A 125,881-nucleotide genomic window follows, 5' to 3' on the forward strand; every position below is an offset into this window, starting at 1 on the left:
CAGAATTAATGGGGTTGTTTCTACATGCCCACCCTATCTGCCAGTGTAAATCCTTCCAGTGAAAAAAAGGAAAGCTACATATAGGTGGGGAGAATTGTTGGCGAAATTATTTGTGATATTTTTTGCTAATAATATGCCCAAAATCCTGGAGCAAGACTTCAAGTTAAGCAACTCAATCTGTGTACGTAGACTTACAGAAGGAAACCATAAAGCTTATGGAAGGGAACTGTCAAGCTAATCCACAGCTAAAACAGAGTAGAGACGAATTGCAGGAGCTTGTTTACTTTGCACAAGTGTGAGCTTTAACCACTGCTGAGCTCCTAGTACAAAAGTCTGAACCAACAAATTTCACCACCCTGTGAGATGATGGACAAGAAGAAACCACTTAGGAGCACATAAAAGATGTGTCCCTAAGTGTATGAGCTCCTTTATGTATGAGCACCTTCAAAGAGCCAACAGAGTCAATGATTTTATTGGAAGCATCAGATTTTATGACTCGCAGTAAGTGATCACCATAACTCACACTCACATCTCCTGCCTGTAGAGGAGATCCTCCTTGCATCTACAAAGAAGCAAGAAGAAAAGAGACAAAGAAGGAATAAAAAAACTCCCATCTCACATTTGGGATGCTTAATTCCAGACTTGAAGGCTGATTTGCCCACTTAACTGCTGTGCTCTTCAGAAGCAGCTGTTCAACAGTTATTTAGAGAGAAAGACAAGTTTTGTACTTGGTTGTTAACACAGAGAACAGCATAAACACACAAATAAACTCAGCTTTGCAGTGTTGTAATGGCTGATGAGGGAAGCCAAGGATCCTTCCACACTGTCAGCCTTCATTTCCAGAGACATACCTTTGGGGGTGATGGTAATGCTGCTCTTGTCATCTCTGGACTCACAGAAGTACTCTCCCTCATCCTCAGTCCAGATCCCTCTTATTGCCAGAGTTCTTCTGACCCCTTCCTCGTCAATCTGGAAACGTTTGCTGGGTTTGATCTCAACTGCATTCCTGCACCACACCACCTTCCCTTCGGCATGGCTCACTTCCTCTTTCTCTAAGCCACATAAACAGCTGCTTAGTGCTCCCAAAGCGAATGCTCACCAGTTGTTTCCAACTTGAAGGTCATCTTCTGGCCAGCAGCCTCGCAGATGTATTCTCCAGCATCTTTCTTCTCCAGCTGCTCCACAACCAGACGCCATGTTTTGCCCACAGATTCCATTCTGAACGTTCTGGAGGAGGCAAGAAGTCTTCCATCCTTGTACCATTTTACTTCGCTTGGATCCAGTGCTACTTCACAGCTGAGGGAGGCACTTGCTGCCAGGGCAGCACTCACCTCTTTCTGCACCTGCTCCTGGTTTATAAACACAGGTTTTGGCTCTGAGGGAAGAAAAGAAAAAGTATTGACTGAGGGACTGAAATGAGACCATCTTACAGGTCTGTATGTACAGCTTGGAACTGCTTTGGGTTACCACTTGTGCCCAAACTAATAGCCTTCACTAGAGAATATCAGCTCTTCTGTTGAAACACAGTGTCAAATCTAGGCAAGAAAGAAACTAGGAACCAAGAAGGAACCAAGAGGGTCCTTGAACACCAGTCCCATGGTTGCAAGTCACTATGCAAACATATTGAACCCAAAAGAACATCTGTCCTGCAGGCAGCCAAAACCTGAGTTCCTTTAACTTAAGACCCACTGTGAAACATCAAAACATATAAACATGTGATAGTCAAACCACTGGCTGCCTTTTCATGACCCAGAACAGTACTCCTGGCTTCCTGAACAGACTCCTCATGGCCTCTACCATTGCCACAACTGTGACTGTCAAAGGCACAAAGGAAATATGCTCACCAACGCAGTCCTTAGTTCTTTGTGTGTGATTTGCAGATATCTATTTTACTTTGAGCTCTGGGAATAGTCAGCTCTACCAGGTCTCTTACTGGGAGTAGCAGACTCACCTATCCAGATGCAGCCTCCAACATAAAGGCATAGGAAAAAGGCAGTGTACTACTAGGAGAAGTTCCTGCTTCTCCTACCATGAAAGCCTGCACGTACAACATGCACTCCAGCCTCACTGCACATACTTATCTCAGTCAAATGTTTCGGTGAACAGGAATTACAGTTTGGGATCTCAGGCACAGGAGAGATTTGAATAATACCTTGAATATTGCTTCCATTGTACATATATCAGTAATTATTATTCTACAGACAGACTGAAACAGGTCTTTGTGCCATACTAAAACCAAATACTTTCTACAAAGCCAGCCAATCAAGTCTAGAGAAAAAACCTCAGCACAGACTACTGCAACTGGATCACTGTATAATAGAAACTAGATTTTACTTTACTGTTCTCTGCTGTATTTCAGATAACACCTGTCTCACCTGTGACATGAATCTTGAAGGTGAGTTTCTGGCCAGCAGCCTCGCAGCTGTACTCCCCTGCATCTTTCTTCTCCACCTGGCTCACCACCAGCCGACGCTGTTTGCCCTCTGACTCAGCCTTGAACTTCTTGCTCCAGGTGATCAGTTTCCCCTCCTTGTACCACTTCACCTCCATCTTCTCCTGGGCCACCTCGCAGCTCAGCGTGGCATTTTCTGTTGGTGCAGCCTTCACCTCCTCCTGCACCTTCTCCTTGTTTGTAAATACCACTTCTGGCTCTTAGAAGGGAAAATAATTCATGTCCAAGATAGGAATGTGCCCACTGCCCTTCCACCTTACAGGAACAATGGAAAACCATCTCTTTGACCTGGCAGAACACACCTAAATCTGCTGGGATAACATGCAAACTGTGCCATGGAGGGTGATTTTCATTTGCTTGTCTGTTTGATGAAGCTTTGTTTCCTAAAGAAGCTTTTAGTAATCTCTTTGTGACAAAGCAACTATCTCTGTGCAGCAAGGTAGGAGATCACCTGAGGGGTTCTTAAAGTCACTTCGCTGCAAAGGAGGAAATATTTTGGTTGAAGCTGAGTGCAAACTGACAAATTTTAGCGTCAGGAAATGTACCGTGCTGCATCAGAGACACATAGCATTCATTTCTTTCGATCCCAGTAGCTGCCTCTGTTGTCAGCACTGGATCATTCTGTTCACTGCAAAGAGTGACGGACCAGGACTCCATGTTCAGGACTTTGTCACTATTTCCCATCCCATCCTGAGAAGAGCTAAGCTTATCTCACATTATTAGAATCATAGAATTACCCAGGTTGGAAAAGACCTTGAAGATCATCAAGTCCAACCGCAGCCTAACCATAGTACCCTAACTCTAAAAACCCTCTACTGCATCCAAATGGTGGAATATCCTCATCGTCCTGGAGGCACATTAGTCAGGTCACTTGGGAGGCAGAGTAGGTCAGAAAACAAAAGTGTTTTTCCTACTCTGGAGCCACAACATGGCAATGAATCTTGGATGACTCGCCACACCACTTTCTTCCCCTTGCTGCCAACTACTTGATGCCCCAGAAACATTAATCTACAGAAAACCTTTCAGTTATATCTTCCCCATAGCATGAGACAAGACCTTCCAAGATGAATAAAAAGTGATCAGACATTGGGCTGACACCCAAATGCTCACCACGATGCCCCTCTTCTAAATCATTCCTAGAATCAGCTGCACTTCACAGTTCTCCAGTTGTACCAGTGTGTGGGGATAGACAGGCACAAGTACAACCTTCCTGTGTATGGATCTGCTCCCACAGCAATGGGAAACTCTGCCAGTTTTTAAAGGATGGAGCTGCCTGTCCTAAGGACTTTCTAAAGCTTTATGGAGGAGATACAAAGTGAAATATATTCAGAACTATTTTCTCCATTTTCCCAGCAGACCTGAACAATACCAGTCATGGTTTACAAAAATATGACACCCAATAGGAAATATTCTTATAAAAGAATAATCATTTTTATAAATATTCGAGAAATTATTCTAGAAATAGAAAGGTCAAAAAGTACCCTTTCTCACCTGTTACATCGACTTTGAAGGTGAGTTTCTGGCCAGCAGCCTCGCAGCTGTACTCCCCTGCATCTTTCTTCTCCACCTGGCTCACCACCAGCCGACGCTGTTTGCCCTCTGACTCAGCCTTGAACTTCTTGCTCCAGGTGATCAGTTTCCCCTCCTTGTCCCACTTCACCTCCATCTTCTCCTGGGCCACCTCGCAGCTCCGCGTGGCATTTTCTGTTGGTGCACCCTTCACCTCCTTCTGCACCTTCTGCTTGTTGATGAAAGCATCTTCTGCTTCTGCAGATTGGGAGAGCATTTAGGATGCACAGCTACATTCACGCTGTCCAATGTGTTCAAAACCAAACACAAAATGCTGCTTGTGACAACTTCATGTATGTTTGTAATTTTGGAATGGTCTCATTCATACTAAACATGATCCAGATTAAATACGTTCTCTCTGTTAATTACCAGTGACCCAACACTTCATCGTCCATTACTATGCTAAATATATTCTTCATATCTTTAAATATCCTTCACATTCATATCATTAAATATTCTTCTTACATTCAATAGTTTGAAAAAATTAAGGTTTGTGAGTAAATATTTTCCTTATTTAAACCTTATTTAAATCCTTGCAATCTCCCCCCATAAGCAGATGGGAATCTACTAATGCAGCAGAGAAGGATGCATTATATGCACCACTTGAGATCAGTTTTAACATAATTTCTCTGTGGTTCTTGGAGCTTTGCTTAAATTGTTCCTAAAAAAACTATTTTTAGAGGGGGTCAATATGATTACATTCATCAAAATTTGGAAGCCAAAGCAAACACCAAATATAAGCATGTTGTGCTCAGTGACATACAGGTGTTACGAATTACACTCTAGAAAAGCAGTGCTGATTTACATATTTCTTATTCAAAACTGAAATGTCATTTACACAGAACAATGTACTCATGCAATATTGATATGACTCCTGATAAGGTGTTCATTTCTGTCCCTGTCAACAGGAGTACTTCTTTCACTGAATACCTACAAACCAATCTCACTTCTTTACCAAATCCTCAATATTGTAAATAAGGTTTAGATACTGAAACTCAGAGGCCACAGCTAATTCTCAGTAGTAAACAATACGACATCATGAAACAAGTTAACTGCACTTAACTTCAGCCACCTGAGAGTTAGGGTTGATCTTGGTTCCCATAGGAAAACATTCAAGCTTCAGTTTCCCAATGAGACTGAGGGATTTGAAGCTGTGCTGTGCTGAGTGGTGACCTTCAATGGAAGGCAGTGGGTGACTCACCTCACCCTACAGCAGATGGTGGCAGCTCACTCCTCAGACTATACTGACTACAACTGACCATAATCCAGTTCCCCACATTCAGGCATCTTGGGCAATTCGACATGCTCTGTGCATCCAAGATGTCTTCATGAGGCTGGGAAATCTACACGGCACTCTTAGGAGAGCCTTCCCTTTCTAACACAGCAGCTGGACGCCAGCAGGGATCTTTAGAGAACTTCAGGTATAACTGGAAACCAAGTGGGACTCATGGGCCATTCTGTGATGAGAAACATCTCTCTCACCTGTTACATGAATCTTGAAGGTGAGTTTCTGGCCAGCAGCCTCGCAGCTGTACTCCCCTGCATCTTTCTTCTACACCTGGCTCACCACCAGCCGACGCTGTTTGCCCTCTGACTCAGCGTTGAACTTCTTGCTCCAGGTGATCAGTTTCCCCTCCTTGTACCACTTCACCTCCACCTTCTCCTGGGCTTCCTCGCAGCTCAGCGTCAGTACAGCCTTCACCTCCTTGTCTACCTTGTCCTTGTTTGTAGACTCACCTTGGGAAATGATAGGCATATCATATCATATCATATCATATCATATCATATCATATCATATCATATCATATCATATCATACCATATCATATCATACCATATCGTATCATACCATATCATATCATAAAACTAAACATTTTGCAGTCTAATAGCAGATTTGGACATGAGATTTAAAACACCTGCATGCACTGCTGAACCTCCTCCCTTCTCTTTTTTTCTGCTCATGTCTCTCTACATTTCCAGTAAATCAGAAGGGAACGGCCCTCTAGAAAAGGCTGCCCAAGGAGACTGTGGATGCTCCATCCCTGCAGGCATTCAAGGCCAGGCTGGATGTGGTTCTGGGCAGCCTGGGCTGCTGCTTGGCAACTCTGCACATAGGAGGGGGCTGGAACTGGATGAGCACTGTGGGCCTTTGCAACCCAGGTCATTTATGAGTCTGATTATTGGCATTCTCCACCTCATTGTGTCATTCAAATTTTGTAACCAGATCTCTTCAAACACCTCCCCTTTTCTCACTCCTTGAATGCCTGGTGTGCTCTTGCACTGTAACCCTGCAGACACCAGCTGACTACAAGAGCTGCACAAGTTACCCTCCTTGCCTATGGTTTGTTGCAGGAATTCATTCCTGGATGGAAAAGCACATGTAGAAAAATGTTGATATGACACTAGTTGACCAAAATGTTTTGCACCAGAGGGGCGGCAAGTTGATCCTACAAATGCAAGACACACAAAATGAAGCGTTCCTTTATCTCTGGGATTCCAAGCATTTTCTCACCTCTGACTTTCACTTGGAATGTTGCTTTGTCATCTTTTGTTTCACAGCTGTAGCTCCCTCGGTCTTTCAGGGTCACATTTTTGACCATGAGCTTGCGGTGTATCCCCTGGGAGATGATGCTTGTCCTCTGGTCCTGCTTCACCTCTGTTTGATCTTTCTTCCATACGACAGCTCCGCTTGCAGCTGACACCTCACACACCAGCTCCAGGTCTTCAGAAGGACTGACTGATATTTCTGGAGTCGTTTTGGGCTTGTTGACAAAATCAATGGCTTCATCTGAAGAAAAAAAGAGAAAGTGGTTTACATCCTGACTCAGGCTTCTTCAGTACAGCATTAAGATACAGTTAGAACTGATTGTAATGTCTCTGCTCATTACATTTGGGTGATTGAGTTTCACCTCTGGAGGTACTCACATACAAACGTCTGCTTGATTCTCCTGTGTAAGGAAAGAGTAAGTTCTATGCAGACAGTTCTTATTTCTTTTAATCAATTCTGTATTCTGCACATGTTCTTCTGAAGCTAAAATGAAGGCAGCTAAGTAACGTGTTTGCAATGCATGAACAAACCTATTCAACACCTTGTCTCTAAGCTAACAAGCAGCGTTTGATGAGCACATCAGTATTTCATGCCCTTCATTCCATCCAGACACAACCTGCCTGAGGAGCAAGCTGATGGCTGTCAGCTACAGGCAGACCTAGCTTAGTATTGCATTTCTTAGAGCAACAACTGTTGCTTTCAGTCACTGAATATACCAAGGCCAATTGCTATGCCAGGCACATTTATGGCATCAGTGAACAAATAATGAGTTAAAAATTGTAATAGACAGGAGCCATCTATTCTTTTAAAACTAGGTGACCAAAGAAGAACGGTCCCTCTAGAGTCAAGCTGTTTAGAACTAATAGCATCAATCAGTATCACATAGATAGATTACTTCCCTGCCCTAAGACCAACTTGTGAGCATTTGGTGCTCCTAATTAAGCCCTCTTGATGGCTTTTTTGTCTGAGCCATGTGACATTTTGTGATAGGAGTTACTGCTAGTGTTCCCTTCACCCTACACCAAAGTAGGAGGTATCCATTCTCAGGGAATCATGCAGGCTTCCTCTGGATTTGATGCTCAGAGACAGCCCCAGAACTTTTTAAATCTTAGCTTAGCTCTCATCCAATAATGTTCATCAAACAGTGCAACTTGTCCTTTGGGGATGCCTTTGTTCTGCATCAACCAGTTCCAACGGAGTCTTCTCGGCTTGTTTTAGATCAGTTTTTCAACAGATAAAGCCAGGGTCTTTGAATTACAAAGTGAAATTGCAGAATGCATGATTCTCAACCAAACAGAATGGGAGGTGGGATGCAGGGTGAATACCTGAGCCAACACCACCTGCAAGCAATCCTTCAATATCTTAGGAATCTCTAGCCATCCCAAATCCAGTATTGTGCTTGATCTATCATCTCTGCTGAGTTTTTAGCCAGCTGATGGTGAGCATCATGGTGGAGATGGGTGAGCAGTTGGACTAGAGGGTCTCAATCAACCTTAAGGATCCTGTGATTAGAGGAACATGAATGTGCTGTTAAAGGTCACAAGCGCTGCACTGCAGCATGAACATACACAGTGAAAGGTTTCAGTAGAGCTTCAGTTCATAAATGAGGACTGGGTTATGGATAACAGGATCAAGAAATAAACCAGAAAACAGATCTTAACGCCAGGTTCTGTGAATGCAGCCAGCTGAATTTCACAGATATTGAATTTCAATGACAATTTCTTGTGTTATTTTACCCTCCAGCTCCACCCTGAAGTGGAACAGGTCAGTGACAAGCATTACTCCTCCAGGCTTGACCGGACAGTGCTTTACTTGCACTATGAGCTAATGGCTGTGCTTACAGCACCTCAGGGAGACACCTCGGAGATCACAACATCGTTCGGGTACAGCAGGAAACACTCAACACTCCAAATGTGGAGTTTAATTTGTCAAAAGAGGAGACAGGATTCCCATGCTAAGAACTTAGGACCATTTCAGTCATAGGTTTAAAGATGATGTAAGTGCTGAGGCAATTCATGAACTAGAAGAATGAAGCCCAGATGTCAGGGCTCAAGTCATGACTCCAGCCCCAGCTGGAGATAAGGCTGTCTTGAATTCATCACAACACAGTTACATTATTTGCTCATACTGTGGATTTGCACAGGGACAACAGTAAGGTCAGAATTGCTTCAATAGAGCTATGCAATCTTTGTCCTAAATACTGGAAACCCACAGGGTTGGACATATAAAATGAATTAAGTCTGAAGTGCTTTGCATGGATTGCGATCCCATGTTTGCCTCACAAACTTACCTGAGACTTTCCAATCAAAAATCAGAGTGTCATCTCCAATTTTGCAGAAGCATGTTCCCTTGTCTTCTTTCGTTACAGCTGAAGCCACAAGCTTACGCACTTTCCCTTTATCTTCCATTTTGAATTTCTTACTGGTCGTGATTTCTTTGCCATTTTTGTACCGCTTCACCATGACATTGCAAACAAATCAAGCCTAATAGATGGAGTCAATTAGGACTGAAAAGAAAAACACAATTCCTTTATGGAAATTAATTGGAGCTCAAAAGTTAGATGAGGAAACTGGCCCCTATTAACACACAGTGGAATAATTGACTTCAAAGATTCAAAATCTCACCACTTTCTTAGCCAAAAGTTTAAGCCTAAGGCCACAGTCCTATTTTACTCTGGGTAATGGAGTTTGCTTTCCAGCTTCTTGTTAACATATCATTTCAAAACAGCGCACACAACTGAGTTGGGTCTGTTGAGACAGCGCAGTCAGAGCTGCTAAAATCAAAGTCTGGATTATGCATGCATTTGTTCTGCAGTTCCAAGAACACGCATGGATAATACAAATTCAACAACATTCTACAGCACGCCTGTCTTTTAGGAGCTCGAGAGCCAGCTGATGGACACTGGGATGCCTGAGATCCTGTCAATAGATTTAACTCCATACTATCATACAGTCAAATTTCATTCATTTTTTCAGCAACTGTCTCTTATCATTGTAGTCCCCTCACCACTGCTGGATGTGAGCCCAGCCACACAAACGCAGCTGCTGGTTTTCACTGCAGATACTGCAGGAAGGAGGAACAGCCTCCGGACTGGACCAGCTGAGCGTGGCCCTACCAGGATTTGCTCCAAAGGTCTTATTACCAGTAGTGCTTCCTGCTGAAATACATGGGGGTCCTCCTTTGATTCCAACCCCAACCCACCCCACCATGCCCCCTGATAACATCCACCAGGGCCACATCTCCACAGTTCCTCAACACCTCCAGGGATCCCACCACCTCCCTGGGCAGCCTGTGCCAGTTAATTCTGTGGGCAGACCTGCCAGTATGAAATATTATGCTATCGTGACAAAGAGAGAGAAGAAAAGCAAAATTAAGACTAGCTGACAAGTCTTGGCAGGAAGTTCTGCTCTCCATCAATTTAGTCCCGTTATTCAATTCTGTTTGGAGCTGTCTCCATGCCTCTCTGGAGTTTGTTCATTGAGAAGAAGCAATTAAGTAAGCTCTCCAATGCCAAAGTGCATACACTACTCTAGGGCTTTGTTTTTTCTCCATGGATCAACAAGGGTGACAAGCCAGAAGAATATGATGAAGAGCCTCATGCATACTCAGTGTAAAAAAGAACAAGGCAATTGTTGCTGGGAAGAAGGTGCATTTGCATTTGTGTCATCTGCAGAGGGTACTGCAGAAATGGAATGTCTTCCACTGGAGCAAACAAAGGGCTCTCGTTTATTGCAATCAAGGCCCAGCGTGTGGATCTCAGAGATCAGACCTAAACCCTGCAGCAAAACAGAGACCTGCGTGGGAAAGTTCAGTTTCTCCCTACATCTGTGTAAGAAAAAGCCCACCATGGAATGACAGCTAAGTAAACATCCCTGTGACTCGTCACAGGTCTCTTCTACATGTCAGTGCTGAGCAATTCAAGATATTTAATTTGGTCTTCTTGCCAGATTTACTAAGTGAAAATCAACCAAACATCTCCTTCTACTGATTAAGAATGCTCTAAACATTTTTCTGCAGAGGTTTCCACCCAGTGACAAACAGCTCCTCCCATCACGAATGTTTATTTGTTATATTTGGTCATGCAACGCTGATTGATATTATTGGAATGATTGCTTCCCTACTTCTAAACTATTCCAGTGCAATCAGAAAGGCTGTCTGAACCTGGAGCTGAAAGTACTGCTCTATGGTGATGCAGTGGTAAACCTGGTGACTGAATGCACTGGCCGATAGCTGTGAACTGCAGACATTCATCAGCTGGCATGAAGCAATCTGGTTCAGATACCAAGCAGCTGGGTAGATTGGCTTACCCTACACTCAGTGCTATCATGTTTAGGTCATTACCAGGACTCACGTCAGTCCATGGGATGCAATTTCAGGTATTTGGTACAGGCAGTGAATGCCTGCAGCCCCAGTTCTAATCATCAGATCACAGCAACTATGCCTTGAATGGAAGAGGAAAGGAGAAGGATCAAAGCAACACCTCTCACTCTCATCTTGGTGCTGACATCAACATTTTTGGCAACAAATTTCACTTCTGCTCCATCATCGTTCTTGGTGACGTTCTTTATCATTAGGCTGTGAGTAGTTTGGGTTCTCTTGATGATACAGGTCTCGCTTTCCTGTAAGACTTTACCATTGATGTACCAACTGCCGCAACACGTTGTTGTAAGGTCAATAGTAAACATGGCATTCCTTCCAGGTACAGCTTCACCAGTTGTTAGTGGGGATTTCACAGCCAGGACTGGTTCTGAGGAAGAACAACATGGATGTCTTCATGCTCTTTAGATGCAAGTCTGGTATCTCATTTAGAGATGGAAGATTTAATCATAGGCACATTTCTACTTCTCCCTTTGCATGAGTGCTGGAATAAGCACTTCTATGCTTCAAATCTGTTACAGAAAGTTCTGCCTCTTGCACATGTGAGATATCAAAAGATAATAATATTCATGTCTCTGTCACAGAAACATAACTTGTATCACTTTAGTGGTAGCTGGAGGTTGATAGGAGATAGGAGAACTAGGAATAAGGGAAAGTCTTTGGTGTGTTAATGCACTACTATCCTTCAAGTCAAAGAAAACAACTTTAGGGAACCAACACAGCTGCTCAGCACACACTGACCCATTTCCATTGGGGCTTTTGTGCTTACCAAGGTGCACGCTCCCTGGGAATTCCAGAGACGGGCTCTGTCCATGCGCATTGACTGCAGACACTCGGAACTGATCATCAGCCTCTTCAGACAGATTGCTCACCGTGAACTCTGGGACGGGGACATGAGACTTGTGGCACTCACCCAGGTGAAGCCAGTTAGTTTATTGCCTTCCACAATGTAGCCATCGATTGGAATGGGGAGGTGCATCTTCGGAGGGGACCATGCCAGCGTCACTGAGGTTTCTGTTTTATTTTTCACCACGGGGTCAGCTGGGGGCTGGGTGGGAGGTTTTCTGGCAGCTGAACAGAAATAAATACAGAAATATTAGCATAAGGTCATGTAGGCTGGAAAAGACCTTCAAGATCAGCAGACTCAACTTTCAGCATGACCTACTGAGTCCCACCATTAACTACTGTGGTACCTGAGGACATACATGACAAGCTTATTCCTGCAGGTATTTGCATAGGGAATATATTCACCCTCTGGTTGCTTCTGAACATTTTAGAGGTTAAATTCCCATCAGACTTTTTCACTGTATGCAGCCACTGATACAGGCAGGAGGCTGGGAATTACCTGATGGGCTCTAGTTACAGACTACTGACACAGTAAAGGATTGATTTCATTTCATTTTGGCCATCAGAAGGTATGGTGTCTGCTTTATGTCACCCAATTATAATTTAAGACTCCAATTATAATCATATGGAGAACAGCGCATTTAGGAGAACTCATCTCATCTCAATAAACCTGAATGAAATCACAGAATCATAGGATCACGGGAGGGCTTGGGTTGGAAGAAACCTTCAAGATCATCCAGTTCTAAACACCCTGCCATGGGCTGGCTGCCCACTAACCAGCTCAGGCTGCCCATCACCCATCCAACCTCGCCTTCAACACCAAGGACAGGCATCCACAGCTTCTCTGGGCAGCCTGAAATGGAAGCAATGAGCCACACGTTGAAGACACTGAAATATTCATTACTGTAGAGAGAGCCAAATACTCCATACATATTGCCTGCCTGGTCAATTGCATTAAAATGCCAACAACAGACTCATCCAGCTCATTGAAAATGGTGTGAACATGGCGTACAGGATTCTTCCAGCAGCTAGTTAGATCTGCAGAGAGCAAAGACAGGAAATCTCAATGCCATACAATTTTCCTGACCCATCCTGACACATAACTGCTTTGATGTGCACTGTTACCAGCCTGTCAGTTGCTGTTAGTCAGTGCTGGATGCCAAAGGTCCCACTAACACAGCATGAAGCCAAAAGCTAGACGCTGGAATCAGATCTCCTGACCTTACCATCAGAAATTGAGATGTCATATTTTGCTCAGAGGTGCCTGCTTGTAGGAGGGACAGCTTCCGAGCTTTTTCTGCTCCAGGAACCAGCTTGAGCTCCAGAATTTAAACAGCAGTCAGAAATTAAACTGAGCTTTGTCACCTCCATCAAACAGAAGGAGTGGTTGGGTGGTACAGCTTTCCAAATAACTTAGAAACTGGCACAACAATCAGATGCCTACCTTTTCTTTTTGAACTTGTTAATACATAGAGCTTAATAGCATCAGAATGCCCCAAGCACTTCAGATAACATGACAGCTATAAACCCTTCTTTAAGGATTCCTTAGAGTAACTGTAATTCAGTGGTGCTGGTGGGAGAAGGGAAGTCGTGATCTTCCCAGATGGTGAATAGAGTTGATGTTCACATGCAGACTGGTGCTGCAGCACAGCCAGAAACCACTCATTAGGGAAACACAGCACCAAGAAAATAACAGGAATAGCTTCATAAAATCAGGCAGCTTCACCCAAATTTCTGTCTGATCATCACAGTGGCCCTCCTTTGGACCCACCCCAACAGCTCCACATCCTTCCCAGGCCTGGACACAGTGCTGCAAATATGGCCTCACAAGAGCTGAGCAGGAGGGGACAATCACCTCCCTCTCCTGCTGGCCACCCCTTTTTCAGTGCAGCCCAGAACACGCATGGATCTATCTTTTTCATATGTATATTCCCATAGATGTACATATATATACCACACCTACACCCCCACAATCTGCTACAACTTCATATTCCTCCCCACAGTCCCCGACAGCCCCCAGTAGCCCCATATCACCCTAAGGCCCCCACAACCCTCTATCTCTCCATACACCACCCCTTCAAGCCCCATACCTGCCCATATCCTCACACAGCTCAGCTGCCTTCACCTGTGCTCCTGACGCTGACACATTGCAGCCCCACATCCTCCTCTGCCCCCCCCACAACGGCCACTCCCACGCACTGCGGCTCAGCCAATCGGAGCCGGCGGAGCTGCCGCTGCCCAATGGGAGGCCGGGGGAGGCCGGCGCTGGGACGGGGAGAGGAGAGAAGAGACAGAGGCAGCACTGAGGTGGGATGGGCTGATGGGGAGTGCGGGGAGGACAGGGGGGTGTGGGGCTGTGGGGGGGCAGAGGGGGATGTGGGGCTGCAATGTGTCAGCGTCAGGAGCACAGGTGAAGGCAGCTGAGCTGTGTGAGCAGTTGTGTTTGAGTCTGGCTGCAGCTCTCTTAGACCCCACTGAAGGGCTGAGTGCCACTGGGAAAGGATCTCTGTGTGGAGATTGCTTCTACTAGAGGTAGTTCTATCAGACTGTTCTATAGAGCTGTGCAGGGGCTGTAAAGGGAGTTGAGGGGGAATCTAGGGGGGATATGGGGCTGTGGTGGGCCATAGGAGGACTAGGAGCTCTAGGGGGCTTTGAGGGATTTAGGGGTTGTGGGGAGAAGTAGAAATGTACCTATGATTTAATCAGAGACATGAATATCCTTATCTTTTGATATCTCACATGGGCAAGAGGCAGAACTTTCTGTAACAGATTTGAAGCATAGAAGTGCTTCTTCCAGCACTCATGCAAAGGGAGAAGTAGAAATGTCCCTATGATTTAATCTTCCATCTCTAAATGAGATCCCAGACTTGCATCTAAAGAGCATTAAGACATCCATGTTGTTCTTCCTCAGAACCAGTCCTGGCTGTGAAATCCCCACTAACAACTGGTGAAGCTGTACCTGGAAGGAATGCCATGTTTACTATTGACCTTACAACAACGTGTTGCGGCAGTTGGTACATCAATGGTAAAGTCTTACAGGAAAGCGAGACCTGCATCATCAAGAGAACCCAAACTACTCACAGCCTAATGATAAAGAACGTCACCAAGAACGATGATGGAGCAGAAGTGAAATTTGTTGCCAAAAATGTTGATGTCAGCACCAAGATGAAAGTGAGAGGTATTTGCTTTGATCCTTCTCCTTTCCTCTTACAGTCAAGGCATAGTTGCTGTGATCTGATGATTAGAACTGGGGCTGCAGGCATTCACTGACTGTACCAAATACCTGAAATTGCATCCCATGGACTGACATGAGTCCTGGTAATGACCTAAACATGATAGCACTGAGTGTAGGGTAAGCCAGTCTACCCAGCTGCTTGGTATCTGAACCAGATTGCTTCATGCCAGCTGATGAATGTCTGCAGTTCACAGCTACTGGCCAGTGCATTCAGTCAGCAGGTTTACCACTGCATCACCATAGAGCAGTACTTTCAGCTCCAGGTTCAGACAGCCTTTCTGATTGCACTGGAATAGTTTAGAAGTAGGGGAGAAATCATGCCAATAATATCTCTATCAATCAGCTTTGCATGACCAAGTAGAACAAATAAACATTCATTATGGGAGGAGCTGTTTGTCATTGGGTGGAAACCTCTGCAGAAGCATGTTTAGAGCATTATTGATCAGTAGAAGGAGATGTTTGGTTGATTTTTACTTAGTAAATCCGGCAAGAAGAGCAAATGAAATATCTTGAATTGCTCAGCAGTGACACAATGATGAGTGTAGGAACAGAAGGTGATACTTTTTCAGAGATGTTGCAGCAAACATTGACCACGTTAGCCTGATATAAATTGAAATAACGAGGCCTTTGCTCCTGACAGGTGCTGCAGTGAGATTTAGCAATAAGAGCAAAGATCTAGAAAAGATCTCCGCTCGGCTGCGTGAGGAAGCCAAATTGCAGGCTGAGCTTTCAGACACAGGCGCTACTGTGGAGTGGATGAAGGATGGGAAGGAGCTCAAGGCCAGTGAAAAATATGAACTGCACATTGTGGGGAAGAAGCACACCCTGAAAATTCACAGCGTCTCAATGGATGATGCTGGAAGTTGTCAGTGCATCTGTGAGGGGGATAAAATGCTCTATCAGCTTTCAGTGAAAGGTATGTGACAGTCTGGGCTGTCCTCTTCCTGCCCAGGGCCAGCAGACTGCATTCACCTGACTCCCGGACAGTCCAGCTGTTGTCAGACAGCATCTGGGGTGTTTTCAGTGGCTGTTTTGACTTGAACTGGCCAATCTGCTTTGTAGAGCCATTTGATTTCTGTGTTCTGTCCTGTGATTCGTCCCTAAGATATAGAGGAAATGAAGGGAAAGATAGGAAAAAGAGCATCCCAGCCTTCCTGCTCTTCTCTCTGGGTGGCCACGAGAGATGATGTCAACAGCTCTTTTGTAGCAGTGATCCCAAATGTAGAAGAGACCTGTGAAGAGTCACAGGGATGTTTCCTTAGCTGTCATTCCATGGTGGGCTTTTTCTGACACAGATGTAGAGAGAAACTGAACTTTCCCACGCAGGTCTCTGTTTTGCTGCAGGGTGTAGGTCTGATCTCTGAGATCCACACGCTGGGCCTTGATTGCAATAAATGAGAGCCCTTTGTTTGCTCCAGTGGAAGACTTTCCATTTCTGCAGTACCCTCTGCAGATGACACAAATGCAAATGCACCTTCTTCCCAGCAACAATTGCCTTTTTTTTTTTTTTTTTTACACTGAATATGAATGAGGCTCTTCATCATATTCTGCTGGCTTGTCACCCTTGTTGATCCATGGAGAAACAACAAAGCCCTAGAGTAGTGTATGCACTTTGGCATTGGAGAGCTTACTTAATTGCTTCTTCTCAATGAACAAACTCCAGAGAGGCATGGAGACAGCTCCAAACAGAATTGAATAACAGGACTAAATTGATGGAGAGCAGAACTTCCTGCCAAGGCTTGTCAGCTAGTCTTAATTTTGCTTTTCTTCTCCCTCTTTGTCACGTTAGCATAATATTTCATACTGGCAGGTCTGCCCTCAGAATTAACTGGCACAGGCTACCCAGGGAGGTGGTGGGATCCCTGGAGGTGTTCAGGAACTGTGGAGATGTGGCCCTGATGGATGTTATCAGGGGGCATGGTGAGGTGGGTTGGGGTTGGAATCAAAGGAGGACCCCCATGTATTTCAGCAGGAAGCACTACTGGTAATAAGACCTTTGGAGCAAATCCTGATAGGGCCACGCTCAGCTGGTCCAGTCCGGAGGCTGTTCCTCCTTCCTGCAGTATCTGCAATGAAAACCAGCAGCTGCTTTTGTGTGGCTGGGCTCACATCCAGCAGTGGTGAGGGAACTACAATGATAAGAGACAGTTGCTGAAAAAATGAATGAAATTTGACTGTATGATAGGATGGAGTTAAATGTATTGACAGGATCTCAGGCATCCCAGTGTCCATCAGCTGGCTCTCGAGCTCCTAAAAGACAGGCGTGCTGTAGAATGTTGTTGAATTTGTATTATACATGCGTGTTCTTGGAACTGCAGAACAAATGCATGCATAATCCAGACTTTGATTTTAGCAGCTCTGACTGCGCTGTCTCAACAGACCCAACTCAGTTGTGTGCGCTGTTTTGAAATGATATGTTAACAAGAAGTTGGAAAACAAACTCCATTGCCCAGAGTAAAATAGGACCGTGCCCATAGGCTTAAACTTTTGGCTAAGAAAGTGGTGAGATTTTGAATCTTTGAAGTCAATTATTCCACTGTGTGTTAATAGGGGCCAGTTTCCTCATCTAACTTTTGCGCTCCAATTAATTTCCATAAAGGAATTGTGATTTTCTTTTCAGTCCTAAGTGATATCTCCATCTTTTAGGCTCATTTTGTTTGCCAGGGGGTTACAATGCAGTAATAGATACCCCCTCCATTGATTTCCTTCTAGTTTGCTTGTTCCAATTCTTTCCTCAGTTTTCCTATTTTAAACATTTTCTTGAAGCCTTCGGCTTCTTCTTTTGCCTCCGTCCCCTGTACAGTGTATGTCCTTAAACTTGTGGATATAAGGTAATCTGGTACGTGGTTTATAAAAGCTGCCAATTTGCCAGCTTCTGAATTAGAATCCAGCAATTAGAACTGGGATTAAACGTGTACGTTTGGTTTTATGATAAATGAATGCCTCATGGTCAGCAATGTCCCTGCAGTTCTTTACCATCATACATATTTTGTGTGTCCATATTTTGTTTCAGCACTGGCAGACTTCATAAACAAAGAGACAACTGGAGGAGTTATCAGGGCCGTTGCTGGAAAACAAGCTGAATTTGTTTCTGAGACCTCTGAAGCCAGTGTCATGGTGAAGTTGTACAAAAATGGCAAAGAAATCACGACCAGTAAGAAATTCACAACGGAAGATAAAGGGAAACTGCATAAGCTTGTGGCTTCAGGTGTAACGAAAGAAGACGAGGGAACATACATCTGCAGAATTGGAGATGACACTCTGATTTTTGATTGGAAAGTCTCAGGTAAGTTTGTGAGGCAAACATGGGATCACAATCCATGTAAAGCACTTCAGACTTAATTCATTTAATTTGTCCAACCCTGTGGGTTTACAGTATTTAGCACAAAGATTGCATAGCTCTGTTGAAGCAGTTCTGACCTTCCTGTTGTCCCTATGCAAATCCACAGTATGAGCAAATAATGTAACTGTGTTGTGATGAATTCAAGACAGCCTTAGCTGCAGCTGGGGCTGGAGTCACGACTTGAGCCCTGACATCTGGGCTTCATTCTTCTAGTTCATGAATTGCCTCAGCACTTACATCATCTTTAAACCTATGACTGAAATGGTCCTAGGTTCTTAGCATGGGAATCCAGTCTCCTCTTTTGACAAATTAAACTCCACATTTGGAGAGTTGAGTGTCTCCTGCTGTACCCGAAGGACGTTGTGATCTCTGAGGTGTCTCCCTGAGGTGCTGTAAGCACAGCCATTAGCTCATAGTGCAAGTAAAGCACTGTCAGGTCAAGCCTGGAGGAGTAATGCTTGTCACTGACATGTTCCTGTTCAGGGTGGAGCTGGTGGGTTAAATAACACAAGAAATTGTCATTGAAATTCAATATCTGTGAAATTCAGCTGGCTGCATTCACAGAACCTGGCGTTAAGATCTGTTTTCTGTTTTCTATCTTGAGCCTCTTTTCCATAACCCAGTTTTCATTTATGAACTGAAGCTCTACTGAAAACCTTTCGCTGTAATCTTTCTATGTGATATTGATTGATGCTATTAGTTCTTAACAGCTTGACTCTAGTGGGACTGTTCTTCTTAGGTCACCTAGTTTTAAAAGAATAGATGACTCCTGTCTATTACAATTTTTAACTCATTATTTGTTCACTGATGCCATAAATGTGCCTGGCATAGCAATTGGCCTTGGTATATTCAGTGACTGAAAGCAACAGTTGTTGCTCTAAGAAATGCAATACTAAGCTAGGTCTGCCTGTAGCTGACAGCCATCAGCTTGCTCCTCAGGCAGGTTGTGTCTGGATGGAATGAAGGGCATGAAATACTGATGTGCTCCTCAAACGCTGCTTGTTAGCTTAGACACAAGGTGTTGAATAGGTTTGTTCATGTATTGAAAACACATTACTTAGCTGCCTTCATTTTAGCTTCAGAAGAACATGTGCAGAATACAGAATTGATTAGAAGAAATAAGAACTGTCTGCATAGAACTTACTCTTTCCTTACACAGGAGAATCAAGCACACGTTTGTATGTGAGTACCTCCAGAGGTGAAACTCAATCACCCAAATGTAATGAGCAGAGACATTACAATCAGTTCTAACTGTATCTTCATGCTGTGCTGAATAAGCCTGAGTCAGGATGTAAACCACTTTCTCTTTTTTTCTTCAGATGAAGCCATTAATGTTGTCAACAAGCCCAAAACGACTCCAGAAATATCAGTCAGTCCTTCTGAAGACCTGGAGCTGGTGTGTGAGGTGTCAGCTGCAAGCGGAGCTGTTGTATGGAAGAAAGATCAAACAGAGGTGAAGCAGGACCAGAGGACAACCATCATCTCCCAGGGGACGCACCGCAAGCTCATGGTCAAAAATGTGACCCTGAAAGACCATGGGAGCTACAGCTGTGAAACAAAAGATGACAAAGCAACATTCCAAGTGAAAGTCAGAGGTGAGAAAATGCTTGGAATCCCAGAGATAAAGGAACGCTTCATTTGGTGTGTCTTGCGTTTGGAGGATCAACTGACAGCCTCTCTGGTGCAAAACATTTTGGCTATAGGACTTTCTTTGTCATCTAGTGTCATAGCAACACTTTTCTACATGTGCTTTTCCATCCAGGAATGAACTACTGCAACAAACCATAGGCAAGGAGGGTAACTTGTGCAGCTCTTGTAGTCAGCTGGTGTCTGCAGGGTTACAGTGCAAGAGCACACCGGGCATGCAAGGAGTGAGAAAAGGGGAGGTGTTTGAAGAGATCTGGTTACAAAATTTGAATGACACAATGAGGTGGAAAATGCCAATAATCAGACTGATAAATGGCCTGGGTTGCAAAGGCCCACAGTGCTCATCCAGTTCCAACCCTCTCCTTCCTATGTGCAGGGTTGCCAAGCAGCAGCCCAGGCTGCCCAGAACCACATCCAGCCTGGCCTTGAATGCCTGCAGGGATGGAGCATCCACAGTCTCCTTGGGCAACCTGTTCTAGAGGGCTGTTCCCTTCTGATTTACTGGAAATGTAGAAAGACATCAGAAGGAAAAAAGAGAAGGGAGGAGGTTCAGCAGTGCATGCAGGTGTTCTAAATCTCATGTCCAAATCTGCTATCAGACTGCAAAATGTTTAGCTTTGCGATATGATGTAATATGATATGATATGATATGGTATGATATGATATGGTATGATATGGTATGATATGGTATGATATGATATGATATGATATGATATGATATGATATGATATGATATGATATGATATGCCTATCATTTCCCAAGGCAAAATAGAGGGGAAAGCATTTACCTGTCTTAATGAGGCATCATGATGCTCCCTGTCAAGGGCAAGTATAGTGAAAACAGGGAACTGGAGTAAGCTCTGCCACAGACTACAGCAAAACGGTGTGACTGTTGTGATGTCCCTGCAGAGAAAGAAGACGTGTTTACAAACAAGGACAAGGTACAAAAGGAGGTGAAGGCTGTACTGACTCAAAATGCCATGCTGAGCTGCGAGGTGGCCCAGGAGAAGACTCACCTTCAATATTGATGTAACTGGTAGGAAACACATTTTGGTTGATATTCTTTGATTATTCCATATTTCCATAGTCTGGCTGTGGAAATGTCTGTGTGAACGTGTCCTCTTGATTCTGCCATGAAATTGTTTTGGCGAGGAAGACAAGAAATGCTTACAAACGTGCAGCTAAAATGATTATTTGTTTTTAACAATGTTTTATCTATCTCTTCCCCTAGGACTACTTTTATCATCAGCTGTCCATGGATGTCCAACTGTGATTTGTACAATGTGCAACACTGCTCTGGCACTTGATATTTCAACAGTACTATTTACAGATCTCTACTGTGGCTGCACTGAGAAGGTTTGGTTGTCAGTGTCCTAAGAACCTTTAGTCAGAGGCATTGCACTTGCCTTTGGCTTGTTGAATCCCACGTTGACGACCATTCGTTTCATGTTCTGTAAATGTAATGATCAGTCGTGAATCCATTGATACCTTTCTAATTGTACGTTTCTCATTAGTCTGAGAGTTTAGCACGGAGGTAGATCTTTCACTCCAGCTGCAGTAGAGATTGCTCTGGTGTCAGTATATTTTGCACAAGATCCGGTAAATTTTAACTTAGACTCCAGATAGCCATGGGCACATCAGCTGCATTCTGAGTGACCATTAGTGAGCTGGCTGATGACGAGGGTTTGTCTTCTGTTTTATTTGTAGCTGCACTCTACTGGTTTTTGCTCATAAGTCAACTTGTTCTCTGTTAACTTTACAGTTCTCGTCTTGTATTCTGAGCTGATCAGGACAGGGAATCTGTTTTCTCCTCTTCTTTCTTATGGCAGTGAACACATTGGAGCTTAATCCTGGTCAAGGTTTGGCATTTGATCAGCTCTGTGGAGGAGCAACTGTACTGGGAGTCTACTGCCTTTCTGCTCACACAGACCTGGTGTCCTTGCAGGGCATAGCTTGCGTTCTGTTCCCTTGTAAAGGTTGCAGTCTTTGCTCTCTCCGTCTTGGGGCATTCTGCTCCTTCAGTCCCTGGTGTGCAATATATCTCTGCTCCTGTAGTAGACAGTTTTGCTGCTGCCTGTGGTGTAGACTCTAAACTATCAGCTCTCACTGTTCCCACACCACGTGGATGTGATTCTGTGGCCTTTGGATCTGTTCCGTGAGTTGTGTAGCTCATGCTTTTGGCTCAGGAAATTGGCAGTTTCAGCAAAGAGTGGATTACAGAAAGGATAGATTTGGGAGGTATCTGTCAGAGAAAATGAAATATAAATGATGACAGAAAGATTATGGCAACAACTGGAATCAACCAAGTTAATCCTCAGCAGCCAAAGCCAGCCCACGTCTTATTGCAGAGGTGTAGGGGGAAAACCCAGAAATGTAGTGCTTTTACACTTGAATTTTACTAGCTGAGGGCTATTATTAGCTGTTTGCCTCAGAAACCAAAGGTTTTCTGTTCTCTTTCAGACCGGATGACCTCATGGCTGCACAGGGTAATGTAATACCTCCTCCTCTGCCATACGTGGAGAGTGCTTGCCTAGCTACCGTTGCTGTATTTCTCATGTGTACCACTGTAACATGACGTGCCAGTCCAGCCCTCACTGCAAAATGATGTGGTGTGAAAGTCAGGAGGGATTATGAGTACTCTTGGAGTGGCTGGCTCTTTCACTACAGAAATCCTCATCTTACTAGCTTCTCCCAAAGTGCAATGGCTTTCTGAGTCTTAATTAATCCTCTTCCCATTGCACTCAGAAAGATTTTCAGGGTTCCTCTACCCCAGGGTTCCACTGGTAGCACAGAACAATCCCATTTTAAGGACATCGTGAATGTTAGGTGCTCAGTGTTGAGCATTATGGGATGCAGATTAGACCTTCTTGCTTAAAAGAAACAAGTGCTGCACACCTTGGAAACCTATAGAAAACTAGAGTAAAAAGGGCTGATTCTGCCATCTCATTCTCTCAGTATTTGTGGTGCACGCTGAAATCCTTACTTGAAGTGGGCCAAAGCTCCATTGCATTTGTGAGAAGTTTTGCATCACCTGGTTGGTCTAGGCCATGTTTGTTGTCTTGCTAATAAGCAAGCCTTCTGATCTTCATCAAATCATTGTAGTTGGAAAAGACCACAAAGATCCCCACATCCAGCCTCAACCCATCCCACCATGCACACTGCCCACGTCCCTCAGTGCCACATCTCCATGGTTATTGAACACTTCCAGGGATGGTGACCCCACCAGCTCCCTGCAAAGCTGTGCCACCACATCACCATTCCTCTTCAGAAGAAGTTTTTCTTAACATCCAACTTGAAGCTCCCCTGAAAACCATCAGTCAAAACAGGGGCTGTTGGAGATGGGCGGAGAGAATGATGCTTCTACAGTCAATACAAGCAGGGAGATCAAATGTAGAGTGTATCAACTGCATTCTTGCATTGGCTTGCTGCCCTGCTCCCTGGCCTTCAGTGGACTGCAGTGCTGGTGGTAGAGCTGTGGTGTGAATCCTGGGATTGCACGTACTGCAACGGTCAGCAGCACAGCAACTTGAGCTGAACTTACCCTCCTGGGCAGCTGCTGCCACTCAGAATTCAGACAGCATGCAGAGGAGAAAGTCATGAAGGAAGGGAAAGGGATGGCAGCAGAAGGCTTCACAGAGTGACAGCGGGGAGGAAGGAGATAGGGGACAGGTCCTGGAAGGGTTTGCCATGACTGCTGGGGAGCAGGAGCCTTCCCGGTCACCTGAGCTGGGTATGCCTGAATATGCTTGCACGAATGATCTGAATGAGTGGTCTTCCATGTCTCCACTGCAAATAAAAGACAATGTCAGTCCCCCTCACACCTGCTAGTCCTGCATTCATCCTTGGAGCCTCTGTCTTGGTATCAACATCAGGACCCTGGGATCTTTCCTGGGACCCAAACAAGCATAGGAAGCTTCTTCAAAATTGGGCTGCTGTTAGAAGCTGGCTAGCACTAGAGAAATCCATGATGTAAGTGCGTCAGAAATATTCTGCACTTCTACAGCCTTTTGTAGGGCAAACCATTTAATAGAAGTGGAAGCCCATTTATTTAGGGTTTATCTGTTCTCCCACGCCTCAAATAGGAACTAGCATGAAAGCTCTCAGCAACCAGTTGTTGGTAAAAAAAGAATCAGATAAAACAGTCATTAAAGTAATCAATTAAAGATTCGATGTATCAATCGACACCACTTAGCAAGGTGATTAACTGAACCACCTTAACTGAAGTGTGTATGCCTAACCAATTACACTTGATGTCTTTCTGATGCTAACTCCATTTGTTGTCACAAAGGGTAAGGTGGGCTTTAAACACTTTCTTCTATATGTGTTAGGTATTAAGAGGAGATGACCTCAGCCAGTTCTCTGAAGAATCAGAGGTTGCTGAGAGTGGAAAACCATGCTTTATGCATAAAACGGAGCTACAAAATCTAATGTAGGCCAAGTATTCACCATATTAAGGGCTATATCATTGCCATAGGGTAGAGTCAAAAGATGGTTTTCTGCTCTTAATTTTCTATGGTTTCCTGATTTTGAGGTCTTCCTAATTGAGCTGTATTTGGCTGATCTCCAGCATAGAGTGGAGCAATATCAAAAAGACACACAGATGAAGATCTGTCATTGTCTTCATTAGAAGAAATCTGAAAATTAGGAGTCCCAGCTGATAGTAAAGACTACCGAGAGGGATGGGATGACCATAAGGACTGTGCTGAGGATGCATTATAATGTGTGATAAACACTGTGAAGCAGTGTTGCTGCAGGAAATTGCACAGTACAACATAGAAGCAAATTTTAATGTCTTCCAGTCACAAGCTGTTCATATCTAATGTCTGTTTTACCCAATGTTTTTCCAGTTCCAGAAGCAGAGGATGCCTTTATCAACAAGCAGAAGGTACAAAACGAGGTGAAGGCTGCACCAACAGGAAATGCCACGCTGAGCTGTGAGGTGGCCCAGGAGAAGACGGAGGTGAACTGGTACAAGGAGGGGAAACTGATCACCTGGAACAAGAAGTTCAGGGTGGAGTCAGAGGGCAAACAGCATCGGCTGGTGGTGAGCCAGGTGGAGAAGAAAGATGCAGGGGAGTACAGCTGCGAGGCTGCTGGCCAGAAACTCACCTTCAAGATTCATGTCACAGGTGAGACAGGTGTTGTCTGAAATACAGCAGAGAACAGTAAAGTAAAATCTAGTTTCTATTATACAGTGATCCAGTTGCAGTAGTCTGTTCTGAGGTTTTTTCCCTAGACTTGATTGCCTGGGTTTGTAGAAAGTATTTGGTTTTAGTATGGCACAAAGACCTGTTTCAGTCTGTCTGTAGAATAATAATTACTGATTTATGTACAATGGAAGCAATATTCAAGATATTATTCAAATCTCTCCTGTGCCTGAGATCCCAAACTGTAATTCTTGTTCACCGAAACATTTGACTAAGATAAGTATGTGCAGTGAGGCTGGAGTGCATGTTGTACGTGCAGCCTTTCATGGCAGGAGAAGCAGGAACTTCTCCTAGTAGTACACTGCCTTTTTACTATGCCTTTATGTTGGAGGCTGCATCTGGATAGGTGAGTCTGCTACTCCCAGTAAGAGACCTGGTAGAGCTGACTATTCCCAGAGCTCAAAGTAAAATAGATATCTGCAAATCACACACAAAGAACTAAGGACTGCGTTGGTGAGCATATTTCCTTTGTGCCTTTGACAGTCACAGTTGTGGCAATGGTAGAGGCCATGAGGAGTCTGTTCAGGAAGCCAGGAGTACTGTTCTGGGTCATGAAAAGGCAGCCAGTGGTTTGACTATCACATGTTTATGTGTTTTGATGTTTCACAGTGGGTCTTAAGTTAAAGGAACTCAGGTTTTGGCTGCCTGCAGGACAGATGTTCTTTTGGGTTCAATATGTTTGCATAGTGACTTGCAACCATGGGACTGGTGTTCAAGGACCCTCTTGGTTCCTTCAGTTCCTAGGTTCTTTCTTGCCTAGATTTGACACTTAGTTTCAACAGAAGAGCTGATATTCTCTAGTGAAGGCTATTAGTTTGGGCACAAGTGGTAACCTAAACCTGTTCCAAGCTGTACATACAGACCTGCAAGATGGTCTCATTTCAGTCCCTCAGTCAATACTTTCTCTTTTCTTCCCTCAGAGCCAAAACCTGTGTTTATAAACCAGGAGAAGGTGCAGAAAGAGGTGAGTGCTGCCCTGGCAGCAAGTGCCTCCCTCAGCTGTGAAGTAGCACAGGATCCAACTGGAGTAAAATGGTACAAGGATGGAAGACTGCTTGCCTCCTCCAGAAAGTTCAGAATGGAATCTGTGGGCAAAACATGGCGTCTGGTTGTGGAGCAGCTGGAGAAGAAAGATGCTGGAGAATACATCTGCGAGGCTGCTGGCCAGAAGATGACCTTCAAGTTGGAAACAACTGGTGAGCATTCGCTTTGGGAGCACTAAGCAGCTGTTTATGTGGCTTAGAGGAAGAGGAAGTGAGCCATGTCAAAGGGAACGTGGTGTAGTGCAGGAATGCAGTTGAGATCAAACCCAGCAAACGTTTCCAGATTGATGAGGAAGGGGTCAGAAGAACCCTGACAATAACAGGGATCCGGGCTGAGGATGAGGGAGAGTACTTCTGTGAGTCCAGAGATGACAAGAGCAGCATTACCATCACCCCCAAAGGTATGTCTCTGGAAATGAAGGCTGACAGTGTGGAAGGATCCTTGGCTTCCCTCATCAGCCATTACAACACTGCAAAGTTGAGTTCATTTGTGTGTTTATGCTGTTCTCTGTGTTAACAACCAAGTACAAAACTTGTCTTTCTCTCTAAATAACTGTGGAACAACTGCTTCTGAAGAGCACAGCTGTTAAGTGGGCAAATCAGCCTTCAAGGCTGGAATTAAAAATCCCAAATGTGAGATGGGATTTTTTTTTACCCCTTCTTTGCCTCTTTTCTTCTTGCATCTTTGTAGATGCAAGGAGGATCTCCTCTACAGGCAGGGGATGTGAGTGTGAGTTATGGTGATCACTTACTGCAAGTCATAAAATCTGAAGCTTCCAATAAAATCATTGACTCTGTTGGCTCTTTGAAGGTGCTCATACATAACATGATAGCTGGTTTTGAGTTATACAACAAAAAAGCCTTTAATGGTTGGATGACTGGATTAGTTATTTGGAGGGGCTTTGAAGCCTTCACTGTGGGTTTCAGAAAAGGTTAGTGAAATATCTGGGGCACAAAGAGCTGAGCATGTCCTGGAGCAATGGAGAAGGGCTGGATGATTTTTGCGCGTATTTTCAGCCATAGAATTTTGTGTTCTGGTGGTGTCAGTACATTCTTTCGTACAGCATGGACGGGTTGGTTTGTTGCATTGGTTCAGACTTTTGTACTAGGAGCTCAGCAGTGGTTAAAGCTCACACTTGTGCAAAGTAAACAAGCTCCTGCAATTCGTCTCTACTCTGTTTTAGCTGTGGATTAACTTTACAGTTCCTTCCACATGCTTTATGGTTCCTTTCTGTAAGTCTACTTACACAGACTGAGTTGCTTAACTTGAAGTCTTGCTCCAGGATTTTGGGCATATTCTTAGCAGAAATATCACAAATAATTTCACCAACAATTCTCCCCACCTATATGTAGCTTTCCTTTTTTTCACTGGAAGGTTTTACACTGGCAGATATGGTGGGCATGTAGAAACAACCCCATTAATTCTCATGAAGTTCAGATTTCTCTGACTGGCCTTTGTATTGTGATTCTGCATGCATGCCCTGTAGCTAAAGCCTGGATGTCTTCCCCAGCACCTTCAGTCTCCCATCCTTATTTGAGTTACTCCGTTGCAAATCTCTCTGCTAGTACAGGAGAGTTTTTATTTTACCCCTTCTGTGAGGCAGCAGCTGGATGAGAAGGGTGAGATGAGGGAGGACTAGGTTGTTTGGGTGGCTTTTTTTTTTTTTTTTTTTTTCCTAAGAGCCAACTGGGAATCAAAGTTCCCAAAAATTGAAGACGAACTGTGTCATATAGAGCAGGGTTTGTCAAATCACTGGCATGCACTGTTAGGACATCTTCTTCATCAACATATTCCGGACTGAGAGTTGTCACAAAATTCTGCTCTGTGTCCCAAAATGTGCACTTATCACTTCTATTGGCAGTTATGCCAATATTCTATTGGCAATTATGTCAATAATGCATATAAGAATGTTTTGCACTGGGCCATTGCCACCAGAGTATCCCTGATATATCAAGAGGATTGTTGTAACATTATTGTCCCTAGCACAAGTAATGATAATGTGCTCAAAACAATAGGTTTTTTTGTTGTTAATGACAAGTTCTAGTAAGCATAGAGAGTAGGCACTGCCTTTCATTATTCCTTATGCCAGATGCTCCTAGAGACCTCATTCCCAACTAAATCCACATCCTTCTTTCTCCTTCTCAGAACTGCATTTGTAAATCAGCAAACCATTGGCAGACATTAGCATCATACAAAAGGACAAGGTCACATTTGAGTGTGAGCTGTCCAGGCCCAACGTGGACATCAAGTGGTTCAAGGTATGGCATGTAATGGTGTTTTCCTTTCTGACTTGTCTGGAAATGAATGAGAGCCTTTAATTTCACTTCCAAGGGATGAGAGTTTAAGCTTTTGCCTGATAGCTTTTGCACTGCTCTCTTTTCTTTATGCTCTTTTACTTGCCCAGATCAGCACTCTTTGTTATTATGTCCTGAGTTCATTTATCAAGTTGAAATGAAAGTTTGTTTTGTGTTTCTTGTGAACTCCTGAGGTCTTGCTGCACAAAATATTGTTGGTTGGTGTAGAGTCTTGAGCTTCAACTCTAACACAGAAATTCTCAGCCAGGATTTTGTAGCCTTGTTGTGATCTGGCTTTTAGGGTGAAATCTGAGTTTTCTTTGCACCTGACAGTGTGAGAATTTGCTCTGGCACTTTGTGTACCTCCGCAGTGCTCAGCTGTTCCTTCCCTTACTTGGGGATAACATCATTTATTCAAGGTGATGTCCAAACGGGCTTGTTAACAGTTTTCCACAGTGCTTTAAGCTGTCATAGGTCAGCCAGAATTTATGCATGTTCTATAGCCATTCCTACATGTTGAAAACACTGCACTGTGCTTAAGCTTCAGCATATGTTCCAGTAAGCACAATTCCATTAATTCTAGGGGAGTGGGTGAATTAAGCATAGATCTGAAGGCTGCCTATGCTCAGTGCAGAGATGGAAGGACTCGTGTAGATCTGACTTGGTATTTTCCCTTCTAGGAATGGAAGGAGCTGCGTCAAAGTAAAAAAGTGGGCATTTCTTCCCAGGGAAATAAGAGAAGCCTCATTTTTCACAAGTGTGAATATGAAGATCAGGGAACATACTCGTGCAAAGCAGCCGAAGACAAGACGTCAGTTACCCTAAAGGTTCATGGTATATTTAACTGAAAGAGCAAATAAATCCTCTTGTGGTGTTTTGTACCACAGGAAGAAATGCTTCATGGGCAGTTTGGGCATTTCTTGGTTAGTCATTTTGGATACCTTTCTCTTTTTTCTTTATGCTTATGACAGATTTTCCCTCCGTGTGTTGCACTGGTTAAACCCCAGTCTGTAGCTCATCAGCTGGCTCTGAAGCATCAGACTGGTTACTGAACACACGGGTCTGCTGTGCCCTGGTAGATGCCACCTTCCAAAGGGACGTCTGAAAGGATGCTTTTATCTGATTTCCTACTAGATGCTGTCCTCATGTGGCCACTTGGGTTCAGTGTTAGCATGAACATGAACATCTGTCCTGTCCCATGACTTTGGTGAACTCTCATTTTCTCTCTCAGTCTGCAGCCAGGTTGGGTTGCTGTTTCAGTACTGGCTGTTTTATGCAGGAACTCTGCTCCTGAGGTTAATCCAAGTTGTATCCAAGCCCTTCAGAAGGAAAGGGAAACAGTAGCACAGAAATATGAGCTGATTCTGACATAAGTAAGTGCAGACCTGGAAAGTTAAAAGGGATTGTGTGATGTTCAAGGGATTTTGAAGTACAGATGTCCCCTAGGTAAGATTTGTGGCTGACATTCCCCATACATTGTGGGCACACAAGCTAAGGAGAGACTAGTGATGAGCATGCAGAGAAGCCAATGGTTCAGACAGGTTTGTAGTGACACGACATTGTAGAGTTCCGTCTAGTTCTCCTTGGCATAGTTTGGAAAATAAAGATGAGGTGATTGGTGGTAACCAATATGGCTTCATCAAGGTCAAGCCAGGCCTGACAAACTTGGTGGCCTTTCATGATGGAGTAACAGCATCAGTGGATAATGGGAGAGCAACTGACATCATCTACTTGGACTTGTGCAGAGCATTTGATCCCGTCCTGCATGACATCCTGGTCACCAAAGTGGAGAAAAATGGTTTTGATGGATGGACCAGTTGCAGGATAGGGAACTGTCTGGATGGTCACACTCAGAGAGTTGCAGTCAATAGCTCAGTGTCCAGGTGGAGGGTGGTGTTGGGACCAGTGTTATTTAACATTTTTGTAGGCAACATGAACAGTGGAATCAAATGCACCCTCAGCAAGTCTGCAGATGACACCAAGCTGAGCGGTGCTGTTGATGTGCTAGAGGGAAGGGATGCTACTCAGAGGGACCTGGACAGGCTGGAGAGGTGGGCCCTTGGCAGCCTCATGAACTTGAGTGTGGCCAAGTACAAGGCTCTGCACCTGGGTCAGGGCAATGCCAAGCACAGGCACAGGCTTAGAGGAGAATGATTTGAGAGTAGCCTTGACCCTGAGGAGAAGAGTTGGTCTGGAGGGAGGTGTCCCTGCCGATAGCAGGGGGATTGGAACTAAATGACCTTAAAGATTCATTCAGTTCTATTGTTCTTCTACCCTTAATTTTGCTTGAAAGGTTTTAGAATAAATGACATTCTGGTTTCCATGAAAACTGTTTGCAGGGAGTTCAGTTTTAGCTAGTCTGTCTTTATGTTCAAGGGCAGTAATGCATTGACTGTGTTTAAGAGAGAAATGACTCAGGAATTGATGATGGTTTAGAATAACTGGAAGATGTGGAAGTGAATGAATATGGGAGTGCATCTTTTGTCTGTGAGATTTCACACGATGAGGTTCAGAGCCAGTGGTACAAAGAGGACAACAAGCTGAAGGCTGATGACAACATCAGAATGCGGCAAGATGGTAGGGTGTAAGAGGGGGATCTTTCTCCTGAGGGGGTGTGGGTTGGAGATGAAGCAGAAAGGACATCTGAAATGAAGTGAAGAAGGTTCAGAAGGGAGTTCCCCTTTCGTTTTGGGACTGAGGTTAGGGTGGAACAAGTGACAGGTGGGAAGCTTAGTGTGGGAAGTGTGATGCTATCCCACCATCCCACACTGCCAGGAGCAGGTAGGAAATGAGTGCAGTTCTTTCCAAAGTGAGGGTGAACAGGTCAGTCACTTCACCTCTCCAAAGAGGTTTTGTCTGACAGTGAGTGTGATCCTTCTGTATCAGGTACTTTGAAGGTGACGGCGACCGCATTCGGTCAGTCCTTGTAGAAGCCATGTTTAGATTCTGCTTTGGTGGGGATGTGGATGTGGGGGAATGGATGGTTTCATTGACATGAGAGAACAGGCAGTGATGCTGTGAAACCAGATGGATGATGCTCAGCCTGGCCATGTGCCTCAGAGCTCTTTGCTCGAGGAAGCCAAGTGTAGGTGTGGGTTTGCTCAGAGCTAAGTTACTATATTTTACCAAAGTAATTATCAATGTCCGTGTTTCATTGAACCTCTTTTCCAGTTCGTAATGTGAGGACTTTGATATTGGGATGGGAAGGTCATGGTTTGATATGGATGTTGGACTGGGAATCAGAAGATCTGGGCTCTCTTCAGGTTGTCAGTCTTATTGTCGGACTTCTTTTCAACATTCCTTTCTTTCAGTTATTTTTCCAATGATGTTTTAAGGCATTTTGAGCTGATAGGTGTAGTGTTCACGTGCAGTAATGCTGATGTGAGTAAGTAGGTGATAATGTAAGGGTTTTTTACATTCCTTCTAAATCTCTGATTTCTTTTGTTCCTTCCTTCTTTAAGAGCAATCCATTCATCTAGTAAAGGAGCTGTGTGACAAGGATGTGACTGAGCCTGAAGAAACCAAATTTGAATGCGAGATATCCATTCCTTCTGTGAAACCTCCCAAGTGGTATCTACTTGGGAAGTCTTACAGGCTGGAAGAAACTTGATTATGCAGCAAGAAGGCACCATCCACCGGCTGACCATACCGAAAACCACCACTGATATGACAGGCACCATTCAGTTCTCAATTGGCAAATCCAAATCCACAGCCAATCTGCTCGTCAGAGGTAGCGTATCCTGGCTTGGTTTACATCATGAAGATGAAGAATTAATTAACGTACAGTCTTCCTTCACTGGGGTCTTTGAAATATTGTGTGTGTGTCTGGAGGGTCTGCTCCATTTCCAGTTCAAAGTCGTTGGACACTAAATGAGACAGCTGCATCTCAGTAAAAGATCTGTTTGTATAGTTGTGATGTGCTTACTATTCAGATCTACAGAGCTGAGGTTTTGTCCCTGGCTATAGCAAAGAAGTCAAATCAGGTGAAATTAATTGTATTTCTGAACTAGACAAGTTTAAGTTTGGTAGCACCTAAATTTGATGCAGTGTGTCATTGATTTCATCTGAAAGAAAATTCCAGGCTTTTTATCTGCTGTTGTCCCCAGTGTAAGAGTCTTCATTCACATCCTAAAGTACTTGTTAAATGTTCAGCTCACTCTTATTTGAATAAAAGCCTCAACTGGGAGCAATTTAATAGGCACAGGACAAGAGCTGGACCATGCATTTGGTAGATAATATACAGTATTACTTTATAGAAATGTAGTCAATGGCATTCCCTATAGGGAATCGTTTGTTTTATCTTTGGAGTGGTTCAAAGAACCATTGTGAACATGAAATTAATTGGAATGGAATAGACGCAAGATACTTTCCTCTTCTTCCACTTGTCCTCATCCTTTCTTCTCTTCCACCCCTGCTTTGCAGATTACCATATACAAATCACCAGGAAGTTGGAGGACAAGACAGTTTTGGAACGTCATTCTGTCATCCTGTCCTGTGACTTCAGGCCTTCTGCAAAGGTTGTGAAATGGTTCAAGTGCCACCCACCCATCGAGCCCTCTGAGAAGTACAAGATCAAGAGGGATAAGCATTCAGCAGAGCTCAAGATTCTGAAGCTGAAGCCCGATGATGCTGGTGTGCAGAGACTGAGGCCACGCTGACAGCTGAAGGTATGAGCAAGGCGGGTGGCCTCTTCCATGTCCTATTTCACCTCAGATTTCTCTTCTTGAGGTTGATTTCTGCCGTTCTCTCCTGCTAACTTTATAAATGTATAATCTTCATTGAGAAGATTACACAAAGATCATCTAGTCCAACCATTCTACCACATCCCAGTATGATTTATAGTAACAGTGGTAACAGTTCACCTTGTTTCCCCACAGCCCGCAATGTAGAAGTAACGAAGCAGCTGCAGGATGTGGAAATTGAAGAAGAGAGCTCTGCTGTCTTCTCCTGCGAGCTGTCCCATGATGACGAGGACGTGGAATGGTTCCTGAATGGCAACCTCCTTTACACCAACAATTACAATGACATCAAGAACGTTGGCAATTGCTGCACACTGACGATGAAGCAGGTTAAGCCTGAGGATGCTGGCACAGTGACAGTGAAGTCAGACAAGGTGTCAGAAAGCGCGCACCTGAAGGTGATAGGTGGGTCTGATCACACACCTCCTTGATGTAAGAGATGCTAAGGAGCTACAGTTCATTCTGTTGTGCAGCAATCCTGCTTCTAAAGCTCACCTCTCTGGGGTGACAAGTCATCAGGGGCTTTCTTCCAGTGGAAGGTTCCATTGCAGCAGATACCAAGGAAGGAGGATGGTTTTGGTGTCCTGCCAAAGCATTCCATTGCTTTTTATCATCATTTTACTTAACACAAGGAGAGTTACAGGAGCAGTTTCTTTTACTGCTTCAGTAACATGCAGTGTCAATGCTGTTGTCTCCAAGGATTTATGACTGAAGGAGAGATCATTCAGTATGTGGTTTGCCTCTGGAATGACTAATGACCAGGCTGTGAACAACCTGATCTAGCTGTGAATGTCCCTGTTTATTGCAGGGGAGCTGGGCTAGATGGCCTTTAAGGGTCTCTTCCAATTCTAAGGAACTCGTGCCTGAAGTGCAGAAGTGGATGAATTATACCACTTCTTCATATCCTCCCCATGATTACAGAGGAAATACAGCAAAACAACATGCATGGTCTTATTGTTGTCATGTGCTTGAATACGAAGACGTCTCTTTTTTATGGTTGAGATTTTTGTTGATATGGGTCAGTAAAAACTCACATTGTTTAGCTTTCTCAATAGGCGATCGTGGGAATCCTGGTCTCCATCATCTGGTACCACCGTGGATTCATCTACATCAGGCACGACTGAAAGAATTAAAACACAAAACAACCACCAAGGTGAACCCTTCCAAAAGGGGGAAAGTTCCATTTGCTGCAAGCCACCGAGGTAATCAATAGAGGGGCCCTGATCCCCCTTGTGCCATCAGGATGCTCTGGCGCGGTATGTGCCTCAAACTCAAAGCTCCTTCCCACCTCCCAAGGAAAAGCAAAGCAGCCCAAGCATCTCCAGCAAAGCTGCCCAGCAGACAGCAGGGAATGCAAACAGCTTCTGGCTGCTCCCCTGCACTCCTGTCCTAAGTAAGTGACCATACGGGGACTGGCTGGGAAATCAGTGCATGACACACGTGAGTGTGCACAGGGTTGTGCAAAGCAGTGGGGATCCGTGTGTGTGTGTGTGTATGTGTTTGTGTGTGTATTTGTGCATGGATGGTGATGCACACACATTTGTGTCCATGAGTGTATAAACCAGTGGGGTTGCTCAGGTGTGTGTAGGTCTGTGGGTATGTGTGCAAGGACGAGCATGCACATATATGTGTGTGCACAGGGGTGTGCAGAGTGTTGGAGCTGCACAAGGACATTGTGGTACCGGTGTGTGCGTGCACTTTGGGAGTGAAAGGAAGGGGTTACACATGTGTCTGTATGTGTGTGCACAGGGCTGCACTAAGGGATGTGGTTGTGTGAGTGTGTGTGAGCACATGGATAGTGCATGGATGCGGTGGCACAAATGTATGCTTGCACATGGGTGTGCTGAGGAGTTGGGTTGCACACAGGTGCACACAAAGGGATATTTGTGGAAGGTGTAGGCACGTAGGTGTTCCCAGGGATGGTTTGCACATGTCTGTGAATGCAAAGGAGGGCACACAATGCAGAGTGTGCATGGGGGTGTGCAAAGCAGGCAGGGTGGCACACGGGTGTGCATGTGCACGTGGATAGGGGAATGCGGGGGATACAGGTTGACCTGTGCTGAGGTGAGTGGGGGCTCACGGTGTTGCTCAGTGGTAGATTTGTTCACACTGAGTGCTAACAGGAAACTCACACACCCTTTTTGTTTCAGCTGTGCCAGCGCTGTGATCCCTTGCTGCAGGGATGGGGTGTTGGAAGGATGGTGTGCGTGCTGAGCTCCCATCTCTTGCAGGAATCAAGTGTAGAGCAAAAGGGATGTTTGGGCCAGGTGACCGCAAGAAGGCTGGCTGCTTTGGATGGTGGCAGCTGATGGAAACAGGTGTTGTTGTGACCATTCAGCTTTTAACAGAAGTCAGGGGTCATGCAGCAAGAGCGACTAGGTTCTCAAATGGCTTCAGACGTGCACACCGAGTACATCTGTCCTGCCGTGCCATCTCTGCTTCTTTTTATGCAGGCATTGTTATGACCACGTGTTGGGCCTGTTTGCTTGTAGAAGGAGGAATGTTAGGTGCAGTTCTCACTGAGAACTTGTGATAGGATTTCTGTGTAATTTGAATCATGAGTGTTAGCACAGTGAGTTGAAGGAGGGCCCCGGAAGCAAATTTGGTGCTGTTGAAGCTCTGTGCGATGAGCAGGTGGGAGGTAACACGTGCTGGCAGGTGTGGAAACAACTTTGGGATTGAGGTGTGGAGGAAAGGTAAGGTGATGAAGGAGCTGATGGCAAAGAGTTTCCTGAGGAGGCTTGGTGCTTGCTTGGCGTTGGATCTGATCAACTTCTTGTGTGCTGGTGTCCATCTGGTGTTTGTGGAGTAGTTTTCATCCCAGGGTCTGTCTGGTAGGACTGGGGCTTGAGCCAGGCCAGGGCGAATCCAGTGTGCTTTACTCTCGTTCTTAGTGCTTGTTTTTGCTCAGGAGGGCCGGTGGCAATCCTCACGGAGCAAGGCCTGCAAATGGGGTTTGTGGAGGAAGGTCCTGCAGGCCTTGTGTGACACCCATGGAGCTGCAGCGAGGCTGCATCTTTGTAAAACAAGGGAAATGCACAGAGATCTGAAGGTGGGTTGTCGTCTCAAGTGATGCCGGAGGGGATGTGCGTGCTCCTTTACATATGCGTTGTCTGCCTGCTGTAGGTGGGTTGGCTTAGAAAGCTGGTACCGTGTTTCTGTTGTCGGGAGAAGCAAATATCAAGTCTTCTCTCTACTGAAAGATTTAACAAAAGAGCCTCTCCTTGCTTCTTAGCGTATGAATCACAGAATCATAGAATCGCGAGGGTTGGGAAAGACCTAAAAGATCATCCAGTCCAACCGTTCTCCTATTACCACTAGCTCCCAATAAATCACGTCCCTCAACACAACATCCAGTCATTCCTTGAACACCCCCAGGGTGGGTGACTCCACCACCTCCCTGGGCAGTCCATTCCAGTGCCTGGACACCCTTTCTGAGAAGTAATATTTCCTAATGTCCAGCCTGAACCTCTCCTGCTGCAGCTTAAAACCATTCCCTCTAGTTCTATCAATAATGACACGAGAGAAGAGGCCGACCCCCAGCTCACTGCAACCTCCCTTCAGGAAGTTATAGAGAGCAATGAGGTCTCCCCTGAGCCATCTCTTCTCCAGGCTGGACATTCCCATCTCCTGCAGCCTCTCCTCATATGGCCCCATTGTGCTCCAGACCCCTCACCAGCTTTGTTGCCCTTCTTTGAACACGTTCCAATGCCTCAGTGTCTTTTTTGCAGTGAGGGGCCACAAACTGGACACAGAATTCGAGTTGTGGCCTCACCAGTGCTGAGTACAGGGGGACAGTCACCTCTCTGCTCCTGCTGGCGTCACTGTTTCTGATGCAAAATGTATGTAAGTGTCACATGTGTGACATCCTTTTTGATAGAGTTCTGTGACTGGAGTTCAATGGATTTGAGAGCTGACTTGAAGCCTGTGGGCATCACCCAGGAGTTGGGGTGAGAGGATGAGGCGTAGGAACAGGAACCTCTTTGGTCGTTCTTAACTCCCAACTTTTTGGTCAGGAATCTCTGTGTGTTTATCATGTAAAGAACAGAGTCATTGTGCAGCCTGTGAATGAATTGATTCACGCCTGCTGATTGGTGCTGTTCTCTACAGGGAGCTGCAATGGAAATGGACACTTGTGGTCCACTGTCCAGCCCCCTCCCGTGCTGGATTTTCTGGGCTTTGAGACACGTCTTCCAGATTCACTTTGTTTTATTTCTGATGTGTTGACCTGTTGAGCTCCAGCCCCAAATGAGGATTCAAGTACTACCACAGCAGTCCATTGGGACTGTAGTATTTCTTGCTAAACAGAATTCGTGTGCACCCGTGTCTTTCGTCTGCACAAAGGATCTTGTAATCATCTCTGTCTGTGTTTCTTTTAGACCCAGAGATGGAGCAGAGAGGAACACAGACTTGGGTGGATCTTCATTCAGGAGCAGGGACACGTCATGCTCATCTGAGGTGTCTGGCTGACAGCAAGAGCAGAGAGGTAAGTTTCATAGGGTCGCGTGCACATTTTATTTTATTTTTAATTCATGATGCATAGAGGCGTTCCCCAGACAAAGTGAGCATTTCTCAACTGGACTTTCTAGAAATGAGCTAGGCAGTGAAAATGGGTTTGAAGCATTCCTAAGAGCCCCGCAAGAGAATGCTGAGAGTTAATCTGGCACCCTCCTTTGGAAACGTCCGTTGTCTGTCAGCTCTTCAGCTGTGCCCTAACACCTCCCATTGCGCTGCCACACCAGGATAGAATTCCAAGCCCACACTGAGTCCTGGAATGTTGTGGTGCCGTGTTGGAATCAGATGTGACCACGTGGTCTTGGCTCCCCGCCTTGTGGGGGGTCATGGTGGACCAGGCTGTTGGCCGTTGGTGATGTCATAAGCGTCTGGAATGAGGGGAGGAGCGGTGCGTTCTGTGTTCCTTTGTGGGTGAGCTAGTGGTCGGAGTGGTTGTTGACTTGTTGTTCTTGTGCCTTTAGTGTCGTTAGTTAGTGTCGTTAGTTAGTTAGTGTTGTTAGTTAGTGTTGTTAGTTAGTTAGTGTTGTTTGTTAGTGTTGTTAGTTAGTTAGTGTTGTTTGTTAGTTAGTGTTGTTTGTTAGTGTTGTTAGTTAGTGTCGTTAGTTAGTTAGTGCCGTTAGTTAGTTAGTTAGTTAGTTAGTTAGTTAGTTAGTGACTTTATTGCCTTTTTCTTCACACCGTCGTGCGCAGCAGCTTGTAGGTAAGCTGAACCAGCATGGGATGGATGGGTGGGCAGTGAGGTGTTGAGAACTGCTGGCTGTCGGAGCTCACAGCACCGTATTGCTTACTCTTGACCATGAGACGTAATTTTCCCTCAGTACACACGTTCCAAAGGGGGTATCTGTAAAGTTGGCACCTGTCCCGTGCTTCTTCCATTGTCTTCTTTGCTCAATTTTGGAAGCATTATAAAGTTGCTGGGTGGACAGGCATCACGTAGCCTGAGACTCAGCTTGTCTTCCAGCAAGTGGATGGGACGGTTGTGCTGTGTGTGTTATTCCATGGATGTCTTAGCCCTGCTCACTGACCTGCTCTTTCTCTCTCCTCTCCTCACCCTCCGCCCACTGCCTCGGTGCAGCTTTAGCTCTCATTCCATCTGAGCAAAGCGACAAGGAACTGCTGCAGATTGCTTGAGGTGATCTCACTGCCAGGTACGTGCCATGATTTGTCCCCCCCCATGGTTTTGCCACAGGGTATGCGCGGGTAGATCTGAGGAAGTCTGTCCATACTGTGCTGTGTGAATAGAGAAAACAGAAGTGTGTTTCTGCTCTGTTCCAGCTGTTCACACTTGCTGTGATGGGTGTCGCGTGCAGTGGGATCAGCCGTGAGCCTGAGGTGGCGGCGACGGAGGTACAGTATGAAGCTCTGGCTGGTCTTTGTTCCCTGTGTTGAGCCATTAGAAGGAGCTGCAGATGTACTCTCTTGCAGTAAAGAATGGGCCCAAAAGGGCCTGGCCAACTTTCTGCGCCAGTGCCATTGCTGATTAGTCTGTGTTGAGAGAGATGCATCTTTGCATGGCCTGGCAATGCACGCCAAGAAGAGAAACGATTGTTGAGATGTGCAGCTCCTTCTGAAGTGCTCCTGATAAGGACGGAGTGTATTTGCTGCAGCTTTCTCTGCAGATGTGCTCCTCACCTTGAAATCCTCCTGGTTTGTCCTCAGCTCCTGACCACGGCCTGTTCTCTGTTTTGCAGGCTGATAACATGCGGGAGCCGCAGCTGGTGCGTGCTGTGTCATCTTTAAACGTACCAGCGATTGCGGCGGCCCATGTTATTAGGAGCCACGTCACCCAGGGGCCGGGTGAGCTCTCTCTGGAGGTAAGCAGTTCCAGGCGTTCCTTGTTGTCATGCATGGGAAAGTAGTAGAAGTTGTGAACGCAGCAGGAATAGTCTCAGACACCTTTAGTATATCTTGCGAGATGAAGCTTCGAAGGTTCTGTTGCAGCTTAGACTTTTTCTGGGTTGGGAGGAGTTTGCTGTCAAGCTTGAGGGTATTCTGCAGCACACAAGAAGGCAGTTATTTGAGCTGTTCTTTCCTGCCAGCTGTGCTGAAGCTGGGATTGATGTTTCATCTTTTGCAGGTTGGAGACATCGTGTGCATTGTTGATATGCCACCAAAGGAGATGAGCCCCTGGTGGAGAGGCAAGCGTGGCTTTGAGGTAGGCACACGCTTTCGACTATAATTTCAACTTCAGCAGAATCGGGAATCTCAAGTTGGAGCTGCTCTGCCTGCACAGGATGGCTTCTTGCCATGAACAGTTGCCCTGTGCCGATGTCAGAGGACCATCCCTTTGGCTCTGGGCTTGCGCTAATGCCCACCTGTCTTTTTGTTCTTATTACAGGTTGGTTTTTTCCCTGGTGAGTGCGTGGAACTCATCAGGGGAAAACTTCCTGAGTCACTGGTCAATTCCTTGCCAATGCCAGGTACGTATTTTACATTTGACAAAGCGGGTTAGTATAATAGGGTCAGAATGTGGCTTTCAGGGGGTATGTAAATGCCCAAGTTCAGCAAGCTTAGCAAGAGAACTTCATTAAGCTCCTTGGGCACCTCCAGGGATGAGGAAAATCCGTTCTTGTGTGTCCTTGTTGGGAACGTAATTCCTGTTGTTACGTGCTCTGTCGAATGCATTGCACTCAGCCACATCCAACTGAGCCAAGCCTGAAATGAACTGGTTTCTTTGTTTTGTTGCTCAGTGGCAAGGAAACGGGGCAAACTCATCACCCGCCTTCGTTCCCTGGTGAAGGCCCACCCCAGGAGAGCAAAGCAGCCGGAACCAACGACATTCTCTGGATCCATGTCCTTGCTTGACATCGTTGAGAGGTATTTAGCCAGCAGGACTTGAGGGCTGAGCTGTAGGAATGGAAGCATCCTCTGCTGTTTGAAACAGAGCGCTTTTCTAAGCTGTGTTTCAGCAGAAAGCAGGCAATGCCGGGAACAGGCAGCAATTGGCAAGGGCTCAGTGCAGCTCTTCCCTCACCCTGCACCACGACTGACAGCATGCTCTGTTTTCTCTGCAGAATGAGTTCTCCCAGTAAGAGGGCAGAGTCAGCAGCTTGCAGTTGGCGTTCCTGCTTCTGCCTGGGCAAACCATCCCCTGTGGCCAAACGCCAACTGCAGAGCAGTGCCAGGGAGCCCTCTGAAGTAGAAGTCTTGGTTCTGGCAGGTAAGGGTGCAGATCCAGCTTTCAAAACACTGCTTGTCAGAAACACAGGTAGAATTCATGCTTTCAGTGGGCTTGTACTTCCTTCTGGCGTTCAAGCCCATGCCTGACATCTTTGGTTGACCCCTGTCTTTCCCAAATGAGTCTCTTGTCAACACAAGAGCTGGGCCTGCACGAGGATAGCTTTCAAGACAGTGACAGTGTTGCTAGAAGCTTATTGGCTTCTGCCCACCACCACTACATAGCCAAATGTCAAGAACCTCTTAATGGTTCATCTTGTGAACGTTCGACACTAACCGTTGTGCATCTACTCCTTCCTAGGTGACCCGAGCCCTTGTATATCCCCAAGACGCAGGGCATGTTACGATCATGCATCCAGTGATTCCATCAATGAAGAGCTGTTGAGAAGCACAGGATGCTGCAGTTCTGATGAAAGCCTTCCATATAACATCAGTTATGCAGAGAAGAATGTCATCGTTGTTGAAGCCCTCATTCATCCTATCCCTCCAGAAGCTCCTGACCTGAGCCTACCAGATGCCACAGTTACAAGCCTGGACTGTGGCCTGGTGCCTTTCCAGGACAGCCCAGCCCATGCGCAGCCCGACTGCCTTGACAGCAACACCTCCAAGCAGGACCAGGACAGCGTTACTGAAGAGCAGCCGAGCCTCTTGGAGGGGGACTTGGAGTCAGGCCTCCAGTCCCAGGCACCAGGCAGCAGCTCAAGCTCTGAGCCACTTTCCCCTTAACATCAGAGGACGTGTCCCATCTTTACCCCAGACCTTTCATTCCGTCCTTTCTCCTATTGAATAAAGGCACGCTCGTGCTCAATCAACGCCTTGACTGCATTCCGAGTTTTCATTCACAAAGACTGGGATGAATGCAAGAAACAGCAAGGCAGCTCGGCTTGCAACGCTCTGGCTGTGGGGTGCGTGCAGGGACACTGTAACCATACAGGGAAAGGCTTCCACTGCTTCCTCAAGCTGTAGTCCAGCCCTGCTACTGCTCTGTGGCACAAAGCCCTGAGGGATGTTCCATATTGTTAACCTAAGTGAAGCCAGCTTCATGCACTGTGTTTTGTTGTTGCTGGGTGAGAGGGGGATGCACGTTGGTGAGAAGATGAGCATTGCTGGATCTGCCACGAGTGTCCCTTCTGCCTCTAAGAATATGTCCTAAGTAGGATGTGAACACTGCTGGCACTTCCTCATTGCACGTGCTTGGAGGATCTTCAGTTCTTGCACATTCAGGATGTCTGTCAGTGACTACAAGGAAATTCTCAAGTACTAGGAATTCCATGAAACAGTTGGAACGGGTAAGTGTCATCTTTGTACAGAAACAGCACGCCTAACAGTCTGTCTCACCACTCTAGAATTAATCTGAGAATAGATTGACAGCTCTTGTCAGTTCTCTAAGTCAGGTTTCATTTAAATAAACTTGAAATGGAATTTCTGAAACCAGTTGGAAATTGATGGTGCTGATTACCTCTTCATCTAATTAAAACATTATGCACTTTCTGTTGGGAGAGAAAGTTACAGTACTCCACTCCAATCCAGTGGATTGCAGGAGAGAATTGAAGGGGGAAAAAAAAACACGAAGTAGAACTCATGGGTTGAGATAGAATTATTTACTGAGATAGAGAAAAGGATAATAGTTATGATGAATGCAAAAGCAATTGCTCGCCACCTACCAATCAGTGTCCAGTTAGCCTCCTAGTAGTGGAAGAGATTTTCATGAAGTTCTACCCCGTTCAAAACTCCTTCCACAATATGTCATATAGTATGGAATATCCTTTGGCCAGCTTAAGTCAGCTGTCCTAGTTCTGTTCCTTCTCACTTCCTTGGGCTCTCAGCTGAGATTGACTGTGGCTCTGTACAACGCTGCCTGGCAGCAGCTGTAAGCATCACTGCGCTATCTCCATTGTTTCTCTAGAATGAAAACGTAGTATTAAATCAGACACTGAAGAAAATAATTCAGTCCCAGCTGAAACTCAGACAATAACTTGTGCTTAGGATTGTTTCCCTACAGGAAATGTTAGATAATTACTGCTACTTGGTACTGTGTCCTGTAGCTGAGCTGGATTTTGTTATCCTTGAAGAAGTATCTTCCTCTGAAAGGGGAGTAAAACATGATGCTCCTAATGAGCGGAGCAGAGACACAGATCTGATCTGAGTGTTGGTTTCATATTTTTGTGATGCTCTTTGCTGCAGTTTGTATCTAGAGAGAAGCCCTTGTGGTGTCAGTCTGTTGTGTAACCTGCTCTAGTTTTGTGCCTCAAGGAAGAGTGATCCTTTAAACAAATGGTGGCTATACAGAGGGTATGGGGTGAGATGCATTCCTCTGGCCCCATCCAATGGATTTTCTGTCACTGAAGACTTGAAGCACAGGTTAGGTACTGGAAGGCTTGAATATTTCCTCACCAATAGGTTAGAGCTTGGCATTTTGTAAGCTGCTGGTATCTCGGAGTAAAGCAAATAATTACAGCACGAGCATTTTCCTAGGCATCTTATGAAATCCCTCTATCTAAGGCTACTGGAAGGCACTCTGAACAAAGATCATTCTCCCCAGCTTCTCTTCTCTGAGTGGGAGCTTCAGCCCCCTGCACAAGCTGGAGGTCATCCACAGAGTTTGTTTCAGGTTGTTATCCTTCCTGGCCAAAAACCAGATACAGTATTGTAGATGTGGTGCAATGAGTGTTGAAGCAGGAATGACTTGTCCTGGTCTGGTTGTGCTGCTTTTTAATGCAGCTGATGATCTTGTTGTACTTCTTTTCTGTCAGAGCACACTGCTGGCTTGCATTCAGCCTGTGGTCTCTCACCACTTGTCCTCCTAGTCCCCAGGTCCTTTCCAACAGATACAAGCTAGTATTTCCCACCTGGGATACTGGAAGATGGGAACTTGTCAGCAGTCAGTGAAGATCTCTGAGACAGCGAGAGCGAGCGAGCTTTGAGTAGACTGGGAACCACTGTCCACAGCAGGAAATAAGAGAAGAGAAAAGATGTTTCCTTGGGCACTTGGGTGGAAATCATTCCTGACTGCTTTCTCATCCACCAGGAAAATCTGCTGATTGACAATTTGAAGCTGATGGACTTTGGACTCTGTGCAAAGCCAGAGTTAAGAGGATGTGTTAAATCAAATACAATGTGCCCCCAAGTAATGCATGTTTGAGCACCGTATGCAACAGGGGCTTGTCCAAACAAACACCCTAAAATCAAGCTGTTTTTGTGGCTGACATGTCATTGCATCTTGTTTGGAATGGCCTGAACTGTGTGAGAGTGGTTAACAGATTGCTCAGAAGCACAGGTAGATTATTTTCTCTAGCTAGACTCCCTGTTTTCATAGTCTAAGCTGTAGATAATCTTGTAGGTATATCACCTGTGTTATGCAAGGGTCTGTAATAGGAGCATGGGGTTGGTGTGCCTAAGGAACCTTCTAAGGAACTGTATGTAGGATGAGATTGTGGATAGAATAAAATGACTTTTGCAGGTGACGTACAAATCCTGTGATTGCATATGCTTGAACTGAATTGTTTCTTGATCTTCAAACTGATTTCCAGAAGCCTTTATTAACATGTAAGATGGGTGCTGGTAAGAAAGAATGGGAAGACTGCCTTACTGATTCCAAGAGAATTATTTATCATCAAATGATTTTTCCTGGCCAAATTTAGAGCCTCTCACAGGTAATCGAGACCAACAGGCTGTTGTTGCACAATCAACAGGCACAATCTAGATGATCAGCTGAGGAAAATAAAGCATCATGCCAAGGGAACTAGATAAGTGAGCAGCTTGAGATCTGCACATTCATGTGATGCTCATGGTCTTAGACAATATTTGCTTAGTGAGGTCACATTGAATGAAAGCAAAATCTAAGATGAATGAAAATATACACAGGAGAAGAAGCCTCTGAGGCTTCTGAAGTGTTATGACCAGAAGACATAAACTCTGTTAAAGCAAACGTTTCTCTCTCTTTTTAGTGTTCTTCCAGGGAGGCCTTGATTACCGCCTGAACACATGCTGTGGAAGCCCAGCTTATGCAGCACCAGAGCTAATCCAGGGCAAAGCGTCTATTGGCTCAGAGGGATGTAGAGCGGTGTTTGTTTCCCCCTCTTTCCCTTCCCTCTCCACAGAGCATTTCAAGGCAGTGGAGCTCAGGTAGGCTCTCTTGGTTTCCCTTCTGAATTCTGCTAGGTTGCATTGCTTGGTAGCTCTCAGAAGCTGTCAGTGGCCACAGACTAGAAAAGTGCAATTGGTCTCAGTTCACACAGCTGGCTGGTTTGTCTCTGGCTAATCCTGAACTGCCTCAAGCGACTGCTTTGGGGCTCTACAGAACAGCAGCTTCAGAGATCTCTTTCTATTACTAAGTTTTTGAAAGAGCAATTTGCTGTGTTCTAATTATCCATCATTTTTGTGCAGTCTTTTTTGTCAGACTTCTCCTTAGATTCCATGTTGTATGTGAAGATTAATTTGCATTGTGATTTATAATGTACTAAAAATTGAGAGATGTCTGGAATTTTGGAACCCACTACTTGCAGTTGTTAATCTGTCCAAACTGGTCTGGTTTGCAATGCCCTCATCCTTCTTGAATCGCTCTGCTGTTAAAGGCGGAGCAATTCCTACAAGTGCCATGGCCCCACTGTTGTTCTAATTCTTGTTTCTTTGTTTTCCACACACTGCTTTTCAAGCCTCCTTTTTCTTTACAGTCCAAGTGAGAATTGCACTGTGAGGTGTCTGAACCTTGTTGTGCCTCTACATAAAGAGAACAGCAGCAAAGCCTGACAGGTGACTGTGCTGACAGCTCTCGTAGCCAGTAACACGTAACTGTGCTAAATCCCTTGTGACGGCTTTGATTTCATTTTTGCCAGTGAAATCCTTGTAAAAGGAACTGCAGCAGTGTGATGAGCTAAGGTGAAGATGCTGGTTTCAGTAGTGCTCTAAGCTGAGCGGAAGGGCAATTGAATGAGGGTTATATGCTTTCTCTGGGACGATAAGGTTTTTTTTCCTGAGGGAAAGAGCCAGCTTTTCATGGGCTATATGTGGGCTTTGGCAAGGGCAGACAATCCAGTCTGTCAGGAAGCCATTTGAGGTGCTTCAGGTTTGTAAGCTTGTCTTTTTGTTTTTCAGGCGGATATTTGGAGCATGGGTGTAGTGCTGTATGCTCTGCTGTGTGGGTTTTCCCTTTGGATGATGACAATATGTGATGAAAACACAGGAACCCACCAGCAATTTGCAATGATGCACGTTGTGCTTCCATCAATGGAGTGCAGTTAGGATGTATGAGTCACTGCACTTCCAAGGACAGCCTTCCCCATGACAGCAATGATGGAGAGAAGGAGGTCTGACCTCTTCAGTTTTGGGCCCTTCCATGAGAGAAAACCTTGCGGTTCTGGAACGTCTTCATCTACGAAGGTAGTGAGGGGTTTGGAGCAAAGACCTTATGAGGAGCGGCTGATGGAGCTAGGATTGTTCAGCTTGGAGAAGAGGAGACTCAGGGGAGACCTTATAACTCTCTATAACTTCCTGAAGGGAGGTTGTAGTGAGCTGGGGTTTGGCCTCTTCTCTTGTGTAATCACTGATAGAACTAGAGGGAAAGGTTTTATGCTGCGCCAGGGAAAATTCAGGCTGGACATTGCGAAACATTACTTGTCGGAAAGGGTATTCAGGCATTGGAATGCACTGCCCAGGGAGGTGGTGGAGTCACCGATCATGGCAGTGTTCAAGAAACGTTTGGATGTGGTGCTGAGGAATATGATTAAGCCGGGAAGTATTGGTAATGGTTGGACCAGATGATTTTGTAGGTCTTTTCCAACCTTGATAATTCTGTGATTCTGAGCTGAGAAGCATGTCTTGCTCAAGTCCTGCTTCCAAGCTTAACCACCTACAATGAAGTAGATGTCAATTTTCTGGTGTCCTTCAATTCCATGTCCGCATTTTCCAAAATAAGGAGGTAACCAGCTACAGTGAAGTGAGCAATTTCAGTGCCTATTTCTGATGGTGGCAATGACTTCAGAGGTCACACTTAACTGATAGTGCCTGTTTCCATTCTGACAAAGGATGTAGTTGCAGCTGACTTCCCGAGGCTGCCATACGTGGTGGTGATGCAGCTTTGGGCTTGTGCGTTTGCATGACTCCCACCTTTCCTTTCTGTGTCTTGCAGGTCAGCTGGTGCTGGAAGCGGCCGGTATCTGAGTAGGAATGAAGGTGAGTGCAGGAGCAGCTGCTGAGGGGAAGAAGGAAGTCCATGCTAATGAGCTCTGAAGCATCTGCAGGTCCAGTACGAAAGGAGGCAGCAGTGATGCAGGGGGCTCCCCAGCAGGAAGCAGGCTGATCCAAATGCTTGCTGAGAGTTTGGAAGCCCAAACCCTTATGGTCTCTGTAAGGGTGGCTAATATAAAGATGTTAACCAAGATGGTGGTAAATAGTCAAAGGTTGTTAGCAAAGGAAAACTCACCAATGTCGATGTTTTGACCAGAAAGCTGAGGCAGTCTCAACTGGGGAGCAATCTCCAAGAGGTGCTGCCTCAGTGGTGGTCAGCCTTTAAATGAGGTCTCAGAGGAGGTGGAGTCGAGATCCACCCCTTCCAGGAGCACAGCTAGATTACTCTCACCTGTGCTCCCGCAGCTGACCCAACACTTGCCTCAGCTGATTAATCAGAGGTTCAAGCTGTGATTTCCCATACAGTCTCTAAGCTGAAGGCAGCATCTCCTTGATCTGATGGTGGTGTGCCTGAGTGAGGGAGTGATCCAAGCTGGATGCAGAAGAGTCATCTTAATTTCTCTGCTATTTTACTTCAGATGACACCTATTGGGTGTTGGTTTCTTAAAATTTGGATCTAGGAGGTGGCCTCTCCCTTTGCTTCTGGTGAAAGCACAGTAGTGCAGCAGGAGTAGAAGACAAAGAGGTTTTCTTCGTGACAGCAACACCAATTATTTGATTCAAATGTGTAACTGTGATGAAGATGGTGAAGAACAGATACACCTCAAAGACATGCTTGATCACATAAGGAATGAGCATGTGATCCAAGACAGTCAGTGTGGCTTTAGCAGGGGAAGGCCATGCCTAACTAATCAGGTGGTCTTCTATGATGGAGTGACTGCATTTGTGGACAAAAGGAAGGAAACTGATGTCATTGACCTGGACTTGAGCGAGATCTTTGACATGGCCCTCCACCACATCCTTATCTCTAAACTGGAGGGATGTGGATTTGACAGGTGGACCACCTGGTGGATAAGGGATTGGTTGAAAGGCCACAGACAGAGGGTGGTGATTCATGGTTCTGTGTCCAGGTGGAGGCCGATAACAAGTGGTGTCATCCAGGAGTCTGTCTTGGGACCAGTGCTTTTTTACATGGTTATCAGTGACACCAATGATGCAATGGAGTGCACCCTCTGCTGTTTGCTGAGTGGTGCGGCTGATGCAGTGGAAGGAAGGGATGCCATTCAGAGGGAGCTCAACCAAGAGGTTGGCCTAGGTGAATCTAATGAGGTGGAACACAGCAAAGTGCAAGGTTTTGCACTTGGGCTGGAGGAATCCCAGGCATTTCTACAGCCTGGGAGGAGCAGTCCTTAAGAGAAGCCCCGCAGAGAAGGACCTGGGGGTCCTGGTGGATGAAAAACAGAACGTGAGCCATCAGCGTGCTCTTGCAGCTCAGAGAGCAAATGGTCCCCTGGGCTCCATCAGAAGAGGGGATGGCCAGCAGGGACAGGGAGGTGATTGATCTTCATGATCCTTGAGGTCCCTTCCAACCCGGGCCATTCTATGATTCTGTGATTACACTCGCTGTCAGAAATAACAGCAGCTGTACAGAAGCTGGATATATTTGGGGACAGTTCTTGTAACCAGCTGATTTTAAGACCTTGCCCAAGTCGTGAGTCTTAATTGCATGTCAGAAGAAAGCTGGGAAAGTGGTTATTGCTCATTCTTTTTCATTTGCTGATTCTTTCTTTAGTGTTCCTTTTCCAAAGGAGATTCTGGTGATGGAAGCAGTTGAAGAAAGAACCAAAGCAGCTCTTGCCAAGAGTGCTTGAAGTCCCTGTGGAGAGAAGCAAAGAACTTGGGCTTCCTCTGGGATGCTCCCCACCATGTCTCAGGAAGGAGACCAACTGCTGTTCCACTTTCTGCTCTGTGTGTGGAAAGGTACGTCTGTGTTTCTTCTGCTTGTTTTTTCTTTCTTTTTCTGGCTTTGAAGGAGAAGGGGTGGAGCAAAGGGAGACCCACTGGTCATTTGTTACCTCAAGAACAGGATGGATTTTACATTCACTGTGAAAAACCTGGGCTAGTAGCATGGGCATGTTTCAGGCTGGACTCTTCTTTTGCTGCTTGGTTTCCTTTTGGCTACAGGGAGACAGCTGTCTAAAGGTGTGTTTTCAAACCCACTCTCCAAAACCATGTTTCATTGTTGCAGGTGGTTCAGTGTGCTCTTGCAGTGCAGAAGCTGTAGTTTGCTGTAGAATCTGAATGGTTTCTGTTCCTAGGAGAGGACTGGGAGGTGGTAGTGAGAAGAGAATTCAATGCCTGAGGTGTATCTTAGTGAGAAATGTTGGCATGAGGTGCTGAAAGTCTTGAGCTGTCAAAGGCCAGTGATGCTCAGACTCCTTAACCTGCTGGAGCAGGGTGGAAGCAAGGAGTGGGCACTGCCGTCCCACCAGCTGCACTTGGTTCTGGTCTGCCAGGTCTGTGCTGGCCTGGATTTCTTCTGAGAAGTTTGTTGGAGCTGCTTGGAGTAGTGAAGGGTGGGGAAGAAGTGCTGCTCAAGAGCTAAAGCTCGGCTTGATCATTTTGGATGGATTTAACCATGGTATCTGAAGACATAGTTTCCATCAGAATGATCCCAGCATTGTGCAAGTGTCTCAGCTGAAGCCCCTGAGCAGATGTCTGAGAGCACCCGCCTACTCCAGCTGAGCCATAGGAAAGCTGACTGTGCCCAGTAATTACAGCTTCTGCTGATTGAATGTGCTTCCAAGTGTTTTCCTTAGTGATCAATCATGTCCCAGCACTCTGATATTCCATCTCTGTCACAATCTGGAGCATCTCTGCAATCCTTGGGTGCCCATTCCCACCAGCGTTTCTTCCTTTCTCTCTTTAGAATCAGTGTGGTGCAGTTCCCTGTGTTTGTGAGCAGCAGCCAGCAGGCTGCAAGAGATCCAATGGCAGCTTTCAGCACACAGAGGGATGTGATGGGGACAGACTGTCCTTACCGCCATGCAGAAGGGAGTTTTTACCGTCCTCTCTCAAGAAGTATGAAAGAATAGAGTTTGAATGATACTTGTGAGCAGGTGCTGTGCTGTAGGGGATGTCAGGTAACCATTCCTATGGGGGTGCGGGAAGGAGCAGTGAAAGTGATGTATTAGTTTGTGTTTTGGCTGTTAAAGAGGAGTTCCATTTCTGGAAGCAAAACTATGGGCTAAGATGGAAAACAGAAGGGAGAAGGCTGATACCTGGATAGTGGGCTGAGCTTTGGTGACTGCAGCCATTTGCAGTAGAAGTTTTGCTGTTTTGCAAAATGGGAGCTGATGATGAATGGGAGCTGCTCGAGGGACAGACTTCCATGTACAAGTTCCAGTGCCTCAATGACTTTCTTGTAGCGAGGAACCCCAAACTGAACATAAGACTTGAGGCGCAGCCTCCCCAGTGTTGAGTCCAAGGGGATGATTACCTCTCTGCTCCTGCTGGCCACACTATTTCTTAGACAGGCCAGGATGCCGTGGGCCTTCTTGGCCACCTGGGCACACTGTTGGCTCATGTTCGGTTGAGCATCAACCAACAGCCCCAGGTCCATTTCCTCTGCACAGCCCTGCAGCCACTCAGCCCCAAGCCTATAGCGCTGCATGGGGTTATTGTGGCCAAAGTGCAGGACCTGGCACTTGGCCTGGGTGTACCACATCCCATTCACCTCAGCCCAGTGAGGTTGATCCAGCTTATCTAGATCCCTCTGAAGGGGCCTCCCTTCCCTCAGGCAGATCAACACCAGCTCCCAGTCAAAAGACAAAAAGAGAAGAAAGCAGAAATGAAGAAGGCTTCTCTGAGAGCTGCCCCTGCACCTGCAGAGGTGAGTCCTTGTTATGGACAGACACAGCTCTTGTTGTCAGGGCCTCCATCTGTCAGACATGAATGAGTCTGTAAAATCCTGAGGGAAGTGGCGTCCTGTTTCTGCACTTGCTTTGTTTCTTTGCAGTGTTTGAAGTGTTACACAAAATGAAGGATAAATCTCTAAAGCAGGTGGTCGGGATGCTGGCATGGTGATGTTACTTAGTAATTAGTGCTATTATTTTGTAGTATATTAATAGTTTGCTAATAAACAAAAAACAAGGGGGGGAGGAAGGCGTTCTGATAACAGAGGATGCTGAGAAAGCAGAAACACTGAATGCCTTCTTTGCTTCTGTCTTTAGTGAAAAGGCTCTCCCTCAGAAATCCCAGACCCTGGAGGTTAATGAGAGAGTCTGGACAATAGGAGATTTCTCTTTAGTCAGGGAAGAGGTGGTCTGTGATTGCCTAGGAAACATTAATGTCCATAAATACATGGGATGGGTGCATGGGGTGCATCCACGGGTGCTGAGAGAACTGGTGGAGGTCATTGCTGAGCCGCTCTCTGTAATCTTTCAGAGGTCTTGGAGAACTGGGGAGGTGCCTGAAGACTGGAGGATGACCAATGTCACTGCAGTCTTCAAAAAGGGCAAGAAGGAAGAGCCAGGTAATTATAGGCCAGTCAGCCTCACCTCTGTCCCAGGGAAGGTGATGGAACAGCTTGTGCTGGATGCCATCTCCAGAGAACTGGGTGATAAGGAGGTTATCAGGAGTACTCAGCATGGGTTCACCAAGGGGAGGTCGTGCTTGACCAACCTGGTGGCCTTTTATGAAGATGTCACTAGCTGGGTGGACGGGGCTAGAGTGGTAGATGTAGTCTACCTTGATTTCAGAAAGGTTTTTGATACTGTCCCCCATGACATCCTTATAACAAAGCTGAGGAAGTATGGGATAGATGAGTGGACAGTGAAGTGGGTCGTGAACTGTCTGACTGGCAGAGTGCAGAGGGTTGTCGTTGGCGGTGCTGAGAGGGGATTTGATCCAGGTTTATAAATACCTGAGGTGTGGGGGCCATAGTGGCACGGCTGGTCTCTTTTCAGTAGTGCGTGGGGACAGGACTAGGGGTAATGGGCTGAAACTTCTGCATAGGAAGTTCCGCACAAATGTGTGCAAGAACCTCTTTACGGTGAGGCTGACGGAGCACTGGAACAGGCTGCCCAGGGAGGTGGTGGAGTCTCCTTCTCTGGAGATATTCAAGACCCGCCTGAACACCTACCTGTGCAACGTGGTGTAGGGAACCTGCCATGGCAGGGGGGTTGGACTCGATCACTAGAGGTCCCTTCCAACCCCTACAATTCTGTGATTCTGTTGGAAGGTGGGAATGCAAGAGAGAATATTGCGAGCAAAAGCTGTGGAGCGAGATAAATGGCATGAGAAAGCAAAGCTGAGAACTAAGGAAAGCTCCAGAAGAGAAAACAAAGTCCAGTAGGGCATATTTAGACACAGGTGAAGCATCCATGAGTGCACTGAGGAGTACTAGGGTGCTCTGGAATGTCTCTTGGGCTCCCTACAGCACACATACTTGCTCTGGGGCATGTCTGGATGTCTGTAGAGCTAATTGTGGGGCCCTGAGAAACCTCTGGGGCACATTAGGGGGCACTGGCTTCCATGTGAGTGTTCCCAGGTTCCCAGAAGTCAACAGGGAAGCCTTTGGAGACCCCTTGGGAAGACTCAGTGGGGCCCTAGAGTGATGTAGCAGCTTGTGTTGGTTGCATCTGCTTGGCAGGGAAGCGATTTCCCTGGTGAGAGCTGAGTGACTGGAAGGTGATTTCCTTGGTTTAATTAATTTAATTACCTGGATTATAATTAAATAACACTGTTCAGCGTTCAATCAAGATTATATTTTTCCAAAGTACTTCAGTCATGCATCTGTAGCAGCTTTGCTAAAATATATCAAGTTTATTCAAAATTCCAGTGATGCTCCTAAAGCACTTGAAGTGCATTTGAGGGGGGGAGTGACAAAACAGCTCTGAGAGACACATCATCAGATCAGAACATTGGAACGGTAACTAATAGCAGAGATTCTGATAAGAATATTGAAGTTTTCAAATTACCTTTTCTTAAAGTTGTATTTCACCAAGTTTCATCAATGTGCACACTGAAGAGCTGACTTGTTATCTTTCTTTTTATAAAAAATCATGTGTTACAATTGAGAGCAGAAGTTATAGGATGGAACATTCTCCAAGTAAAGTGCAAAAGAACAGACTCAGTGTTCTGTACAGTGTGGGCAGATCTTGAATTATTCCAGCAGTTAACTCCTGAATTTTTTTTCAGACTCTCAGCGGAGTTTTATACAGCGAGACTGTAGGGATCATTGCTTAGATTTCCTTCAAGTACCTATGGAATACCTGTACATTCTCTTAATTGAAACACTGTCTTTAACAGAATGAAATTTGAGAAATGAAATGTAATAACTCCAATGTGAGTGTATCATCTCACCAGTGGCCTGCTAAAAGCTGTGGAACAGATGCTGTGTCAGATCGTACTCAGAGAGTGGAAAATCTTCATCAAGCTCCCTTAACAGGTAGGTTGTTGCTGTTCCAAAGAAAGCAACTGCAAATTTTCATGCCAAAGCCCAAATCCAGCTATGTGGGAAACACACGGCCCCCATTACAGGGATGTGCTGCAAGTTTCAAAACCAGCCATAATATTGCACAAGAGAGATTTGGGTCTGGCTTTGCTAAATAGGAAGGTCAGTGCGGCTGTAAGATCTGATTGGTGAGGAAAGAACCCACTGCCTCCTAACCTGTTGCCTGCCAGAATCCAAGCTTGAGATGCTAGATGCCTTGGTTTGAAGGATAGTGGAGTAACGTGAGAGGGTCACGTTTTGCCATGTTGCTCCTCATAGAGGATCCTCCTTGGAGAAGGAGGAGTCATGCTTAATTGAATGGAGGTAGGACTGGGAATTGATTTCTCAGCAGCTGGAGATAAGACTTTCTGCAGTGCTTTTCTCTTTGGTAGAATCAGTTGCCTATAGACAAGTTGCTGTCTGCTTCTGTTCTGAAGCACTAATGGACCAAAGCATTGGGCTGCTCTGACAAAACATGCCTCAAACTGCTAGACACGAGCTGGACTGTAAATCCATAGTATGCTTTCTGTCACTTGGTCTCTTTAGTTGCTGACTCTATCTCTGGGGTCTTACTGACAGGCAGGACTGTGTTCAGGATGGCTTTTTGGTGCACACGCTGCAGACAGAGGCTGCACGGGCTGCTGCCTCTTCACACGGTGCCACTTCTGCACTGAAGGCATTTGCTGTTGGTCAGTTTGTTCACCTGACAGTGTCATCTAGCAGGTGCCCACAAATACTGTTGCCTTCAGTGTGTCCTATAATGCTTGATGAGATGTACTCCACTTCAGGAGGATGGCACTCGGTGGTTTGTAGGTGCAGTCAATGCCACGCCATTCCTAGTTCTACCTGAGTTGTGCACCATGTGCCCAGAACCAACCCAGTTATTCCGGTTGCATATAAAGCCCTGAAAAGCCATCAGTCACCAGTTTATTTGTTCTGCCCCAACATCTGTGCAGCCATTTAAAAATCCTCTTCTTTTGCAGGTCCCTTGCAGCCCGTCCTGGCAGCCTGCAGTAACGAGTCCTTTTTCCATCGCTGTGCCACCTTGCTTTGTTACTGCAGGCTGGACATTCAAAATACAGAGAAGCTCCTGTTGTACTGCAACACCTCTCTGATATAAGGTAATCCCTTCTTGCCATTATTCTGTTGGTTCTTGTAGAGATCAGTACACATGGGAACTTTTCTCTTTGTCCTTTGTGAAAAGCTCTGCTTTGCTGTTTGCTTGCTCCAGTGCAGACAATGCTGGACGTTCTTTGCTGGCAGTTACCTGTCTGTGACAAACATTTTCCTTGGTAAAGACCTCGGGACACTTAATGCTGCATGTGACAATGGACACCGGCCAACCTGACATTTTCCAGATAGATAACGAGTTACAGCCATGAGGCAGTCCAGGCTTTGGGGGGATTGTTAACCTTTAGAAAAGAGGTTTCCATTGCAGCCAATCCATCACCAGTATGCAACAGGGATCTTTACTGCGTCAGTGGAAGAGTGCTGCTGGCTTTCATGGGGGCGTTACTTAATGGGATTGTTTGGTTTCCCAAAGCAGACATACGAGCTCAGCCATTGTTTCCCTTATAGTTCCTTATTTCCAGAGCTCTGGGATTTGTTGGGATTTCTTAGGAACAAATCTGAACTCTGGGAAAGTGGTGTTTTCTTGTGAAATACCTTGGTCTGAATCACAGCTCTCATTGGAAGTAAACTAAAGTTAGCTCAGAAATCCAGATTGTTTGAAATAAAGAGGATCCTACAGCCAGTGCCGTGAATCTTTTTAACTGGGCTCTGAAAAACTCCTGGAAGTGAATTCTTTCTTGTTATCACTGGCTTTGTAGCAGCCGTTTTTACATTTGCCTCAATATCATTCTGGGTTTTCTGAGTGTGTCCCGTTCCTGAAATCTCACTTCTCCTTGGGGAAATCCCCTCACAACCTTTCCTGCAGATTCCACTATACAATGTCTCAATAGCACTTAGTCAAGTGAAAGTGCAGTACCTGATGATTTTTGCCAAGATTTTTCTGTCTGTACCTTGGGAACTTTCTGCCGGGAGACAGAATTACACCAAACTCCTGAAGTAATGCAAGTTTTTCCTCATAAAATAAGCCATTTTCTGTAAATTCTTTCCTGTGTTGCTGTAACTCTCCAATTTTCAGTGATCACATGTCAACTGTTTTATGCAAAATCTTTTTCAGGAGCAATAAGGAGATGAATTGTTTCAGCTCCATGAACCGACTGCAGATCTGCAGAAGACGTCAGACCCAGTGAATTCTTCCATCTGTTCCAACCTGAGTTCCATCGTGTTTATAAATCTGGGAGCAGAGCAGAGTGGCAGTCGTGCTGCCCCTGCAGACACAGCTCACTAGCAGCATCTGCCAAACACTGCCAACATCACTGCCCAAACTGCTGCACCACAGGTGGAGGTTACTGCCAGATATACATTGTTCGGAACACCAGAGCCAATACAAAACTTATTTTAATGTGAGTTTGGAATTTATTTCCCAATCAATCCCCATCTGGCCTCTAAGTTAAGATGGGGGAGGTGCCATCCCCAGCCCTGCACAGCAGCCTCCACAGCTCACACGGTGATCACCCATCCGCTGCACATGGTGTCGAGTGACGTCAGTGTTCATTCCCAGAACATAGTGCTTTTTAAAGTGCAATATGCAGGAAATCCTGGTTAGGAGAAGCATCCAGAATGTCAGAGGATGGTCCGAGTGGAACAGTTCAGATGTTTGCTCTATGATCTCTTGTCTTCAAGCTTCTTCTAGGAAGGCTGTAGCATTACGAACAGAAATACATTACCCTTTGATTACACTTTGCATGCCACATGCACTCTGTTAAGTTTTAACATATCAAGCACTAAGTGTTGTTGCAGTGCCATTTGCAATGCTTGTTGCACTTGTGAGTTTAATTCTTCAAAAGCATGTCTAGTCCAATTTGACAACATGTGGACTTGCCAGGTGGTGTTTTCAAAGATGACTTTATGTTTTGCCAGGACAATTTATAGAGCAAATATGTTCTCTAATATCGTAGAGATTCTCGGTCCAGCAGTCAGCTCTGAACTGAGCTGAACACTCGATTTGGGCAGCACTATCACTATACCACGCTACAACTCTGAACATTGCTCCAAGGCTAAATACAAATAGAATTTTCCATTTGAGCATCTCCAAGGCAATCCAAATGGTTCAGGATAAAGACTGATTTGGCCAGTTCAGGTATTGATATAGTCTATAGAAATTTCAGAGAACAGAGTGCGTAGGGCACCCCACCATATAAATTACAAGAGGGTGACCCCAGCACATTCACATCTCTTATCAAAACTTAGACACTTTCCAACAACCGTGTTCCCAATGGGCCTCCTGGACTGGTGTTACAATCAATGACTCCATGACACTACATCACGTTGCAAAGGGCTTTATGATGGGTTTCTTCTGTGACCACATCTAACTGATAGCAGATAGGTCCCTTGATTCAAATCCCAGTTTGTTAGGAAGTTGGAGATACCATGGATAGTTACACGTCAGTCATCATCAGGTGGATAAAAGCAAGGAATGAAGGTGTCAAAAGGAATGGTACCACAGTGCAGGGAGTGCTGGTGAGCCAGGACGACCTGTACAAACTGTGTTAACCCCAGTGTGAAGTTGAACCGTTCTCAGGACTGACATCACCACCCACAGCCACCCAGAGATAATATTGTTAAGAAGCACGCAGGCCAAGCTCTGGGAAGCAATTACGGCAAAGCCAGCTGCCAAGGGTTAATGCTTATCAAGTGATTCCAGTGAAAGATCGGAGTCTGGATTGGTTGGGGAGGGAAGGATTTGTTGTTGTTGTTGTTTGTTTCCTTTCATCTTTGTGTGTGTTTCCATCTGTTTGGTTTTTAAATACTCCTTAGTTTCTTTAAAAAATAATTAAAACAATTCCAAATAAGCATGGCACCATTGAACTTATAACTCCAGATGAGCTTGATAATACTGACAAATTCCGCCGCAAAAACACATCTACCTCTCACACGTGGAATCTATGAGCAGAATCTAGCACAGAAGGCCACTGCCCCGCCCTCCACTATGAGCTGGGCCAGAAGGCCTCACTGTCCAATAGCTGAAGGCCACTGCCCCGCCCTCCACTATGAGCTGGGCCAGCACACAGCACAGAAGGTGCTGGCGCAGCACCCCCAAGGCATTCACTGTCTGCACACCCTTGCGACAGGGACGAGAGGCAGTGGGCGCTACGGGGTCAGGGGCAGCTGTCCTTGCAGACCCCACGAGTGAGAGCAGAGCGATTGTTGGTGGCCTTTGGCCAGAGCTTTTGGAGGCCGAAGGTCTCTTCAGCTTCAGATCTTGCCATGGCCGTGCTGCGAGGCAGTGCGGGACGGGGACAAGGCAAGTGCAGCCGGCCCTCTCCCCGCCGGGGCCCGGCACAGCCCCCAGCCTGCGCTGCGCAGCAGGAGGAGAAGAGCTGGGAGCTGGAGGTGCTGCAGGCCCAGCTGGAGGGCGAGCGGCTCCACTGCCAGGAGCTGCAGCGCCGCTGGGCTGCCGAGAGATGTGAGCTGCAGGAGGCGGCAGAGCGGGAGCGGCAGCTGCTGGCCGACCAACTGCATTGTGCCTGGGAGAAGCAGCAGGCCCAGGAAGAGCAGCAGCTGAAGGAGTGGGAGCAGCGGCAGCGGGCGACGGTGACCCGGCAGCTGCTGCGCTGGAAGGAGGCCGAGCTGCGCGCCACAAAGGAGCTGCTGCAGCGGGAGTGCGATGCAGCCCTGCGCCAGGCTCGGGAGCTGCAGCAGCAGCTGGCCAAGGTGCTGAGGAACCCCCCCAGCTGCAGCGAGGCGGCCCATGCCCAGCTGCAGGACGTCCTCAGCAAGCTGCGCTGGGAGACGGATGGGGAGCAGCCCGCCTGCATCCGCCACCTCCAGCAGCAGCTGGAGCTGGAGAGGAGGCTCTTCAACCAGTACGTCGTGGGCAGCTTGGAAGACGAGCTCCGCAACGGAATGTCCTGCTCCCAGGACGGAGAAGGAGCTCTGCGCCGCCACTGTGCAGAGCAGGGCTCCAGTCGACCGGCCATGAAGGACGCTCACGTCCAGGTGAGATGACACACTGAGAGAGTGGGGATTGTTCAGCCTGGGGAGGGAGGGGAGGCTCCGCAGACACCACTGGAGGCACCTCTGGGCAACGTGAGCTAATGGAAGCTGTCCCTGCCCTTGGCATGGGCTTGGAACGGGAGAGTCTTGAAGGCCCCTTCCTACACAGACCATTCTGTTATGGTATGATTTTCTGGTTCTAGGTGCCAGAGACAGCCAAGGAAGACCTGGGGCTCCCTGGAAGCCGGCCCTCACCCCGCCGGGGCCCGGCACAGCCCCCTGCCTGCCCTGCGCAGTGGGAGGAGAAGAGGCAGGAGCTGAAGGCACTGCAGGCCCAGCTGGAGGGTGAGCGGCTCCGCTCCCAGGAGCTGCAGCGCCGCTGCGCTGCTGAGAGACGTGAGCGGCAGGAGGCGGCAGAGCGGGAGTGGCAGCTGCTGGCCGACAAACTGCGCTCCAAGTGGGAGCGGGTGCGGGTGTCAAAGCTGCAGCGCCTGCGGGAGCAGAGCCTGAGGCAGTGGGAAGCAGAGATTCGCCAACTGCTGCGGGAGAAGGAGGCCCAGCTGCGCCAGATGACGGAGCTGCTGCAGAAGCGGCGCAACGACACCATCCGCCACGCATGGCATCTGCAGCGGCAGCTGGCGGAGGCGCTGCTGAGGAGCGGCAGCAGCAGAGCGGACCGCAGAATGCAGCAGCAAGTCCAGCGGCAGCTCTGCTGGAAGTCCCGTGGAGAGCAGGCCGTGGAGAGCAAGCGCCTCCAGTGTGAGCTGCAGGAGCAGAGAAGGCGCTTCCTGCACTACATCCTGGAGCACGTGGAGGGGCAGCCACCCGCCTCCTGCAGCGGGGCCAGGGCCTGCCGTCGGGCTGTAGCAGAGGTGGGTGTTCAGGCTGCAGAGCAACAAGAGGCCCTGAGCAACCTGGAGAGGCAGTGCCAGGCCCTGAAGGCCCACAACCACCCTGAAGGCCCAGAAGCATGCCAGAAGCTGCAGAGTGTCCAGCAGGCTGACGTCAAACTTGGAGCACTCGGCAAGCGTCTGGAGGAAAACTGCACACAGCTCCAGGAGATGGGGACAAAGCTGAGGCCGCACGGAAATCCCAAACGGGAATGCTCCAAACCCCAGGAAAAGCTGGGGGAGCCGAACGTTTGGACAGCGGCAGTCTGCATCATGCATTGTCGCAGACCATCACCACCAATACGAAGATTCATAGCTCGTCACAGCTACAATCCTTTTGAGGGCCCGAATGAGGACCCAGAAAACGAGCTTCCACTGACAGCTGGACAATACATTTACATCTGTGGAGACATGCATGAGGATGGCTGGTTTCTGGGAGAGCTGACAGACGGCACAAGAGGACTGGTTCCTTCCAATCTGGTGGAAGAAGTTTCAGATGATGAGCTGGATACCACCGTGCCTCCAGGGCTTCGTGATCTCCTGCTGGATACCGATGATGAAGAGTGACCAGGCAGCAGGAGAGGGGCAGAAAGTGATGGTCACCATCCAGAAATCTGTGCCTGTGTGTTGGCTTAGCCTGGGGGACACCGAAATTCCTCTCCATAAGACATCAACATCTTATCAAGATTCCACCTTTCTGGATGAAGGCTACCTCCTGCTCCACTTGATGTTCAAGTGGAGTGTGGTCCATCAGCAGCAAGACCTTAAAAATTCATCCCTTGTATGACTGAGGATTTATTTCATTGGACTGGATTAAAAAAAAAAAAAACCAAAAAAATTCACAAAATACATCAAAACAACAACAACAAATATTATATATTATATAATATATATATAGTATATAATTATGTACTATATACTATATATTATGTGTAATATATAATATATATTATATATATTATAATATTCTAAAAAAAATAAAAACAACCAAACCCAAAAAGTGTGTCCAGTCTTCTTGGTTTTTGGCAGTCCGCTTTTGTAAAGGTACAAGGAAAGGAGGAGGCTGAGGAAAGCCTCCAAAGTCTTTCTCAAGCGCTCTACCTTCAAGTATTAAAATCGAGAGAGAAAGGAATCATCACTGCTTGCCTCTGTTCTTTGAGACACCTGAAGTACCTTGGAAGGCCACACTGCCTGAGCCCTACAGACAGTCTGTCCCAAAGCAGCTGTTTGATCATTTCCATTGGTTGACAATGCATAGCGCTTGCATTGTCTGCAGGCACAGACTCAGATGCACAACCACATCCTTAACTGTAGGTCCGTACATCCTTTATGTACATGCTCATGCTCCCCCTTGACATTTTCTCTCTGAGTGTGAGTGTCAGAAGACATTAATGTGCTCTGGACTCTGTGGGAAGAGGGTGTGCAAGGACGCGGTGGTAAGTGTGTGTGGCTGTCAGGTGAGTTCCCGGACGATTGGAGGAAGGGTCACGTCACTTCCATTTACAGGAAGGGGAGCAGGGAGGACCCAGGTAACTACAGGCCGGTGAGTCTCACCTCCGTGCCTGGGAAGATTATGGAACAGATCCTCCTGGACAACAGGCTCGATCACATAAAGAACGAGCACGTAATCCTAGACAGCCAGCACGGCTTCACCAGGGGAAGGTCATGCTTAACTAATCTTGTGGCCTTCTATGATGGAGTGATGGCGTTGGTGGACGAAGGGAAGGCGACCGATGTCATTTACCTGGACCTGAGCAAGGCCTTTGACATGGTCCCCCATCTCATCCTCATCTCCAAATTGGAGGGAAGTGGAATTGATGGGTGGACAACTAGATGGATAAGCAATTGGTTGAAAGGGCGCAGACAGAGGGTGGTGGTCAATGGCTCTATGTCCAGGTGGAGGCTGGTAACGAGCGGTGTCCCTCAAGGGTCTGTCTTGGGACCGGTGCTCTTTAACATCTTCATTTATGACATCGATGAGGGAATGGAGTGCACCCTCAGCAAGTTTGCTGATGACACCAAGCTGAGTGGTGCAGTCGATTCGGTGGAGGGAACGGATGCCATTCAGAGGAACCTTGACAGGCTGGAAAGCTGGGCTCGGGTGAACCTAATGAGGTTCAACACGGAAAAGTGCAAGGTTTTGCACTTGGGCCGGAAGAACCCCAGGCACCTGTACAGGCTGGGAGGAGTTGTCCTGGAGAGCAGCTCGGCAGAAAAAGACCTAGGGGTCCTGATAGATGAGAAACTTAACATGAGCCAGCAGTGTGCTCTGGCAGCCCAGAAAGCAAATGGGATCTCCACCCATCCAGGAGAGGGGTGGTCGGCAGGTAAAGGGAGTTGATTGTCCCTCTCTACTCTGCTCTTGTGAGGCCCCATCTGGAGTACTGTGTCCAGGTGTGGAGCCCTCAGTACAAGAATGACATGGAGATTTTGGAATGGGTCCAGAGGAGGGCCACGAAGATGATCAGGGGGCTGGAGCACCTCCCCTATGAGGACAGGCTGAGGGAGTTGGGTTTGTTCAGCCTGGAGAAGAGAAGGTTGCGGGGTGACCTCATTGCAGCCTTTCAATACCTGAAGGGAACTTACTCCTAGGAGGGGAGTAAACTCTTTGAAAGGGCTGATAATAGCAGGACTAGGGGAAATGGTTTTAAGTTAAAAGAGGGAAGATTTAGGTTGGATGTTAGGAGGAAGTTCTTCACTAGGAGAGTGGTTAGGCCCTGGAACAGGCTGCCCAGGGAGGTTGTGGATGCCCCGTCCTTGGAGGTGTTAAAGACCAGGTTGGACGGGGCCCTGGGCAACCTGATCTAGTAAAGGTGTATGTTTGGTGGCCCTGCTAGGCAGGGGGGTTGGAACTACATGATCCTTGAGGTCCCTTCCAACCCGGGTCATTCTGTGATTCTGTGATTCCGTGTGTGTGTGTGTGTGTGTGTGTGTGTGTGTGTGCAGGGATGGGGTGGTGGCCATTTGCACGAGCACAGAGGTGTGCAAAGCGGTGGGCGATTGCTCCGTTGAAGCAAGAAGCAAGCGTGCCAGTGCTCCAGTTGTAAGGAAGTGCATTGCTGGAACAGGGCAGAGCTGAGCCTGCAACTGCAGCCTCCTTTGCACAGCCCAGCTGTCAGAGGGTGAGACAGTTGTGCTTCCTGAGCAGCTCAGGGACGTTGTGGCCAGAAGCAGCCGAGTCCAAAGTTCCTGGTGTGAAGTGCTCCGAACATCGGGCTCTCTGGGCGAGCTCCCGGCTGACAGCACTGCTCCCCTCTGCCCTCGCCTGGGCCTGCTGGGAGCTGCAGGAACTACCACTCCCAGGATGCTGTGCGGCAGCCCCGGGCGCCGCCATGACAGTGGTGTGTGCAGTGCTGTGCAGGGCTGGGCCTGTGGGCTCAGGGCACCGGGTGCTCCTTCCCTGAGGCTGCCAGGAGGTAAGGCACCGTGAGGGTGGTTTGGGGGAGAGCAAAAGACGTAGAGAGGACGTAGGTGGGACATGGAGGTGAGATAGATGGGGCATGAACTGGATCTAGAGAGAGGGGTGAGAAGGCAAGGTGGATATCCGACAGGTGGGGACAGGGGCCTGTACAGGTCAAGGGCCAAGTCCAGCTCTGCAAGCACAGCAACATGTCGGGGACGCCGGGCTGCGGCTGGGGATGGAGCAGAGCAAGATGGAGAAAGGGGGGAACATTCAGGGAGCGAAGAAATCTCCAAGTGGGGCTTTCTCCATAGCTCAGCCTGCAGCGCAGCCACACGACCTAGGCAGGCCTCAGACTGGGATCCTGCTGCTGGGTGCTGCAGGGTGCAGCCTGGCTCAGTCCTCTCTGCACCTGGGGACTGATGGCTGTGTCTGGGATGGCAGTGAGCCTCCTCCACTCCAGGCTGAGCCACTCAGCTCTCCCTTAATTAGAATTGCCATCCATCCCCCTTTCTCATCCCTCCATTCCCACGCAGAACTGACTGAGGAGGGGAGGGATGGGTCCAATGGTGGTGGCAGATCTGGGACACTGCCCTTTCTGCTGCCCTGAAGCCACATTGCCCTGAAGGTGGGCCTGGGGGCCTGGGGAGGTGGGCTTTGGAACTGAAGGAACGGCCGCAGGCAGGCAGGCAGAAATATGGCAAAGACATTTAATCATGGAACGTAGCAAACAGTCAAGAAATGACAGTATTCCCACCCAACCATTTCCCACCCTAACAATCCTTTCTGATCCCACCCCCTCCAACTCCCACCCCCAATCAACTTCCCTCCCTCCCTCCCTCTGCCCAAAACCTCCCTCCCAGCCCCCTGTTGTAATCCCAGAAGAATGGCAGCAGCCATGGATCAAGAGAAGGACTTGACAGAGCAGCAGCTGTGGAGCAGGAGAAAGAGCAAACCGTGTTGGTGGTGGATGCGACAGGCAGTGCCAGCAGGGCGTCCCCTGCTTCAAAGTGCACCTTTCCTCTCTCACCCACCACACATTCTCTCCTGCATTCAGGCTCTGAACGATTTCTTCCCATTGGACTCCATATCCGCATGGCCAGTGCGTGATACAGAGCCCAAGTGGAACACCTGCTTGGAAAATGAAATCAACTCTCCCATTCAGTTCTATGAGCGTGCGCCTTCCTCTCAAGAGATGAGTGGTCCTATTGGAAAAATCCCTGTTAGCTGGGTGGAAGAGTAAGATGTAATCACCATTCTGTGATACGGGGTCATCCCTTTGCCTGAGATTCCTTTCCAGGTTTTGCCTTTGCAAATTAAGAAAAGGCTTTAAATTAAGATAGGCTAATAGCATCATAACCGAGCATTACTAATACATTCAATGATTAATCCCGCAGATTCCAGCACCATTGGTACCATTAGAACCTATTGGATTCACATCCAATCTATTAACAGTAAGAAGCACACGATAACCTGGATAATGCCTAATAACTCTGGTTCCTGAGACAGTAGTTTGCAAACCTGAAGGCAAAAGGTCAGCGCGCTAGGACAAACAGCCAGACAGCAATATGGTTAAATACGGCGGCATCCATCGACTGCCCGAAAAGCCATGCTTTTATAGCAGACAGACGAGGGCGTTTATAAACCATACACACCAATTGGAGGAAAGCTACTGCAATAACAGTTCCTGGTCAAAGACCTACTTTGAAAGCCTGGAGCTACTCATTCTTTTCCTAGAGGTGTCCTTGGTTCTCATGCTGTTTCTCCTGCTCCCTCCACAGCTGCTGCTCTATGAAGCCCTTCTCTTGCAGAGTGTCCAGCAGGCTGACGTCAAACTTGGAGCACTCGGCAAGCGTCTGGAGGAAAACTGCACATAGCTCCAGGAGATGGGGACAAAGCTGAGGCCGCACGGAAATCCCAAACGGGAATGCTCCAAACCCCAGGAAAAGCTGGGGGAGCCGAACGTTTGGACAGCGGCAGTCTGCATCATGCATTGTCGCAGACCATCACCACCAATACGAAGATTCATAGCTCGTCACAGCTACAATCCTTTTGAGGGCCCGAATGAGGACCCAGAAAACGAGCTTCCACTGACAGCTGGACAATACGTTTACATCTGTGGAGACATGGATGAGGATGGCTGGTTTCTGGGAGAGCTGACAGACGGCACAAGAGGACTGGTTCCTTCCAATCTGGTGGAAGAAGTTTCAGATGATGAGCTGGATACCACCGTGCCTCCAGGGCTTTGTGATCTCCTGCTGGATACCGATGACGAAGAGAGACCAGGCAGCAGGAGAGGGGCAGAAAGTGATGGTGATGAAGCGTGCCAGAAGCTTCAGAGCAACTTGGAGCACTCGGCAAGCGTCTGGGTAGAAACTTCACACAGCTCCAGGAGATGGGGACAAAGCTGAGGCCACACCGAAATCCCAAACGGGAATGCTCCAACCCCCAGGAAAAGCTGGGGGAGCCGAACGTTTGGACAGTGGCAGTCTGCATATATATATACATATACTATATGTATAAGTATACTATATACATAATACTATATATTATGTACTATATAAAATAATATAAATGATATATATATATGCGAAGTTTCGGATGATGGCGTGGATACCACCGTGCCTCCAGGGCTTCGTGATCTCCTGCTGGATACCGATGACGAAGAGTGACCAGGCTGCAAAAAAGACATTTCTTCATAGTTCCAATTAATGTCTTATGTTTTGTTCAGACTCACTAAATGATGCATTTCAGGGTACATCACATGGGAATATAAGAAGACTATTCAGAGCAGGAGCTGCAGAGCAAGATGAACGGCATGAGAAGGTAACGCCGGGAACCAAGGACACAGCTTTTGTGTCACTCAGCCACCTGTGGCAGAGGACAGGATATCTGTAGGTATGGGAAATCATCCCATCACTTAGTGCCTTACAAGGAGCTGAGAAGCTTTTCTTGCTCAAGTCCTGCTTCCAAGCTTAACCACCTACAATGAAGTAGTTGTCAGTTTTCTGGTGTCCTTCAATTCCGTGTCCGCATTTTCCCAAAAGCAAAAGAATTTGGAGGTAACCAGCTGCAGTGAAGTGAGCGATTTCAGTGCCTATTTCTGATGGTGGCAATGAGTTCAGAGGTCACACTTAACTGACGGTGCCTGTTTCCATTCTGACAAAGGCTGTAGTTGCAGCTGACTTCCCGAGGCTGCCATACGTGGTGGTGACGCAGCCTTGGGCTTGTGCGTTTGCATGACTCCCACCTTTCCTTTCTGTGTCTTGCAGGTCAGCTGGTGCTGGAAGCGGCCGGTATCTGAGTAGGAATGAAGGTGAGTGCAGGAGCAGCTGCTGAGGGGAGGAAGGAAGTCCATGCTAATGAGCTCTGAAGCATCTGTGGGTCCGGTACCAGAGGAGGCAGCAGTGATGAGAAGGGCACGTGGTGAGTGCGTGGACAGGGTGGCACAAACGCGTGCGTTTGCTGAGGAGTTGGGTTGCACACAGGTGCAGACAAACGAATATTTGTGGAAGGTGTAGGCACATACGTGTTTCCAGGGATGGTTTGCACACGTCTATGAATGCAAAGGAGGGCATACAATGCAGTGCGTGGACGTGGGTGTGCAATGCAGGGAGGGTGGCGCGTGGGTGTGCGTGTGCACATGGATAGGGGAAGGCTGGGGTTACAGGTTGACCTGTGCTGAGGTAAGTGGGGGCTCACAGTGTTGCTCAGTGGTAGATTTGTTCACAGTGAGTGCTAACAGGAAACTCGCACACCCTTTTTGTTTCAGCTGTGCCAGTGCTGTGATCCCTTGCTACAAGGATAGGGTTTTGGACGGATGGTGTGCATGCTGAGCTCCCATCTCTTGCAGGAATCAAGTGTAGAGCAAAAGGGATGTTTGGGCCAGGTGACTGTAAGAAGGCTGGCTGCTTTGGATGGTGGCAGCTGATGGAAACAGGTGCTCTGGGGACCGTTCAGCTTTTAACAGAAGTCAGGGGTCCTGCAGCAAGAACGACTAGGTTCTCGAATTGCTTCAAACTTGCACTCTGATTACGTCTGTCCTGCCGTGCCATCTCTGCTTCTCTGTGATGAAAGCATTTTCATGACCACGTGTTGGGCCTGTTTGCTTGTAGAAGGAGGAATGTTAGGTGCAGTTTTCACCAAGAACTTCTGCTAGGATTTCTGTGTATTTTGAATCATGAATGTTAGCACAGTGAGGTGAAGGAGGGCCCTGGAAGCAAGTTTGGTGCTATTGAAGCAGTGTGCGATGAGCAGGTGGGAGGTAACACGTGCTGGCAGATGTGGAAACTACTTTGGGATTGAGGTGTGGAGGAAAGGAAAGGCGATGAAGGAGCTGATGGCAAGGAGTTTCCTGGGGAGGCTCGGTGCTTGCTTGGGGATGGATCTGATCAACTTCTTGTGTGCTGGTGTCCTGCTGGGCTTTGGAGAGCAGTCTTCATTCCAGGGTCTGTCTGGTTAACTCATGCTAACGGCATGAGTTTCAATAGGGCCAAGAGTCGGGTCCTGCATTTTGGTCACAACAACCCCAGGCAACCCTGCAGGCTTGGTGAGGTGTGGCTGGAAAGCTCCCAGATGGAAAGGGACCTTGGTGTGCTGATGGACAGTCGGCTGAATATGAGCCAGCAGTGTGCCCAGGTGGCCAAGAGGGCCAATGGCATCTTGTCTTGTATCAGGAATGGTGTGGTGAGCAGGACTAGGGAAGTCATCCTGCCCCTGTACTCGGCATTGATGAGGCCTCACCTCGAGTACTGTGTTCAGTTTTGGGGACCTGAGGAAAGGAAAGACATGGAGTTACTGGAGCAGGTCCAGAGAAGGACAACAAGGCTCATGAAAAACTTGGAGAATCAGCCCTATGAGGAGAGGCTGAGGAAGCTGGGGCTGTTTAGTCTGGGGAAGAGGCTGAGGGGAGACCTTATCGCCCTCTTCCAGTACGTGAAAGGTTCTTACAGTGAGAGTGGGGCAGGTCTCTTCTCACTAGTGACAAGTGAGAGGACAAGGGGAAATGGCCTCAAGTTGCAGCAGGGCAAGTTTAGGTTGGATATTAGGAAGCACTTCTTTACAAAAAGGGTAGTTAGGTACTGGAATAGGCTCCCCAGGGAGGTGGTTGAATCGCCATCCCTGGTTGTGTTTAAGAGCCGTTTGGATGTGGTACTCAGGGATATGATTTAGTGTAGGGTATTTACAGTTAGGTCACTGGTTAGGCTGCGGTTGGACTTGATGATCTTCAAGGTATTTTCCAACCTGGGCAATTCTATGATTCTATGGTAGGACCGGGGCTTGGACCAGGCCAGGGTGAATCCAGTGACAGGAGTCCAATGGATTTGAGACCTGACTTGAAGCCTGTGGGCATCACCCAGGACTTGAGATGAGAGGATGAGGCGTAGGAACAAGAACCTCTTTGGTCCGTATTAGCTCCTGCCGTTCCTTTTTTTTTGGTTAGGGATCAATGTTGGTTTGTCTGTGTAAAGAACAGATACATTTTGCAGCCTGGGAATGAATTCATCCTCACCTGCTGATTGATGCTCTTCTCTAGATGGAGCTGCAGTGGAAATGGACACTTGTGGTCCGATGTCCGATCCCCTCCCTCATGCTCCGATCATCCGAATTAGCAAGACCTGGCTGACGGTTGGTGAGTTGGCTTTTGTTGGCTTGGAGAAACGTCTTCCAGTTGCACCTCACATTATATCTGTTGTATTGAGCTCTCGATCTCCAGCCCAAACTGGATCTATGTATGAACACAGAAGGAGTAGTTTAGATCTATGTTTACCTTGACTGGAAATGCAGTGCCAAGAGCTGCACACTGCTGTCACAGCTCTGAGATTATGGAAAAGGTATCTGGTGGGTGAGCGCTTTGCTGGGTGAGCATCCCCCTGCTGAAGAGCAGGCAGCTGTTGTGTTTGTAGACAGAATCATCCGTGGGGATTGGAGGCGTTTCCAGCCTTCCAGCTCTTGGCTGTTGCTGAGAGAGTAGAGCTTCCTGCCCAGAGAGAAGGAGCAGCAGAAGGGATCCCATGAGAGCAGCCTTAGAAGCCTTTCAGACAAAGCAGGTGGATCAGGCTGTGGCCTGTGCCTGTGGTTTGCAGTGAAGCCAGCAGGCTTTGCCCCAAGCAGAATGAGCTGTGGGTGCAGCATCCAGCAGTGCAAGTGGCCAACAGCTGGAGACAGCATCACCTTGAGCAGCACTCTTGAGGGAAATGCTGAGTGTGAAGGAAGGCCACGAAGAAGAGAGTAGCTTGTGGCTGTGTTCCCGGGGTAAGGTTTTCCTTCCTGAGCTGTTACCTCTCAGGTGCTGTGTGAGTCTTCTGCAGTGTGCCTACAGCTGTGCGATGTGCTCTGCAGGAAGCGCTGATGTTGCACATGCAGCCCTGTCTTTCATGTCTCATGTCCAGTTCCACATTTTGTTTGAAGCACCATCTTAGAGGCAGCCTTGATTTCTGCAGCCCCGAGCTTTGTGCCACGAGAGCTCTCCTGCTTCTCGCTGTGATGTGAGACCAAATGGAAGGCCCTGCAGAAGTCTGGGTAGGTGATGTCAGTTGCTGTTGATTTCCCAACCCATGCTGGGAAAAGCAGGGAATGGGACTGGGGGACATCCCGGTGGTGGGATCCTGCCTCATCAGAACTGAATGGCTGTTCTGATCCATGTATTTTAACCTGAGTGAATCTGACAGTAATGAGAAAGGGGAGGGACCTGTGGGAAGAAAATGTATGTGCCGCAGTTTGTGGTGCAAGGTGTTCTAGGAGCTGCTGGTAACAGTGCCCAGAAAGCTTGCTTTTTTGATGGGGAGATAATTAACTAGGTTATTTTAATGAATCTATTTTCTTTCTCTTCATCATTCATACTACCTCTCAAAAAACTGTCTGTGGATTCTCAAGTAGTATTTCTTGCTAAAGAGAATTCATGTGCATCCTTCCTATTCGTCTGCTCAAATTATCTTGCAATCATCTCTGTCTGTGTTTCTTTTAGACCCTGTGATGGAGCAGAGAGGAACACAGACTTGGGTGGATCTTCATTCAGGAGCAGGGACACGTCATGCTCATCTGAGGTGTCTGGCTGACAGCAAGAGCAGAGAGGTAAGTTTCATAGGGTCGCGTGCCCATTTTATTTTATTTTTCATTCATGATGCATAGAGGCGTTCCCCAGACAAAGTGAGCATTTCTCAACTGGACTTTCTAGAAATGAGCTAGGCAGTGAAAATGGGTTTGAAGCATCCCTAAGAGCCCCGCAAGAGAATGCTGAGAGTTAATCTGGCACCCTCCTTTGGAAACGTCCGGTGTCTGTCAGCTCTTCAGCTGTGCCCTAACACCTCCCATTGCGCTGCCACACCAGGATAGAATTCCAAGCCCACACTGAGTCCTGGAATGTTGTGGTGCCGTGTTGGAATCAGATGTGACCACGTGGTCTTGGCTCCCCGCCTTGTGGGGGGTCATGGTGGACCAGGCTGTTGGCCGTTGGTGATGTCATAAGCGGCTGGAATGAGGGGAGGAGCGGTGCGTTCTGTGTTCCTTTGTGGGTGAGCTAGTGGTCGGAGTGGTTGGTTGTCTTCTTGGTCTTGTGCCTTTAGTGCCGTTAGTTAGTTAGTTCTGTTTGTTAGTTAGTTCTGTTTGTTAGTTAGTGACTTTAGTTAGTTAGTGCCATTAGTTAGTTAGTGTTGTTAGTTAGTTAGTGTTGTTAGTTAGTTAGTTAGTTAGTTCCTTTAGTGTTTTTTTCTTCACACCATCGTGTGCAGCAGCTTGTAGGTAAGTTGAGCTGGCGTGGGATGGATGGGTGGGCAGTGAGGTGTTGAGAACTGCTGGCTGTCGGAGCTCACAGCACCATATTGCTTACTCTGGACCATCAGACGTAATTTTCCCCGGTACACACGTTCCAAAGGGGGTATCAGTAAAGTTGGCACCTGTCCCGTGCTTCTTCCATTGTCTTTGCTCAGTAGTGGAAGCATTGTAAAGTTGCTGGGTGGACAGGCATCACGTAGCCTGAGACTCAGCATGTCTTGCAGCAAGTGGATGGGACAGTTGTGCTGTGTGTGTTATTCCATGACTGTCTTAGCCCTGCTCACTGACCTGCTCTTTCTCTCTCCTCTCCTCGCCCTCCGCCCACTGCCTCGGTGCAGCTTTTGCTCTCATTCCATCAGAGCAAAGTGACAAGGAACTGCTGCAGATAGCTTGAGGTGATCTCACTGCCAGGTACGTGCCATGTTTTTTCCCCTGCATGGTTTTGCCGCATGGTATGTGAATGTAGTTCTGAAGAATTCTGTCCATACTGTGCTGTGTGAATAGAGAAAACAGAAGTGTGTTTCTGCTCTGTTCCAGCTGTTCACACTTGCTGTGATGGGTGCTGCGTGCAGTGGGATCAGCCGTGAGCCTCAGTTGGTGGCGACGGAGGTACAGTATGAAGCTCTGGCTGGTCTTTGTTCCCTGTGTTGAGCCATTAGAAGGAGCTGCAGATGTACTCTCCTGCAGGAAAGATTGGGCCAAAAAAGGCCTGGCCAACTGTCTGCGCCAGTGCCATTGCTGATTAGTCTGGGTAGAGAGAGATGCATCTTTGCATGGCCTGGCAATGCACGCCAGGAAGAAAAATAACTGTGATGAGACGTGCAGCTCCTTCTGAAGTGCACCTGATAAGGACGGAGCACATTTGCTGCAGCTTTCTCTGCAGATGTGCTCCTCACCTTGAAATTCTCCTGGTTTGTCCTCAGCCCCTGACCATGGCCTGTTCTCTGTTTTGCAGGCTGATAACATGCGGAAGCCGCAGCTGGAGCGTGTGGTGTCATCTTTGAACGTTCCAGCGATTGCGGCGGCCCATGTTATTAAGACCTACGTCGCCCAGGGGCCGGGTGAGCTCTCCCTTGAGGTAAGCAGTTACAGGCGTTCCTTGTTGTCATGCATAGAAGAAGGCAGTCGTTTGAGATCTGTTTTCCTACCAGATTTGCTGAATGTGGGATTGACGTTTCAATCTCTTGCAGGTTGGAGATCTGGTGTGCATTATTGACATGCCACCAAAGGAGCTGAGCCCCTTTTGGAGAGGCAAGCGTGGCTTTGAGGTAGGCACACGTTTTTGAGCAGAGAGCACAACTTGAGTAGAGTCAGGAATCTCAGGTTGGAGCTGCTCTGCCTGCACAGGATGGCTTCTGGATGAAAACGGTTGCCCTGTGTTGGTGTCAGAGGACCTTCCCTTTGGCTCTGTGTTTGGTCTAATGCCCACCTGTCTTTTTGTTCTTATTACAGGTTGGGCTTTTCCCTGGTGAGTGCATTGAACTCATCAGTGGAAAAGTTCCCGATTCCCTCCTCAACTCATTGCCAGAGCCAGGTACGTATGTTACATTTGATAATTCGGGTTAGTAAAATGGGATCAAAATGTGAGTTTCAGGGGATTTGTTAATACCCAAGTTCAGCAAGCTTAGCAAGAGGACTGCATTAAGCTCCTTGGGCACCTCCAGGGATAGGGAAAATCTGTTCTTGCGTGTCCTTGTTGGGAATTCTCTTCCCATTGTTACATGCTTTGTCAAATGCATTATGTTTGGCCTCGTCCAACCGAGCCAAGCCTGAAATGAACTGGTTTCTTTGTTTTGTTGTGCAGTGCCAAGGAGACGGGGCAAGCTCATCCCCTTCCTTCGTTCCCTGGTGAAGGCCCGCCCCAGGAGAGCGACGGAGCCGGAGCCAGAGAAGGAAGGGGTGTTTGGTTGTGACCTGGGGGAGCACCTTCTCTGCACTGGCCGTGATGGTAAGGAACAGCCCATTCCTGAGATCTTCCTTCGTTGGGCAAGTTGAGCTAACCGCTGGCTCTTGTTCTGTAGTCCCCCAGGTCCTGCAGAGCTGTGCTCAATTCATTGAGCATCATGGCGTGGTGCGGGGGATATACCGCCTGTCTGGAGTCAAGTCCAAGATCCAGCGACTACGGTAAGAGTGCTGCGACTGACACAGCTGTCAGTAGGGGCACGTGCCATGCTGCGGGTGTTCAGAGGATCCCCTTCCTTTTCTTGACTCTATTTTGTGTGGCTGTGGACTTGTTTTCGTCTTTCTCAAAGCCCTCTGCCCAATTCTGTGTCCTTCTCTGCAGCCATGAATTCGATACGGAGCAGGTTCCTGAGCTCAGCGTCCAGGACATTCACAGCGTGAGCTCCCTGTGCAAGATGTATTTCAGGGAGCTCCCAAACCCGCTGCTGACCGAGGAGCTGTATGACAAGTTCCTGGTAAGCACTGGGGAATGTCTTGGAAATGACACATACCTGTTCCCTGGGCGTCCTGGCTAGTGGTTGCAGCAGTGCCCCAGCTCTGAGGTCTTCTTCCTGTTAGCCCCATGAGGCATGTCTTTGTCATATCCTGCCTCTCACTGATGGCACTTGTGGTGGTGCCAGGAGGTGCTTATTTAAGCTATTCACAATGCTTGTGAGAATTCCCTTTCCTATGCTGTTCCCCAGCTATTGCTAGAATGGGGTTATTAGCATTTTGGAGAAAAAATCCCTGCTGCGAGTAGCTGCACTATGTAATCAGGCAGTAAAGCCCCCCAGATCTTGCAATGCTTGGCCTTGGTGGCACAGGCTGCGTGCTGCTGTGTTCCCCTGATACCTCTTGGAAGGCATCGAGTCTGCCTCAGTGCTGACCACTAGCGCACTGTCCCATGGTTCACAAACCTGTGGCAGCTATCTATGCTGATTGGTGTCTGAATCCCTTCCTGCCTTTTTCCAGGACGCTGCCGGTGCTGCAGAAGAGGAGGAGCGGGTGCAGAGAATGAAGGACGCCATCCAGCAGCTGCCCGCTCCTCACTACAGGTCAGTGCTGCACTAGGTCTGCTGAGCTGGATGAAGTTATGTTTGTTTTGTGCACTGCAGCACAGCTTGCTTTTTGGTGGTGAACATCTGCCTCTCTTGTTTTCCAGGACCCTGGCGTACCTAATGAGACACCTGGCGTCTCTTGCAGGGAAGTGCTCCGACACCAGCATGGACGCTAACAACTTAGCTATTGTGTGGGCTCCAAACCTCTTAAGGTAAACTTCTTTTTCTGTTTCAACACGATGCTTAGTTCTGCTCTCCTCCTACCCCAGGGACACAATTTCTAGATGACAGTTTCTACTCACTTGTTTAGCTGGGACTGCTGTGTCCCTGATCATCCAGGAGAATTTCGTCAGTGGCATCGCTGTTTGCCCACTGCGGAAGTCTCCAGAGCCCAGTTTGACAGTTTTTGGCTACAGAAATTCAGACTTGGAGAAATGATCTTGGGGAAATAACTTGTAAGATCTGCCTTTTCTTCAGATCCCAGCAGAGCCCATCTGCCTGCTCCAATAGTGAAGCTGCCTGCATGGAGCTGCAGACACAGACAGATGTTGTGGAATTCATAATCAGTCACACAGATGTCATCTTCTGCTCCGAAACCACATCAGCCGTGGGAGAGGGTGAGCGTCTTCCTCCATTAGCTTGATCTGACACTTTGATCCAATCCAGGGCTTCTCCAAAACCTTTGAAAATGGTTTTGCTGTCGAGGAGACAGCAGGCTTCTGGGCTTAGATTAGCATATGGTGCCCTGTTGCTGGGTCCTTAGTGTGTCCAAACCCAAACCTTACATGGAGAAAACTGTCACTGCTGTTAAGATATTTTGCAAGCAGCTGAAGCTTGATTGAATTGTGGCAGCAAAGCTTTCTGAGATCCCTGCCCCCTAGTTTTTCTAGGCTTTTTGTTTGCCTGTTTCAGTATAGTGAGCTGCTCTTAATTATGACTGTGTCCTTTGCCACGAGCATACCTCTGAGCACACTGTTAGTTTGAGCTCCTCTTCTTTGAGTGGTTCGGATATGGAAGTCTTAGAGAAATGCAGAACTGGGATGGCTGTGCTGCTGCTTTCTGATCCTCCGTCTTACCTGTGTTTTTCCCTTGCAGGGCACAGTTCTCTGGCCGGGCCCAAGTCTGTGTCTCCTGCTACAAAGCTGCTCACGCTGCAGGAGGCACAGGCTCAGAGAAGCGGCCAGAGCAGCTCTCCCACTGCTACGTGGAGCAGCGAGATCGAAGTGGAGGAAGGCCCCGCAGCTGTACCTGGGGCCTTCCACACTGTCATTGATTTTCCATCTAAGAGGTAAAGAGGACTTCCCTTTCCAGACCGTATCTTCATTGGTTGGGTGGGTTTTATTGGTTTAATATTTGTCCATTATATATATATGAGCCTGCCAGCTCCTGTCCTGTCCAGCTGTGTAGCCTTTACTCACATGCTCTGTATCTTGATTGACATGGTTGAGAAGAATGTAGCCAGCAGGACTTGAGGGCTGAGCTGTAGGAATGGAAGCATCCTCTGCTGTTTGAAACAGAGTGTGTTTCTAAGCTGTGTTTCAGCAGAAAGCAGGCAGTGCTGGCAATGGGCAACTATTGGCAAGGGCTCAGTGCAGCTCTTCCCTCACCCTGCACCGCGACTGACAGCATGCTCTGTTTTCTCTCTCCAGACCAAGTTCTCCCAGTAAGAGGGCAGAGTCACCAGCTTGCAGTTGGTGTTCGTGCTTCTGCCTGCACAGACCATTCCATATGGCCGAACACCAACTGCAGAGCAGTGCCAGTGCGCCCTCTGAAGCAGAAGTCGTGGTCTTGGCAGGTAAGGGTGCAAATCCAGCTTTCAAAACACTGCTTGTCAGCAACACTGGTAGAATTCTTGCTTTCAGTGGGCTTGTACCTCCTTGTGGAGTTCAGGCCCGTGCCTGACATCTTCAGTTGACCCCTGTCTTTCCCAAATGAGTCTCTTGTCAACACAAGAGCTGGACCTGCACGAGGATCACTTTCAAGACAGTGACACTGTTGCTAGAAGCATATTTGCTTCTGCCCACCACCACTAAAAAATGCCAAATGTCAAGAACCTGTTTCATGATTCATCTTCTGAACATTCAACACTAACCACTGTGCATCTACTCGTTCCTAGGAGACTATAGCCCTTGTGGAACTGAAGGACGCAGCTCATATGATGATGCCGCATCCTGTGCTTCCATCAATATAGAGCTCATGGGAAGCACAGGATGCGGCACTTCAAGTGACAGCCTATCATATGACAGCAGTGACGAAGAAAGAAATGTCATCATCGTTGAAGCTCTCATTCACCCCATCCCTGATGAACCTGCTGACCTGAGCCTGCCAGACACCTCAGGCACCAGCCTGGACTGTGACCCAGAGCCTTTCCAGGAAAGCCCAGCGAAAGCACAGCCCGAGTGGCCCGACAGCAGCACAACCATGCAGGCTCAGGTCAGCTTTACAGAGGAGAAGCCAAACATCTTGGAGGGGCAGGTAGAATCAGGCCAAGAGGCCCAGGCTCCGGGCAACAGCACGACTTCTGAGCCACTCTCGTGAGACAACAGTGGATGAGTCCCGTCGTTCCGCCAAGCTTCACACCCCCTCCTTTCTCCTACTGAATAAAGGCACGCTCGTGCTCAATCGTGCCATGACTGCATTCTGAGTTTTCATTTGCAGAGTTTGGGATGAGTGTAAGAAACATCAAGGCAGCTCAGCTTGCAACGCTCTGGCTGTGGGGTGCATGCAGGGACACTGTAACCATACAGGGAAAGGCTTCCACTGCTTCCTCAAGCTGTAGTCCAGCCCTGCTACTGCTCTGTGGCACAAAGCCCTGAGGGATGTTCCATATTGTTAACCTAAGTGAAGCCAGCTTCACACACTGTGTTTTGTTGTTGCTGGGTGAGAGGGGGATGCACGTTGGTGAGAAGATGAGCATTGCTGGATCTGCCACGAGTGTCCCTTCTGCCTCTAAGAATATGTCCTAAGTAGGATGTGAACACTGCTGGCACTTCCTCATTGCACGTGCTTGGAGGATCTTCAGTTCTTGCACATTCAGGATGTCTGTCAGTGACTACAAGGAAATTCTCCAGTACTAGGAATTCCATGAAACAGTTGGAACGGGTAAGTGTCATCTTTGTACAGAAACAGCACGCCTAACAGTCTGTCTCACCACTCTAGAATTAATCTGAGAATAGATTAACAGCTCTTGTCAGTTCTCTAAGTCAGGTTTCATTTAAATAAACTTGAAATTGGATTTTTGAATCCAGTTGGAAATTGATGGTGCTGATTACCTCTTCCTCTAATTAAAGCATTACACACAATGTATGCTAGGTACTCTGCTTTACCTGTAATATTATATTAGAGAAGAATTCACACTCAACTTTAAGCATCTGTGTTCTGAATTGTAGGTGGTTTTGCAAAGGTAAAACTCGGGCGGCATCTTCTTAGTGGTGAAAAAGTTGCAGTAAAAATCATGGAGAAAGTTACTTTATGGGTAAGCCAAAAGGCATTTAAATATGATAATATCTTCTGTTGGAGTTGTGGAGTTCTCTAGAACACAGGGGCAGGTGGGATGGTACATAGGAATGCAGCCTACTGGTCCCATTGCCTTTTGAAAGATGCTGTAGAGCTGGAAAAAGTTTAACAGAGCACCACAAATCTTGTTCCTCATTGTTCAGAGGGCAGTATTCTCTGGCTGTAAAGTGGAGGAAGTTATTACATCATTACATTATGTCATTACAACATTATTACATTATTACAGCAACTTTACCAAAATGCCAATGAAAATGCTGAATGTTTTACTTCTCAGTTTTCACAGCTCTGTTTCAGAATTTCTATGGGAGTGATGTCAGTCATTGCTGAGTTGATGTTGAATTGTGTACAGTCCCATATGTGCTTGTTATGTTCCACAGCAGTCAGATGTGGTACCTGGTATGTCACAGTAGTGATGCTTTTATGGTCTCTTAAGGATGACTTGTCTCATGCTAAAACAGAAATTCATGCCGTGAAGAACTGAAGTCATCAACATGTTTGCCCATTGGATCATGTAAGAGAGACATCAAAGAAATATTTATAGTCTTAGAGGTAAGAAATAATTTCTGCCACACTTCAGTTGATTGTTTTTATCTTTAGCAGTAGACAATAATATAAAAATAAAGCTGAAATGAAAGGATTCTTATATATCTCAGTGGAGACTGGGTTCAAGATTCATTGGTTTGAAAATTAAGTAGAAAATTTTATATATTCTGATATATATTCTCTGATTGAGAACGGGGAACTGGAGAGTCCTGTCGGTGCTGTTCCATGCTTTCTGTGCTGTCATTGTTACTTATCTCTCTCTGATACTCTCTAAATGCATTTTCAGCCTCTAGAATGAAAACGTAGTATTACATCAGACACTGAAGAAAATAATTCAGTCCCAGCTGAAACTCAGACAGTAACGTGTGCTTAGGATTCTTTCCCTACAGGAAATGTTAGATAATTATTGCTATGTGGTACTGTGTTCTGTAGCTGAGCTGGAATTTGTTATCCTCGAAGAAGTATCTTCCTCTGAAAGGGGAGTAAAACATGATGCTCCGAATGAGCGGAGCAGAGACACAGATCTGATCTGAGTGTTGGTTTCACATTTTTGTGATGCTCTTTGCTGCAGTTTGTATCTAGAGAGAAGCCCTTGTGGTGTCAGTCTGTTGTGTAACCTGCTCTAGTTTTGTGCCTCAAGGAAGAGTGATCCTTTAAACAAATGGTGGCTATACAGAGGGTATGGGGTGAGATGCATTCCTCTGGCCCCATCCAATGGATTTTCTGTCACTGAAGTCTTGAAGCACAGGTTAGGTACTGGAAGGCTTGAATATTTCCTCACCAATAGGTTAGAGCTTGGCATTCTGTAAGCTGCTGGTATCTCTCAGTAAAGCAAATAATTACAGCACGAGCATTTTCCTAGGCATCTTATGAAATCCCTCTATCTAAGGAGCCTTTCCTCACTGAAAAATAAAGCATTGTCTATACCTTTTAGAAGTAACTGGCTTCCATCTGAGAAGCTGATGGATTTATAGGCTTGGACAGGAACTGGGTGTGGAGGTGACTTGTAGAGATTTGTGCCTGAACCTGCTGCTCTGGGAATCGTGAGACCAAGTTTCTCAAGAGCTTTTCCCACTCTCATCATCACCTTCTGCGAGGGATGAGGCTGCATGTTCTCTCTGGGTAATATGTTCAGTGCTTTGAGAGCTATTTCCTTCTATCTAGTCTGCTGTTTTGGTGTATGACTGCTTCCTGTCACTATCCCATCGTGACCTGCTGGCCAGAGCCTCAGTCAACCTTCATACGCACCCCCTCTCCCCACCCCGCAGGCATTGAGAAGCTGCCATGAGGTTCCTCTGCACTCTGAACAAACATCTTTCTCCCCAGCTTCTCTTCTCTGAGTGGGAGCTTCAGCCCCCTGCACAGGCTGGAGTTCATTCACAGAACTTGTTTCAGGTTGTTATCCTTCCTGGCCAAAAACCAGATACAGTATTGTAGATGTGGTGCAATGAGTGTTGAAGCAGGAATGACTTGTCCTGGTCTGGTTGTGCTGCTTTTTAATGCAGCTGATGATCTTGTTGTACTTCTTTTCTGTCAGAGCACACTGCTGGCTTGCATTCAGCCTGTGGTCTCTCACCACTTGTCCTCCTAGTCCCCAGGTCCTTTCCAACAGATACAAGCTAGTATTTCCCACCTGGGATATTGGAAGATGGGAACTTGCCAGCAGTCAGTGAAGATCTCTGAGACAGCGAGAGCGAGCGAGCTTTGAGTAGACTGGGAACCACTGTCCACAGCAAGAAATAAGAGAAAATATGTTTCCTTTGGATAGAATAAAATGACTTTTGCAGGTGATGTACGGATCCTATGATTGCATATGCTTGAACTGAATTGTTCCTTGATCTTAAAACTGATTTCCAGAAGCCTTTATTAACATGTAAGATGGGTGATGGTAAGAAAGAATGGGAAGACTGCCTTACTGATTCCAAGAGAATTACTTATCCTCAGATGATTATTCCTGGCCAAAGTTAGAGCCTCTCACAGGTAATCGAGACCAACAGGCTGTTGTTGCACAATCAACAGGCACAATCTAGATGATCAGCTGAGGAAAATAAAGCATCATGCCAAGGGTACTAGATAAGTGAGCAGCTTGAGATCTGCACATACATGTGATACTCGTGGTCTTAAACAATATTTGCTTAGTGAGGTCACATTGAATGAAAGCAAAATCTAAGATGAATGAAAATATACACAGGAGAAGAAGCCTCTGAGGCTTCTGAAGTGTTATGACCAGAAGACATAAACTCTGTTAAAGCAAACGTTTCTCTCTCTTTTTTTGTTCTTCCAGGGAGGCCTTGATTACCGCCTGAACACATGCTGTGGAAGCCCAGCTTATGCAGCACCAGAGCTAATCCAGGGCAAAGCGTCTATTGGCTCAGAGGGATGTAGAGCGGTGTTTGTTTTCCCCTCTTTCCCTTCCCTCTGCACAGAGCATTTCAAGGCAGTGGAGCTCAGGTAGGCTCTCTTGGTTTCCCTTCTGAATTCTGCTAGGTTGCATTGCTTGGTAGCTCTCAGAAGCTTGCCTGCTGCAAGGTTTCCATGTAGTTCTATGCATATACTATTCACAATGGTACCCTTCAAAAAGTACTCCAGGTCAGCTTTTGATTTTTTATATTTAATTATTTTTATTATTTTTTAAATCCTGATTATTTTTTTATTTGATGAGCTGAATAATGCATGTGTCCCAAGTCCTGATAATTGTTTTTGACTTCTTGGTGGCAAAGAAAATTAGTAAGTTTCTTCTGTGAGAAGCTGAACAAGTGAGGTTAACTGACAAAACCAGGGAATGTAAAGACCTCCAAGAGTAATCGTTTTCTCTATACTGGACCATAAAATAAACTCATTTTCCACCACTGGAAGAGTTGTGTGACTGTCTTGAGGCCAGAAAGGTTCCTCATCTAAAATTTACTTAATTATTACTCTTTCTGTATTAACAGAAATATTACAAAGCCTGTCAGCTGACCCGAGGACTGAAGGTTGCTATGGGCTTGTCCTCTTAGCTTACTCTCACAACATCTCCTCTTTCTCCATTCTGTGTTCATCACTTTTGGAATGCTCTTTCCAGTGCGTTGGGTATTTTACACAATCTGTTCGTGCTGATATCTTAGCTTGTTGTCTGTCAATAAACAAAATATATAGTGTTAGGAAATAGGTGTGCCGTTCCTGTAGAAGACCTTTGTCTTTGATTTGCAGGAGCTTGCTTATTTCTGAGTCCATCAAGAGTAGTTTACGTTATTCCAAGGTTACAGGGAAGTCACTGGCAGAAATGAGCCTAATCCCCTTATCGGATCAAAGAAAAACACCAACATTAGATTTAAAAAGAAAATAAAAAGGTGCAATTTTTTATGCTTTTTTTCTCAGTTATTTCTGAAAATAATTTCGTACTGCATGAATGCCTTCTACAAATTTGGTACCATATTTTTGCAGTTTGTTTCATGTGTGTAACAAATCTAATTGAGGGTTTGGGAAGCTATTGATATTTCTTTAATAACATTCATTTGCATTCAAATATATTTGGAGGGGAAAATAATTTAACCTTGTATTTTGCAATACAGTGGCCTAATAACACTAAGATATACATGCAAAAATATTTTGAGTTAGATATAATGATTCATTTATTTTTTGGTCTCTAGTAACTTTTCTATTTCAAAATCAATGGAATTTCTTTTTTCCTTATCTCTTGTGATAATACTTCCTTTTTTCTACCTCACTGGTAAAATTCTTGTACAAGTCATGGTTATTTCTTCTGAACCTGTATACTGCAGCTTCTTCCTCCACTCTGATGAAGGTTACTCTATGCATGATAACGCAGACATAGATGCAGATTTCCAGAGTGTGAACACACATTTTTAATCTCAAAACACATTTTCATTGCAGTGGGTGGTACAAAGGATGCAGGGAAGAAAAGTGACACTCATCACTTCTTTGTTGCTTACAGAGTTCTCAAAGGTAGTCCCGAGTGGGTAAGATAGACAACCTGATTAGTTTTCTTTTCACAAAGACTGTCTAATATTCTTTTAGTGTAAGTCAAGTACTTCATCACTAGATGGCAATGTTGTATGAGACTTCGGACTGTGTTTCCAGAAGGATTTAGTGAGACCTGTGGAAGGAGGTGGTGCAATTTGTTCACAAGAAGGAGCAGCCATTTTTGACAAAATTCTTTTATCTCCTTTGAAGTACCTACAGTGGGGGGTCAGAAACGATAATTTTATTCTTTGTCAAGTACAGAGAAAGACTGGAAGAAAGTTCTTAGGAAATTCAGCACATGCAGAAAAATTAAGCACACCTTTCTTGAAGAGATGTATGTTCACACTTCTCTGTCCTTTTTGCAACTCCTTTATTATTTATTATAAAATAGTTAATGCTCAAAGACATTTGCTAAGTTAAATCAGCTGTAGGCAAGATTTTTGCCAGTTGGGATTTCCCAGTCCAAAACAAACAAACAAACAAATAAATAAATGAAAGTGAGAAAACAGATACTATTTAAGTGATCACCAAAGCTCTGAAATTATAACTTTTACTGATCTTAAGACATCAGCTGATTATATCTTTTATGGGCTTGCATAATTTAAAAAAGTTATTTTACTTTGTCTTGAAGTTTCTTGGCAATTTAATTCTACATGCATAGAATTTTTTTCCAGCTTGCATGGATTATTTTTGAACAGAAGTAGTGTCAGGAAACATTTTGCACTGAAAAATCATTTGAAATTTCTGCCACTTCAATCTACTTGTGTTATCAATTATGCATTATCAGCACAAATGACCTAAGGAGTACTAGTGTGTTCCACAGTGTGTCCATAATACTGAGTATGATGTTAAGATTACAGTAAAATAGCTTACTTTTAAAATCTGAATATTAGGGATCTAAGTTGCAGAAATAGGTGAGAACATATTTCATCCAAACCAAAGGCAAAGTCTTACTGTGAAAGCAATTCTAAAGCTCAGTTTTCATGGTGAGAAACATGATTTAATACAGGTACACTTAGTTAAACAGTGCCCACAAAAACACAAAACGTTTCCTTGCATTTCTGATATCTTTTCTCCATGTGCACCCCACAGGTGAAGCTGAAGTAGTCGTAGCATCAGTAAATTGGATGTGGTCTTGTCCTAGTGAGTTCATTCTTGCCTGAGGTGCCCATGCTAGATGACTTCTTGCCTTTGGTACCTCTTTAAACTTACAGTTAATTCTGTCCAACATTTTCCTGTACTGACTCCAGAGGTGCTACCAGTTATGTGTTTGTCTGTACCTCTGAACTTCATCGTTATAATTACAGCAAACTGTAAGATAAGGTTAAATGAAAATTGTCCAGAAACCAGAGAATTACAGTCAGTTCTGAGTGGTTATCTTGCTTTGTACTTCCCAAGTATAGCTTTTCAGACGAGTGCTGTTAGTTCTGTGTTCTGGTTTCAGCTGTTGATAGCACAGTGATGTTTTTGTTAATGCTAAGTGTTGGGAGAGCTCTTGGGACCAAGCCAGTCTTCTTACAGGGGAAGAGCTGCTGCCTTTACAGTACAGGGCAGGGGTTAGGGTAGAGCCAAGACAGCTGGCCTCAATTAAGCAGGGAGTTATTTGATACTACATGACAGCATGCAGAAGGCTATAAATCTGTGGAGGAGTTCACTGGGAAGTGCTTGGTGGATGGTAAGACTTTGCATCACCAATGGGGTGTTGGTCTGCAAAAAGTTATATCGTTAACTGGGTGCTGGTCAGAGGATGGTGAGTAATTGTACAGTTGGTTTGTGTGTATATATATATATATGTATGTATATATATATATTCATGTGTATATATAAATTTTAGTTTCCATTCTCCTTTTCTGACTTAGTAAATAGTTTCAGCTTTCTCTCTCAAGCCACTTGCAGGGGAGTAAGTGAATGGCTGCCTGGCTAGGCTGAGTCATGACAGTCCTTTTGGGGCTGGAGGGGTTGAGATCTGGTCAGAATGTGTTAAAAGTAAATTGCTATAAGAGTTGTATTAGTTTAATAGTTACTGGTCACAATGTTACATTTTTCATTTTCAGAGATCAGTCAGAGCTCTTTCATGGAAACCTGTTATTTGATACCTTACTCACTATATCTATGATCCCTGCTGCATTATGTATTATTTCTGAGATAAATTAAGGTTATCATTTTTCTGCATGGTATAACACTGACCATGAAGCTAGTCTGGTGTTAGTATTTAGTATTGCAGTCATCTTCAGGCTTGAGGAATCTTGTAGCAGGGTGTGGGAGTGATGAACAGGAGTGTTCAAGCCAGTACACTAATGTTTCTATGCCTACTAAATGTGTTTCAGAATTTGCATAAGATTAAACAACTATTAACAAATCTCTTCTAGGAATCTGCCCTGTAGCTAGATATTTATGAGTGGCAAGGAGTTTGAGATGGTATAGGCAGGCACCTAGAACAAAATCCTGAGAAACTAGTAAAATATTTGGAAAATGTATGCTGCCACTCTGGCATTTCTAGAGAGACACGAATCATTGCAACATGCCTATGCCTACAGAGCCATGTTCAACAGTTCAACACTAGTCAGCACCCTGAAGGGAAAACTGAGTGGTGTGGTTGACTTACAAGAGCAAAGGGATCCCATCCAGTAGGACACAGGCAGGCTTAAAAGGTGAGCCATGCCAACCTCGTGAGATTCAGGTGTGGAGCCCTCAGTACAAAAAAGATATGGAGATTTTGGAAAGGGTCCAGAGGAGGGCCACGAAGATGATCAGGGGGCTGGAGCACCTCCCCTATGAGGACAGGCTGAGGGAGTTGGGTTTGCTCAGCCTGGAGAAGAGAAGGTTGCGGGGTGACCTCATTGCAGCCTTTCAATACCTGAAGGGAACTTACTCCCAGGAGGGGAGTAAACTCTTCGAAAGGGCTGACAATAGCAGGACTAGGGGAAATGGTTTTAAGTTGAAGGAGGGAAGATTTAGGTTGGATGTTAGGGGAAAGTTCTTTACTAGAAGAGTGGTTAGGTCCTGGAACAGGCTGCCCAGTGAGGTTGTGGATGCCCCGTCCTTGGAGGTGTTAAAGACCAGGTTGGACAGGGCCCTGGGCAATCTGATCTAATAAATGTGTATGTTTGGTGGCCCTGCTAGGCAGGGGGGTTGGAACTACATGATCCTTGAGGTCCCTTCCAACCTGGATAATTCTGTGATTCTGTGATTCTGTGATTCAACAAGACCAATTAGGAAGTCCTGCACATGAGCTGGGGGCAATCCCAAAGATGTAGGTTGGATGGTGAATGGCTTGAAATCAGCCCTGAGAAGGAGGATTTAGGAATGCTGGTGGATAAAAGACTCAACACAACCATCAGTGTGTACTTGCAGCCCAGAAGATCAATGATATGCCATACCTGGCTTGCATCAAAGAAGTGTGGCCAGCAGGTCAAGGGAGGTGATTCTGCCCCTCTGCTCTGCTCTTGTGAGACACCACCTGGGATACTTGCGGGTTCTCAACAAAAGGACACTAAGGTGTTGGAGCAGGTGCTGAGGAGGGCTGCAGAGAGGGTAAGAGGGCTGGAACACCATCCCTAAGAGGATAGGCTTAGATAGTTGGGGATCTTGAGCCTGGGGAAGAGATATCTCAGGGGGAATCTTCCAGCACCTGATGGGGATCTAAAGGAAAGATGGGAAGGGACTTTTTTAAATGGAACTCTTCCATTCAAGGGACTTCCTTACAAGATGGATATGGTCTCAGCTGAAAGATCTTTCCTTCCTTTGCCCCCCAAATTCTGTAGAGTACATGCCATTCTCTCTTAGTTCTGTTTGTATGTCTCTGGCAGAAGACAATTTGAGAGTGTGTTTAATAAGAAATTGTGGAATGAGGAAAGAATATTTGCACCTACTTAATTTGATAAATAATTACGGGGGGAGAAAGAGTAATACTTTAAGACTGAGTTATAATGACTTCATGTTTATTTTAATACCAATGCAGTCAACTTCTGTCATGAACCTTGCTGTTTTGTAATTTTTCAAAATAGATAAGACCAATTTTGTTCTGTACTTTGTGTAAGGTCCAGAAGAACATCAAAATTCAGTTTTGGTACATGTCATCACTCTGTGCATTACAAGAGATGCCTCCTACACCTTTTTATGCTTTGTCAATGACACAACTGATTATTCTTTTTTGCTCCATGCAGATAGTCTTGCCAATGCCAGTCATGAATCATAGAATCACTATGTTGGAAAGGACCTACAAGATCTTCTAAGTCCAACCATCCTGCCGTTACCGATGCTGTCACAAAGAATGAAGGCGAGCAACATCCAGATTCTTTCAGTAGAGAAACAAGTAAACAGATTAACTAGTAATCCAGAAGAACAAAATGCTTTTGTTTTTAAAAAATAACAGATCTTTTATATGTTCAGGTAATATTTTGCTCTGGGGAGAAGGAATATGGTACAAAGGATAAAATGTAAAATAACTCACCAGGCTTCTAAAAATGCCCTTTTAAAACTAGAACACAGGTTTGATAATACACATATGAGCTGAATTTTGCCTCAGAAGTCCTCCTGTACAGCCTTGGAAAAATGTTTACTTTCCTACCATCTGTAACACCTGTTAATGCTTGTTTTTGAGGCTGAGCTGACTTCAAGAATTTTTTATTTTTATTTATTTATTTATTTATTTATTTATTTATTTATTTATTGAGAAAAGCAAGCCTATCGGCTTTAGAAAGAAAGAAACTGGTGTAGGTAGAAGCACACCATGAGAATCTAAAAATAGGTAAACAGAGTTGAAAATAGCCAAACACAAGATCTAGCTGAACAGTGCAGTGTGCTCTGTGATCCTGCTCTAGGGTAGGAAACAACAAACATAAACACTGATTATCAGCACTAGTAACATTATCTGTATGGACACATATAATTAAGACCACATTGTGCAAGGTGCTGCACAATAAAATGTCATGAAAATGATAACAGTATGCAGTATGAAAGAGAGCGTATAAACAGGAGGGGGAATGACTGTTTATGAGGGTGGATAGTGATAGGACAAGGGGGAATGGTTTTAAACTGAGACAGGGGAGGTTTAGGTTGGATCTTAGGAAGATGTTTTTCGCTCATAGGGTGGTGACGCACTGGAACAGGTTGCCCAAGGAGGCTGTGGATGCCCCATCCCTGCAGGCATTCAAGGCCAGGCTGGATGTGGCTCTGGGCAGCCTGGTCTGGTGGTTGGTGACCCTGCACATAGCAGGGGGTTGGAACTGGATGATCTTTGAGATCCTTTTCAACCCAGGCCATTCTATGGCTGTACAGTTCCATACTGGAACAAATATAAAATGCTAACTATGTAAAACATGGAGTCAAACCTGTGTGATTTGTCCAGACCAGGAGGTGATATGGCAGGCAATATGTATGGAGTATTTGGCTCTCTTTACAGTCATGAATATTTGAGTATCTTCAACATGTGGCTCATTGCTTCCATTCCAGGCTGCCCAGAGAAGCTGTGGATGCCTGTCCTTGGTGTTGAAGGCAAGGTTGGATGGGTGATGGGCAGCCTGAGCTGGTTAGTGGGCAGCCAGCCCATGGCAGGGTGTTTAGAACTGGATGATCTTGAAGGTTTCTTCCAACCCAAGCCCTCCTGTGATCCTATGATTCTGTGATTTCATTCAGGTTTATTAAGATGAGATGAGTTCTCCTGAATGTGCTGTTCTCAATATGATTGTAATTGGAGTCTTAAATTATAATTGGGTGACTTAAACCAGACATCAATCTTTCTGATGGCCAAAATGAAATGAACTCAATCCTTTACTGTGTCAGTAGTCTGTAACTAGAGCCCATCAGGTAATTCCCAGCCTCCTGCCTGTATCAGTGGCTGCACACAGTGAAAAGGTCTGATGGGATTTTAACCTCTAAAATGTTCCAAAGCAACCAGAGGGTGAATATATTCACTATGCAAATACCTGCAGGAATAAGCTTGTCATGTATGTCCTCAGGTACCACAGTAGTTAATGGTGGGACTCAGTAGGTCATGCTGAAAGTTGAGTCTGCTGATCGTGAAGGTCTTTTCCAGTCCAAATGACCTTATGCTAATATTTCTGTATTTCTTTCTGTTCAGCTGCCAGAAAACCTCCCACCCAGCCCCCAGCTGACCCCGTGGTGAAAAATAAAACAGAAACCTCAGTGACGCTGGCATGGTCCCCTCCGAAGATGCACCGCCCCATTCCAATCGATGGCTACATTGTGGAATGCAAGAAACTAACTGGCTTCACCTGGGTGAGGTGCCACGAGTCTCATGTCCCCGTCCCAGAGTTCACGGTGAGCAATCTGTCTGAAGAGGCTGATGATCAGTTCCGAGTGTCTGCAGTCAATGCGCATGGACAGAGCCCGTCTCTGGAATTCCCAGGGAGCGTGCACCTTGGTAAGCACAAAAACCCCAATGGAAATGGGTCAGTGAGTGCTGAGCAGCTGTGTTGGTTCCCTAAAGATGTTTCCTTTGACTTTAAGGATAGTAGTGCATTAACACACCAAAGGCTTTCCTTTATTCCTAGTTCTCCTATCTCCTATCAGCCTCCAGGTACCACGAATGTGATACAAGTTCTGTTTCTGTGACAGAGACATGAATATTATTATCTTTTGATATCTCACGTGTACCAGAGGCAGAAGTTTCTGTAACAGATTTGAAGCATAGAAGTGCTTCTTCCAGCACTCATGCAAAGGGAGAAGTAAAAATGTCCCTATGATTTAATCTTCCATCTCTAAATGAGATACCAGACTTGCATCTCAAGAGCATTAAGACATGCATGTTGTTCTTCCTCAGAACCAGTCCTGGCTGTGAAATCCCCCCTAACAACTGGTGAAGCTGTTCCTGGAGGGGATGCCATGTTTACTATTGACCTTACAACAACGTGTTGCGGCACTTGGTACCTCAGTGGTAAAGTCTTACAGGAAAGCGAGACCTGCATCATCAAGAGAACCCAAACTACTCACAGCCTAATCATAAAGAACATCACCAAGAATGATGGTGGAGCAGAAGTGAAATTTGTTGCCAAAAATGTTGATGTCAGCACCAAGATGAGAGTGAGAGGTATTTGCTTTGATCCTTCTCCTTTCCTCTTACAGTCAAGGCATAGTTGCTGTGATCTGATGATTAGAACTGGGGCTGCAGGCATTCACTGACTGTACCAAATACCTGAAATTGCATCCCATGGACTGACGTGAGTCCTGGTAATGACCTAAACATGATAGCACTGAGTGTAGGGTAAGCCAATCTACCCAGCTGCTTGGTATCTGAACCAGATTGCTTCATGTCAGCTGATGAATGTCTGCAGTTCACAGCTATTGGCCAGTGCATTCAGTCACCAGGTTTACCACTGCATCACCATAGAGCAGTACTTTCAGCTCCAGGTTCAGACAGCCTTTCTGATTGCATTGAAATAGTTTAGAAGTAGGTGAGCAATCATGCCAATAATATCTCTATCAATCAGCTTTGCATGACAAAATAGAACAAATAAACATTCAGTATGGGAGGAGCTGTTTGTCATTGGGTGGAAACCTCTGCAGAAGCATGTTTAGAGCATTCTTAATCAGTAGAAGGAGATGTTTGGTTGAATTTTACTTAGTAAATCCGGCAAGAAGACCAAATGAAATATCTTGAATTGCTCAGCACTGACACAATGATGAGTGCAGGAACAGAAGGTGATACTTTTTCAGAGATGTTGCAGCAAACATTGACCACGTTAGCCTGATATCAATTGAAATAACGAGGCCTTTGCTCCTGACAGGTGCTGCAGTGAGATTTACCAATAAGAGCAAAGATCTAGAAAAGATCTCCGCTCGGCTGCGTGAGGAAGCCAAACTGCAGGCTGAGCTTTCAGACACAGGCGCTACTGTGGAGTGGATGAAGGATGGGAAGGAGCTCAAGGCCAGTGAAAAATATGAATTGCAAAATGTGGGGAAGAAGCACACCCTGAAAATTCACAGCGTCTCAATGGATGATGCTGGAAGTTGTCAGTGCATCTGTGAGGGGGATAAAATGCTCTATCAGCTTTCAGTGAAAGGTATGTGACAGTCTGGGCTGTCCTCTTCCTGCCCAGGGCCAGCAGACTGCATTCACCTGACTCCCCGACAGTCCAGCTGTTGTCAGACAGCATCTGGGGTGTTTTCAGTGGCTGTTTTGACTTGAACTGGCCAATCTGCTTTGTAGAGCCATTTGATTTCTGTGTTCTGTCCTGTGATTCGTCCATAAGATATAGAGGAAATCAAGGGAAAGATAGGAAAAAGAGCATCCCAGCCTTCCTGCTCTTCTCTCAGGGTGGCCACGAGACATGATGTAAACAGCTCTTTTGTAGCAGTGATCCCAAATGTAGAAGAGACCTGTGAAGAGTCACAGGGATGTTCACTTAGCTGTCATTCCATGGTGGGCTTTTTCTGACACAGATGTAGAGAGAAACTGAACTTTCCCACGCAGGTCTCTGTTTTGCTGCAGGGTGTAGGTCTGATCTCTGAGATCCACACGCTAGGCCTTGATTGCAATAAATGAGAGCCCTTTGTTTGCTCCAGTGGAAGACTTTCCATTTCTGCAGTACCCTCTGCAGATGACACAAATGCAAATGCACCTTCTTCCCAGCAACAGTTGCCTTTTTTTTTCTTTTACACTGAGTATGCATGAGGCTCTTCATCATATTCTGCTGGCTTGTCTCCCTTGTTGATCCATGGAGAAACAACAAAGCCCTAGAGTAGTGTATGCAGTTTGGCATTGGAGAGCTTACTTAATTGCTTCTTCTCAAAGAACAAACTCCAGAGAGGCATGGAGACAGCTCCAAAGAGAACTGAATAATGGGACTAAATTGATGGAGAGCAGAACTTCCTGCCAAGGCTTGTCAGCTAGTCTTAATTTTGCTTTTCTTCTCTCTGTTTGTCATGTTAGCATAATATTTCATACTGGCAGGTCTGCCCACAGAATTAACTGGCACAGGCTGCCCAGGGAGGTGGTGGGATCCCTGAAGATGTTCAGGAACTGTGGAGATGTGGCCCTGATGGATTTTACCAGGGGGCATGTTGCACTGTTTGATGAACATTATTGCATGAGAGCTAAGCTAAGATTTTAAAAGTTCTGGGGCTGTCTCTGAGCATCAAATCCAGAGGAAGCCTGCATGATTCCCTGAGAATGGATACCTCCTACTTTGGTGTAGGGTGAAGGGAACACTAGCAGTAACTCCTATCACAAAATGTCACATGGCTCAGACAAAAAAGCCATCAAGAGGGCTTAATTAGGAGCACCTAATGGTCACAGGCAGCACCTGTCTTAGGGCAGGGAAGTTATCTATCTATGTGTTATTGATTGATGCTATTAGTTCTTAACAGCTTGACTCTAGAGGGACTGTTCTTCTTTGGTCACCTAGTTTTAAAAGAATAGATGGCTCCTGTCTATTACAATTTTTAATGCATTATTTGTTCACTGCTGCCATAAATGTGCCTGGCATAGCAATTGGCCTTGGTATATTCAGTGACTGAAAGCAACAGTTGTTGCTCTAAGAAATGCAATACTAAGCTAGGTCTGCCTGTAGCTGACAGCCATCAGCTTGCTCCTCAGGCAGGTTGTGTCTGGATGGAATGAAGGGCATGAAATACTGATGTGCTCATCAAACGCTGCTTGTTAGCTTAGAGACAAGGTGTTGAATAGGTTTGTTCATGCATTGCAAACACGTTACTTAGCTGCCTTCATTTTAGCTTCAGAAGAACATGTGCAGAATACTGAATTGATTAGAAGAAATAAGAACTGTCTGCATAGAACTTACTCTTTCCTTACACAGGAGAATCAAGCAGATGTTTGTATGTGAGTACCTCCAGAGGTGAAACTCGATCCCCCAGATGTAATGAGCATAGACATTACAATCAGTTCTAACTGTATCTTCATGCTGTGCTGAATAAGCCTGAGTCAGGATGTAAACCACTTTCTCTTTTTCTCTTCAGATGAATCCATTAATTTTGTCAACAAGCCCAAAACGACTCCAGAAATATCCATCAGTCCTTCTGAAGACCTGGAGCTGGTGTGTGAGGTGTCAGCTGCAAGTGAAGCTGTCGTATGGAAGAAAGATCAAACAGAGGTGAAGCAGGACCAGAGGACAACCATCATCTCCCAGGGGACGCAGCGCAAGCTCATGGTCAAAAATGTGACCCTGAAAGACCAAGGGAGCTACAGCTGTGAAACAAAAGATGACAAAGCAACATTCCAAGTGAAAGTCAGAGGTGAGAAAATGCTTGGAATCCCAGAGATAAAGGAACGATTCATTTGGTATGTCTTGCATTTGGAGGATCAACTGACAGCCTCTCTGGTGCAAAACATTTTGGCTATAGGACTTTCTTTGTCATCTAGTGTCATAGCAACACTTTTCTACATGTGCTTTTCCATCCAGGAATGAATTACTGCAACAAACCATAGGCAAGGAGGGTAACTTGTGCAGCTCTTGTAGTCAGCTGGTGTCTGCAGGGTTACAGTGCAAGCGCACACCGGGCATGCAAGGAGTGAGAAAAGGGGAGGTGTTTGAAGAGATCTGGTTACAAAATTTGAAGGACACAATGAGGTGGAAAATGCCAATAATCAGACTGATAAATGGCCTGGGTTGCAAAGGCCCACAGTGCTCATCCAGTTCCAACCCCCTTCTTCCCATGTGCAGGGTTGCCAAGCAGCAGCCCAGGCTGCCCAGAACCACATCCAGCCTGGCCTTGAATGCCTGCAGGGATGGAGCATCCACAGTCTCCTTGGGCAACCTGTTCTAGAGGGCCGTTCCCTTCTGATTTACTGGAAATGTAGAGAGATATGAGAAGAAAAAAAGAGAAGGGAGGAGGTTCAGCAGTGCATGCAGGTGTTCTAAATCTCATGTCCAAATCTGCTATCAGACTGCGAAATGTTTAGCTTTGTGATATGATGTAATATGATATGAAATGATATGATATGATATGATATGATATGATATGCCTATCATTTCCCAAGGCAAAATAGAAGGGAAGGTATTTTCCTTTCTTAATGAGGCATCACGATGCTCCCTGTGAAGGGCAAGTATAGTGAAAACAGGGAACTGGAGTAAGCTCTGCCACAGACTACAGCAAAACGGTGTGACTGTTGTGATGTCCCTGCAGAGAAAGAAGACGTGTTTACAAACAAGGACAAGGTAGACAAGGAGGTGAAGGCTGCACCAACAGAAAATGCCACGCTGAGCTGCGAGGTGGCCCAGAAGAAGACGGAGGTGAAGTGGTACAAGGAGGGGAAACTGATCACCTGGAGCAAGAAGTTCAAGGCTGAGTCAGAGGGCAAACAGTGTCGGCTGGTGGTGAGCCAGGTGGAGAAGAAAGATGCAGGGGAGTACAGCTGCGAGGCTGCTGGCCAGAAACTCACCTTCAAGATTCATGTCACAGGTAAGACAGGTGTTGTCTGAAATACAGCAGAGAACAGTCAAGTAAAATCTAGTTTCTATTATACAGTGATCCAGTTGCAGTAGTCTGTGCTGAGGATTTTTCCGTATACTTGATTGCCTGGGTTTGTAGAAAGTATTTGGTTTTAGTATGGCACAAAGACCTGTTTCAGTCTGTCTGTAGAATAATAATTACTGATATATGTACAATGGAAGCAATATTCAAGATATTATTCAAATCTCTCCTGTGCCTGAGATCCCAAACTGTAATTCTTGTTCACGGAAACATTTGACTAAGATAAGTATGTGCAGTGAGGCTGGAGTGCATGTTGTACGTGCAGGCTTTCATGGCAGGAGAAGCAGGAACTTCTCCTAGTAGTACACTGCCTTTTTACTATGCCTTTATGTTGGAGGCTGCATCTGGATAGGTGAGTCTGCTACTCACAGTAAGAGACTTGGTAGAGCTGACTATTCCCAGAGCTCAAAGTAAAATAGATATCTGCAAATCACACACAAAGAAGAAAGGACTGCTTTGGTGAGCATATTTCCTTTGTGCCTTTGACAGTCACAGTTGTGGCAATGGTAGAGGCCATGAGGAGTCTGTTCAGGAAGCCAGGAGTACTGTTCTGGGTCATGAAAAGGCAGCCAGTGGTTTGACTATCACATGTTTATGTGTTTTGATGTTTCACAGTGGGTCTTAAGTAAAAGGAACTCAGGTTTTGGTTGCCTGCAGGACAGATGTTCTTTTGGGTTCAGTATGTTTGCATAGTGACTTGCAACCATGGGACTGGTGTTCAAGGACCCTCTTGGTTCCTTCAGTTCCTAGGTTCTTTCTTGCCTAGATTTGACACTTAGTTTCAACAGAAGAGCTGATATTCTCTGGTGAAGGCTATTAGTTTGGGCACAAGTGGTAACCTAAACCTGTTCCAACCTGTATATAAAGACCTGCAAGATGCTCACATGTCAGTCCCTCAGTCAATACTTTTTCTTTTCTTCCCTCAGAGCCAAAACCTGTGTTTATAAACCAGGAGCAGGTGCAGAAAGAGGTGAGTGCTGCCCTGACAGCAAGTGCCTGCCTCAGCTGTGAAGTAGCACAGGATCCAACTGGAGTAAAATGGTACAAGGATGGAAGACTGCTTGCCTCCTCCAGAAAGTTCAGAATGGAATCTGTGGGCAAAACACGGCGTCTGGTTGTGGAGCAGCTGGAGAAGAATGATGCTGGAGAATACATCTGCGAGGCTGCTGGCCAGAAGATGACCTTCAAGTTGGAAACAACTGGTGAGATGGGAATTTTTTTATTCCTTCTTTGCATCTTTGTAGATGCAAGGAGGATCTCCTCTACAGGCAGGAGATGTGAGTGTGAGTTATGGTGATCACTTACTGCGAGTCATAAAATCTGATGCTTCCAATAAAATCATGGACTCTGTTGGCTCTTTGAAGGTGCTCAAACTTAAAGGAGCTCATACACTTAGGGACACATCTTTTATGTGCTGCTAAGTGGTTTCTTCTTCTCCATCATCTCACAGGGTGGTGAAATTTGTTACGCGTCTCAACCACGTGGCTTCTGAAGAAGGCAAAGAGGCTGTGTTCAAGTGCACTGTTTCTCCTAGTGATGCTGTGGTCCCCTGGTTCAGGAATGGCGTCAAGATTGAAGCCAGTAAGAAACTCGTGATCTCACAGTAGGACACCAACCACAGCCTCACCATCACCGATCTGACACTGGAAGATGCAGCTGAAATCTCTGCCAGTGCTGAGGGCGTAGAAAGCACAGCCAATCTCAGAGTCCGAGGTAAGGGGCTGTAATGCCCCATTGATAGGCTGTCACTGGTGCTGTGGTTTGTGGGTTTCACATGTTGCCTTTCCTCTGATTATGGTGACGATATGGAATTTTGCTTCCTTAAATAGGGTTCCCCTGAATGCACTGGGACTGGAACCACTGTTTATATTCTTTCTAAAAAAACTGTTTGGTGGATTCACTGTGTTCTTACTGTTATTTTTTCTCACTGATCAGAGGCCTCAGTCTCATTCAAGAAGAAACTGGAGCCTAAAACTGTTGAAGAGAGAGAGACACAGTGACCCTGGAGGTAGAGCTGACCAAGCCTGCAGAAGTCAAGTGGATGAGGAACAGCATTGTATTGAAGGCCAGTGAAAAAACAGAGATCAAAGCTGAGGGAACAAAGTATATCTTGATAGTTAAGGACATCTCCTTTGCAGACAGGGACTTTTACTGCTGCGAGAGTCCTGACGACAAGAGCCAAGCCAAGATCAATATGGAAAGCAAGTGGAATGATTGCAAGGTCTGTAAAGACACTGGATGTGATTTGAACTTGGTTTCAGGTCTTCTCTATGATCACAGTGGCTACTGCCAGCCCTACTTGCCATGGGGGCAGGGAGACACAGCCCTGGGCTTGGACACCATTGTAATGCTTGAAAGAAGGTGAAAGAGAGGGCAGTCTTACCACTAACCCTCTTTATAATCTTTATAAGCAGTCAGAGCTAAAAGAAAAAATAAAAATAAAAACACAAGAGTGCATCTATCTATGGATGCTTTCCTTTCAAGTAAGCTAACGGTGTCTCAGCTGTAGCCCTGTACTTCTGTCCTATTTCCTGCATCCTTTTGTCATGTTTGCTACGGAATGGACAAGGACAGAATTGAAGGTCTATCTGATTTTTGTCTACAAAGCCCCTGCCACCAATTGCTGCTGTGTAGGTCATCAACAGGTACTGAAAGGCTTGATAGCAGGCTTTGAGTACATAAAAGGCTCTTAGAAAGTGGAAGCAAACAATCTGTTCTCTGTGCAGAAATAATAGACCTAAATTGCAATGATAAAGATGCAAGTTATACAACAAAAAAGCTTTTTAATGGTTGGATGACTGGATAAGTCATTTGGAGGGGCTTTGAAGCCTTCACTGTGGGTTTCAGGAAAGGTTAGTGAAATATCTGGGGCACAAAGAGCTGAGCATGTCCTGGAGCAATGGAGAAGGGCTGGATGATTTTTGCGGGTATTTTCAGCCATAGAATTTTGTGTTCTGGTGGTGTCAGTACATTCTTTCGTGCAACATGGACGGGTTGGTTTGTTGCATTGGTTCAGACTTTTGTACTAGGAGCTCAGCAGTGGTTAAAGCTCACACTTCTGCAAAGTAAACAAGCTCCTGCAATTCGTCTCTACTCTGTTTTAGCTGTGGATTAGCTTGACAGTTCCCTTCCATAAGCTTTATGGTTCCCTTCTGTAAGTCTACTTACACAGACTGAGTTGCTTAACTTGAAGTCTTGCTCCAGGATTTTGAGCATATTATTAGCAAAAATATCACAAATAATTTCACCAACATTTCTCCCCACCTATATGTAGCTTTCTTTTTTTTCACTGGAAGGGTTTACACTGGCAGATAGGGTGGGCATGTAGAAACAACCCCATTAATTCTGACAAAGCTCTGATTTCTCTGACTGGCCTTTGTTTTGTGATTCAGCGTGCATGCCCTGTAGCTAAAGCCTGGATGTCTTCCCCAACACCTTCAGTCTCCCATCCTTACTTAAGTTACTTCATTGCAAATCTCTCTGCTAGTCCAAGAGAGTTTTTATTTTACCCCTTTTGTGAGGCAGCAGCTGGATGGGAAGGGTGAGATGAGTGAAGACTAGGTTGGTTGGGTGGCTTTTTTTTTCTCAAACGTCCCTTCCAACCTAAACCTTTGTCTGATTCCTTTGATGATTCTATTTCTCAGCTGCTTGTGTGAGATCTCCAACCTGTCCCCGTTGTCTTTCAGTGCGGCAGATGAAGCTGGTGAAAGATCTGCAGCCCCTGGAATTCCCTGAGAAGGGAACTGTCACCTTTTCGGTGGAGGTGTCCCATGAGGATGTGGAAGGGACTTGGCAGAAGGACGGCGTGCGGCTGAAGCCTGCACCAAATATCACGATGGGTGTCCAGGGGAAGAAACATTCCTTGACACTTTCTTCTCTGAGCCTTGAAGATGCAGGACTCATTTCCTTTAAAGCAGAAGGCATGAATTCATCGGGGAGGCTCACTGTGACAGGTATTGGTTGGTGCAAGGTGTGCTTATCTGCTCCTGTCCCAGATTACTTGAACAGCAGAACCAGCTTTCCTTCCAGCTGCAAAGAATGTTTTGCACTGGGCCATTGCCACCAGAGTATCCCTGAAATATCAAGAGGATTGTTGTAACATTGTTGTCCCTAGCACAAGTAATGATAATGTGCTCAAAACAATAGGTTTTTTTGTTGTTAATGACAAGTTCTAGTAAGCATGGAGAGTAGGCACTGCCTTTCATTATTCCTTATGCCAGATGCCCCTAGAGACCTCATTCCCAACTAAATCCACATCCTTCTTTCTCCTTCTCAGAACTGCCTGTGAAAATCAGCAAACCATTGGCAGACATTAGCGTCACTCAGAAGGACAAGGTCACATTTGAGTGTGAGCTGTCCAGGCCCAACGTGGACATCAAGTGGTTCAAGGTATGGCATGTAATGGTATTTTCCTTTCTGACTTGTCTGGAAATGAATGAGAGCCTTTAATTTCACTTCCAAGGGATGCGAGTCTGAGCTTTTGCTTGATAGCTTTTGCACTGCTCCCTTTTCTTTATGCTCTTTTGCTTGCCCAGATCAGCACTCTTTGTTATTATGTCCTGAGTTCATTTATCAAGTTGAAATGAAAGTTTGTTTTGTGTTTCTTGTGAACTCCTGAGGTCTTGCTGCACAAAATATTGTTGGTTGGAGTACAGTACATTGCTGAGCTTCAACTCTAACACAGAAATTCTCAGCCAGGATTTTGTAGCCTTGTTGTGAACTGGGTTTTAGGGTGAAATCTGAGTTTTCTTTGCACCTGACAGTGTGAGAATTTGCTCTGGCACTTTGTGTACCTCCGCGGTGCTCAGCTGTTCCTTCCCTTACTTGGGGATAACGTCATTTATTCAAGGTGATGTCCAAACGGGCTTGTTGACAGTTTTCCACAGTGCTTTAAGCTGTCATAGGTCAGCCAGAATTTATGCATGTTCTATAGCCATTCCTACATGTTGAAAACACTGCACTGTGCTTAAGCTTCAGCATATGTTCCAGTAAGCACAGTTCCATTAATTCTAGGGAAGCGGGTGAATTAAGCATAGATCTGAAGGCTGCCTATGCTCAGTGCAGAGATGGAAGGACTAATGGAGATCTGACTTGGTATTTTCCCTTCTAGGAATGGAAGGCGCTGCGTCAAAGTAAAAAAGTGGGCATTTCTTCCCAGGGAAATAAGAGAAGCCTCATTTTTCACAAGTGTGAATATGAAGATCAGGGAACATACTCGTGCAAAGCAGACGAAGACAAGACGTCAGTTACCCTAAAGATTCATGGTATATTTAACTGAAAGAGCAAATAAATCCTCTTGTGGTGTTTTGTACCACAGGAAGAAATGCTTCATGGGCAGTTTGGGCATTTCTTGGTTAGTCATTTTGGATACCTTTCTCTTTTTTCTTTATGCTTATGACAGATTTTCCCTCCGTGTGTTGCACTAGTTAAACCCCAGTTTGTAGCTCATCACGGGGCTCTGATGTATCAGACTGGTTACTGAACACACGGGTCTGCTGTGCCCTGGTAGATGCCACCTTCCAAAGGGACGTCTGAAAGGATGCTTTTTTCTGATTTCCTACTAGATGCTGTCCTCATGTGGCCACTTGGGTTCAGTGTTAGCATGAACATGAACATCTGTCCTGTCCCATGAGTTTGGTGAACTCTCATTTTCTCTCTCAGACTGCAGCCAGGTTGGGTTGCTGTTTCAGTACTGGCTGTTTTATGCAGGAACTCTGCTCCTGAGGTTAATCCAAGTTGTATCCAAGCCCTTCAGAAGGAAAGGGAAACAGTAGCACAGAAATATGGTCTGATTCTGACATAAGTAAGTGCAGACCTGGAGAGTTAAAAGGGATTGTGTGATGTTCAAGGGATTTTGAAGAAAAGATGTCCCCTAAGTAAGATTTGTTGCTGACATTCCCCATACATTGTGGGCACACAAGCTAAGGAGAGACTAGTGATGAGCATGCAGAGAAGCCAATGGTTCAGACAGGTTTGTAGTGACACGACATTGTAGAGTTCTGTCTAGTTCTCCTTGGCATAGTTTGGAAAATAAAGATGAGGTGATTGGTGGTAACCAATATGGCTTCATCAAGGTCAAGCCATGCCTGACAAACTTGGTGGCCTTTCATGATGGAGTAACAGCATCAGTGGATAATGGGAGAGCAACTGACATCATCTACTTGGACTTGTGCAGAGCATTTGATCCCGTCCTGCATGACATCCTGGTCACCAAAGTGGAGAAAAATGGTTTTGATGGATGGACCAGTTGCAGGATAGGGAACTGTCTGGATGGTCACACTCAGAGAGTTGCAGTCAATAGCTGAGTGTCCAGGTGGAGGGTGGTGTTGTTACCAGTGTTCTTTAACATTTTTGTAGGCAACATGGCCAGTGGAGTCAAATGCAGCCTCAGCAAGTTTGCAGATGACGCCAAGCTGAGCGGTGCTGTTGATGTGCTAGAGGGAAGGGATGCTACCCAGAGGGACCTGGACAGGCTGGAGAGGTGGGCCCTTGGCAGCCTCATGAACTTGAGTGTGGCCAAGTACAAGGCCCTGCACCTGGGTCAGGGCAATGCCAAGCACAGGTACAGGCTTAGAGGAGAATGATTTGAGAGAAGCCTTGACCCTGAGGAGAAGAGTTGGTCTGGAGGGAGGTGTCCCTGCCTATAGCAGTGGGATTGGAACTAAATGACCTTAAAGATTCATTCAATTCTATTGTTTTTCTACCCTTAATTTTGCTTGAAAGGTTTTAGAATAAATGAGATTCTGGTTTCCATGAAAACTGTTTGCAGGGAGCTCCATTGTAGCTAGTAAGTCTATGTTTAAGTTCAAGGGCAATAATGCATTTACTGTGTTGAAGACAGAAATGACGCAGGAATGGATGATGGTTTAGAATAAAACAAAATCCTACTTATTTTCTATGCAAATATGTGTAAGGAAAAGATGCTTGACTCATTTCTGGAAATACCCTGACAAATATATCTCTACTGTTTCACAGCTGGAGATATCAAGATTGTTAAACCACTGGAAGATGTGGAAGTGAATGAATATGGGAGTGCATCTTTTGTCTGTGAGATTTCACACGATGAGGTTCAGAGCCAGTGGTACAAAGATGACAACAAGCGGAAGGCTGATGACAACATCAGAATGCAACAAGATGGTAGGGTGTAAGAGGGGGATCTTTCTCCTGAGTGGGTGGTGGGTTGGAGATCAAGCAGAAAGGACATCTGAAATGAAGTGAAGAGGGTTCAGAAGGGAGTTCCCCTTTTGTTTTGGGACTGAGGTTAGGGTGGAACAAGTGACATGGTGGGAAGCTTAGTGTGGGAAGTGTGATGCTATCCCACCATCCCACACTGCCAGGAGCAGGTAGGAAATGAATGCAGTTCTTTCCAAAGTGGGGGTGAACAGGGCAGTCAGTTCACCTCTCCAAAGAGGTTTTGTCTGACAGTGAGTGTGATCCTTCTGTATCAGGTACTTTGAAGGTGACGGTGGCCGCATTTGTTTAGTCCTTGTAGAAGCCATGTTTAGATTCCGCTTTGGTGGGGATGTGGATGTAAGGGAATGGGTGGTTTAATTGACATGAGAGAACAGGTACTGATGCTGTGAAACCAGATGGATGATGCTCAGCCTGGCCATGTGCCTCAGAGCTCTTTGCTCAAGGAAGCCAAGTGTAGTTGTGGGTTTGCTCTCAAGAGCACAGTTTGGTAGGAATGAGTTGGCAGTTGGACTAGATGACCTTATTGGTCTTTTCCAGCCTTAGTGACTCTGTGGTTCTCTGCTTCAGGAAAGACCTGCTCTCTGACTTACACACGTGTCCAAGTCAAGGATGCAGCAGAATTAAAATCTGTATCAGAAAAGGCAGAATCTCGTGCCCATCTTACAGTTAAAGGTAATTGTGCTTCTGATGACGATTTTGCTTAAATTACCTTATGTTATAAACCAGCTAACATCCTTTGCTCGAATGTCAAGGAAGTTAAACACCACCAGGACCTTTCACAGAAATAAAAACTCCTACCTACCTGCCTTTCTGCCCACAAAATATCCAGCTTGTCTTTTGGGATTTACTTTTGCTAAGTAAAACAGATTATTTTCCTAGGAAGTTGATTTTCTACCTTTAGACTTCAGATTTGTGTTTGAACGTTGAGGGATAAAAAATATAGCTTGACTTCTTCTTCACTTTCTCTTGCTGTTCGAAAAGAGCACAGTTTTTTTTTTTTGTTTGTTTGTTTTTTTAAAATACAATGTTAGGGTATATATATGATGTTAAGTGTGATAAAGAAAAGGGAGACATTTGAGTTAGCACAGTGCTCAAGAGTTCAGTCCCCAGCTTTGCCACTGTTATAAGGGCAAGAACATCCTAGAAGATGAATTTCTACTAAGTTGAGTCATTACATTTGAGCTACAGAGACCTTTACTAGGTGAAAACTTGTTTTTACGAGCTAAGTTGCTGTATTTAATCAAAGTAATTATGAATGTCCGTGTTTCACTGATGCTCTATTCCATCTTGTAATGTGAGGAGTTTGATATCGGGATGGGAAGGTCATGGTTTGATTTGGATGTTGGACTGGGAATCAGAAGATCTGGGCTCTCTTCAGGTTGTCAGTCTTACTGTCTGACTTCATAACAACATTCCTTTCTATTCTTTGTTTAATGATGTTTTAAGGCATTTTGAGCTGATAGGTGTAGTGTTCATGTGCAGTAATGCTGACGTGAGTAAGTAGGGTGATAATGTAAGGGTTTTTTACATTCCTTCTAAATCTCTGCTTTCTCTTGTTCCATCCTTCTTAAAGAGCAATCCATTAATCTAGTAAAGGAGCTGTGTGATGAGGATGTGACTGAGCTTGAAGAAGCCAAATTTGAATGCGAGATATCCATTCCTTCTGTGAAACCTCCCAAGTGGTGTCTACGTGGGGAAGTCTTACAGGCTGGCAGAAACTTGATTATGCAGCAAGAAGGCACCATCCACCGGCTGACCATACCGAAAACCACCACTGATATGACAGGCACCATTCAGTTCTCAATTGGCAAATCCAAATCCACAGCCAATCTGCTCGTCAGAGGTAACATATCCTGGCTTGGTTTACATCATGAAGATGGAGAATTAATTAATGTCCAGTCTTCCTTCACTGGGGTCTTTGAAATATTGTGTGTGTGTCTGGAGGGTCTGCTCCATTTCCAGTTCAAAGTCGTTGGACACTAAATGAGACAGCTGCATCTCAGTAAAAGATCTGCTTGTATATTTGTAATGTGCTTACTATTCAGATCTACAGAGCTGAGGTTTTGTCCTTAGCTATAGCAAAGAAGTCAAATCAGGTGAAATTAATTGTATTTCTGAACTAGACAAGTTGAAGTTTGGTAGCACCTAAATTTGATGCAGTTTGTCATTGTCATTGATTTCATCTGAAAGAAACTTCCAGGCTTTTTATCTGCTGTTGTCCCCAGCGTAAGAGTCTCCATTCACATCCTAAAGTACTTGTTATATTTTCAACTCACTCTTACTTGAATAAAAGCCTCAACTGGGAGCAATTTAATAAGCACAGAACAAGAGCTGGACCTTGCATTTGGTAGATAATATACAGTATTACTTTATAGAAATGTAGTCAATGGCATTCCCTATAGACAATCATTTGTTTTATCTTTAGAGTGGTTCAAAGAACCATTGTGAACATGACATTAATTGGAATGGAATAGACGCAAGACACTTTCCTCTTCTTCCAATTGTCCTCATCCTTTCTTCTGAATGGTTCCTGAATGGCAACCTCCTTTACACCAACAATTACAATGACATCAAGAATGTTGGCAATTGCTGCACACTGACAATGAAGCAGGTTAAGCCTGAGGATGCTGGCACAGTGACAGTGAAGTCAGACAAGGTGTCAGAAAGCGCGTGCCTGAAGGTGATAGGTGGGTCTGATCACAGCCCTCCTGGATGTAAGAGATGCTAAGGAGCTCCAGTTCATTCTATTGTGCAGCAATCCTGCTTCTAAAGCTCACCTCTCTGGGGTGACAAATCATCAGGGGCTTTCTTCCAGTGGAAGGTTCCATTGCAGCAGATATCAACGAAGGAGGATGGTTTTGGTGTCCTGCCAAAGCATTCCATTGCTTTTTATCATCATTTTACTTAACACAAGGAGAGTTACAAGAGCAATTTCTTTTACTGCTTCAGTAACATGCAGTGTCAGTTCTGTTGTCTCCAAGGATTTATGACTGCAGGGAGAGATCATTCAGAGTGTGTGTTTTGCCTCTGGAATGACTAATGACCAGGCTGTGAGCAACCCAATCTAGCTGTGAATGTCCCTGTTTATTGCAGGGGAGCTGGGCTAGATGGCCTTTAAGGGTCTGTTCCAATTCTAAGGATACTTTGATTCTAATCTGCTCTCCCCAGCAATTAAGCTCTTTTACTCTATGCACTCAGAGTTTGAAGTTTTTCCTCTTTCTCCTTTCTTTTGCATTTGGTGGATGTTTTTTTTCCCAGTATAAACACCTGATGTGTGAAATAGAAGATAGATAAAGGGAGTCAATAAAACAGGAAAATCAAAAGTGTTTAGCAGCTTATCCTCTTAATACTGAGCTCTGCTGTATGAGCTCTGCTCCATGTGAGGGCGATGCCAGCTCTCCAGCTTTAGAAGAGCTGCATCCCAATTACTTCATATGCTATCAGTCCCACCCATGGCAATGCAGGCTGTCCCTCCTGTTCCCTGTATTCTCTTACTGATTAGTTCAGAATTCCATAAAGCATATTCAGTCAACAGACATGAAACCGCTTTAGGTTCTACATTGGTGTCGTCAGTACTGGTAAAGATTTATTGATCCCTCTTTAAAAATCTGAAAGCAACTGGAAATGTCTCAACTTTTGTATCACGTTGTTCTGTTTTGCCTGTTTAATTGCAGAGAAGCCTGCTGTCTTCATGAAGTGTTTGAATGATGTTTTTTATGAGGAGCGGGGTGCGACTAAATTGGAATGCAAAGTCTCTAAAGAGAAGGTCAAACCAATGTGGAAAAAGGACGGTGTTGTGCTCACTTCTGGCAACAAGTATGAGCTGGTACAGTCTGGGAAGACCCTATGTCCCCTTATCCATGACCTCGAGAAGTCAGATGCAGGATTCTATACCCGTGATATTGGCACAGATGTTGCCAAGTCAAAGGTCGGCGTTCAGGGTAAGTACTGTGGAAAGTAAAGGAGTGCTGAAAGCACATTCAGTGTGGTCACTATGTCTTACACCTATTCCCCGATGAGCTTTAATAGTTTCTACAATAGAACTGTATTTCTGCAATTTAGCACAGTGATGTCTGCAGAATTCCCATTGCTTTTGATGTAAATGTATCTCCTTTTGCCATGAAAATCACCAAACACATCAAGAATGTCCTGGAAATGTTTCCTTTCTAAACATCCCTAAAATGGAGAAATGGTTTGAACACCAGTAGGGGTAGGATGGTAACAAATGAGCTAATAGAAACATTTAATTTCTTGTCATAGGCAAAACCCTTTTTCTCACGCAGCATCCTAGAGTTGTCCTCTCTGTTAGGTTTTTCCCTCTGTAGCTCATTGAATCTTCATTGTGCTCCATGGACTGAGCTGCTCGCCTTGTAGTTCTTCCAGAGCAAAGCCAAGAGATTCACGTCTCTTTTTTTTTATAGCTTTCTGGTAATTCTGAGTGGAGAATGTCTTAGAGAATACATCAGTGAGGAACGCAGCCATGATCTGCAAATCCTGAGTTAAAACACCAGTACTGCTACTCACATCAATCACAAATGCCTTTTCTCCATATAAACCTCATACTAACCCATCTCTTATCTTCCAGAGCTGAATATTGGCATTACCAAATGGCTGAAAAACACTGAAATCCCGGAGGGAGAAGATTGCACTTTTGAATGCATTCTGTCCCATGAAAGCATTGATGAGTTCATGTGGACACTGAATGGAAGCAGAGTGGAAAGTGGTGGACGATTTAAAGCTTTTAACGTGGGTTGGTAAGAGACTCTCCTTATCAAAAGTGTGACTCCTACTGACGCTGGGGAAGTCGATTTTACTGCCCGTGGTCTAACCTCCAAAGCCTCTCTGTCTGTGAAAGGTAATGAGATGGGAGAGATTCTTAGGTCTGATTCCTTCAGCTGTCTTCTGATAAGATTGTCGTGAGAGCTAACTCATAATATGGTTAAAGTGAATAGCAACCTTCTACTTGAACCTTGAAGCACTGAGAATTTCTCTTAAAAATAAGTAAGAGGAGGAACCATTTTACACAAATGTGAGAACTACCCAAAACACTGGGGTAGTGTTGGAAATGGGCATCTCACTACACCTTGTTCCATTACCAGTAATTCAGGAATGATCTGTTGAGGGAACGGTGGGAGCAAATATCCTCTAAGTATAAGCTGAAGGGATGGCCTTCACATCATCTAGCTGTACAACAAATTCCTATCTAGAACATGTGCATCTGAGAGCATCATCTGAGGCTCCCAGGGTGATCAGTGGAGAGAAGGAAGAGGCAGTTTTCAGACATGGTTCATCATCCTCAATGGGGTAGATTTAAGAGAGAATTAATGGTGCCTGGAATTCTATTGTCTGTACTTTGCAGATTACTGCTGGCTGTAGGATGGCCTCTGTTGCAAGTGCCTCTCTAACTTATCTCCAGCATGTAGATGCGTGTATTTTGAGAGAGGCATCCTACCCTAAGTGTATGTTACTCAAAAAGCATGTTTTCTTTCAGAAAAACCTACTGAGGTAACAAAACAGCTGGAGGATAAGACAGCAGTAGCAGCTGTGAGCTGTCGAAACCTGATGTGAACATGATGTGGTACAAGGATGGCAAAGCAATCAGAAATAGCCAGAAGTACGACTTGCAGCAGGAGGGAACTGGGGCCATTCTGATCATCCATGACTCTACTGCCAAGGATAGCTGGGAGTACACCTGTGAGACAGAGGACTCTGAAACAAAAGCCAGGGTCACTGTGCAAGGTGAGTTGAAAAGCACACTGGGGATGGCATGTAGAGAAGTCGAGGTAAATATCTGCAGCCTGTGGGTGGTGTTTTTCTCTTCTGTTTCCTTGAGCGGGATCAATTCTTAGTTTTCAGAAAATATGATGGATTAAAATCTTTTCCTTAAAATAATCTGGAAACTGAATGATTCTCCAGTGTGATGTGGATCTGGGCAGCCTGGTCTGGTGGTTGGTGGCCCCTTGGCAGGGGGTTTGAAACTAGATGATCTTTGAGGTCCTTTTCAACCCAGGTCACTCTATGATTCTGTGATCATTCTATGAATCTATGATCTTGGGTCTAATTGAGCCAAGAAAAGATGGCAATCTGAATTAGTCTGTATTGAATATGTGTAATCAAAACTATATGCAGTTGATCAGATGAGATCCTACCAGCGCATGTATAATGGTATGAAACTTTCCAGATATCTTCTGGAATGATCAAGCCTATGTAAATGGGTGGACTCTGTGGTCTTCTTGGACTCTTTTCATCTCTATGTGATGTTCTAGAAGTGAGGGCAAAGGAGATTCAGGACACCTCTGTATGCTTGGGACTTGTTGTGGTAACAAATCCCTTTGTCCTACACCCTCATTCCCCTTTTTTCCTTCCAGAAAATGCTAATTATTAAGGAACTTTCAGATCTGCAAATTGAAGAACGTGGAACTGCAGTTTTTACATGTCAGAGCGAGAAAGGCTCATCCTCTGTCATATGGAGGAAAGGCATTGCTGAGCTCAGGCCTGGCAGGAAATACGAGATGGCACAGAAAGGACGAGACCTGCAGCTGACCATAAGAAATCTGGAGAAAAGTGACAGTGACGTGTACACCTGTGACATTGGTGATGCCCAGTCCAGAGCCAAGCTGGTTGTACAAGGTATGTGTGAGAGCCATGTGACTGCGCATCCTGTTTCTCCACTACCAAGACATTATCCTGGTAGAATTTGTACATTTATGGCAGGTCTTTGGGGCTGCAGCTGTCTGGCCTGAATAGCGGTTCACGAGCCATGCACAGAGCGAGCTGCATGGAAAGGGAAAGAACTACCAGCTAGAGCAGTGCCATTGAGAAGTTTATGTATCATTTAAAAACCAAAAATGCTGATGTACGGTGAGGCTGGTGACCCAGAAATCAGTGTGAACTTTCTATCTCTGACCTTTCTGAGTTAAAAATAGTTCTCTAAAGTTCTAGGCAAAAATTCCCTGATGCTGCATTCTGGGTAGTTGTCACGGTTTAAACAAAAATCTACCTGTGTCCATGACAGGGGGGGCTGCAGGCAAGCGAGGTGCTAGAAGGAGCTGAACCTCTGTCCCAACTACTTCAGAAGCAGCCCGAACCCCCTCATACACGGCTAAGATCTCCTTCTCAGTTGGAGTGTAGCGCTCCTCAGACCCTTTATATGCTCGACTCCAAAATCCCAGGGGTCGGCCTTGGGTCTCTCCTGAGGCTCTTTGCCACAAACTCCAAGTGGGACCTTTCTCTCCAGCAGCAGTGTAGAGCATGTTCTTTACATCCTGTCCCATCCGTACTGGCCCCAAGGCCACGGTACGGGCTATCTCTTGTTTTATCTGCTCAAAAGCCTGCTGCTGCTCAGGACCCCATGAGAAATTATTCTTCTTCCGTGTTACCTGATAGAGGGGGCTCACTATGTGGCTGTAGTTTGGGACATGCATTCTCCAAAAGCCCACTACTCCCAGAAAAGATTGGGTCTCTGTCTTGTTGGTGGGTGGAGACATAGCAGTGATTTTGTCAATCACATCTGCTGGGATGTGTCGATGCCCATCTTGCCGTTTTACACCTAAGAACTGGATTTCCTGGGCAGGCCCCTTCACCTTGCTGCGCTTAATGGCAAAACCAGCTTGCAAAAGAATTTGGATTACCTGTTTTACTTTCTTGAGAACCTCTGCTGCTGTATGGCTCCACACGACAATATCATCAATATACTGCAAGTGTTCAGGAACATTACCCTGTTCCAAGACAGCTTGGATCAACCAATGGAAATGGTTGGGCTGCGCTTCCACCCTTGAGGTAAACGGTTCTAGGTATACTGAACAGCTCTCCAGGTAAAAGCAAACTGTGGCCTACATTTTGCAGCCAATGGGATGGAAAATTAGGCATTAGCAATGTCAATGGTGGCATACCACCTAGCTTCTTTTGACTCCAGTTCATACTGGAGTTCTATCATATCTGGTACAGCAGCACTCAGTGGAGGTGTGACTTCATTCAGGCCACGGTAATCCAGTGTCAGCCTCCATTCTTCACTGGCTTTACGCACTGGCCATATGGGGCTGTTAAAAGGTGAGTGAGTTTTGCTAATCATTCCCTGATTCTCTAATTGGCCATAGCTTGTGAATGGGGAGCAATGAGTCCCTATTGGTGCAGTACTGCCATCTGTGAACCACTTTGGTGGCAATTGGTACCACTTGGTCTTTTACCTGGAGCAACCCCACAGCAGAAGAATCATCTGACAGACCAGGTAAAGCTGACAGCTGCTTAACACCGTTTGTGTAAACAGGATCTATCCCAAAGACCCATTGATACCCCTTGGGATCCTTAAAATATCCCCATCCTAAGGTAATCGATACCCAAAATACATGGAGCCTCTGGACCAGTCACAATAGGGTATTTTTGCCAGTTTTTACCAGTGAGGCTTATTTTGGCCTCCAACATAGTCAATTCTTGGGAACCCCCAGTCACTCCATGGATATCTATTGGTTGTGTCCCTTGGTGACTTGAGGGCATTAAGGTGCATTGTGCAGCAGTGTCCACAAGGCTTTATATTTCTGTGATTGTGATGTGCCAGGCCACCTAATCCGCACAGTCCAGTATACTCTATTGTCCCTTTCCCTGCCCTGGCTGGGGTCAGGGCCACTCTATTTCACTCGTGCCTGAAGTGCAGAAGTGGATGAATTACACCACTTCTTCATATCCTCCCCATGATTACACAGGAAATACAACAAAACAACACGCATGGTCTTATTAGTAGTCATAGTCATTTGCTTGAATACAAGGACGTCTCTTTTTTATGGTTGAGATTTTCGATGATATGGGTCGGGAGGAACTCAGGTTGTTTAGCTTTCTCAATTGGCGATCGTGGGAATCCTGGTCTCCATCATCTGGTACCACCGTGGAATCATCTACATCAGGCACAAGTGAAAGAATTACAATGCAAAACAGCCACCAAGGTGAACACTTCCAAAAGGGGGAAAGTTCCAGTTGCTGCAAGCCACCGAGATAACCAGTAAAGGGGCTGGGAACCAAGGACAGATCTTTTGTGTCACTCACCCACCTGTGCCACCTACAATGAAGTAGATGTCATTTTGCTGGAGTCCATCAATACCATGTCCATCATTTCCCAAAAGCGAAAGAATATGGAAGTAACCACCTGCAGAAAAATGAGCAATTTCATTGCCTATTTCTGATGGTGTCAATGAGTTCAGAGGTCACACTTAATTGCCGGTGCCTGTTTCCATTCTGACAAAGGCTGTAGTTGCAGCTGACTTCCCGAGGCTGCCATACGTGGTGGTGACGCAGCCTTGAGGTGTGCGTTTGCATGACTCCCACCTTTCCTTTCTGTGTCTTGCAGGTCAGCTGGTGCTGGAAGCGGCTGGTATCTGAGTAGGAATGAAGGTGAGTGCAGGAGCAGCTGCTGAGGGGAGGAAGGAAGTCCATGCTAATGAGCTCTGAAGCATCTGCGGGTCCAGTACCAGAGGAGGCAGCAGTGATGCTGGAGGGCACGTGGTGAGTGCGTGGATATGGTGGCACAAACGTGTGCGTGTGCTGAGGAGTTGGGTTGCACACAGGTGCACACAAAGGGGTGTTTGTGGAAGATGTAGGCATGTACGTGTAACCAGGAATGGTTTGCACATGTCTGTGAATGGAATGGAGGGCACACAATGGGGTGCGTGCATGGGGGTGTGCAAAGCAGGCAGGGTGGCACACGGGTGTGCGTGTGCACATGGATAGGGGATGGCTGGGGTTGCAGGTTGACCTGTGCTGAGGTGAGTGGGGGCTCACGGTGTTGCTCAGTGGTAAATTTGTTCACACTGAGTGCTAACAGGAAACTCGCACACCCTTTTTGTTTCAGCTGTGCCAGCGCTGTGATCCCTTGCTGCTGGGATGGGGTGTTGGAAGGATGGTGTGCGTGCTGAGCTCCCATCTCTTGCTGGAATCAAGTGTAGAGCAAAAGGGATGTTTGGGCCAGGTGACTGCAAGAAGGCTGGCTGCTTTGGATGGTGGCAGCTGATGGAAACAGGTGCTCTGGGGACCGTTCAGCTTTTAACAGAAGTCAGGGGTCATGCAGCAAGAGCGACTAGGTTCTCAAATGGCTTCAGACGTGCACACCGAGTACGTCTGCCCTGCCGTGCCATCTCTGCTTCCTTTATGCAGGCATTGTTATGACCACGTGTTGGGCCTGTTTGCTTGTAGAAGGAGGAATGTTAGGTGCAGTTCTCACTGAGAACTTCTGCTAGGATTTCTGTGTAATTTGAATCATGAGTGTTAGCAGAGTGAGTTGAAGGAGGGCCCCGGAAGCAAATTTGGTGCTCTTGAAGCACTGTGAGATGAGAAGGTGGGAGGTAACACGTGCTGGCAGGTGTGGAAACAACTTTGGGATTGAGGTGTGGAGGAAAGGGAAGGGAAGGGAAAACGGAAAGGGAAAGGGAAAGGAAAAGGAAAAGGAAAAGTGATGACAAAGCAGATGGCAAAGAGCTTCCTGGGGAGGCTTGGTGCTTGCTTGGGGTTGGATCTGATCAACTTCTTGTTTGCTGGTGTCCATCTGGTGTTTGTGGAGTAGTTTTCATCCCAGGGTCTGTCTGGTAGGACTGGGGCTTGGGCCAGGCCAGGGCGAATCCAGTGTGCTTTGCTCTCGTTCTTAGTGCTTGTTTTTGCTCAGGAGGGCAGGTGGCAATCCTCACGGAGCAAGGCCTGCAAATGGGGTTTGTGGAGGAAGGTCCTGCAGGCCTGTGTGTTTCTTTATCATGTAAGGAACAGAGTCATTGTGCAGCTTGTGAATGAATTGAGTCACGCCTGCTGATTGGTGCTGTTCTCTACAGGGTGCTGCAATGGAAATGGACACTTGTGGTCCGCTGTCCAGCCCCCTCCCGTGTTGGATTTTCTGGGCTTTGGGACACGTCTTCCAGAAGCACTTTGTGTTATTTCTGATGTGTTGACCTGTTGAGCTCCAGCCCCAAATGAGGATTCAAGTACTACCACAGCAGTCCATTGGGACTGTAGTATTTCTTTCTAAACAGAATTCGTGTGCCCCCTTGTCTTTCGTCTGCACAAAGGATCTTGTAATCATCTCTGTCTGTGTTTCTTTTAGACCCAGAGATGGAGCAGAGAGGAACACAGACTTGGGTGGATCTTCATTCAGGAGCAGGGACACGTCATGCTCATCTGAGGTGTCTGGCTGACAACAAGAGCAGAGAGGTAAGTTTCATAGGGTCGCGTGCCCATTTTATTTTATTTTTCATTCATGATGCATAGAGGCGTTCCCCAGACAAAGTGAGCATTTCTCAACTGGACTTTCTAGAAATGAGCTAGGCAGTGAAAATGGGTTTGAAGCATCCCTAAGAGCCCCGCAAGAGAATGCTGAGGGTTAATCTGGCACCCTCCTTTGGAAACGTCCGTTGTCTGTCAGCTCTTCAGCTGTGCCTTAACACCTCCCATTGCGCTGCCACACCAGGATAGAATTCCAAGCCCACACTGAGTCCTGGAATGTTGTGGTGCCGTGTTGGAATCAGATGTGACCACGTGGTCTTGGCTCCCCGCCTTGTGGGGGGTCATGGTGGACCAGGCTGTTGGCCGTTGGTGATGTCATAAGCGGCTGGAATGAGGGGAGGAGCGGTGCGTTCTGTGTTCCTTTGTGGGTGAGCTAGTGGTCGGAGTGGTTGGTTGTCTTGTTGTTCGTGTGCCTTTAGTGCTGTTAGTTAGTTAGTTCTGTTTGTTAGTTAGTTCTGTTTGTTAGTTAGTTCTGTTTGTTTGTTAGTTAGTGACTTTAGTTAGTGACTTTAGTTAGTTAGTGACTTTAGTTAGTTAGTTCCGTTAGTTAGTTAGTGCCTTTAGTTAGTCCCTTTAGTGTTTTTTTCTTCACACCATCGTGCGCAGCAGCTTGTAGGTAAGCTGAGCTGGTGTGGGATGGATGGGTGGGCAGTGAGGTGTTGAGAACTGCTGGCTGTTTGAGCTCACAGCACCGTATTGCTTCCTCTTGACCATCAGACGTAATTTTCCCCTGGTACACACGCTCCAAAGGGGGTATCAGTAAAGTTGGCACCTGTCCCGTGCTTCTTCCATTGTCTTTGCTCAGTAGTGGAAGCATTGTAAAGTTGCTGGGCGGACAGGCATCACGTAGCCTGAGACTCAGCATGTCTTGCAGCAAGTGGATGGGACGGTTGTGCTGTTTGTTTTATTCCATGACTGTCTTAGCCCTGCTCACTGACCTGCTCTTTCTCTCTCCTCTCCTCACCCTCCGCCCACTGCCTTGGTGCAGCTTTTGCTCTCATTCCATCTCAGCAAAGCGACAAGGAACTGCTGCAGATAGCTTGAGGTGATCTCATTGCCAGGTACGTGCCACATTTTGTCCCCGCACATCGTTTTGCTGCAGGGTATGCGAGGGTAGTTCTGACGAATTGTACCCATACTGTGCTGTGTGAATAGAGAAAACAGAAATGTGTTTCCGTTCTGTTCCAGCACGTCACAGCTGCTGTGATGGACGTCGCGTGCATGGCCGGGGAGGAGAGTGGGGCTCCCCAGGACAGAAGATCTCCAGCGGAGCCCTACCAAGTGACCGAGGTCATCCCTCTGCATGCTGGTGAGTGAGGGTCTAAAGCGGGGTGGGCAGGGCTGGGGCAGCGAGTGCCCCCTGCTCCACACCAGGACCCCTTGTCACGGGCAGACTTTGCCATGGGAGCGAGCCCAGGGCCGGAGAGGGCAGAGCTCCTTCTGCTCCTGCCTGCCTTTGGCCCCTCTATAGCACTGCTCTCTCTCCTTGCTCAGATGCTGAATTGCTGCCTCTATCTGATGTGGAACAGGAGGCAGCGGATTTCATCCAAGCCAACAGCATCAGCAAGGAAATGGTAAGAGCAGCCATCTCCATCGTGGCTATACCTGCATCTCCAGACGGTCCCTCTGGCTCTGCCTTCAGGCTGCAGGAGGGCTGATGGCTGGGCAGAGCTGCTGCTGTCCTGCAGCTGTCCTGTGCTGCTCCACACCCCGCAACGCCTGGTCCCCCTGGCCATGGTTGTCCCCACTCACTCTCCTCGGTCTCTGTGTGCTTGCCAGGATCTGGTGCAGAAGCTGCGGTTCCTCAACAGCATTTGCATACTGTGCAGCACCGCTGGACAGGAGGGCCTCACACTGAGCCATGATATCTTCTGCTTGCTGAAAAATCAGTGCAAGAAGATTGAGGTGAGGGGACATGGCACCCAGGTAGCTGCACCCTGTGAGAAGGACAGGACAGGGGGAGAGGGAGGCAGGCAAATGATGCACAGACACCCAAGTGCCCCAGATGGGACTCCAGGTGCTGCTGAGAGCTCAGCAGTGGAGGTGGACAGCAGCACCAGTGTGCCAGTGTTTGTCAAGGGCCACTGGGGCGACTCAGGCCCTAGCGGCCGGTGGCAGGTTTGCTGTTGCTGGGTGCTGGCAGCTGCCAGGTGCCATCCTGATTGTGCTTTGCAGGTTCTGTTGTGTGAGGAGCCCATGGAGCAGCTGAGCACCGGCCTGAGATACTGCTGCATGAACACCATTGCTGCCTTGAGGTACCTGCCCAGCCTCTGCTTTTGCCAGCACAACACCGGGCACCATCCTGGTGGCCCTGACGCAGCTCCCCGCTAAGTCTTGGCCCTCGCCCCAAAGCTGGTGACATCAGGACTGTCCTCTGACCCAGAGCAGCCCCGTGGGGGAGGAGGCACCTCCTGGCAGGGCTCCCCATCCCTCTCAGGGAGCCTTGCCCAGGGGAGGACCTGTTCCACCCCTGCCTCAGCACCCAGGCACCTCTCCTAGCATCAGTGTCTCTCTAATTGCAGCACTGTGAATGCAGTTACGGAGGAAGAAATACTCCATCTCTTCAAGGTGTGCTGCAGCATCGTCTTCTATCTTCCTCCAGCCAGGGCCTTGAACATTTCCCTCTACAGTCAGGTATGTACTGGGCAATCTACTGTTGACCCCATGCCTCTGGGCTGCCGCTTGCATTACTTGTGTCCAGAGATCTATCAAGATGTTTGTGGGATGAATTGGCAGCCTTGCTTGCCCTCACCCCTCTCACTCTTGCCTTAGGCTTGGCAAACAGCCTGTGTTGTAGCCTGGTCTGAGTGCAGCAGCCTTGCAGGGTGCCCCTGTGCACAGATCTGTGGGTATCCTTCCTTGGCAGCCAGAGCGGTTCACAGCAGTCTCCTTGGTATGAAAGGGAACCCTGAAAGACTTCCACAACCCACTGTTCTCTTTACAGACCCTGGAAGCTATGGACGACATGCTGCAGACTGTACTAGATGTCTGTCCCATTGCCACTGTCAAGAGTCGGCTGCAGGGAATCTTGGAGGTCTGTCTATTGTGAAGTTCTGCCCCCAGAGCTCCCTTCTAGTAGTTTATCCCACTCCATGGAAACGGCACTGGCAGCAGCTGGAGCCGGCAAGGGACCCTGGCGGCAGTAGCCCCATGATGGGCTTGGCTTAAGCTCAGGGGAAGCCTGGATGGATGCTGTGATTCCAGCCAGGAGCTCAGCAGACCTGCTTCTCCTGCAGTGGGCATCAGCAGCTCCCAGGCTAACCAGCAGCTCCTCTCCTCACAGGTGCTGCTGCCTTTCAGCATCTCCAAGACACAGGCTGTGTGTGAGAGGGCTTTGGGGCGCATCTGGAAGCTTAGTGGCTTCATGACCAGCAGTTTCTGGCAGCAGGTAAGGAGACATGAAAATTGTGTACCTGTGAGAAAAGCTGCGGCTCAGGTGTGAACCCTCAGAATGCTTTTGACATGAAGGGAGGGTCTTTATCCTTCCTTTGGCCTGTGCTCATCCTGCTCCAGATGCTATTCTCTCATTCTGTTTAACATGCCTTCCCTCCTTTTTTCCTTCTTACTGCAGCCCCTTGGAAAAAATCTTGCCCCTTCTCAGAGGACAGACATTGCCCTTGTAACCCTGGAGAAGATCATTGGGGACTATGGTTTTGATGAGAAGAAGTGGGCTGAGACTATGCTGGATGTGCTTCGGAGAAACCCTGGCACCTGGCTGATGGATGTAAGCAGAGTGAGGCGACCCTGCCTGCCACAGCTCTTGGGAACTGAAGCCATTTGAAGGCAGCAAAGAGCTGTGGGAAGGGCAGTAATAACACAGCCTGGGAGGCAAATGGCTGCAGTCCAGTGGCAGCAGCAGTCTCCCTGTGTTCTCACAACAGGTGCCAGAGATTCTGGGATTCATCCACGCCAACCTGAAGATCCAGAGCACATCAGTCCAGCAGATCCTGCTCTCAGTGCTCGATGTGCTGACCTTCCAGTTTCCCAGGGATGTGCTGAGGAGTGTGTTGACCGACCTCCCACAGAATGACAGGTATCAGCCCAGACAGCCCCACACGTTTGTTCCATGTGAAGAGCAGGGCTCAGAAATGGTCTGGGTGCCAGAGCCAAGGAAAGCTGCAGGACATCCCGAGGAGCAGGCCCTCCATCCCACTGTGCTTTCCAGTGCTGGTGGGCTGCTCAGGGCTGCAGCAGCCAATACCAACCATGGCAGCCCAGAGTCCCCCATCAGGCTCCTGCCTGAGCCGTGGTGCTGTGGCTAAGGCAGCCCTGCTGACACAGCATTGCTCTCTGTTTATAGCACTACCCTGGACATACTGAAGAGTGTGCTGACCCTGCTGGAAGCATCCAAGCGGATCTGGGATGAGCTCAGCAGTGTTCTACAGGACCAACAGCTGTGTGAGATATTGAGCATCAGCACAGAGGAGTTGGGCCTCCTTCGCTTGACTGTGAGTTACTGGACAATGCACTGTGCTCTCCTACAGAGCACTGGTAGCTCAGGCTGGGCTGTGTCTCCCTAGTGCCCTGCCTTGAGCTGCCAAAGCAGCCAGGAGCTGCAGGGTGCAGGATGTCCTGCTGCCTCTGCCTGCCTCTCACTGCTGTGTTGGTTTCAGGCGATGCCTCCCACTGAAGAGCTGTTGAAGGAGCTGTGTAAGCCAGCACTGCTCCAGAAGCTTCTGAATGTGGAAAGCCTGCCAGTGCTCTGGCTGGTGCTCAGACGTCTCGTGCTGCTGTCGGATAGACCTGAGATGGTGAGCAGGACCTTGTCAAACGAAGGCCTCATGTTGACAGCCTGGCGCTGGGGCAATAGGCAACACTGTCCCTTGGCATCTGTCCTCCTGATGGAAAGGAAATTGTGTGTTTTGTACAGGCAATTGAAATCCGGGCCCTGCTTCCAGGCGTCATGGAGAACCTGCTGTTTGCCAACACAGCCATTACTGTGAAGGTGCTGAATATCTTCAGGAATGCAATGCACCATCTGGGGAAGAGGCACGCCAGTCCCTTTGCTCTGGAGCTGGCTGAGAAGATCCTGCCTCTTTTTAATCACGTAAGTCTGTTGTGGGAGGCTGAGCTCTGCGGGTGGGTGCTTGACAGGAGCGTCTTCTCCTTTCTTTCCTTCTCTGGGCTCTCAGGAATGAGATGTCCTGTGGGCTCTGTAGCACTGCTGGCCGTGTCCCTGCTAGTGCAGCTTGGTTGTTCTTGGTGATGTCAGGCCCCTGTGCTGGGGCTCAGCCTACACTCATGCTCACCATGGGCAGTGAGAGTGTGCTACTGAGGTCTGACGTCCTCCTGTTCTCCCTCAGGCGTCATCTGAAGTGCGAGAAGGTTCCATCCGCCTCTTCAGGGATGTGATGGATGCTGTGCTGTGGTCTCAGAAGGGAAGCATGAAGAAGACCGTGCGCAGGGCCCTGCTCCCTCTGCTCTTTCACATGAGTGACGAGACCCCGAGCGTAGCACAGGTACGAATTTCAGAGCTGAGCACTGTGCAGGCAGTGGTGTGCTGACAGCTGAGCAGTGATGTGCAATTGAGAGCAAGTTGAACAAGCATTCAGTCACTGGGAAGTGTGTCTGTGTGTGTGGTGCCATGTCCCTGCATCTGTTGTTCTGCAGGCATCTGGGGAAGCCCTTGTGTCCTGTGCAAAGTTCCTGAAGTGGAAGGAGCTCAAGCAGCAGGTCCGGCAGAAGAACACAGTGGGGATCATGAAGTGTTTGGTGAGGACAATCTCACAGCCCCCACCTTTTTGCTGGGGGAAAGGGGATGCTGGAGGAGGGGTTGCAGCAGCAGCTGTGGCTGCTCTGCAAGCCCCATGCTCTTGTTCTCTTCTTCAGCTGCAGCAGGACAGAAAGGGAGTGGAAGGCCACCTGCAGCAGAGCCTGCCATACCTGGAGGATTCTCAGGCCTCCTTGCGATGCGAGGCTGTCAGATTCATTGGTGAGCCCAACCCCTGCGTCCCTCTTTGGGCCCTGCCCTGGCAGGAAGGCACAGCCCTGAAGCCCCCAGGTACAGCCTGCCCATGCCGGTAGCCACAGTGGGTGCCTTGCTCAGGTCCCCCCTCGGGTGCCGTCCCTGCCTGCAGCATGGAAGGGGAAGCAGCTGGGCTGGCGGGGTTGGGGTCTGAGCTTCTGGCAGCATGTTGGGGAGTGGGTGTCTGACAGAGCTCTTTCCCTAGGGCTGATTGGGAAGCACGCCAGGGAGCAGAGTGAGGAGATGCTGAATGAACTCTGCAGTGGTGAGTGAGGGCAGTGCTGTGTGTGTTGGGGCTGGGGGCAGAGCTGGGCAGCATGCAGCTGTGCTTTGCCCTGCTGCAAGGAAATGCTGCAGGGGCAGAGGATCATTCATGGCAGTCCTGAGCAGTGTCTTCCACTGACCCGTCAGTCTCCCGTACTCCTCCTGGCCAGGAAAAGCAAGGAGTGGGGCTGGCAAGGCCCAGAGGGGAAGCTGGTGGCTCTCTGTAGACTGGGGGTCCCATCTCTGCTCTGTTTCCTTCTGTTGCAGCCCTTCAGCCTTTGGAAGATGACCCCCATCTGACAGTCCGTTCTGTGGCATCTGAGACCATCCAGAAGCTGAGACACCAAAGGCAGAAGGCGGCACCAGCACGGAGAAGGCTCCCAGCACTTTTCCGCTGGTCCTGCATAGCCTTCTGAGGGATAATTCTTGTTCATTAACGTTGGATCCTTCAGTTTTCATGTCTCTTACCATCTCTCTTCCAGAAGATCTTGCGAAGAAAGGCTTTTCCTGTGAGGATGAAACACGGATAGGAAATGTTACATCTAGTTTTGCTGTGGGAGTTCACCTCTGTGTGTGACACATTCATTCTTCTGACAGCTGCTAACACTCAGTTTATTAATAAAAATCATTCCTTTATTACTTTGTGCCTTGCAGATTAATCTGAATGTAAGAAAATTGGGCTGACTTTGTTTGCTTCGCTCAACACTGGCCACATCAAGATAACAAAGGACATTGTTTTCAAGAATAATTGCAGCTATCTTCTTGTTGACTTGTGCTTCTGTGTTTCTGAGAAACACCATCTAGCAATTTCTTTTTCTTTTTCTTCTTTTTTTGCACGAGTCCTGGATGCTGGTGTGTGTTGTGCTCTGTTGTTTGCTGACCAGCAGGTGAGAGGACTGTGTTTTGTGTTAGGTGGTGAGTTTTGTCTATCTCAGGGGCCATCCAATTGGATCCATCCTCTTTTTGCAGTGTTTAGGGACAGTTAATTTGCTGTTGCCTGGAGCTATGTGTGAAGTGCAGGACTAGAAGCTGTGATCGCTGAATCTCCTTGGATGAGCCCCAGCTCAGGTTCTCTCACACCAACCAAGAACATTTTTGCCAGCCCTGTTGTATTGCTGCAGCTCAGTGACCCCGACAATCTTCCCATGGAGTGCCGAAGACGGAGGTGGGAGCCTCCTTGCTGAGATCTGCTAGCAAAGTCCTGAGCGGCTCTAAGGTCGGAGCCTGTTGGGTCGGTAACACTGTGTCATGGTTTTGTGCTGTTGCTGTCCATATTCCACATCATAACATCACATGCAGTATGAATCATTGATTGAGGGTATAAATAGTGGAATCATGTACAAAGGAAAAAGGGTTAAAGAGAAAGTAACTTTATAACTGAACAATACGGATTGCTAAGGGAACGTTATATGGTATTAAAGGTGTTTGAATGGGACAAACTGCTCTGATGGTATAAGAAAGTGTAACTGAGGGTATGTGGAAGTGTAATAGAGGGTATGTGGAATTGTGATCGAGGGTATGTGGAAGTGTGGAGGGAGGAAGGCTGAGGGACCTGGTCTAGGTCCTGCTATCCTGGAAAGGCAGCCTGGGGATCTGGCAGTGTGTGTGCCAAGTGGCTCTGTGTGCCTATGGGTGTGTACTGAAGGGCACCCAGAACTGCCACTTCCCCTTGGGACATAGGCTTGGAGCATCAGTTGCTATGTTACTCTCTGAGAAGAGGATTCGGGCCCCAAGTCTTGAGTCCAGCTTGGTGATTTGGATTGACTCTGGGGCAGCAGTGGATGATCTGCAGCCCTGCAGCTGAGTGCATGAGGCTGATTGTGATCTCTGCTCTGCCATGTACCTACAGCAAATCCCAAGAGCACACAAAGATTGGGTCTGTACCCTGGCCTTCATCCCTGGCTGCCCCATGTTGTTGAGTGCGTACCAAGGAGGCGTGATCAAAGTCTGGAACATGGATAACTTCGGCCCAGTTGGGGAGATCAAAGGGCAGCCCCATCAACGCCATCTGCACCAACTCCAAGCACATCTTCACTGCCTCCAGGTGAGCCTCGGGCTTGGTGCTCCCCAGATCCTGCAGGAGGTGAGAGTGCCCTGTGTTGACTTGTCATCCCTGGGCCTGGGTGGGTTTGCACTGAGTGGGGCCAGGAGCCTGGAGGGCGAAGAGGGCAGAGGGGATCTTGCAGCTTTCTGGTCCCTCAGTGCCTTCCTCTCACCTTGCTGTCTTAGTCTGTCCCCTGCCTGCTCTCTGGGATATCCCCATGCAGGGTCCCCTCTTCCCTGGCGCTGGGCATCCCCTGCTGTTCTTGGGGAGCATTTTGGCAGCAAGACTCTGAAATCCACTCTCTTTTGTTTGTGCAGCAGCCGGAGCTGCGCATCTGACCTGGCTCACCCTGAGCTTCCCTGCAGAGATCTCTGAATCCCAACTGCAACGTCTGCTGACCCTCTGCTCTTCCCTGGGTACCCACTTTGCTCTGCAGTGGGGTGGGGAAGGGCTGCAGATGGGTGAGGATGGAGATGGTTGTGCCAGGAGCGGAGTGTGGACGGGTTGGACCCTGATCCTGCACGACTCCCCCACGGCTGCACACCTGAAGGACAATCCTACAGAGAACGATGGTGCATGGCTGGAGCCCTTCAGAAGGCTGAAGGCTCAGCCCAGGAGTGTCAATGAGGACGCAGCCTCTCCAGCTGCCCTGCTCATGTTTCTCTGCTCAGGGGGCCGACGAGGCCCTGGTCTCACACTGGAGCTTTCTTCTACCTCTCCTGTGGTCCCTTGGAGCATCCCCTGCTCCATCCTGCCCTGCCCCGCGCTGGGCTCGTGGGGGAATGTGGGAATACAAGAAAAGCTGTTCAGAGCAGCAGCTGTGGAGCCAGATCAACAGCCTGAGAACCAAGGACACCTCTGGAAGGAGAAGAAGGGACTCACGGCTCTGATTGGATATGTTAGAAAAAAAAAACTTGTGAAGGTTTATAAGAGATGTGAGAACTTGTAATAAAGGATTTGGATCATTCACATCTGAGTCCGTGCTTCAAATGCTGCAGGGGAATGGCTGCGTTGAGCCCTGGCAGTGGTATTCTCTCCTTATGCGCTCTCACTTCCCTTTGGTCACTGAAGAAACGACTTTTGAACTCGGACTTAAGGATTTCTCTGCATGATCCCATTGGTGCTGAACTCGGATCTCAGAGGAGCTCCAGGATGTGCCCCATAAAGCACAGAGCAATTTCTTTCTGCTTTCTGCAGCCCCGTTTGTTTCGTGTCACCAGTCCTTGTTCAAACCACTGCAGGGTGGGAATTTCTGCACACCTTGAAACAGGAGCATCTCTATTGACTTGATGGAGTCTGTCTTTTATCATTCTGGGGATGGGGGAGGGAAGAAGAAAATGCAGTTTCCATGGCCTGGTGGAGGGCACGATGGCATGCGCAGGGTCACCCTGCCATGGACAGGATGGTGGCTGCTCCTGGGTCACAGCTGAGCCCCGTGCTGTGGGGCTGGGCAGGATGGATCACAGGACCCATGGTTGCCCTGTGACGCACAGCACTTTTACAAAGTAAAAGAATCAATTTCCTTAAATATTGAGCATCCATATGTAAATTGCAGCCTAGTGGAATCTTTTCCTATCCAAACAGAATTCTTTATCTATTTCTGTTACATAAGAAAAGCAAATAATTTTTTATCGGTCGACTTTGAAATTCAGGCAAGTGTTCACTTGAAGTGTTATGAAGTGTCAGCTTTTCTAGAGCATTTACTTTTCATGCTCTTAATTTCTCATTATCTCGCCTTATTCTCTTGCCATGTCAGTGTTTTCATTCGATGGCTTCCATGTGACAAGAGCTCTTGCTGTGTGAGCGATACAAATGTAGCTTTAAAAGTGGTACAACTTGCTATTAAGGCAGCTCCCCTCGGGAATTCCTTAAAGCTGCAGTGAGACAAGGGACACAAGAGAAACTTTGCTATGCACAGCAGGCTGAGCCCTCCTGCAGTCCCAGCTATGGAGTGCTCTGCAAAATCTGTCTCTTTTTGCTCCTGATGTGCAGAGGTTTGATCTGCTTTTGCACCAGCAAGAGAGAAGTGACACCTCACACTTATATTTCTGAATATTCTTGCTGCATTCAGTGGGATGTAAGCAATAAATAAATAAACAAAATAAAAATATTATTGCTTTGGTTCTCAAAAAAAAAAAAAAAAAGAACTGCCCAGCTGAATTTTGCTCCAGATCCTTCACTGCTTTGTTGCCTTTCACTGGACAAGATTTAAGGCCTCAATATCTTTCTTATAGTGATGGGTCCAAAACAGAACACTGATAAACAGACCGGTATTGTGATCAATAGAACTTGAGGAAGAAATTCATCTTTCATGAGGAGCTCCTCTTTGAACAGCACCAGGAACTAAGACAGGTGTTTGATTATTTCCTGCTATGAGGCAAAGATGGATCAGCAGATACAGCTGGAATCTATCTCTCTCCTCCCCACTTTATTCCCCACCTTCAGTTCTTTTTGGAAAGGAAATGCTGCAAATCTGGACTTATTTGGGAAATCACCGTGCACACAATGAAGTGAGAAAGCACCGTGCACATGAACAAGGCCAGATCCTGGATCAAGCTTTCAGTGGAAGGGAAATGCCTGAAAGGATTGAGCAAAGTCCTGGCGAAAAATCCCTGGGGTTCCTGTTGGTGGGAAGCTGAACATGAGCCAGCAGTGTGCTCTCACAGCACAGAAAGTTAACCATATCCTGGGCTGCATCAAAAGAAGCACGGCCAGCAGGGCAAAGGAGGCGATCCTGCCCCTCTACTCTGTGCTGATGAGGCCTCATCTGGAGTACTGCATCCAGATGCAGAGTCCTCAGTACAGGAGAGACATGGACCTGTTGGAGCATGGACAGGTCACTGATACATGCCATAGAACTGATTCAAGGGCTGGAACACCTCTCCTATGAGGACAGGCTGAAAGAGCTGGGGCTGTTCAGCCTGGAGTACAAAAGGCTCCAAGGTGACCTGAGAGCAGCCATGAAATCTTTAACAGGGGAAAGGAGAAAGAAATACAAATAAAAGAGTGAGCTTAAGTATTGGATGAAACAATTAAGTGCAGGGCTCAGTTGTATGCACTGGGACTACTGTGGGCTTATATATATCTGAAGACTTTCTGGCTCCAGACTGGAAATTTCCAGTAATACAGGGCAACTAGTTGGGGGTTCTCATTCTTCTGAGAAATCCTTCTGGTCCAAGCACTTATAAGGAGCTCAGGACTTATGAAGCTATTTGCAGAAGGGAGAGGCACAGAATCATAGAATCACCCAGTCACAGAGTAAGAACTACACTGCTGACTGGACAAGCTTGTGAGAGCTTCTGACACCCACAGATCTGATCCACATCCCTTCACTACAGAGTCACCCTCAGTCTCACAGTGGTTGATCCTCAGCTTCAGGAAATCTCTCCCTCCTTCCACAGGTCTACTTTTCTTTATAGACAGAAACAGCTGAAGTCAAGATGTCATTGCTCTCGTTACCCCTGAAGGCAGGAAATTACTTCTTGTGATGGTGCATGTGGTAAAACGGCATTTCTCTCATTCAGTGCTTTGCATTTACTTTACCTTTCTGTGGCTTTATATACTGCTATGGCCAATATTTAATGAAGTCTGGCACAGAGGCAGACCAATTTTCTTTCTGCTTCTATCATTTATAATTCAATCACTTCTTTAATTTTGCATGTAGGAAAATGGAGAAGTCACAATAAAACTGAGTTTGTTTTGTTTTATTTCTCAACTCCAAGGAATCTCTACAATATTTCTTTGTTTCCAGTGCTCTCATCCCCAAAGGCTCTCTATCTCCAACCACTCCAATGTTAATTTTATTAGACTATGCTGTACATAGGATTACTCTCTTATAATCCATTTGCTACTTGTTTATCTCATGTATGATTAGTGTTTCTCTCCTGATTCTTATCTAACACTTACTAAGTATAAGGGTAATCTCGGTACTGGGGTGAATGACTACCCTCAGATTCCCCAAGGGATTAGAATACCATGATTGCTTCGTGATACAAATAGAGAAATGAGACCTGCAGGGTTCTTTGCCATTTTGCCAGCAAATTTGATTCCAGATAGATCAAGAGGCTTATGATGTGTTTGCTGCATATGTGACCAGGATGAGAATAGAACCAGTATTTCCTGGGGCTAAGTCCTGTGTTAATCCACAAGAACACTCTTTTTTCATCTCCATGATTTAATGTGAAGTAAAATGTGACACGATGGCTCTGTGGAAGAAGAAAACAAACAGTGTGCTGGTACAACATTCATGAGCACTAGAACTGATGGACTTTGAGGCTAACTGGAAATGGCTTTGGTTGCTTATGAGAAATCTGTTAGAAAACTGTGCTTAGAATTCCACAGGAAATACAGAGGATCCAAACTAGATGTGAATGTAACTCAAGAAGGGTCTGGATGGGGGCTCTGGCAGAGCCAGAGTTCTTTGTGAACCCCTATGAGGTTTTGGACACGGGTTTGGCATGGAGCAGAATAAAGATACATCACAGTTGAAAAGCATTTATTGGCTACCTATTCTACACTACAGGTGGTAGAACCAGTAACTCAGATTCTGATTCTGATCAGGTTCTGATGTGGAGTGATTTGTTGTCAGTTCTCTCATGGTTCTCCAGTCAGTTCTCCGGTGCCAGGATCTGCCACAGGGCATTCTGACCACGGGCATCATGTTTCTACGCTGCCGCCTGCATTGAACAGGCAACGGGACTGCCCAGCATGTGCAAGGCAGCACCTCTGTCACACCACCAGAATGTTTAAGGCTGTCGGGATTGTTGTTAGCGTCCCATTAACACTGAGGCTAGAGATACCCTTAGGACTGACATTACTATTAGCATTACTTTGATGGTGCCCTATCTGGGTCATTTCCAGGGGATGTCAGGAGTAAGGCACAGTGTCAGGAGAAAAAGAACAGACTCTGTTACTTTATAAACGTGATAATAGAGAGAGTTCATTGGAAAAAATACAACTCTTAAATAATGCAAAGCATGCTTCTGATTGGATGCAGGCATCATCTGGGCTCCGATTAATATTACTTTTAAGGTAAAGATTATTGTTACCTTAATGATTGTTTTTTTGGATTATGATCAGGGTTAAGGTTCCTTTTGCTACAAACTTGTAGCATCATTTTTGTTGTTACATTTGGAGTTAGAGACGATTTTAGAATCAGGGTAAGGGTTAGGATTAGAGTTACATTGCGGGTTAATGCTGTTGTCTTTACAGCTCCTGTGAGGGTTGGGGTCTGGGTCAGGTGTTTAAAAAATGAAATGAAAAAAGAATAAAAAAATATATTGAAAGCTTCAGATTTCCTTAATCTTTGTGGGAATCATATAATGTGCAACTCAAATCTACCTCTTCATGCAGTGACTGCCTGTAAATTTGCTAGAGCCTAATATAACATGTCCTTGTGCTTTCCGCTAACTCACCTTCATTTCATTTTCATTACATTTGCTTGGTAGTCAGATTTTGGTGTGTGGATATTTTAAAACAATCTAACTGACATTGGCAAAAGATTAGAAATAAAAAAAAAATATATGCACTGTCAGAAGGATGGTGCTGTGTTGTGCTTCTACCTTTGGCAGCCCCTGGAGAAATGCTGTGGCACACAGAACACCTTTGTATTGCACTGACTGCTGCCATGCAGCATGGATTTAACACACCAAATCCAGAGGAGCATGACTGCATCTAACTGCCCTGAGAAAAACTCCTGTAGCTGAAGAGATGAGGAGGCAGCTGCTCATCTGCAGAACAAGCAGCACTGCCAGACACTGGGCCAGGTGAGCACCTCCTGCTGCAGCGTGATGATGACAGGGCTGGAGATGATCTGCAAAGCCAGCTTCAAAGTGGGAGACATGAGTCAACATGGCAGGAGGACAGAGGTGTTAGGGAGCAGCCAAGGCATCAAAGAGTATCAAAAGGCTTTGAAAGGTATCACAAAGCGACAGCCAGGAAGACTG

General features: G+C 46.5%; 7 protein-coding genes and 3 long non-coding RNA genes across 16 annotated transcripts; 9 read left to right on the forward strand and 1 right to left on the reverse strand.

The window, feature by feature from the left end:
* Nucleotides 1-2,355: 2,355 nt before the first annotated feature.
* LOC146753427 (obscurin-like protein 1) lies at nucleotides 2,356-11,653 on the reverse strand. The gene is made up of 7 exons (XM_085529360.1): nucleotides 11,049-11,653; nucleotides 8,859-9,074; nucleotides 7,894-8,070; nucleotides 6,533-6,808; nucleotides 5,504-5,758; nucleotides 3,944-4,219; nucleotides 2,356-2,651 (listed from the first exon to the last, which is right to left on the reverse strand). The coding sequence occupies exons 6-7, from the start codon at nucleotides 4,116-4,118 to the stop codon at nucleotides 2,356-2,358; spliced, it is 471 nt and encodes a 156-aa protein (XP_085385486.1). The 5' UTR covers nucleotides 4,119-4,219; nucleotides 5,504-5,758; nucleotides 6,533-6,808; nucleotides 7,894-8,070; nucleotides 8,859-9,074; nucleotides 11,049-11,653.
* Nucleotides 11,654-19,550: 7,897 nt separating this feature from the next.
* Nucleotides 19,551-25,640, forward strand: LOC146753428 (myosin-binding protein C, slow-type-like). Of its 2 annotated transcripts, XR_014939974.1 has the most exons (4): nucleotides 19,551-19,964; nucleotides 20,926-21,052; nucleotides 21,248-21,372; nucleotides 24,864-25,139. XR_014939974.1 is itself a non-coding variant. In XM_085530506.1 (3 exons), the coding sequence occupies exon 3, from the start codon at nucleotides 24,836-24,838 to the stop codon at nucleotides 25,163-25,165; it is 330 nt and encodes a 109-aa protein (XP_085386632.1). In that variant the 5' UTR covers nucleotides 19,551-19,964; nucleotides 20,926-21,052; nucleotides 21,248-24,835; the 3' UTR covers nucleotides 25,166-25,640. The 2 variants fall into 2 exon arrangements, 1 of the variants encoding a protein (XP_085386632.1); XM_085530506.1 differs by having other exon boundaries at nucleotides 21,248-25,640.
* A 2,524-nt stretch (nucleotides 25,641-28,164) lies between these two features.
* Nucleotides 28,165-32,437, forward strand: LOC146753429 (uncharacterized). 2 transcript variants are annotated; one of them, XR_014939978.1, is made up of 3 exons: nucleotides 28,165-28,525; nucleotides 29,242-29,395; nucleotides 32,023-32,437. It is a non-coding gene; the product is annotated as an uncharacterized LOC146753429 (long non-coding RNA). The 2 variants fall into 2 exon arrangements; XR_014939979.1 differs by having other exon boundaries at nucleotides 29,242-29,388.
* Nucleotides 32,438-32,987: 550 nt separating this feature from the next.
* Nucleotides 32,988-39,163, forward strand: LOC146753430 (uncharacterized). 2 transcript variants are annotated; one of them, XR_014939976.1, is made up of 6 exons: nucleotides 32,988-33,228; nucleotides 33,439-33,705; nucleotides 34,356-36,352; nucleotides 37,680-37,786; nucleotides 38,891-38,963; nucleotides 39,091-39,163. It is a non-coding gene; the product is annotated as an uncharacterized LOC146753430 (long non-coding RNA). The 2 variants fall into 2 exon arrangements; XR_014939975.1 differs by having other exon boundaries at nucleotides 34,356-37,786.
* A 9,578-nt stretch (nucleotides 39,164-48,741) lies between these two features.
* LOC146753431 (uncharacterized) lies at nucleotides 48,742-68,942 on the forward strand. The gene is made up of 9 exons (XM_085529361.1): nucleotides 48,742-49,098; nucleotides 53,431-53,569; nucleotides 54,598-54,735; nucleotides 55,800-58,681; nucleotides 58,882-60,033; nucleotides 60,939-61,025; nucleotides 67,160-67,232; nucleotides 68,505-68,600; nucleotides 68,803-68,942. The coding sequence occupies exons 4-9, from the start codon at nucleotides 57,950-57,952 to the stop codon at nucleotides 68,940-68,942; spliced, it is 2,280 nt and encodes a 759-aa protein (XP_085385487.1). The 5' UTR covers nucleotides 48,742-49,098; nucleotides 53,431-53,569; nucleotides 54,598-54,735; nucleotides 55,800-57,949.
* Nucleotides 68,943-72,686: 3,744 nt separating this feature from the next.
* LOC146753432 (rho GTPase-activating protein 32-like) lies at nucleotides 72,687-76,366 on the forward strand. The gene is made up of 8 exons (XM_085529362.1): nucleotides 72,687-72,865; nucleotides 73,026-73,158; nucleotides 73,655-73,737; nucleotides 73,845-73,952; nucleotides 74,218-74,357; nucleotides 74,836-75,028; nucleotides 75,390-75,535; nucleotides 75,857-76,366. Exons 1-8 carry the CDS (start codon nucleotides 72,687-72,689, stop codon nucleotides 76,276-76,278), a joined length of 1,404 nt encoding a protein of 467 aa, XP_085385488.1. The 3' UTR covers nucleotides 76,279-76,366.
* A 517-nt stretch (nucleotides 76,367-76,883) lies between these two features.
* Nucleotides 76,884-86,337, forward strand: LOC146753433 (uncharacterized). Its single transcript, XR_014939977.1, has 3 exons — nucleotides 76,884-79,586; nucleotides 80,084-80,250; nucleotides 85,929-86,337. It is a non-coding gene; the product is annotated as an uncharacterized LOC146753433 (long non-coding RNA).
* A 788-nt stretch (nucleotides 86,338-87,125) lies between these two features.
* LOC146753434 (obscurin-like) lies at nucleotides 87,126-95,868 on the forward strand. The gene is made up of 10 exons (XM_085529363.1): nucleotides 87,126-87,132; nucleotides 87,845-88,147; nucleotides 88,547-88,813; nucleotides 89,511-89,786; nucleotides 91,702-91,977; nucleotides 92,869-93,144; nucleotides 94,084-94,102; nucleotides 94,667-94,819; nucleotides 95,200-95,437; nucleotides 95,851-95,868. Exons 1-10 carry the CDS (start codon nucleotides 87,126-87,128, stop codon nucleotides 95,866-95,868), a joined length of 1,833 nt encoding a protein of 610 aa, XP_085385489.1.
* On the forward strand, nucleotides 94,146-105,265 carry LOC146753435 (obscurin-like). The gene is made up of 11 exons (XM_085530505.1): nucleotides 94,146-94,418; nucleotides 94,667-94,929; nucleotides 95,152-95,437; nucleotides 96,903-97,169; nucleotides 97,493-97,605; nucleotides 98,327-98,480; nucleotides 100,192-100,353; nucleotides 100,978-101,082; nucleotides 101,984-102,253; nucleotides 104,085-104,351; nucleotides 104,996-105,265. The coding sequence occupies exons 4-11, from the start codon at nucleotides 96,911-96,913 to the stop codon at nucleotides 105,166-105,168; spliced, it is 1,503 nt and encodes a 500-aa protein (XP_085386631.1). The 5' UTR covers nucleotides 94,146-94,418; nucleotides 94,667-94,929; nucleotides 95,152-95,437; nucleotides 96,903-96,910; the 3' UTR covers nucleotides 105,169-105,265.
* On the forward strand, nucleotides 105,176-118,528 carry LOC146753436 (uncharacterized). 4 transcript variants are annotated; one of them, XM_085530501.1, is made up of 23 exons: nucleotides 105,176-105,265; nucleotides 105,902-106,149; nucleotides 106,779-107,040; nucleotides 109,748-109,902; nucleotides 111,485-111,591; nucleotides 112,652-112,724; nucleotides 112,852-112,972; nucleotides 113,158-113,237; nucleotides 113,443-113,568; nucleotides 113,839-113,918; nucleotides 114,186-114,297; nucleotides 114,608-114,697; nucleotides 114,947-115,051; nucleotides 115,235-115,387; nucleotides 115,545-115,696; nucleotides 115,964-116,111; nucleotides 116,277-116,414; nucleotides 116,534-116,710; nucleotides 116,967-117,122; nucleotides 117,274-117,375; nucleotides 117,493-117,595; nucleotides 117,834-117,893; nucleotides 118,160-118,528. In XM_085530501.1, exons 7-23 carry the CDS (start codon nucleotides 112,870-112,872, stop codon nucleotides 118,306-118,308), a joined length of 2,034 nt encoding a protein of 677 aa, XP_085386627.1. In that variant the 5' UTR covers nucleotides 105,176-105,265; nucleotides 105,902-106,149; nucleotides 106,779-107,040; nucleotides 109,748-109,902; nucleotides 111,485-111,591; nucleotides 112,652-112,724; nucleotides 112,852-112,869; the 3' UTR covers nucleotides 118,309-118,528. The 4 variants fall into 4 exon arrangements, with proteins under 4 accessions (XP_085386627.1, XP_085386628.1, XP_085386629.1 ...); XM_085530502.1 differs by lacking the exon at nucleotides 109,748-109,902; XM_085530503.1 differs by lacking the exons at nucleotides 105,176-105,265; nucleotides 105,902-106,149; nucleotides 106,779-107,040 and having other exon boundaries at nucleotides 107,868-109,902.
* Nucleotides 118,529-125,881: the final 7,353 nt, after the last annotated feature.

This window comes from Coturnix japonica, chromosome Z (genome assembly GCF_054131305.1).
Source record: "Coturnix japonica strain WE chromosome Z, WE-NBRP24, whole genome shotgun sequence".
NCBI classification, from domain to species: domain Eukaryota; kingdom Metazoa; phylum Chordata; class Aves; order Galliformes; family Phasianidae; genus Coturnix; species Coturnix japonica.

Bases quoted from the DNA above. Each gene is read 5' to 3' on its own strand.
- LOC146753435 (XM_085530505.1), top strand. From the start codon at position 96,911: ATGAAGCTGGTGAAAGATCTGCAGCCCCTGGAATTCCCTGAGAAGGGA. The intron at 100,354-100,977 runs GTAGGGTGTAAG...TCTCTGCTTCAG, and splicing joins CATCAGAATGCAACAAGATG to GAAAGACCTGCTCTCTGACT. The intron at 101,083-101,983 runs GTAATTGTGCTT...TCCTTCTTAAAG, and splicing joins TGCCCATCTTACAGTTAAAG to AGCAATCCATTAATCTAGTA.
- LOC146753436 (XM_085530501.1), top strand. From the start codon at position 112,870: ATGGACGTCGCGTGCATGGCCGGGGAGGAGAGTGGGGCTCCCCAGGAC. The intron at 114,698-114,946 runs GTCTGTCTATTG...CTCTCCTCACAG, and splicing joins GGCTGCAGGGAATCTTGGAG to GTGCTGCTGCCTTTCAGCAT. The intron at 115,697-115,963 runs GTATCAGCCCAG...CTCTGTTTATAG, and splicing joins GACCTCCCACAGAATGACAG to CACTACCCTGGACATACTGA.
- LOC146753428 (XM_085530506.1), top strand. From the start codon at position 24,836: ATGTCTGTTTTACCCAATGTTTTTCCAGTTCCAGAAGCAGAGGATGCC.
- LOC146753427 (XM_085529360.1), bottom strand. From the start codon at position 4,118: ATGGAGGTGAAGTGGGACAAGGAGGGGAAACTGATCACCTGGAGCAAG. The intron at 2,652-3,943 runs GTGAGAAAGGGT...TTCCCTTCTAAG, and splicing joins CTTCAAAGTCGATGTAACAG to AGCCAGAAGTGGTATTTACA.
- LOC146753431 (XM_085529361.1), top strand. From the start codon at position 57,950: ATGGCCGTGCTGCGAGGCAGTGCGGGACGGGGACAAGGCAAGTGCAGC. The intron at 60,034-60,938 runs GTTCCTTCCAAT...TTTCTCTCTGAG, and splicing joins CAGACGGCACAAGAGGACTG to TGTGAGTGTCAGAAGACATT. The intron at 61,026-67,159 runs GTGAGTTCCCGG...CATGAATGTTAG, and splicing joins TAAGTGTGTGTGGCTGTCAG to CACAGTGAGGTGAAGGAGGG.
- LOC146753432 (XM_085529362.1), top strand. From the start codon at position 72,687: ATGGTAAGGAACAGCCCATTCCTGAGATCTTCCTTCGTTGGGCAAGTT. The intron at 72,866-73,025 runs GTAAGAGTGCTG...CCTTCTCTGCAG, and splicing joins TCCAAGATCCAGCGACTACG to CCATGAATTCGATACGGAGC. The intron at 73,738-73,844 runs GTCAGTGCTGCA...CTTGTTTTCCAG, and splicing joins CTGCCCGCTCCTCACTACAG to GACCCTGGCGTACCTAATGA.
- LOC146753434 (XM_085529363.1), top strand. The intron at 88,148-88,546 runs GTAAGCACAAAA...GTTCTTCCTCAG, and splicing joins CCCAGGGAGCGTGCACCTTG to AACCAGTCCTGGCTGTGAAA. The intron at 88,814-89,510 runs GTATTTGCTTTG...TGCTCCTGACAG, and splicing joins CACCAAGATGAGAGTGAGAG to GTGCTGCAGTGAGATTTACC.